General features: G+C 37.4%; 5 protein-coding genes and 1 pseudogene across 15 annotated transcripts; 4 read left to right on the top strand and 2 right to left on the bottom strand.

Moving 5' to 3' along the window:
- Positions 1-965: 965 nt before the first annotated feature.
- LOC128228415 (putative amine oxidase [copper-containing]) lies at positions 966-7,139 on the top strand. Its single transcript, XM_052939719.1, is given in 5 exon segments — positions 966-1,088; positions 1,545-1,997; positions 2,000-3,459; positions 4,003-4,182; positions 5,066-7,139. Coding segments are annotated over 4 exon segments (2,388 nt in total). The 5' UTR covers positions 966-1,088; positions 1,545-1,567; the 3' UTR covers positions 5,384-7,139.
- A 1,299-nt stretch (positions 7,140-8,438) lies between these two features.
- Positions 8,439-15,586, top strand: LOC128228404 (putative amine oxidase [copper-containing]; annotated as a pseudogene).
- Positions 15,587-19,197: 3,611 nt separating this feature from the next.
- LOC128228736 (peroxisomal membrane protein 11B-like) lies at positions 19,198-24,937 on the bottom strand. The gene is made up of 3 exons (XM_052940221.1): positions 24,792-24,937; positions 20,963-21,075; positions 19,198-20,444 (listed from the first exon to the last, which is right to left on the bottom strand). The coding sequence occupies exons 1-3, from the start codon at positions 24,857-24,859 to the stop codon at positions 19,891-19,893; spliced, it is 735 nt and encodes a 244-aa protein (XP_052796181.1). The 5' UTR covers positions 24,860-24,937; the 3' UTR covers positions 19,198-19,890.
- A 69-nt stretch (positions 24,938-25,006) lies between these two features.
- On the top strand, positions 25,007-55,867 carry LOC128228735 (WD repeat-containing protein 93-like). 7 transcript variants are annotated; one of them, XM_052940214.1, is made up of 21 exons: positions 25,007-25,489; positions 27,196-27,397; positions 27,697-27,764; positions 27,985-28,060; positions 28,850-28,983; positions 29,559-29,681; positions 30,142-30,186; positions 32,045-32,149; positions 33,362-33,437; positions 33,824-34,001; positions 36,633-36,703; positions 37,166-37,243; positions 38,548-38,679; positions 38,923-39,136; positions 39,407-39,467; positions 40,957-41,113; positions 43,573-43,771; positions 44,692-44,818; positions 47,171-47,203; positions 49,965-50,000; positions 55,595-55,867. In XM_052940214.1, exons 1-20 carry the CDS (start codon positions 25,196-25,198, stop codon positions 49,977-49,979), a joined length of 2,388 nt encoding a protein of 795 aa, XP_052796174.1. In that variant the 5' UTR covers positions 25,007-25,195; the 3' UTR covers positions 49,980-50,000; positions 55,595-55,867. The 7 variants fall into 7 exon arrangements, with proteins under 7 accessions (XP_052796174.1, XP_052796176.1, XP_052796178.1 ...); XM_052940216.1 differs by lacking the exon at positions 30,142-30,186; XM_052940218.1 differs by lacking the exons at positions 30,142-30,186; positions 32,045-32,149 and adding an exon at positions 31,469-31,543.
- Positions 55,868-58,666: 2,799 nt separating this feature from the next.
- Positions 58,667-115,803, top strand: LOC128227643 (uncharacterized). Of its 5 annotated transcripts, XM_052938365.1 has the most exons (33): positions 58,667-58,803; positions 70,586-70,724; positions 74,548-74,613; positions 79,439-79,626; positions 79,847-79,886; positions 80,217-80,331; positions 80,709-80,856; positions 81,178-81,298; positions 82,312-82,504; positions 82,663-82,801; positions 82,970-83,192; positions 83,733-83,897; positions 85,567-85,709; positions 86,275-86,292; positions 87,590-87,718; positions 88,701-88,782; positions 89,429-89,484; positions 94,380-94,529; positions 96,725-96,830; positions 97,500-97,553; positions 97,812-98,058; positions 101,207-101,435; positions 101,613-101,790; positions 102,026-102,163; positions 106,501-107,450; positions 107,579-107,821; positions 107,937-108,016; positions 108,191-108,296; positions 110,568-110,721; positions 111,194-111,388; positions 111,743-111,878; positions 112,973-113,173; positions 113,347-115,803. In XM_052938365.1, exons 2-33 carry the CDS (start codon positions 70,629-70,631, stop codon positions 115,239-115,241), a joined length of 6,984 nt encoding a protein of 2,327 aa, XP_052794325.1. In that variant the 5' UTR covers positions 58,667-58,803; positions 70,586-70,628; the 3' UTR covers positions 115,242-115,803. The 5 variants fall into 5 exon arrangements, with proteins under 5 accessions (XP_052794325.1, XP_052794326.1, XP_052794324.1 ...); XM_052938366.1 differs by lacking the exon at positions 58,667-58,803 and having other exon boundaries at positions 70,266-70,724; positions 87,590-87,709; XM_052938364.1 differs by lacking the exon at positions 58,667-58,803 and having other exon boundaries at positions 70,266-70,724.
- On the bottom strand, positions 98,067-100,149 carry LOC128227644 (uncharacterized). Its single transcript, XM_052938371.1, has 2 exons — positions 99,093-100,149; positions 98,067-98,753 (listed from the first exon to the last, which is right to left on the bottom strand). The coding sequence occupies exons 1-2, from the start codon at positions 99,203-99,205 to the stop codon at positions 98,354-98,356; spliced, it is 513 nt and encodes a 170-aa protein (XP_052794331.1). The 5' UTR covers positions 99,206-100,149; the 3' UTR covers positions 98,067-98,353.
- Positions 115,804-139,979: the final 24,176 nt, after the last annotated feature.

Below are 139,979 nucleotides of genomic sequence, written 5' to 3'. Positions count from 1 at the left end.
GTTACTTATTCCTTTGTTGCCTATTATTTGGACAAAGTTGTTTTGAAGGGATGTCTTAAATAAGATAAAGAAATTAGTTAGGATATAAGATCATATTTCTTACAGCTTAACATATCTCGAAATCAGCGGTATCAGGAGACCGACCTTGGCCCATCCGGATCTTGATTATTGTATCAAGGAACCGACTATGGTGGCCCATACAGAACTTGATTATTGTATCAGGAGACCGACTTTGTCCCATCCAGAACTTTATTATCGTACCGTGTGATCCAGACCATTATTGTTATATCATGTGACCGACTTCGCGCAACCCGGAACTTTATACATGTAATTGTATTGTGTGACCGACTTTGCCCATCCATAACTTTATTATTGTATCGCGTGACCGACTTTGTTCCATTCAGAACTTTATTATCGTATTGTGTGAACGAATTTGGCCTGTCCAGAACTTTATCATTGTATCGTGTGAACGAATTTGGCCCGTCCAGAACTTCATTATTGTATCGTGTGACCGACTTTGCCCGTCCAGAACTTTATATTTGTATCGTGTGACCGACTTTGGCCTCCAGAACTTTATTCTGTACCGTGTGACCGACTTTGGTCCGTCCAGAACTTTATTTTGTATCGTGTGACCGACTTTGGCTCATCCAGAACTTTAGTATTGTTTCATGTGACCGACTTTTCCAATCCAGAACTTTAGTATTGTATCGTGTAACCGACTTTGCCCATCCAGAACTTTAGTATTGTATCTTGTGATCGACTTTTCCCCATCCAGAACATTATTATTGTATCATGTAACCGACCTTGTCCCATCTAGAACTTTATTATTGTATCAGGGGATCGTAATGCTTAAACGATAGAAGTGAGCGTTGTCTACAAATTGAAGTAGGGTTTATATCTGTCTGAACATGATGACTGTACTATTCAAGATAAATCATTAAGTTGTAGTCGAGCAGTAGCAAATAAGTGCAATTGGTTTAAAGAGGTACAATTTATGTTGACATTTAAAGTGCGTTTTATATGTCAATATAATTGCAGTTGTTTTGTGAGTAAATCTGGATAAACCAGAGATTTATGCGCATCTATAGGTAAGCAAACGTTCATGTATTCAGTTTTTTAAATGCAAAGATGAAATATTTCCAATTGATGGACAGTGTTCAAAATAACTTTGCGGATTTAAATTTTAATACTTCTCCGTAGTAAAAAGACTGTGTTTTTCGTCCGATAAGAAACTAAAGCGTCTTCAAGCCATAGGTAAAACATGGCGACACATTTCTCTATATTTAGATACGTAAAACAAAAACATTTCAAGGTAAATACCTTAATGATAATCCATGTTAAAAGCTGTGTAACGTGCGACGTTAAACAACAAAAAAATGTTTCATTGACGTCGCACGTTACAGCTGCATGTTCCCTTTTTTATCAGAATGTACTGATAGAACGGCAACGACAGTATTTGTTAACGAATTCGTAATGCAATTATCACTAAATGTTGAACTCCCGTGGGATACATCTGGATTCAAATTCTGTGTTTATGTTTTAAGCTACACGTGACTAGGACAAGACCATGTCGGAGGTAGGCAAACAAAGACGGATAATCGGGGGTTTTCGAATTGTGGTTGCGTTGCTAGTGGTTGTGATTGTCGCCCTTGCTATAGCATTTGGCGTGGTGGTGTCGCGCCTACATAAACAGCTAAGTTCTGTCCCAGGGGCCTGTCCATCCTCTGGAAATATTGACCTAGAACCCCCGAGTGACCTTCCGCCCTTCCACGACCTCACTAGAGAAGAAATAAAGGCCGTGAGGAATTTTCTATACCGTCAAAAGGACCTTAATCTCGTGCGACCATCAGAAATTACTGTGAACTCGAGTTACGTTTTCTCGTTTGAGCTCCATATACCGAACAAGCAAGTGACCACTGATTACCTGGACAATGGGAGGGCACGGCCGGACCGGGAGGCTCGCGTGGTGGTGTTTCGTGGAGACCTCCCTGACCCTACTCAGAAGAATACACCGTCGGGCCCCTGCCCGATCCCGTGTATTTTAAAGACAAGGTCACATTGCCTTTCCGCTACCGGCCTCTCACTGGTCCGGAAATAGTTGCGGCCATCGTTATGTTAAACGCGGAAGTTGGCGGGAAAATGAACGACATATTAATGGAATGTTACGGCGGACGAATTGAGGACTGCAGTGACAACTGTCTGGAGTTCCAGATGGTGACGCCAATGGCTTCACGGTCAACGGGAGAAGAGTTTAGACGAAAGATGTGGTTTTGGCTTGGGCCGACTGTCGAATACTTTCCCCTGCATGCCTTGGACTTTCTTGTTCGAGTCGATCTGACCAGTAGCAAGACAAGTGATTACTACATTGACCAAATATACCATGCAAACCAGTCGTTTTATAGTGTAGATGAACTTGTCCGCTCGTATGACGCCGGTGATTTTGTCAAAACCAGCATTAAATACGCAAATACAGATCGAAATCTATTTTCATCAATGAACCGACGTGGCACGTTGTTCCCCACCGAGCCACTGAGTCCTCCTTTACAGTACGAGCCTGATGGTAAGCGGTATTCCATAGAGGGGCGGCATGTTAACTACATGGGTTGGGATTTCGATGTTAGGATGTCCACCTTATCTGGACCACAGCTGTGGAACATCAAATACAATGACAATCGTATCGTGTATGAACTCAGTCTGCAGGAAATCGCCGTGTTCTATTCAGCGTTTAGTCCTGGTATGCGGTTCGCAGATTATGTGGACAGTGTGGCGCAAATCGGAACGCGGGCGCGGTCCCTGGTGGCGGGCGCGGATTGTCCCGCCCACTCCACGTTCCTGAGTGCATATCACGTGATTGAGTCCCAGGAAGACCCGATGGTTGTTGACCGTGCGTTCTGTGTGTTTGAGCTTAACACTGGTATGCCGCTCCGCCGTCACTTGACCAGCTCAGGGAAGAACAAATTCTACGAAGGCATGATGGACATTGTGCTAACGGTCAGGACGATCGCCACGGTAGCTAACTACGACTATATATTTGACTTTGTTTTCCACCAAAACGGGGCTCTAGAAGTGAAGGCTACTTCTACAGGGTATATTCTTACATCATTTCGATTTCCTTCGGAGGACGAGTACGGCTTCCGCTTAAAGGATCACCTGACCGGAAACATTCACCACCACATGTTTCACTACAAGGTAGACATGGACATCAACGGGCGTGAGAACAGGTTTGAAACCATCGAGATAGTTCCAACTGAAGTGGACAACAGTCAGTGGTCAAAGGAGAAGGACGCCAAGTACTCTCAGACGAAGATTGTCCGCAAGACCATGGGCTACGAGAAAACGGCGGTCATCGACTACAAGTTCTCCACCCCAAAATACCTGACGTTTTACAACAAGGACACCGTGAACAGTCTCGGCGTACCCAAGGCGTACAGGCTACTTATGAGGGGCATGTCGAAACAGGTAACTTATAAGAACATTCACGTCAGGTAGCTTGAATCCGAAGTGTCAGTCAGTCTTAATATAAAGCATGGCAACGGATGACAGCAACGTAATTATTAATAAAACGAATGTTTGCTTATGCTGTATGTATACTTCTAAAACTTGACAATGGATCACCTGTAAAAATGACACCTGTAATAATTGTGATTTCAAGTAACGAATCTGCCTTTAAAGAATTGCTTAGTGATAAATTAAATAAAAAGCAAATCAAGCCCAATTTCATTTTTTTTGTTTCATTTTTAGAATTGGCATCCACCCCTAATTTTTATTTTTATGCAGTGAAATGGTAATATGTGAGGAAAATGTCATTTGAATCAATAGTCCTTAGTCTTAAAAGTATTATAAATTTTGAACTCGCTCCTGAAATTCCAGAACACCATAAGCAATATTCCCAAAACAGCTATCACCCATTTTTTTTAAAGAAAGAAAACGGCTTTACAGTCGTCGGTGTTTTCCCCTCCATTATGATGGTCATATACTTAATTGTTTCTCGATTTCATGCAGTTGATAAAGGAGGGGAGCGGGCAAGAGCCGTCGATCCCATGGGCGCGTCACCAGCTGGCTGTCACCAAGTACAAGGAAGACGAGCGGAAGTCAAGCTCCATCTACGCGTGCTGGGACGCCAACCACCCCGTCGTCAACTTCCAGAGCTTCATCGACGACAATGACGTCATTAAGGACGTGGTACAGTGTAAACATACTTCACTCTGACAGTCTTTAATCTATTTTATCAAATATTTCACAAACGGTTACTCAATTTCAAATGAAAATAAATTGTTCGCAATGCGACAAACATTTTACATAATCGCAATGTTAAAGGGACTTGCTCGTGTTTGTGAGCAAAAATTAGTATTCCCGGTGGGTAATGCATCTGAAAACCCTTATTTTATCATTATTTTACTCGTTGATTTCGAAAATGCAGAAAAAGAAAAGAAAATTAAAGTATAATAAGATATTTTGATTTTAGTGGGGTGCAAACCCACGCCGAAAAAGTGAAGATGGTTTGTAAAATGCTGTTTTTACGAAATAAAATATTACGAATTGTTCCAATTCATGAGTGTTGAAACTAAGATACTTAAGGCTGGAACTCTTCAACAAATGATGATATTTGATGAATATTGTCTTTAAAGACCAACGCTTTAAAAACGTTAGTAGGAAGATTCAGAAAGAGGTTGTAGCGTGATATTTGTGGACATTATCATTTTATGGTACCAATGTACTCGATAAAGGTAAAAATTCCCGGCCGCTATTATATAATTCATTATGGCCATACTTTTTCTTTTCCTTTTTTACTGTACCGGCGTAGGTTCGCTCTACAAAAACCAAACAATATATCTGTATTCTTTAATTGCATTTTTCCTGCAATATCGGTATCAGAGAGTAAAATATTATTATTATGAAATAAGTGCATTTTCGGGGAAAAAAATTGGGACAAAAATATGAGCGAGTACCTTTAATCCGTTATTCTAGAATATAACATCTTAATAAATCATACAACGTTTAATGTTAAAAGTACGAACATGAATAATAAAACAATAACAGTATGAAATATCGTCAATGTTTGCAGGACCAAGTAACATGGGTCACGATGGGCGTCCATCACATCCCCCACACGGAGGACCTGCCGGTAACGCCCACGGTCGGGCTCGACCTCCGCTTTCTGCTGCTGCCCTTCAACTACTTCCAGGAGGACCCAGCCATGGGCTCCGGGGACGCCGTCAGGATCGAGCCAAACAATCAGGAGCACGCATCACAAGGCCTGCACGTGGAGCGCTATGGGCGGCCGGAGAATCCCCAATGCCGCCCCGCAAAGTCGTCGTTCTATCAAAAGATTGAGAATAAGCCGGAAAGCCTTTTTGACCTCGAGGAGATGGGCGGAATATGAGAAGAAACCTATTTTAATAGGAAGTTAAAAAATGGCGTGAACAAATGCCATTTATAATCGATTTCACATTTGTCACAAATATTATTTAATTTGAAATCAATAAAAAAGTATTGTTATAAATCACATTTAAAGTGACACTCTTCAAAATCAATACATACAATGCATGTATAACAAACATACACTTTGAGTGGTTAACCTTAAACTTCTTACTAAATAATGCATTAAGGGAAACTAATTATTACTGATAATGAGATTGTAACCGTGTATCTAAAACACAAAACGCAAAACTTTTTAAATGATTGACGGAAGTGCACCTTTAAGGTTATCCCCACAAACGTTAACCCTTCATCTGTGTTCGATTTTATAACAATATAGCAACTATGCCAGAAATTGGAAATCAACACAATTAAAATTGAGGCAAGTGCAATATTTTTTCCTATATATAAACAACGTCTGCATGGTAGTTCAAAACCGCACTATTTAAATTATATATTTTGTTCATGCAAGTTAACATGTGCAACTCGTGTTATCTATGCATTGTTCTGATAAATAAGCACACTGCATGATTTAATTTCTTAGCCAATTTAGTAAACTATTTATTGCGCATAAAGCAGTAGGAAAGCATATTTTGTGGCCAAGATTAATAGATGTGCTTTTTGTACAAATTAATTTGTTTCTGTGTTCATCTATGAAGCATAATATATCGCCCTCATTTTCGTCGTGCATCGCCACATTCATGTTAGTCATTTTATTAACATGGCACAATCCTGTTCATCACCAATAGTCGACGTTCATGCAAAGCAAGACGTGTCCTTACATGCTTATTGCTATATTGTTATCATCTTTCACAGCACTGTCTGCTCATTGCTATATTGTTATCATCTTTCACAGCACTGTCTGCTCATTGCTATATTGTTATCATCTTTCACAGCACTGTCTGCTCATTGCTATATTGTTATCATCTTTCACAGCACTGTCTGCTCATTGCTATATTGTTATCATCTTTCACAGCACTGTCTGCTCACTGCTATATTGTTATCATCTTTCACAGCACTGTCTGCTCACTGCTATATTGTTATCATCTTTCACAGCACTGTCTGCTCACTGCTATATTGTTATCATCTTTCACAGCACTGTCTGCTCATTGCTATATTGTTATCATCTTTCACAGCACTGTCTGCTCACTGCTATATTGTTATCATCTTTCACAGCACTGTCTGCTCATTGCTATATTGTTATCATCTTTCACAGCACTGTCTTCTCACTGCTATATTGTTATCATCTTTCACAGCACTGTCTGCTCACTGCTATATTGTTATCATCTTTCACAGCACTGTCTGCTCACTGCTATATTGTTATCATCTTTCACAGCACTGTCTGCTCACTGCTATATTGTTATCATCTTTCACAGCACTGTCTGCTCACTGCTATATTGTTATCATCTTTCACAGCACTGTCTGCTCATTGCTATATTGTTATCATCTTTCACAGCACTGTCTGCTCACTGCTATATTGTTATCATCTTTCACAGCACTGTCAAACTATAGAACAGTTTCTGAACACACGCATCTTATGCCAACTACATTTGCATTCATTTGGAAGGTGCATGAAAGTGCACGTGAATGTAATGAAAAGGCCACATTGGTCAACACTTTCTAATGTTTTGTGAATTGTTTTGAATGTGTATCTGCTTTTCACTGCCATCGTACTATATGCATATATGTAATTTTTATACTTCAATTAAATTAAATCAAGAGCTGTTTGTTTTTCATCAATTTTCATATGGAATCAAGTGTAATCTATCACCACTGTTTCATGATCCAAAGTCATCATCTAGTTCTTATTGGACAAACTTCCCAAAACGTGATAACAATGGCCTTGAACTGTTATGTTTAATGATTATACATGGTCATACTCTATAGTTCTTTTTGCAAAAGGACAAACTTATCTAACAAAAATGGTAATTGCGACCTTTGACATATTGTCTTCCTAATGTGCACTACTTGTCAAAGTACCTCTTACAATAGTTCATAGTGAAGGTCCTGTGTCAAACCCTTCTTGAGGTATTGTGTAGACATGGTATTGGAAGAAGGTTGATATTGGCCCATCAACTTAAGACCTCAAAATACATATTGGCCATCGACTGGTCAAGAGTAATATACATGTACAACTAAAGTTGCATGCCCCTACCTGCACCTTGTCTGCTCATTGTGTGGATTTTTCAAATAGTGTTGGCACTGACATCGACCTTTGACATACTAACCTCGCTCCTCAAAACAATAACTTAGCAACAATATGCATTTACATATTTCAACCAAAGTTTATAACCTTTCATTTTTGTTTTACTCTTTGTCAAACATTGACCAAGTCGCATTGTCTGCTTCGACTTCTACATTTATTTTAAAACCCAAATCTTTAGATAATTTGATTAAACGTTTATGTGTATCATATCTCGACCAAGTTCCAAGTTAACCTGTATCCACGGACATACACTATATACAGTTTGTTTTGTAAGAACCCCGTACAAGGTAAAAGTATTTGTTTTTCATAACGTCGGAAATTCATCGTAAATTTTGCCTATTTTATACAATATGCAAAAATTATTGGAGATAAATGTTTTACATATTTCCTTTGTTGTCTATTATTTGCACAATGTTGTATTGCTGGGATGTCTTAAATTTGATAAAGAAATCGGTTTATAGGATAAGTTAATATTTCTAAGAACATTACATATTTCGAAATATTTCGAAAACGGGATCCCCATTCGAAACAAAGAAATAGGGAACACACTTCCGCCCATTCAGGAGACCCGCTATGACCCATCCAGAACTTGATTGAACCGTAATGCTTAAAATAGTGAAGTGAACTTTGTTTACCAATTTAAGTAGGGTTCAAATATGTCTGTACATGATGACTGTACTATTCGCGATTAATCATAAACTTGCAATCGAGAAGTAGCAAATATAGTGTAATTACATGAAAGAGCTATAATTAATGCTGACATTTCAAGTGCGTTATATCTCGATATAATTGCGGTTGTTTTGTGAGTAATCTGGATAACCAGGGATGTAGGCGCATTCAGTAGTAAGCAAACGTTTATGCATTCAGTATTTTAATGCAAGGTGAAATAATTCCAATTGATAAATAGTGTTGAAAATAACTTGGCGGTTTTGAATATTTTTAAATGATACTCCGTTGCAAAAAGGAAGTGTCACCTTTTGCTTTTGTTTACTGTGTTTTTCGTTTGAAAAGAAACTAAAGCCTCTTCATGCCATAGGTAAAACATGGCTGCACATCACTTAATCCTGAACTCCCGAGGGATACATCTTGATTCAGCTGTGTGAAGTTAGCTAAACATACGACATTGGACATTGGACATTCAAAATCGAATGTTGTGCTGGCACGACATTGGACATTAGACATTCAAAAGTGAAAGTCGTGCTAGCACGACATTGGACATTGGACATTCAAAATCGAATGTTGTGCTGGCACGACATTGGACATTGGACATTCAAAAGTGAAAGTCGTGCTAGCACGACATTGGACATTGGACATTCAAAATCGAATGTTGTGCTGGCACGACATTGGACATTGGACATTCAAAAGTGAAAGTCGTGCTAGCTGGACATTGGACATTCAAAATCGAATGTTGTGCTGGCACGACATTGGACATTGGACATTCAAAAGTGAAAGTCGTGCTGGCACGACATTGGACATTGGACATTCAAAAGTGAAAGTCGTGCTAGCACGACATTGGACATTCAAAATCGAATGTTGTGCTGGCACGACATTGGACATTGGACATTCAAAAGTGAAAGTCGTGCTAGCACGACATTGGACATTGGACATTCAAAATCGAATGTTGTGCTGGCACGACATTAGACATTGGACATTCAAAAGTGAAAGTCGTGCTAGCACGACATTGGACATTGGACATTCAAAATCGAATGTTGTGCTGGCACGACATTGGACATTCAAAAGTGAAAGTCGTGCTAGCACGACATTAGACATTGGACATTCAAAATCGAATGTTGTGCTGGCACGACATTGGACATTGGACATTCAAAAGTGAAAGTCGTGCTAGCACGACATTGGACATTGGACATTCAAAATCGAATGTTGTGCTGGCACGACATTGGACATTCAAAAGTGAAAGTCGTGCTAGCACGACATTGGACATTGGACATTCAAAATCGAATGTTGTGCTGGCACGACATTGGACATTGGACATTCAAAAGTGAAAGTCGTGCTAGCACGACATTGGACATTGGACATTCAAAATCGAATGTTGTGCTGGCACGACATTGGACATTGGACATTCAAAAGTGAAAGTCGTGCTAGCACGACATTGGACATTGGACCTTAATAACGGTTTGAAATCATCCGCTGGACACTCATTCATTCTCTGAGGTTTACTTAGATCTGTTCACAAAATGGCCGATTCCTTTTTAATATCAGGTTTTTAAAAATATCCAAATTGAAATAAGGCGTATGTTGTATATCAACAATTAAAGCAATAAACACAATTTATGAGTAAAAGAAAACACAATCGATTGCAAAATTGCGTCCCACCAAACAATAATTCATATTGAGGTTATACAATTACAATTGTAAAGGATCATTATTTAGTGATATATCTACCGCCTTTATGTATACAATGACTATATGTACAATTTGGATTTCAATTTATGCTAACATCTGCAACATTTTATAAATGTCGCACTCAATAAATGTTCAAATATAAAACAAGCAGTTCAATTCGACTACAATACTGGCCACATATTATTCAGCTAATGGACGCGTGAACTGCTCAAATCTATCTTAAAGGACCATTTGAAGTCTCTGTCTATCATGGGTCCAAAATTTAAATTTATTACCAAGACAACTAGCCAGCACGACAAATTATTTTGAATGCCCAATGTCGTGCAATTTCGATTTTGAATGTCCAATGTCCAATGTCGTGCCAGCACAACATTCGATTTTGAATGTCCAATGTCCAATGTCGTGCTAGCACGACTTTCACTTTTGAATGTCCAATGTCCAATGTCGTGCCAGCACAACATTCGATTTTGAATGTCCAATGTCCAATGTCGTGCTAGCACGACTTTCACTTTTGAATGTCCAATGTCCAATGTCGTGCCAGCACAACATTCGATTTTGAATGTCCAATGTCCAATGTCGTGCTAGCACGACTTTCACTTTTGAATGTCCAATGTCCAATGTCGTGCCAGCACAACATTCGATTTTGAATGTCCAATGTCCAATGTCGTGCCAGCACAACATTCGATTTTGAATGTCCAATGTCCAATGTCGTATGTTTAGCTAACTTCACACAGCTTCTGGATTCAAATTCTGTGTATATGTTTTAAGGCTACACGTGACTAGGACAAGACCATGTCGGTGGTAGGCAAACAAAGGCGGATAATCGGGGGTTTTCGAATTGTGGTTGCGTTGCTATTGATTGTGATTGTCGCCCTTGCTATAGCATTTGGCGTGGTGGTGTCGCGCCTACATAAACAGCTAAGTTCTGTCCCAGGGGCCTGTCCATCATATGGAAATATTGACCTAGAACCCCTGAGTGACCTTCCGCCCTTCCAGGACCTCACTAGAGATGAAATAAAAGCCGTGAGGAATTTTCTATACCGTCAAAAGGACCTTAATCTCGTGCGACCATCAGAAATTACTGTGAACTAAAGTTACGTTTTCTCGTTTGAGCTCCATATACCGAACAAGCAAGTGACCACGGATTACCTGGACAATGGGAGGCACGGCCAGACCGGGAGGCTCGCGTGGTGGTGTTTCCGTGGAGACCTCCCTGACCCTACCTCAGAAGAATACACCGTCGGGCCCCTGCCCGATCCCGTGTATTTTAAAGACAAGGTCACATTGCCTTTCCGCTACCGGCCTCTCACTGGTCCGGAAATAGTGGCGGCCATCGTTATGTTAAACGCGGAAGTTGGCGGGAAAATGAACGACATATTAATGGAACGTTACGGCGGACGAATCGAGGGCTGCAGTGACAACTGTCTGGAGTTCCAGATGGTGACGCCACGGCTTCAGGGTCAACGGGAGAAGAGTTTAGACGAAAGATGTGGTTTTGGCTTGGGCCGACTGTCGAATACTTTCCTTTGCATGCCTTGGACTTTCTTGTTCGAGTCGATCTGACCAGTAGCAAGACAAGTGATTACTCCATTGACCAAATATACCATGCAAACCAGTCGTTTTATAGTGTAGATGAACTTGTCCGCTCGTACAACGACGGTTAATGTGTAAAAACACGCCTAAAATACGCAAATGCAGATCGAAATCTATTTTCATCAATTAACCGACGTGGCACGTTGTTCCCCGCCGAGCCACTGAGTCCTCCTTTACAGTACGAGCCTGATGGTAAGCGGTATTCCATAGAGGGGCGGCATGTTAACTACATGGGTTGGGATTTCGATGTTAGGATGTCCACCTTATCTGGACCACAGCTGTGGAACATCAAATACAATGACAAACGTATCGTGTATGAACTCAGTCTGCAGGAAATCGCCGTGTTCTATTCAGCGTTTAGTCCTGGTATGCGGTTCGCAGATTATGTGGACAGTGTGGCGCAAATCGGAACGCGGGCGCGGTCCCTGGTGGCGGGCGCGGATTGTCCCGCCTACTCCACGTTCCTGAGTGCATATCACGTGATTGAGTCCCAGGAAGACCCGATGGTTGTTGACCGTGCGTTCTGTGTGTTTGAGCTTAACACTGGTATGCCGCTCCGCCGTCACTTGACCAGCTCAGGGAAGAACAAATTCTACGAAGGCATGATGGACATTGTGCTAACGGTCAGGACGATCGCCACAGTAGCTAACTACGACTATATTTGACTTTGTTTTCCACCAAAACGGGGCTCTAGAAGTGAAGGCTACTTCTACAGGGTATATTCTTACATCATTTCGATTTCCTTCGGAGGACGAGTACGGCTTCCGCTTAAAGGATCACCTGACCGGAAACATTCACCACCACATGTTTCACTACAAGGTAGACATGGACATCAACGGGCGTGAGAACAGGTTTGAAACCATCGAGATAGTTCCAACTGAAGTGGACAACAGTCAGTGGTCAAAGGAGAAGGACGCCAAGTACTCTCAGACGAAGATTGTCCGCAAGACCATGGGCTACGAGAAAACGGCGGTCATCGACTTCAAGTTCTCCACCCCAAAATTGCTGACGTTTTACAAGGACACCGCGAACAGTCTCGGCGTACCCAAAGCGTACAGGCTACTTGTGAGGGGCATGTCGAAACAGGTAACTTATAAGAACATTACCGTCAGATAACTTGAATAGGTTGTGTCAGTCAATCATAATATTAAGCATAGCAACGGATGTCAGCAACCTGATTACTAGCAAAACGAATGTGTGCTTATGTTGTACGTATGTTTTCTTAAACTTGGGTATAGATCACCTGTAATAATGGATCAGCTGTAATAATGGATCACTCGATATAATGGGTCAGCTGTAATAATTTTGATTTTAAGAAACGAGGGTATTTTATAGAAGTGTTAAATGATTAATAAAATAAAAACCAAATCAAGCCCAATTTAATTGTTTTGTTGATATGACATCCACCTCCAATTTGTATGGGCAGTGAAATTGTAATAAGTGAAGAATATGTAATTTAAATCCCCTTTCCCTACTAAGTCTGATAAGTTTAATAAACTATGCACTCGCTCCTGAAATTCCAGCACACCATAAGCAGTTACCACCAATACAGATATCACCCATCTTTATTACAGACGAAAAAAGGCCTTACAGTCTGCGTTTTCCCGTCCATTATGATGGCCATATTTAAGGTCATGTTAGAAGTAGCTTTAGGTGATCCACAGCATATCTTATTAAGTAGTATACATGTTTCTCGATTTATGCATGCAGATGATAAAGGAGGGGAGCGGGCAAGAGCCGTCGATCCCATGAGCGCGTCACCAGCTGGCTGTCACCAAGTACAAGGAAGACGAGCGGAAGCCAAGCTCCATCTACGCGTGCTGGGACGCCAACCGCCCCGTCGTCAACTTCCAGAGCTTTATCGACGATAATGACGTCATCAAGGACGTGGTACAGTGTATCACTCTGACAATCTTTAACTTGTTTTATCAAATACTTCACAAATGGTTCAAATGGAAAAAAAGTTCGCAATCCGACAAACAATTTACAACATCGCAATATGTTAAAGGGACTCGCTCATGTTTAGGTAAAAAATAGCTTTCACGGTTATGCATCTGAAAGCATTTATTTTATACTAATTTTACCCTATGATATCGAAATTTTAGAGGAAAACACACAATTTTTTTTTTTAAATATTGCATTTATTTGAGTAGGGTGCAAGCCCACGCCGGTAAAGTCAATCAAAAATATAAAACCGACGCTTTATCTACTAGCCCACTTGGACTTGAACAACATAAATATGGATATTTTGACGTTTTAACAATACATTGATAACATCACGTGATAATGTCAATCAACCGATCACGCAATAACAAAATCGCTGAAAGCCGGTAGTAACGCTAATGAAAATAGTGGTCTTCAAAGACAATATCTGAGCATATAAAATATATAAAATTGCTGACGGGTTCCTCATTTAAACATTCCTAATAATTTGCTACATTATTAAATGTAATATTGAAGTGCATTTTACTGCAAAATGCAGTTTTTACGAAAAAAAATATTACGAAATGTGGCAACTCATTTGAAGTGTTAAAAATAAGAACCCGTCAACAAATGGTGATATTTGCTCAAATATTGATATTGTCTATAAAGACCAAAGTTTTGATAAACGTCTTAGTAACGAGATTCAACAAAAGATTGTAGCATGATTGGTTGATGGGCGTTATCACGTGATATTAGCAATCTATTCGATAAAGGTTTAAAACAACCATCACCTATTATAAAGGACAGTGTGGCCTAATGGTTTAAGGCGTCAGTTTTCTTTTCTTTTTTACTGTACCGGCGGGGGTTTGCTCTTCGAAACATAAAAAACAACAATATTTTTGCTCTCTTTAATTGCATTTTTTCTGCAATATCGGGGTATCAGAGTTAAAAAATTATGAAATAAGTGCATTTTCGGCGGTGGGGGGGAATAATTTCTGGTCCAAAATTATGAGCGAGTTTCTTGAATCCGTTAGCATAGAATTTAACATCTTTATATATCAGATAGCGTTTAATGTTAAAAGTATGTACATGAATAATATTACAATAACTGTATGAAATATTGTCAATGTCTGCAGGACCAGGTTACGTGGGTCACGATGGGCGTCCACCACATCCCCCACACGGAGGACCTTCCGGTAACGCCCACGGTCGGGCTCGACCTCCGCTTTCTGCTGCTACCCTTTAATTACTTCCATGAGGACCCAGCCATGGGCTCCGGGGACGCCGTCAGGATCGAGCCAAACAATCAGGAGCACGCATCACAAGGCCTGCACGTGGAGCGCTATGGGCGGCCGGAGAATCCCGCAAAGTCGTCGTTCTATCAAAACATTGAAAATAAGCCTGAGAGCCTTTTTTGACCTCGAGGAGACGGGCAACCTATTTTTAGTAGGGGGTTCATAAACGGCGTGAACAAAATTAATAATCGAGTTCACATTTGTTTAATATATATTATTTAATTTTAAATTAAACAAGTCCTGCTATAAATCCGTTTTAAGGTTATCCTCACAAACGTTAACCCTTCCTCTGTGTTCGATTTTATAACAATATAACAACAATGCCTGAAAATGGCAATCATCACAATTAAAAATTGAGACAAGTCTAATGTGTTGTTTTTTCCTTTATATAAACAACGTATGCATGGTAGTTAAAAACCGCACTAGTAAAATAACATTTTGTTCTTGAAAGTAAGCAGGTCAAACTCTGATCAATAAGCACACTGCTTTAATTTCTTAGCCAATTTAGTAAACTATTTATTGCGCATAAAGCAGTAGGAAAGCATATTTTGGGACCAAGATTATTAGATGTGCTTTTTGTACAAATTAATTTGTTTCTGTGTCCATATATAAAGCATAATATATCGCTCTCATTTTCGTCGTGCATGGCCATATTCATGTTAGTCATCCTATTAACTATGCACGATCAAGTTCATCACCAATTCTCGACGTTCATGCAAAGCAAGACAACCGCACGGTCATATTATAGAACAGTTTCTGAACAGACGCATCTAATGTCTACTTTACATTTTGCATCCATTTGGAAGGTGTCATGAAGCTCTTAGTGCGCGTGAATTTAATGAAAAGGCCACATATAAATGGGTCGGCACTTTCTTATGTTTTGATCATTGTTTTGAATGTGTATCTGCCTTTTCACTGCCATTGTACTATAAGTATATGTGTATTCTATATTTCAATTAAATTCAATCAAGAGCTGTTTGTTTTTCATCCCCTTATCACATGGAATCAAGTGTTACCTACCACAGATGATCCATGATTCAACGTTATCATAGTTCTAGTTCTTGCTCGGACAAACTTTCCAAAACATGATCACAGTGACTTTCAATTATTGGTTTTCTAGTCTACCTAAAAAGTTTTATGATTCTACATGGTCATCCTCCCTAGTTTTCTTGCAAATGGACAAACTAATCAAACAAAATTTGGTGTTTGTGACCTTTGACATACTGTATTCCTAATATGTATTACTTGTCAATGCACCTGTTACAATAGTTCAAAGTGAAGGTCCTGTGTCAAACCCTTCTTCAGATATTGTGCAGACATGGTTTTCGAACAAGGTTGATATTTGCCTATCAACTAACGACCTCGCAATACATATTGGCCATCGACTGGTCAAGAGTAATATAGGTGTACTACTACAGTTGCATGCTCATACCTGCACCTTATCTGCTCATTGTGAGGATTTTACAAATAGTGTTGACACTGACTTTGACCAAGGTCATCCGAGGACAACATTTCTCGTTTGCAAAACTGTACACATGGTCCAAATTGCATTGCTGTAGCTTTAAAAGAAGCAAATTCGTTGAATTGATATCCCCCGCCTGATTGGGCTAAGTCAAGGAATGGAAATCAATTGTTGATGAAATATATATATATATATATATATATATATATATATATATATATATATATATATATATATATATATATATATATATATGTATGAGTTTGATTGCAACTGTTTGAAATAAAAAAAACAATTGTATATATTGTAACATTTAGAATTGACCACGAAACCTAGTTTATGACTCCATGTTGCCCAGTTCCAAACTAATCTAAGATTTCATCAAGGCAAACATTCTGATTAAGTTTCATGAAGATTGGTCCAGATATATTGCATAAATTATAGCCTCTAGAGTGTCCACAAGTTTTTTTTATAAGATTTGACCCAGTGACCTCATTTTTGACCCCACATGACCTACTAGTTTCCAACTATTCCAAGAGTCATTGAGGCATTCTGATTAAGTTTCATGGATATTAGAGCAAATGTATTGCATCTAGAGTGCTCCCAAGATTTCTGTAAGATAAGACCTAGTGACCTAGTTTTTGACCCATATGACACACTTTTAAAACGCTGTCGAAATTTAACCCAAAAGAACATTCTGACCATGTTTGAACTTAATCAGACCAATCACCACAATAAAATAGTTTCGGCCAAGATTTTTGAAAGATTTGACCTTCTAGCCTAATTTTCGATCATATGTGACCCAGTTTCATAAAAATCCAAGATTTCATCAAGGAAAACATTCTGATTAAGTTTTATGAATATTCTTACCATGTATAATGCCTATAGTATGTTCCAAGATTTTTCTAAGATTTGACCTACTGACCTAGTTTTGACCCCATGTGACCCACTTTTTAAGTGGTCTATATTTCAATAAGGGATACGTCATGACCAATTTTGAACATAACTTGACCAATCATTACCATGATATGGTTCTGGACAATATTTTTCTAAGATTTGACCTAGTGACCTAATTTTTGATCATATGTGACCCAGTTTTATTCAAGGAAAAAAATCTGATAAGGTTTCATGAATATTTGACCATGTATAATGCCTCTAGTATGTTCCAAAGATTTTTCTAAGATTTGACCAAGTGACCTAGTTTTTATCCTCATGTGACCCACTTTTTTAAGTGATCCATATTTCTACAAGGGATACATAATGGCCAATTTTGAACATAACTTGACCAATCATTACCATGATGTGGTTCTGGACAAGATTTTACCTAGTGGCCAAATTTTCGACCGTATGTGACCCAGTTTTAATTACGACAAAGAGTTCATCAAGGAAAACATTCTGATAAGTTTAATGAATATTTGACCATGTATAATGCCTCTAGTATGTTCCAATTTTTTTCTAAGATTTGACCTAGTGACCTAGTTTTTGACCCCAAGTGACCCACTTTTAAAAGTGGTCGAGATTTGATCAAGGGAAACATTCTGACCAAGTTTGAACATTTTCTGATCAATGCCTACCAAGATATGGTACCGGACGGACGGACAGAGGGACAATGCCAAAACAATATCCCCCTCCCGAAATCTTCAAGTAAGTCAAAATGATGGGGGGGGGGCAGCTTTGGCCCTAGGGGCATAATTTCACTTGTTTTGTTAGAGGGTCATCATATAATGCTCCAAAACAAATATCAAAGGTTTGAGCCTTGTGGTTTAAAACAAGATTTTGAAAGTCTCGAGGAAACTTGTGACCCCCAGGGAAGAACCAGTTTCGATCCAAGGGGCATAATTTAAACAATCATCGTAGCGGACCACTAAATGATGCCCTATTTAAAATAGCAAGGGTCTGCCAAGCGGTGTCAGACAAAAATATTTCCAAATTAAAGTATGCCAAACCTGTGAACCCCAGGGCGTGGTCAGTCAATGACCCCAGGGGCAAAATTTGAACAAACATTCACAAACGATTGGGTTCAGATGGATGCACGAATGACATACACATCTGGGCTTTTGCCAATAGAGCTAAAAATGGCCTTTGGCCAATAGAGCTAAAAATCAACCAACCCCTTTAAATTGCAATTTGGATCTTCAACAAGGGCAAGGGAGAGTACAACATAAAACAAGTTGTCTCTCTTTAATCCTAGACATGGCTAAAAATAGTATTTTTTATACTTTCAAGGGCACAAAATCTAGTCATGCATGGGTGGATCTAGATGGTTTCACAAGGAATCGAGCTCTGATGGATATCTACATACTGTACAAGTTTCATCGAGATACAATCAAAACTGAAGACTGTATTGTGTTCACAAGATATTGTTTACAGACGCATTGATGCACGGACGCACATACGACGTACACATTACTTTTGGCTAGTAGAGCTAAAAATGGTTAACTGTTTATGAGCCAATTGTATGAAACACGAGTGCTGCTGAGGGAATGCCAATGCTAGTGTACGGTTGTTTAGTCGTAAAAGGGGTAAAATTTAACATAAAGGAAGATTACTAAAACCAGAGTTATGGGCCTTGCTATGCATGTGCTTATTGACTCTGGGAAGTTGGCAAAATCTGTGCAAAGTGTGATTTAAATATCATGAACAGTGTTTGTTACATGTTTGGCCAAAATTCATTTTTTGCATGACAATGCCAACACCATTTTTGCCAAAAAACACCAAGACAAGTTAAAAGAATACTCCACCTTTCGTTAGTTGTGTTGTTATCTTTTCAAATGGCCAATTCAGTAGGTGAAATAATACAATGAACCAACATGTAGTCAATTATTTACATGACTTACAATTTGAGACAAAGGGATAGTAGTTCTAGTCGTATAGAAGCCAGTTATTGGTATTAATATTACTTTTTGTTGATATCAGAATTAAGCATTGCTAAAACAATATTAATAATATAATAGGTATTTTATTAATTTTAATATACATGTAAGCTACTGTACATTTAAATCTAAAGTATAACAATTAAGGTTTGATATCGAATATGCAGTCAGGAAAATCGTAGAAGATCACAAGTTTCACACATCATAGTATTAAATGTTTGCTGTATGTGTTAAAATGTAGAAGATAATGAAATGACATCAGTAGGATGATCTTATCAGATAACATATTATGCTTGAACAGACATTTAACATAAAAATATGATTACATAAAAACTTTAATCATGCTGCAGAATGGATGCTCAATTAAAATGAATAAAATCAGATTTATAGCGTATAGCATATAAATTACATGTACATAATTAAAATGAATAAACAACATTAGCTACATCAGCCTGTGTTCTCCTCCTACGATCGTGATAATTTTTGCCATGCTGAGTAGACAATCAGACTAAAAGCATTACAAATCACGGTAAAAAATATTTTACATTTTATCTAAAAATAAATAATTGTTCATTCTGTTTATATTCACGATTTCTTGTCAAATTAAAATCTGTACAGTTTACAAGTATTAGAACAATTCTTTTCTCACTGCTTTCATGTCATAAACAAAATTGCAGGTCCTGTGAATAAATAATTTCCTCAGTAGTATGAGCAATAACTGTATCACATTTTTTGCCTATTTAAAGAATAAACTGTCACTCAAGATGGAACAACTTTGAGGTTTGGGTTCCAGACTGTAACCACAGCTATCAAGGAAGAAACTATCCCAAACATGCCTTGCTTCTGCGGGGACAACTTGACCATCTGTAGGGCACTCATGGGAATAGCAAGGTCAAACACATTCTTTACAGTGTCCAACATCAGTGGAATATTCATCCTAAGGATCTCAAGAGCACTTATCTGTCGCCTTGTTACTGTTTTATGGTTGCTTTCACCATTTCTGTAAGTGCTGGAACTGGTTCGCTCTTTCGCAGAGTTGATTTCCTCCATAATGACGCAGTAGATGCCGTACACATCTCGAACAAGATTGAGGAGCAGGGTGGCCAGGTAGAAGCGAGACGACACTTCCGACCAGTACTGCTTGTCAAGCTTCACTGCCCCCACATTGTGGAACCATAGGAAGTGATCAAACAGGAGATAGAATGCCTGGTTTATCTTCGATAGCGTGATGCTTAATCGTAAAACACTATCCTTCAGATGTATACTTTTCAATGCTCCTTGTATAAAGTCCAAGCTTTTACCAAATCTAAGCACTGAAAATAATCATATACAAAATGTTTTACGTGAAAATAATTATAGGGAATATAAATTAATCATTATAAATAAAATCATATAAAAACTTTATTCTTACAATTCACTGACCCCACTCTCTAAACAACAACAACAACAATAAAAACATCAACATTATTTAAAACAAGAGCTGTAACAGGTAGTGATGAATGGCTCCAAAGTGCAATGGATTATGCAATAACTTGCGTGCCTAAATGTACATTCAGGAAGAGCTAATATAACTGAACACAGGTGCCAATAACTTGCGTGCCTACATTCAGGAAGAGCTATTATAACTGAACACAGGTGCCAATTTATTTTAAATCCCTCTGTGCATGACACAGTTACAACCCAGACACACCAACTAAACTGCATATTAATATACCAGCATTTAATAATGGTAAACCTCTATCTGTGACCTTGACCTTTAAGGCTTCATATAAAGGTGAATGCACAAAAGGCTGTTAATGTGTCTATGTCCATTAGATGGAATCAAACTCACATTTTCTGGTCATACTCAGCATCCCCTCCACAGTTTTCAATGTCTGCAGGAGGTCTTTCTTGTCTGTGTCCTGTATACGCCCCCATGCCAGTCGGCAACTGTACTGGACCAATCTGAAAAACAGTCAACATGATTTATGTTAAATAAAAGTGTAACTGATGATAAATATTGTACTTCATACTGATCCTTAGATTGTTCATATTGGAGATATTTAGTGATCATTTAGTGATCATCATTATCTTACCAAATGTTATTTAAAAACTTCATGTAAAAAGTACATTTCTATTCTCAATTAACAAAATTTACTATCAAAGAGTATTTTTAAATAAGCCAATAGTAAAATGCTGGCACACATCCCTGATTTTCTTAATAAAGATCATATTTGCTGACCTAGGGACAAAACTCAAACAATATGCTCGCCACAGGGACCTAATTGGTACATTAAATTGTCATTACAAGCATGTACATGTATACTATAATATGGCCAACATTTTAGTTCTTGTTTGCAGCTATGATTGACAATACCGGTAGATGGATTTTTTATGCAAATTTGCAGCCTTAAAGTGTATACGTCTGTGTTTTATCCAATGGATTTAACTCCTCAATACATGAATTAAGTCAAAAGTTTTAATGATCAAGTATTGTTGTATACGTTCACTTCATAGTAAATTGTTGAAATTTTCACGATTTGTTTATATTAGATATAACTGTCAGCTGATAAAATTGTAAATGCATCCTATTAGTGGTTTGTTTTTATGAATGCAATCTCAAAACTTTCCGGGCAACCCTCGTATATCGTGACAATGTCTTCTTCCAATGGCACAAATAAACAGGTACTGACTAACTTACTACATTCATTGCTTAAATAATAAATTCAGTTATGGTCTATGAAATTAGAATAACATTATCGCATTAACCTTTTCAATTAAATCAAAATCACTGTAAACTTGTGAATTTAAATGACAGGAAACAGTATAAAATTTCAAAGTCTGAACTGTTATTAAAATAATTAATCGTTTTTCTGTCTTTTCAGAACAACTTTCAATCAAGTTTCAGTATACAACATATGCAATGCAACATAATTACAGAGACGCCAATATTCAAACATCACACCCGCAGATCCATGACATGCAGCATGATCAAAGTTGTAAACTGAATATGGCAGAAATCAAAATGTAGGTTTTATTCGAAGATTAAGTAAAATCTTATTGGTTAAGATGAGGGCTCCTCGCTGTGCTCGACTCTTCTTAATCAATAAGATTTTACTTAATATTATCCAAGTTTTAATCATTAATTTTTAACTGAAACTTATAAAGTATTGCACTGAAATTAAACAACAGTCTATCACAAAATTATGATTTACACTAAAATGTATTCTGAATAACTAAGTAGTATTGAATGAGCCTTCTCTTTAAAATGTCTGCCTGTGACATTCATAAAAATATACATTATCTGCTGTCCTATGTTTGCAAATTACGCAAAAGCAAACACGACACAGGTAGTTTTTTTATCAGATCATTCATGAGCACTTTCCTAATGAAAATAAGTTGACAAAATCTAGAATATGAACTTTGAGTTTACAAAATAAGCCGTTCCAGTTTGTGAAATTGCAGCTTTCCAAAAATTAGAGTAGGGTATCTTCTTCAAGCATTCTGAGGGACTATGTAAGGGTTTCAGAAAGTTAGTTTTAGAAAGTTTTTAATAAAATTTTATTTTTTAAAACCTTAGTACATGTACCTTAGTATCGAAAAAGAAGCCTTTTAAAAATAAAATGAGAGATAGGGACAAATCCATTGATGGTTTAATTTTCGTAAATAATTACCAATATCAGCTTTCAATTTTAATAGGAGTACTTTCTTTGAAGACCACATCGTCAGCAACCACAGGGGGTATAAGACGATAATTATGTAGACCATTGCAAATTAAATTATACATACTTAATAAAAATACATTTCAATAATTATGTCGAATTATAAATTAATGATGAGTTAAATTATGCCTTTTTCTTTAGGAAATGTGTTGAAAACGGCACAATATCTAGTTTATCCCTTGTGCCATAATGGGAGCTCTTCTTTGAACTGATTCTATGCTTGTCTGGTATTTTTTGTTCATAAAAAATGTAATGTCCCTCCCCTACATTTTATGAATGACATTACTTTTCAGTTTTCCATATAAATCTTGATGGAAAATTGAGCTGTAGACTGTTGTATTCATTTACACCGGTATATTGGAATAGGTGTGCTTAATTTTGAGCAAAAAATCAGTGCATTTAAAAAAAATATCCATTGTGTGCATCAAATGTGCTTCAGTTAAACCTGGGACTACTACATTAACCCCTTCAAATTGTACCATTTTTGTTTCTGAGAAGGGTGACCTTCGGTCCTGAAAGTTGAAAATAGTGTCTTGACAAATGGAAAGAGTACATTTCACAACCCGACAGTCAATATTTTTTTCGACAGCAACAAAAGTGATTTAACGGTTTTAATAATGCACAGGTATTTGTTATGACAGTAAATAAAACATCTTTGGAAATACACTCTCATAGTGATTTTTTTTAGCTTGAGGCCTTAAAAATACCTCTGTTTGTTTGTTAATTTGAGTTTATCAAGGTCTGCCAGTGTCCATAGGCTGCACTATGACTTGACCCTTCTGTGATGCCATTACGACTTAAATTGTGTTTAAATGCCATAAGTGACATGAGATAGAAGTGACAGCAATTTGCAGTCAAATCTAGACATTGGAAGAAACAGAGTGAGATATGAGACATTCAGATTTAATACCCTAGATCCTTGTTTGAAGCACAAATACTAGGTTTACAACTTTCCTGGGTTAAACCAGGATCGAGTACACCATTTTCCCAGCACTAGTCTTTCAATGCCAAGCACTAGGCAAGGGAGCTATGGGTACCATATTTTAGCATCTTTCGGTTTGACACGTCCGGGGTTTAATCTTCCGCACCCACAGTGAACGCTCTACCACTGCCCTATGGGGGCGGCCCATATAAATATCACCAAAAAACAAACAGTGTTATGTACTGTTCCAAAAATCATTCAATTTTCTTCTTTGTTTACACAAACATAATACTATTTTCACAAAGAGCAATCAGCATAGACTTGATTGGAGCCTTGTGAGGAAGGGAGAGTCTAAAAAGTTATTTTACTCTAGTAAGGTAATGCACCAGACAATTGTAACCACAGCAACACCTCCACCAAGGTCCGGGGAATAGCGGTGACTTTGACTTTCGGTCCAGCAAAACGAACTGCTGCTGAAACCCCCACCAAATGCACCCCAGGGACTCTAGGTAAGGCCCATTCCCCGGTATATTTGGCGCGAAGACAAAACCACCGCATTCATCCGGGCACTGCGGGGCCATTTGGAAGGTAAAAACGGCCCATTTCCCCGGCTATCCCCGGACTTTGGGGCCATGGTTACAATTGACTGGTGCATTAGCTTTTCAGTATGTAAAATTTGATAAATCTCTGAAATTTTCAATTAAACTGATACTTTACCCCCCAGCTCCCAGGAATAGCGGGGAATTTGACTTTCTGTTAAGCCAAGCCCTGGCAAAATCCCTGTCCTGAGGGAACGAACTGCTGGTAAAAACCCCGCCAAATGCCCCTGCACCCCAGGGACCCTAGGTAAGGCCCATTCCCCGCTATACTGTGCGCATAGACAAAACCATCGCATTCACATGGCACTGTGGGGCCACCTGGAAAGTAAAAACACAGCCCATTTCCCCGGCTATCCCCGGACCTGAGGTGGCCGTGGTAACAATTGACTGGTGCATGCCATTAGCCAGTCAAATTTAAATATCTAAGATAGAACTTACCTGCAAACTTTGTCTCTTCCATTAGTTTGAGCATTAAATTTGATTATATTTGAAATTAAATCTGTCATTTTGATTGATATTTAAAACAATCTAGATTGAAACACTTGAGAAACAGAAGTCTGTGTTGCGTTAGAGTCAAAATTGAGAACGAGCACCTGCTCAAATTCGGAAACAAATTCTAACGGATTGTATCGTCGTTTCTACTTCTAGGATTTGTTTATACTTCCGGTGTCATGGCGGACTTGGAAACAATTTTGTAGACACAAAACGCATAAAAAAAGTTATGTCCTGATATCTTATAAGTTCTTTGAAACTTTACATTTTTAAAGAAGAAATATATATACAATTTATTTTGTAGAGCACAAATTTCTTCCTTATAGTGTGAGTTAGTGTGAACATTAAAAATGCCTGTTTACATCCGAAAAAATGTCAGTTACACACCGCCATCACTGGATAAGATTCAGCATGAGGCGGAAGATGACTACAATCTTGATCCTGAATTGCAAAAAGACAGTCTCCCACAACCTTATCGAATGATTGACAAAACTCTTATTGGTTTGTTTGATGACACTTGGGAGGTTATTGCAAAACGTGAAGAAGAAAGGGTAGCCGAGGCTAATAAAGTCAGACCACCAGCGTATAAACCATCAGTTCAGTTGAACACAGCTGTACCCAATTCTCAGCACCCAGAAAAACAAGTAAAAAATGAAGCATGAGTTTTCTTAAAGATTGTTTTTAATCGTTAACACGATTTTCATTTATTTTTATTACATATATATATCAAACTCAAAGATCGAGAATGTACCATTGACAGTACATGTATGCATTGAAGCTTTACGTTTATCACTGTTTAAAGGTATACTTAGTTTATGCAGTTTTAATATGAACACTGAAGTCCAAAAGATAGCTTTTAAGAATACATTCATAGCAGGGTTTCTGCCAGAAGGTGAGAGGGGATGGATCAAAACAGGTGTCCCCTCCTGCAATATATTTTTTTGATCTTAGAATCAAAACGGTTCGATTTCATGTATTTTAAACAAGTTCACATGTGTAAAACACAGTGTCTTCATGCTGGAACACAAAGGAGTCCAGAGCATGTGAGTTATGAGATCTAGGTTGTTACCAGTATGGGTTTTGGTAAAATCATCAATATTATGACAACAATACAATGCAATTTAAACTCTTCTTGTAAGGTGACTGCATATAATTATATATAAAGCTGCAACAGCTCATCGTTTGCAAATGTGTCTTATCAGATTTATTTATCCTTATTCAAAATTTTAAAGGTAGAAGAATGATAGGTGTTTATTTTCATCTCCTACATAATGCTTCTTAATTACAATTTGATAATTGGTAACCAAAAGGACATTTTCGAAACAGACTCTGGATTGATAAACAAAATTATACGGCACACAAACAAAATTATACGGCACACAATTTATGTTACCCAAATAAGGAAAACACTTATTATTTACTTCGCAATCATAAGCAATTATAAAGATGGACTGGTGTTTTTCACACCTTCCTGTTGTGATAAACTATAGGAGTAGTTAGGGGTAAACAGCACTGTTGATCTACAGACTGACACCTTGACAGGCAGTTGTCGATCCTGATTGGCTGATACAAATATTGAAATACTCCCGACATGCCTTCTGGCTGTCAGTTGACCATTGACTTTGCAGCAGAAACATTTTTCAAAATTGGTGATTGATTTGATGTGGCTTGTCGATGTGTGCGTTTAAACATGTTAGCACAATTAATGCATGTTCATAGTTAGCCTTGCCAGCAGAAGGCACCTTGGCCAGACAAGCCATAAAGCCATGGCGGAAACTCTGGTTCATTGGGATATAATGATTCTTTAAAATGTTGTTTGGTAGACACTTAATGTCTTAATGTCAAAATAAAGCCTTCATTGAACAACCTTGTGTATTTCTACATAGCAGTTATAGTTATTGTTTGTTTTTTCTTTACTAAACCATTAATTTGGCATAGGCGTGCACAGCCTGGATGCCAAATTGATTGTGTAGCAAAAATAAATAATTATATCTTTGTTAGTGTTAAAATGGTGCAATGTCTCTCTATCTACTAGGCAGCTGACATGAACAAACAGCTTAAAATAACCAATTTAATGAAACCAAATACTGGTAATAACTTAATGGAAATCTGGTGATTGTTTTCCACAGAGGATTTCTGAATGCAAAAATCAGAATCTGTTCGGCAATCCTGTTGGCAGAAAATAAAAAGCATAATGTTTAAATCTTGGAAATGCTGTTTTATCTTTATGTTTGTATACAAATATTGTCAGTCATATATTTGTAATGGTTATTATAAATAAAAGACAATATGATAAAGTTTTCTTAAAATTGATGAAATTTGGGGCTCATATTTTTTTTTGTCTTTACAGAAATTAAGTTATGCAACATGCATCTGTAATAGTGGAGATGGACAGTTTATCTTTGTTGGGCTGCCCTGTGGTCTAGTTGTGGTGGACTCTCAGACTCATGGCATTGTGTGCAACTGGGAAGAAGATGGGGCAGAAATGGCTTCCCTCAAATCTTACACGCTTGGCCCTGATACCCACATGATTACGTCCATTGATGATATGGGTTGGTCTTTCAATAACTGCATACTTGTTTAAACATTAACTGTTTAATCTTTTTCTGTATACATATGGCTCATATTGAGAAATTTAACTTTGAGACATGTTTAGAAAATCTAGCATAAAGGAAATATATTGTGTAGTATAAACATTTTAAATAATCTTAAAAACTGATTATGTAATTTGTAAACTCATGGTGAAAGGAACAAACATTCTATTCTATTTAGATTGTAATTATCAGTAAATATAGAAGTCTTAAGACGTTATTATGTGATAAAACAGGAAATTATAAAGAATGTGTTTCAGGGGTGGCAAGGCTATTTGCTTTTACCTACAACAAACTTTTCTTGATCAAGGTCCTAAATCCATCCCCGGTAAGATTTTGCAGATGACATGCGCATTACCCATATTGATAATCTGAATTAGTAAATAATAGTATTAAATATTTGTTATGGAGCTTCAGTATGAAGCATCAGTCATAGTAATAATATGGAGATGTGTTTTTTAAAATTCAATGGATAAATACTTGAGTAGAATGGTTTCTCAGTGGACCAGATATTTTACATATCTACCAATATTGCATTTATTGCTTAGGAATCTGAAAACAAGCTGTTGGTAAACAAACTAGAAGCATCTACCTGTGGAGATTACATGGGAGTTGTCATGGAGAGTAAGTATTACAGCCTTCGTAACTCTCAAATCAAGATTCACCTGCCCACTTATTAATAATTATAATTTTTGTATGCATGTCACCACTTTAGGATTTACTGGTGTAATGATTATAATAAAAGAGTATAAAATATTGATTAAATTTTTATCAAAGTACGATGAGTACATGTACTATGTGATGACAAACTTGTGATTTATTCACTTAGGATTGACAGAGCTGAAAATATTAGTTTTAAAGAAAGTGAGCACCATATAGTCAAGCCACACAGTTTGTTGTTTAAGAATTGAAGAGATTTTGTCATAGATTGGCAAGTAGGAACTTTAGGAGATTTTTATTCTGGACAGAATTTAAGTGTTACAATTTGTTTGAAGTAGAAAATCTGAGCTACTGAAAGCTTCCAGCATGCAGAAAATGTCTATTAATGATCAAATCTTGTTTTTGAAGTTGTCAATTTTTATTGCACTAGTAGTGCAATTGGGATAAATAAAGGCCTGTTACAGGCATGTTCAGCTGACCATACATTACTACTGTCTCAATAAATCATTTGACAATACTGCAGGTGCTAGCAATAAATTATAAACAGGTAATTCCTGATGTGATGATTATGTTTGCTGGAAAAAAGGTTTATTTTGGCCAAGAACAATTTTTATCTGAAAGAAAACATGTTAAATGTATTTATTTTAAGTATTGTGCTTGTAATAGATAATTTATTTTTATATTAACAATCTATGAGAGTCATCATTTGTTTGACATGTTTTGTTAAAATCTAAAGCTTTTGTATGATTGTAGATGCTGGGACACATGACATGTGGCTGGAGGTGCACAAGTTGCCACGGGATACCTGGGTCAGTGACCTTGACACTATTGTCACAGCGATCAAAAAGAAGGAGGAGAAGGAAAAGAGGGATGAGGCAATGTCAGAGGTCAGTGCTAGCTGAAGGCTTTGAATAACTTTTTAGCTCACCTGACCACAAAGTGGTTAAATGTGAGCTTTTGTGATTTTTTTTGTCGTCTACTGTCTGTTGTCCACAATGAGATCATTACCACTTTACCATCTGCATTTCTAAACTGCTTTTTTTCAAACTTGTAAAATTTGTATGGCCTCAAAATCTCAACTTTGTTCAGTTGTTGGCCAAATCTGACTAGTAGGTCAAAATTCACTGCCCTGGATTTATACAAACATACTTTATGTAACATTGAAACAACTCTTAGCTGCTCCCATTTGTATTAAGAATAAAAATGTGGGACCAGAAGATCCCTGCCATGTATGATTATAGCCCTGACTATTCTGACTTTTTGAATTCTTGTCCTTGATTTACCAGAACATGCTTTGGCTAGAGTTCCATATATAAGGTGAGCCATCTAGGGTCTTGGGTCTTCTTGTTGTATATGTTGCTTCAAGTAACACTATATGATATTCTATATTCTTATAATGTTTGTAAAAAAACTGGCTTGTATCATGCATCATCATGATCAGCAAGAATATTCATTCTGCCAGGAGACGGAGTCAGTAGCGCCATCAGACGTTGCACCAAGCAAGGCTGAGACAGAGGATGGTGGACCAAGCGCAGTGTCGGTGACCAACTCTGTGCCTCCCATTGACACTGGCGACCAGTCACAGGTATGCTAACTTATCTGTGCAAGTGGAATACAAATCTGCATGTCAATTAAAAAGTTTTTGCTTTGTAGTCTCCCTTGAATTGAACTGATCATCATAATTAGATCTTTTTCATTTCACGATGCAATCAGACATTATTTTCTTTATATTAGAAATGATTTTATAGGCGTCAATGTCATTCGGTATCATTTGATGTTCATTTTTAGAATTTTGTTATACAATTATGAAAGTCTTCAAGCCTTTTATATATTCTAAATCTCTATTGTCCATCCTTACATAGTATCCTATTTTAGCGTGCACCAGTGTCTAAGATCCCATCCTTAGATCAGAAACCTGCACATTCTGAGCGTACTCCTAGAGTGGCCTTTAACCTTCCAAGCAGGCAATCCAAGGCCAAGCTTCTCTTGGTACCCATGCGCTAGAATGTAGCAATTTCCATGTTGTTCATCGTTTGCTTTTATAGGCTCGAAAATCACCAGTACCAAAATCATCTATTCCAAAAGCACCTGTATGTATACAAAAGAGAACATTTACCATTTATTTCTGAATAATCATATAGATTTTGTCTCTGGTGATGTGGCATTTTTGCTTAGAATTCATTAAGTCTTAAGATAGCACATTTTATGGTTGATAAAGTGTAATAAGAATAAGGCCAATAATAAAATATTGTGTGGTTCCCCTCCCACAACAAACCTACAAAAACTGTCACAACACAAACAATTTTTGGCATTACTTCATCAATGTTTTTTTATAATATGTATTTATATTTACTACCGAAGCAAATCAATAAATTGTGATTGCCATCTGAATTATTTTTTATTTAATTGACATTATGCTCAACCTTCCTGATCAATATATTCTGAAATGTTAAACCAATGTTAAACCATGATAACCCAGGATAAATGAATGCCTAGTCCTTTCTTAATAAATCTGTACACTGTAAAGAACAATCAAATAGTGTCCTTTGATATATATGAAAATATTATAATAAAATAAATTTTAACCTACCAATCTACCGAACACATTTTTATAGGTAGCGGGATGGGAACCAAGCAGTATTACATTGTTGGCCTGATGAATTTTTTTTATTTACATTATTTTATATTACAACTGTTTTAGATTGGGCTAGCTCAAAGCCTAGGATCTAGCTCTAGTCGCTCAGTGCGCTTTAATCTTTTTACACGAAATAATCCACCCTCTCGGATGAAACAAGACTATGTGAGAAATCTGCACAGAATGAAAATGCATTTGGTGACAGTTGCATGCACTGGGTTCAAAATATTTAAAGTTTAAAAAAAGTACTTTTAACAGCAATTGTTTTTTTCTCTGAAATTGAATGGAATTTGATGGTAGTCATTTACCAGTACTAGATTGAAAGAACTTCAGCTGATACAAGTTGTGTAACTTGTCTGTTTTCACAGAAAAAGTTTTGTGAATGCCTTAGTGTTGTCAGTGTCGGGGTCTTTGTGCAAAACATTGAACTTTGGCAATTAGCCTTACAAACTGTTCAAGATATTCACATCAAATTTAGTACATATATGTCCAGTGACAATATGCATTTGTATATAGCAAGGTATATCTCTGGCTTTGATAATCGTTAAGTTATGTCCCTTGACTAGCTAAGAAAAAACGGCTAAGCACTGGCATGCACTTGTGCTGCTCATGTATATTTCCTGCTATGCAGACATTGTAACGAAGATGACCAGTGAGTTTGGACAGTATAATGAACTATAAACTGGTATCTTAGTTCCCTAACTGGTATAAAACAGACTTGTAAATTTCATATGCAGGACTCACTTAGCATCATACCGGTGTTTCAGCGAACTGACAGACCCAACCGCGGTAGAAAAGGGAAAGAGTCAAATGTATTTAACTGTATACATTGTGTAATATAGAAATGAAAACCTCTAGTTATATACTTGTTCTGGCTCTAAAAAATTTATTCTGCAGCTTCAAGTTGTGATATATATACATGTATATATATATGTATACCATATATTGTAACTGTGAATCTTGATTTGTATTGCAAATAATATATCATTGAAGCCTCTGCTTTGTTGTGATTGGAACTATTTTAATCTTAAAGAGAGTGGTTTCTTGTGACAAGAGAACTTCTGTAATTGGAATTGATTGGTTGCCAGACTTTCTCTTGCAAACATGTCTCTGACTGATCTCTACCTGTAATTGGCCCTTTCCATTTGAATAGTTGCAAAGTCATATGTACACAGTAGCCTTCATGGGTTTGTCCCTTTCACAATATAGTAATTATGCTTAGTTCATGATTGTGTATGTGAGGAATACACTAATCCTTAAAGGTCAGTTAACCATACATTATACTAAGTGTAAAGTTGTCAATCTGCCCCCAGCCTGGCCCCTTGTCAAGGCCAGAGAGCGGGGCCTCCATGCACAACTCTGAGAGGTCCGGAGCAAGTGGTGACCCCTCTGTACTCAATCTTGAGTCTCGGGAGAGTGTAAGTTAGCCCTCCAACAATTCCACATCATTGACCTAACTGCCCACTGAGTCTGTCTCATCCTTTTTTACCTCCACTGATTTGTTAAATGTTCTTTTTCCAGTGAAAAGAATGATATCATTAAAATCAAAAGCAGTAATTAAACATTTTAGAATTATATAAACTATCATCATTTAAAATACTTCATTATCAGCTGTGACGGAAAGAGATAAAACTGTTGCCTTTTTCCTTCTTGAGTAATATTTGAAATGACTGCGGGTTATTAAACTTCATAATTCTATTAGTAAGTTTATATATTTATTTATATATATAATAAGTATCATTAAAATTATAGAGGGACTCAGGATATTAGACATTCCGTTCACTGGTCAAGTGTAACAGCTTGGTTGTTTGAAGTCACCTTGGTGTTTGGAATGAAAATGTACACATGACACCTTTAATCACAGCACACATCATCTCTTGGTTGGGCTCTCCTTGAAATATTTTTTATTGTTCTTTTGTTGTGCCTTCCAAGCCTTTTCCTTTATTTCAATGTCATGTTTCCTGATCTTAATTCACCAGTTGAAATACCTTTAGATAGTGTGTTGTTAACATTTCAGATACTTCTAACACAAAATAATAAGTTCTAAGAAAAGAAAGTGCTTTATTTACATTGATAGTTTAGTAAAATATGTCTACTTTGTATTTCTAGGATGCTAGATTTGTGTACACATTTTCAAACTTTTCCTTGTTATGAATTTAATTTCATTTACTGACATATTTTCTTTATCTTTACTGGAGGACATTATAGAAATGTTTGGAACTTCACATTTAAAGGACCTTACAAAACTATTGCTACACTTGTTCTTCAAAGCAATTAACTGCATGGAATATACATACCTTTTATGTTCAAAAATGTATAATGGTTTGAACCAAAGTAAATGTGATCATAATGTAAGTGGAAAACTCCCAGGTTGTTGTGTTTGCACAGTTTCTTTCATAAAGATAACATTTATATGTCATTTACTTCCTTCAGACATTAGTGTTTTTCTTATTTTTTACAAAAAACCTTTTTATGACTAATGAATACATGTGCCTAAACTTGTATACTCATATTTTATGTACTTTTATGATCATTTAAATGTGCACATAAATGATTTATTATTGATGCATATTTTTCCTAAGAGTATTGGCTGTATATGTATGTATGTGTATATGTTTTTATGTGTGTAGGACCCCCTTTCTGGAGAGTACAAATTCGGAGCACCCCAGCTGATCATGAAGGTCAAACCACCTCAGCCAATCACAGGTAACCTCAACTGTACCGTTGTACAATTATGAAACTAGTTATTGCACAAATTTTCATACTTTTCAATTGACATCATGTAATGCTACAATATGGTCTGTAGCTGGTAATATTGTAACTGAGCTTGCCTGGGTTGAACAGTTTGTGTCCACCAACTAAACAGTAAATTTAACTGTCACATACGCTCAGAATGAAAATCAAACATGGCATGCCTTGCGGAGAAGCAAGTTTGTAGTCAGTTTGTGTTAAGCAATATCTCCAAATTATTTGAAAACAACTTTGAGTGAATTAGCTTATACAATGGGTTGTGTAGCTCATTGTCCTTAAATATTTTGACATATGCAGCTGCTATAAACAAAATCAACATCTTCCATTCTCTCTTAACACAGGAGTGGGTGTAAGTAGCCTACAGGCAGCTTGTGGGAAGGTGGAGGCTGGGGAGGTGGTTGCAACAGGCAACAACGTTCTTTTCACAGCAACCCACTTGGAGCAGCGGCGCTCCGTGTTTGAACATCTTCATGACAACCTAGCTAAGTACTCAACGGAGGAGGAGACACAGATACACCAGTAAGTGGTGCCAACCTCAATGTTCAATACTGCAGTTACAGTCCTTAGCTGGTATCAACCTCAATGTTCAATACTGCAGTTACAGTCCTTAGCTGGTATCAACCTCAATGTTCAATACTGCAGTTACAGTCTTTAGCTGGTATCAACCTCAATGTTCAATACTGCAGGTACAGTCCACAGCTGGTATCAACCTCGATGTTCAATACTGCAGTTACAGTCCTTAGCTGGTGTCAACCTCAATGTTCAATACTGCAGTTACAGTCCTTAGATGGTATCAACCTCAATGTTCAATACTGCAGTTACAGTCCAGGGGTGTTATCAACCTAATTGTTCAATACTGCAGTTACAGTCCAGGGGTGGTATCAACCTCGATGTTCAATACTGTAGTTACAGTCCTTAGCTGGTATCAACCTCAATGTTCAATACTGCAGTTACAGTCCTTAGCTGGTATCAACCTCAATGTTCAATACTGCAGTTACAGTCCAGGGGTGGTATCAACCTCAATGTTCAATACTGCAGTTACAGTCCAGGGGTGGTATCAACCTCAATGTTCAATACTGCAGTTACAGTCCAGGGGTGGTATCAACCTCAATGTTCAATACTGCAGTTACAGTCCAGGGGTGGTATCAACCTCATTGTTCAATACTGCAGTTACAGTCCAGGGGTGGTATCAACCTCAATGTTCAATACTGCAGTTACAGTCCAGGGGTGGTATCAACCTCAATGTTCAATACTGCAGTTACAGTCCAGGGGTGGTATCAACCTCATTGTTCAATACTGCAGTTACAGTCCAGGGGTGGTATCAACCTCAATGTTCAATACTGCAGTTACAGTCCAGGGGTGGTATCAACCTCATTGTTCAATACTGCAGTTACAGTCCAGGGGTGGTATCAACCTCAATGTTCAATACTGCAGTTACAGTCCAGGGGTGGTATCAACCTCATTGTTCAATACTGCAGTTACAGTCCAAGGGTGGTATCAACCTCATTGTTCAATACTGCAGTTACAGTCCAGGGGTGGTATCAACCTCATTGTTCAATACTGCAGTTACAGTCCAGGGGTGGTATCAACCTCAATGTTCAATACTGCAGTTACAGTCCAGGGGTGGTATCAACCTCAATGTTCAATACTGAGTTACAGTCCAGGGGTGGTATCAACCTCAATGTTCAATACTGCAGTTACAGTCCAGGGGTGGTATCAACCTCATTGTTCAATACTGCAGTTACAGTCCAGGGGTGGTATCAACCTCAATGTTCAATACTGCAGTTACAGTCCAGGGGTGGTATCAACCTCATTGTTCAATACTGAGTTACAGTCCAGGGGTGGTATCAACCTCAATGTTCAATACTGCAGTTACAGTCCAGGGGTGGTATCAACCTCAATGTTCAATACCGCAGTTACAGTCCAGGGGTGGTATCAACCTCAATGTTCAATACTGCAGTTACAGTCCAGGGGTGGTATCAACCTCAATGTTCAATACTGAGTTACAGTCCAGGGGTGGTATCAACCTCAATGTTCAATACTGCAGTTACAGTCCAGGGGTGGTATCAACCTCAATGTTCAATACTGAGTTACAGTCCTGTGCCGGTATTCATAAAGAATCTTTAGTCATTTCTTAACTTAATTCCAGTTCCTAACATTTTCATAGTCAAATTGTCACTGGTTTGAGTATTTATAACTTGAAGTATGTATATCACATTTATTTCACATATTGTTTAGTTATTATATTAAATGACCAGTGAGGAAAATGACTTAAATAAGGAAGTGACTTCAGATTATTTATGAATACAAGCCCTTGTTGTAATATCATCATTTGCTTTGGATGATAATCAGAAACTAGTAATCATTGAGTCACCAGGAAAGAAAGAAATGTTTGTTCAAAGAAAAAGCAGCATTTCATGTTTATGTTACTGTAGCTCAGTCTTGATTATAAATAAAGGTTTTGTGTACCTATATGTTTGCTAGATTATTTGTAAAATGCAAGTCATCATTTCTGTTTCAAACATTACCATGCATTTGGTAATGTCTTATTTGCTTTATGTTAAATGCGTTCTAATCAGTAACCTAAGGAGAAACTAAAAAACAAATTGTGGTGAAACTACTTCAACATTTCTGTAGGATCAAAGTCGGCTTGATATTTAAAATTTGTTTAAGTTTATTTAATCAATCATGAATCAAATGACATACATTTATCCTTTTAAGAACAAATGAATTGTAAGTGAATTAAGTCTCCCCTTTGACTGACAACGTGTGAAGTTGTGCACCAGTGGAATAGAGTGTAGCTGCAGCCTTTAAATGAGAGTTATTGCCCTTGGCTTATTCAAAATGGCATATAAAGCATGAAATTTTGTGCATGTGGGTTTTGTTTGTGGCTGTGCTCTGCAGAGTTATAACCATTGTTCTTAATGCTTTAATGTCTATATAGAACATTTCAATAAACACGCTCCAGTGTTAAGGTGATGCATTAGTCCTTATTGTCATTGCCATATCAGTATGATCTTTGAATGGTTAAATTGTTTCTGTTATATATGTACATGTTGTTATGTTATTTTGAAATCCATGATAGCTGCTAAAGACTATGATGACATAAGCCATGTAAGGGATAATTTGTACATGTAAGTCATCCCGCAGGTGCCCCCACTTCCACTTCCTGTGCGCAGGGAAGATGACACCACAGGGCCTGGAGCAGGCAAACCTCGAAGGTACACCCAATAAACCAAAACAGATAAATATCTACTGTTTAAAATGTAGAATGTAGCTTCATTAACCAGTTACTGCAAAATTGGTGACCAAATAAGAATTGAAACTTGTCGAAAACATACAGGTACATTTGAGTTAATGTTTTCTTTAATTATAATCAATATTGGTCATAGATTCAGTTCAAAATGAGACATACTTAACTGATTATCAGATTGGTAATTAAAGTGATGCGGAACCATTCAGATGTAAACATACATAACTGTTCAACAATGAGGAGATTAACTAGTAACATGATAACCCTGGAAAACAAATGCACGTGGATGTGGTTTCAATCAATTTTTGTTGAAAGCTGAAGGTAATAAATGAAGGCGGTCCTATATTTAAGTGTTATATCACTTGCAGGAAACAATATATTTTGGATGATTGAATCATGGGTTAGGATTGTTATTTGTTTCCGTTTGCAGGTCGTCCAACAGTGGTGGCTGTGTGGTGGCCAGGAACCTCCAACCTCCTACAGTATTCACTCATCAAGACCGCCAAAGGTACTCTCCAGCACTGTACCTTCCTTTAATATACTGATATTATTATAAGTAAAGGCTTCATTAAATAGGATGGATGCATTCATCTAGCCCAAAGGTTCTAAGACCTAGATTTGTATATTTTTTATAAAAAAAATTTTTTTGAAAGACTTGGTGAAAGTTAGTAAATAAATAGTAAGGTTAATGTTAATTCTCGACAATGTGTTTTCAAGACAGTTTTAATGAATTAATCTTCGGTTTTGGGTTGTTTGCAAGTATACACTCGGGTTAAAATATTGCAAACATTTGTACATGAAACATGCCTAGAAATTATATCAATCAAACTCACTATAAATATGTAAAAAATTAGTCCAGTATATCAAGTCTGTTAATAAATTGCAGCAAAACCATTGGATAATACATCTTTGTAAAAAAAATGAATGAATTTTACATTGTTATACTGTGTGATATATGTATAGATGGATATTTATTGTTTTACACTAGACAAAGTTTGTTTTGTCTGTGTTCATTTGTAATAGGTGTGCCATCTTCAATAAGACATTTTTTTCTTTTCTCTTATATATTATAGAAGGTTTTTATTTCAAAACAATTAAAGAACAGTTTCATTTAGCTTTATGTGGTTTCCAACAGTGACAAAATATTGACAACAGTCTGAATTAAAGGTAAAAACTGTCAACCTGTTGAGGTTTTGTGTACCTTTATTTCTTTTCAAATGCTATTTTTTTGGTTTGTCAGTCAACATATTGGTTCAGCATTGATAATGAAGGTTTTGTAACCTTCATATCTGTTTAAATAATATCATTTAAGGAATAAAATGCAGGATTGAATTCATTATCAGAGTATGAATACAATTGGACTGGTTAGTGTGTGAAGTCTGAAGGACTCAAGAGTTACGTTAACCAGCCCAACTGCGTTCATATGCCTAATAATGACACCTAATCATGCAATTCATTACTCATATTTACACCAATAGTTAATTATTTATTTCAAGAATTGTTTAAAAATATACTTGTAAATAGATAGACCTGACCATAACGGAAAACAGTTTGTCATATGACGTTACCATAACGTGGGAAAAAATAATCTCTTTAACTCACTTTTAAGTTTTTCATGGCCTACAATACTTACATGTATATTATGATGTCATGATTCTCATTCCAGACATATCCAAAGATGTAGCTTTCATCGGGGAAATATTTGCAATTGTCAAAAGGAATTTCATTGATATATCAGACATATAATTTGATAATAAAACAGTGTTAAAAGAAAATATAATGCTAGTCATAGTCTACCTTGATTGTTTTCAGATGTAGAGTTCAAGGCTGACCTAGTGTGGCCGGTCACGTCAAAGATCACTTGTTCTCAGGTCTCCATGGATACCAGCCTCATTGCCATTGGCATGGAGAATGGCAATGTGCTAATCTGGGACAGATATATGGGTAAGGCTTGGAAACATGTAAGTTGTTCAAATATATATTTCCTTATTACATGTTTAATTACTATGCATACTATTTTTAATACAGTCCTGACAGTAGCTGACCAGTATCCATTTTGGAAGTTATATACACAGTTATATATGATACATATTTCTTTGTAAGCTAATAAATTGAAATATTGTAAAATATTGACATGTCTTATTCTGCAAAAAACAACAACATGTATATAATTGCCTTTGTGTGCAGGTATAAGTAGGGGTGTGGTTAATGTGCGAGATGATTCCCCTGTGGTGCAGCTGTTATTCCTTGACCCCGCCCTGTATCCCCAGAACCCTGGGGACTGGCCGCCCTACCCACAGCCCCCCTCAACGTACGTGCTGGCACGTTGCGCCAACAGCGCCCTCTACACCATCACAACAAGCCCCCACCAAACTCTCCAGCTCAACACAGTCTCACTCTCGTAAGGACAAATGATTTCATCTATTTCTATGAACTGTATGTTACCAGCAATTTGCAAATAAGAAAACTATAATGCAAATTGTTTAAATTTAGTAATCCATAATAATATCAACTAAAATCAAATTAAATTGAAAAACATTTTTTAATTTAGGTCCTAAACAAAAAGAATCAAAGTTTTACAATATTCTGGACAAAGGTATTTTTTTTCTTTGATAAGTACAACAAAATAACCTTTAAAACAATAATGAAGTCGCTTTTTTCACATCTGCAGAGTGGAGAAGGATGATGATGGCATCACCTTGCTGCAGCCCTTTGACAAGCACCCAGACCTCGTGAGTACACACACTGTTTACCTCCCTTTATAGCCGTGAATTCCTGCTAGCTGCTAGGACATCTTATATTATAAACATTGCAGGGGCTGATCCAGAAAGTCTTGTTAGAGAGGGTGTAACTTAGGGCAAAACCTTTTGGCACGTGCCCCTCCCTCAGAACCGAAAGTTTATGGCATAAACTGTTTGCATGGGGATTTGGGGTAACTCCCTCAAGAACATTTTAACAATTTATAATCAGAAATGGTGCATTATAATATTACTTTTTTCTCCCATTAAATATTGATATAAAAATTAAACTGGGACAATTTGAGTGGGGTTGCTAGTGCATAAAAAATTATGCTCTTGGTCCTTAATATACTTGTTTTTGATATCTATGCATAACGATATACCTATATTATAAAGATATGTGCATGTATATTATATATATGATTTATTGTTCCACTAAATTGGCATGTTTTATTTTGGATTCCTTAGAGCATGCAAGAGGTATTTACACTATTATTGTAATGGATAATGCAGTGTCACTGGCATACCGGATGCACTCCACATTGCCATACATTCCATTGGATGAGCTCAAACTGTTTAACATTTACAGCAGGCATAAATCAATCTTACTTAACTGATCAATAACAATATATAAAAATTCAATATATAAAACTTAATTTAAAATTTGAGATGAAACATTAAGGATAAATGCAAAATGTATTGTAGTAAATCATTAATCATGTTAATAAAAGGTAAATTTCCAACATTACTGTCTACACACATTGATGACTGTAATTTGTTTAAATATGTTTTTATTAAATCCATTCATTGTAATTCTTAAAGTTTGCTAAACTAATTACTTCATATCAAACATTTAAGACACAATCAACTTCTGATTGAAGTAAAAAGTATTTTCACAAGAAAGCCAATGAAATTGCTTAAGTCTGTGTTCATGTCATTTGATAACTTTTAAAGTTTAACTAAAATTTCAAGTTATTCTGAAGGAAATAAATAAAACAAAAGATTGTCTTATTTTAAAAAAAAATAGTTTTAATTTCAAATTTACTGAAGAATCAATATTTTATTTAGGAATTTACTTTGACTATGTATAAATCACATGGTGAGAATGCTCTAGTTGAGTGAGGTGATCATGTTAGATGGTGATCATGTATAAAAGGCCGTACCAAAGCCTATCCCAAACTTAGCATCTGCATTCCTTCAGCAATATGTTGTAGCTTTCATGTGCAGTAATATCTTGTACAGTGTTGTCAAATATTTGCTTACAACATAAAACAATATTGCTTGGATAAATAAACTGCAGACTATGTCTAAAAACAAATGCTTTTTTTAATGATTTAATTTTTGAGGTTTGAATTAATCTGATTCCAAAATTGTGCTCTTAAAATTTATAGGATAAGAAAAAAAAGCAGCTAAAAAAAGTTTATGTTATAAGTAAAATTAAATTTGTTTTATTCCATGTCACATATGTTGAAATATCATGCAGATGTTGGTAGTGACACGTGACGGGTCTGTCCAGGTGCGGGACTGTCTTCAGGGTAATGTGGTCTGCCAGGTGAACCTCCCAGGCTCGCACGAGCTCACCGCACCATGGGAACCCATCATTACTCTTGGGGGACAGGGACAGTCTCTCTTTGTCAAAGGTGGGTGCACAATGAATAGAGTAACATCTACCGGTATATGCCTAATTTGCCTCTATTTCCTGGCCCTTTAGTGAACGTATAATTTAATGTAGTCTTTTTGGGTATAGAATGTCCTCACAATTCTGAAAAATGACTAGGCTCAATAGCCTGAAGCGCCAAAAAAACACCAAAATGAAAAGCACTACCGTATTTGTTAGGGTGTGGAATGCATAAACTTTCAGTTGCAAGCTTTCTAGCTCGCTCCACTCGCATTCCATTTATTGTGTCGCCTGAAATGACGACATATCGGGGTTACTTTTGTCGGCGGCGGTGTCCGCGTCCCATTTTCGCTTGTCCGGGGTATATCTCCTAAACTATTAGTGGTATCAACTTGAAACTTCATATGAACATAGATCTAATTGAGGGCAAGTGCAGTGCACAAGAACTGTTACTCTTGCTTCCATATTTTTAGAGTTATTGCCCTTTGTTATTTTTCATGCTTAAAGTTTTGTCCGGGGCATATCTTGTAGAATATAAGAGTTATCAACTTGAAACTTCATATGTAGATAGATCTCATGGAGGGCAAGTGCAGTGCACAAGAACAGTAACTCTTGCTTTCTTAGTTTTAAAATTATTGCCCTTTGTTAATTTTCATGCTTAAAGTTTTGTCCGGGGCATATCTTGAAGAATATAAGAGGTATCAACTTGAAACTTCATAGCTAGATGGATCTCATTGAGGGCAAGTGCAGTGCACAATAACAGTAACTCTTGCTTTCTTAGTTTTAAAGTTATTGCCATTTGTTAATTTTCATGCTTAAAGTTTTGTCCGGGGCATATCTTGAAGAATATAAGAGGTATCTACTTGAAACTTCATAGCTAGATATATCTCATTGAGGGCAAGTGCAGTGCACAATAACAGTAACTCTTGCTTTCTTAGTTGTAAAGTTATTGCCCTTTGTTAATTTTCATTCTTAAAGTTTTGTCCTGGGGCATATCTTGAAGAATATAAGAGGTATCAACTTGAAACTTCATAGCTAGATAGATCTCATTGATGGCAAGTGCAGTGCACAAGAACCGTTACTCTTGCTGCCATATTTTTAGAGTCATGCCCTTTGTTAATTTTCTTGCTTAGGTTTTGTCTGTGGCATATCTTGTAAACTATAGGAGGTTTCAACCTGAAACTTATTCTGTATATCTGATTGAGGGTTCAAATGCCACCTACACTTGAAAGTTAAATGGCAACATCATTGTCTATTAATGAATAAAATGCCAATCTAACAGCTATAATGTCGACAGTAAATAATTCGTCAGGCGACACGTCCGACTCGCGGAGTTCTAGTTTAATGTATTAATCAAATAAATTTTTGCTCACTAAAGGTATTTTTATGTTTTTATGTAATAAATATTACTTCTTACTTGCACTGGATTATAGCAACATAGGCATACACTAGCTGGGAATTAAAGTTGTCTTATTATTGCCCAAATATCTTAAACTCATCATTAAATTTATAATTACTTTAAGCCCTACCATAACCAGCCTACACATTTATATTTTCATCTTGATACACTTTATTTATATCTCGTTATTGTAAGGAATGGCCAGAAAAGTCAGATATTTATAAATATATGAAATCAAGCAATATTTATACTTATTAGTATTCCAGATGTCTGTTCTAAATCAAGCAGTGTTCTGGTTAGTGGTCCAAATATGAGAGATACTCAGGATTTCAGAGGGTGCAGAAACTGAACAATAACTGTGTTTAACATCAAATTTTATGAAATTTTAACCTATGCAAGAAAAAGTACCATATCACTCATTTGATGACATCAAGATTCCCAAGCCTAATTACCTATGTCCGCATTCCACATTCACCCTTGATGAGTCAGATTGCATATACATGAAATACATACCTGGTAGTTAATTATATAAATATATTTAATCATATATGATATCATTATATCATATCTCTAAAAAGAATTATCCTATACATGTAATTTAAAATGAGTTTCTCTTCAGATAATTTAATGCAGTTATTATTTACTAGGTGGTATATGAATTTTATTCTTTGTATTAAGCAGGTTTTCTTATACATGATAACCATTAAAATTAACTTGAAGTCATTAATTAATTAACATTCTTCTATCAGAATGTGTGTTTTGTCCACCTTCACAGCTCTAGGTCATAAACCACTTGGTAAAGAGTAGAATTAATTGTACCATAAAAATAAGTTTTATACTTTTACTTGAAATGATCCATATATTTGACAAGTTGGGACAGGCTGTGACAGCTGCATTTTTTAATGTTGTTATTTTTTGTAAAAAATGTTTCTTTTCTGTTTAATTTATGCTAGCATTTTCTATTCAAAAGTCAATTTTTTCTTTCGTAAAAACAGGAACAGTCAGAGTCTTAATGAATTGTGCATGACTAGACTTCAGTTACACAAATTATATAACCTGTTTTTTTATGATTGTTCCTGCAGGCTCAGAGAGGCTCAAGGCTGGAGAGGAAAGTGAGGATCCCCTGGGTGGGGCCACGGAGAGCGAGGAGGGACTGGTATTTGTGTACCAGCTGCGGTCCTTCCCATCCCTAGACAAATACTGGCAGACGTCCCGACCCCATCAGCCCCTTACTGTACATGTCACCATAGACCAGCGCGCTCAGGCCATTCTCTCTGACAGGTGCAATTTAGATTTGATAGAAATGTTTCATTGATAGTTAGTTAAAAATGTGTTCATTAAATTAAATTCATGTGCACAGTAAGTTGAACTGACTGAACAATCACTCCCTGTGATAGAATGATGAAATGTTATCAATCTTTTTAAGTCTTTACTACTAATTGACTTACAACGAGTTGTTTATTTGTTACGTACCTAATGTTTCTCCCTCTCATTTTTTGGATCTTGATTTCAATCCTTTTGTTATACCTGATTAAATTTAAAAGATTAGTTTTAATATAAGCTTAGCATACACATATATAATGGGTACCATGTGTATTTTTCAATGCCCAATATCGAGGGCACTGTTGAGACAGCAGTTAGATGATTTCTAGTGTTTGCAAATAAACTTAGCATTTCAAGTTTTGAAGGATTGTATGATTATTGCATTAAAATGTCCCTGATCAATCCAGTGAATTTCAAATCTGCAAAATCTATGGCCTGTCATTCCACTTCCAACATCAAAGGAGCCAATGCAGCACTCAAGGATTTGGCATGAACAAAGTGACATGGGTCATTTGACCTGATTCATTGAGTGTATGTTATGTGTTTGATTTTAAATAAATGGCTGTTTTGTTATATCATGTGCAACAAACAACTGTAGAGGTTGGCTTATTCCCTCCTCTTTTTTCGTTCAACCAAACAAAAGGTAGCTTTTTGAAGTGCAGAAACTCTATTCAAATAAGCTGTTAGGCCAGCACAATTTGTGCATCTCATATGTACAAAATGCTAGTACATGTATTATCATGATTTGTTTAAATGATTGACAAGTATGTTTTGGTCAGTGTATTTGCAAACATAAGTGTATGCAACACTGTCAGGTGATTGGTATAAGTATATTGTTCTCAATACAGGCCCTGACCTAACCTTTTTTTTTGCTGCAGGTTGTCCCAGCAGTTGATGCGGAAGGCACGCATGCAGGAGCGGTGGGCGCAAATGAAGGATGAGATTGCCAACATTCACCAGCTTAAGGAGGTGGCTAGGATGAACGCTGAAAAAACCCAGATCGTGGTATGTACTGACAGGCTGCTTGTCTGACTGCGTCAAATTGGGTTTACCTGGGTTTGTCTGGTCTGTCTTGGTCTGCCAGGGTCAACCTGTATATGTTTACCTGCAAGGGTTTACCTTGGTATGTCTGAGTCAACTTGTATAAGTCTACCTGCAAGGGTTTACCTTGATCTGCCTGGGTCTTCCTCTACAGTTGAAGGAGGTGGCCAGTCTGAATGTGATGGCTTTTTTGCCGCATTAAGACATGTACTGACAGACAGGTTTTCCTCGGTCTACCTGGGTCAAAGTCGGTCTGCCTGGGTCTGCCAGGTTTGTTGGCACCTACCTCGGTCTACCTTGGTCTTCTGGGGTCTGCCTGGTTCTTTCTGGGCCTGCCTTGGTTGGGATGGCCCCATCTTGGCCTACCTTGGTCTACCTTAGACTGGCTGAGGATCTACCTAGGAAGGCCTGGGTCTACCTTGGTCTTACTGTGTTTACCTTGGTCTACCTGGGCTTACCCAGGTCTACCTGTATCAGAAAGGGTTTACTGTCTCTGCCTGGGTCTACCTGGCTGGGTCTACCTACTTTGGTCTACCTGCGTCTGCAAGGGTTAACCTGGGTCTATCTGGAATTAAATGGGTCTGCCTGAGTCTTCCAGGGTCTTCTTTGGTCTACCGGAGTCTACGTAGTCTTCCTTGGAAAAGTTTGAACAAAAAGCTCGTTTTCATTAGTATGTTTAAAATGACTGAGCTACATCAAGAAAAAATTGATGCATAACATCATGTCGGCGCGTTGAAAATAGAATAAAAACATGAATGTAGATCACCAAAAAAATGTTATTTACTTCAATGATAACATGTTATAAAGAATACAATCATATGTTCGAAAGACATTGTTGTTGATAATACTGTAACAGCTGCATTTGTTTTTGTAACCACAGTTAACTGTTATGAGGAAATTGAACGGGGATAGAAAACACATACATTAGGATGGAATAATCTGGAATAATTTTTTGAATGACATTTGCAAAACAAATAATTAAGCTTAATGTTAGTGTTTCACTTGCCCCTGCTCGTCAAGGGAGACTACTGCGTAGGCGATTGAGAAACATAGAAAATTGTTATAGTGCCATATAACCTTTATTTTTCGGGGGGAAGTTGGTATTTAAAATCAATATTTTCAACAAAAACGATATTCAGGGTCGTTATGATTTAAACTACGTTTTCAATTAAAGTATACATTTTTAGCTCGACTATTCGAAGAATAGGTGGGCTATACTACTCGCCCCAGCGTTGGCGTCGGCGTCAGCATCCGGTTAAAGTTTTAGGGCAAGTTGAGATTTTCACTTATAAGTCCAATACCCTACATTTAATTGACTTAATACTTCATGCAGTTGTTCAGGGCCATCACATGATGAGGTTAGATAACTCCATATTATTCTTTACACAGATTATGACCGCTGATTGACTATGGAACTTAGGATAAAGTTTTAGGGCAAGTTGGAATATTTATTAATAACTTCTACATCCTTTGTTCAATTGAATTAATACTTCACACAGTTGTTCAGGACCATCACACAATGAGGTTACATAACTCCATATTATCCTAAATACAAGTTATGGCCCCTGATTGACTTAGGTTAAAGGTTTAGGTAAGTAAAAGTTGAGGGCAAGTTGGGATTTTAATCCTGTTCATTAAATGCACTTAATAAAATTCAAAATAATTTACGACCATCTTCCAACAAGAAACATAACTCCATTTTAAGCCTAAATACAAATTATGGCCCTTGAATTTTTTTTTTATTTCCTTTGAAAGGCATATTTGTACATTCTTAACCACATTTTCATAATGGGAAATCAAGTTATTTGAATGACTTGCGTCATTGTTTGGGCGGGCTGGTGGGAGGGCAGCATCAAAGTCACCTTATGTATCGAATAATTTTAGTTGGGTTTGACATAAAGAGACCAAACTTGGTATTATTACATCATTATTGTATTCTAAGTCAAAGCGGCGTAGTCGAGCGCGCTGTCTTAAGACGGCTCTTGTTAAAACACATCGCACACATTTTATCATGCAAAGTGAAAATTTTCAAAACCATTCTTCTGCAATGTATGAACTGGTCCCTTAGTTAAAGCTATATAGTCTGCGCGCCGACTTACACGACTAATGAGAGGTTGTTAAAGAACATTCGGAACATGGATGTCAAAGGACCGTTTTTCCTCAAAGTATTTCGAATAGTCAGAGCTTTAACATAGCCGAATCAAAATCCATGTAATTCACATCTCCTTCTTTTAAGAACCTTTATATAATTATGTTCCTATTTTTCCAATGATGTATTCATATATGCAATGTACATGTATGTAATGATTTCTTCAGAAGTTTGAAAGGATTCCTTATCCGCACTATCAGGTAAACTGTATGTGATTGTGTAGAGCTGTAATGTACTAATAATGGCATGACAGTGTATTACAAATGTATGTATTAGTCTTGTATAAATCAACGTGCTGAACCGTGTGTTCTGGTGTTGGAATGTCAGGTTTTTACCCTGTCCATGCAATTGTGTATAGTTAATATTATGTATTTGGATTTGCATGCGATTGTATTCAGAGTGCCAGAAATATAAAGCTTTTATTTGTTTTAAATCTCTCAGTAATTGATTGCATTACACTAAGTCTCAGTTAGATTGCAATTTTCACTGTAATATTTTTATTTTTATTCATTTTTTAGTTATTGAGAAAAAAAATGAATTATTTCCCCTAGCTTATGATATCATTTTATTGATAAATAAGTATACATGATAGTTTGCACATTTATTTGTTGACGCATAAGCTGCTTATTGCAGCCTTTCGCCCAAATAAGGAGTGTTACCACATACATGTGCAAGTATGATCCCACAACATTCTTCCATTGATTTATAACAGTAAATGATTACTATATGGAGGAGAGAGATATTATGTTGCAATTTGCCCAATACAAGTCCACATAATTATGATGTATGGAGTTTGCGAGATTCTTTGGCCTTTGTTTGATATTTCACTGAATTATATAATGAACTATTTAATCAGTAGAAATTAACAAATTAGAGTTTTAGACAGAACTAAAGAAATAAATGATTTATTGTATTTAAGATTATTAATTTTAAATACTACTTTTATTGTTTGTATGATGATTTCCTCACCCAAGTATCACAAACAATACTGAAGTCAAATCTCATCATATTGATAAAACCTTTAACACTTTTCAACACATTACATTAAATTATTGAAAATGGTTTTAATAGTTTTTACCCATGTTTTGAAGTCTGAGTCAGAGGATCCCGGGTTTCATCCCACCCGTAGCTTTGTCAATGATAGTACAGATCATCACCAAGGGATGGTGAATTATTTTTAATCACATGCCATAGCAGATTTTAAAACAGTAAATACGTTCGTCGCTGAAAAGCTCTACAGAGCTTATGTAACCCAGCTATCTTACCTACCTTTTTAAAAAGCGCATTCTCTGGTAAAATTAGTTGAGTACAAACTTTGTTTAAGGTTCCAAAGATACATATATTCTAGCGAAAATATGTAATTGAGAACAACTCATTGTTTTTGAGCAATTATTCAAGTACATTTTTGCTCTAAAACCTATTTTCTTTGAAATATTGAGACGAAGTTTTTAACAATACAGAACACACTCTAAGAAAGTAAAACCATACAATTGTGAATCATTGTTTGCTTTTATGTGGTAAAATGAATTAAAACAGAGATTGAGATCCGACTTGAGTATTTTTGTGATATATGCATTTTTTTGTGGTTATGCCCAAGTTTGGCATATAATAATTGTTGTTTTGTTTGATGGGCAAATATGTGAGGGCTATAGTCACATAGGCGGCTCCAGGATAAAAAAGTCATGTGAATTAAGCTGAAGACGCTGCCCTCTTATACATTATATTCAAAGTTTCACAAGAATCTCTAGCTTGAAACACTTTTTCTAGTTGGGAAAATGACCTTTCAAACTGAACTGTTAAAATGGTCATGCGTATAAAGGGTAATTTTGTTACGATTTTGATTGAATTTAATTCCTCCATTGTTGACCTGTTTTAAGCTCTACTGGCCAAAGGCCAGAAGAGCTTATGCGATGGTAATGTGTACGTAGTATGTGCGCCCGTGCGTCTGTAAACAATTGCTTGTGAACACAATACAGTCTTCAGTTTTGATTGTATCTTGATAAAACTTGTACAGTATTTAGATATCCATTAAAGCTAATTCTATTTTTAGCCAAGTCTACTTGAGCGAAGTCTTGTTTTAGCCAAGTTTACATGTGATGTCAGAATTGCTTGTGAATGTTTGTTCAAATTATGCCCCTGGGATCATTTAACTGGCTACGCCCCCGGGTTCACAGGTTTGGTATACTTAAATTGGGAAATGTTAAAAAACTTTCTGTCTGAAACAGCTATGCTATTTTGAACAAGGCTTAATTTAGTGGTCCACTACCATGGTTGTTCAAATTATGTCCCTTGGGTCAAAACTGGCACTGCCCCGAGGGTCACAAGTTTCCTAGGGACTTATTTAAGAAATATTTTCAAAATCTTCTTGTTTCAAACCACAAGGCCCATACCTTTGATATTTGTTGTGGAGCATCATATGATGACCATCTAGCAAAACATTTGAAATTATGCCAGGAGCCCTAGGCCAAAAGCTGGCCCCAACCATTTTGACTTACTTTTTAATTTTTTAAGCTACAGCAATAAAATTTTGACCATGTGTACAGTCTTCCAAACGAGCACCAATGTTGGCCTCGGATTTTATTTTTAAAGCTACAGAAATGAAATGAAATTTTGACCATGAGTACAGTTTTGAAAGCAAATATATTTTACCATCAGATTACCTTTACTTGGCACATAATAGTGCATGCAACTAATCTGCTTACAACACTTTCTGTCCTTAGATGTTGAACGTGCAGCGCTTTCAGCTAACCCAAACACAAAATGTGAACTATATATTTGTTGCCTATTACTCGTACGTACATGCTCTGGGTTGAAAATGACCACAAGAGCCATGCCAGTAGAGCATAGACTCTCTTGGGTCTCTTGTTTCTTTTTCTAGTTTATGCAGATTGTTGGTACTTGGGTATGTATACATGCCAGTCTCAACATGGGGATAATCATGCTTGCTATTATAAATTTCAGCTGCCCCTGCCCTAGACCCCCGGGAGAGACGCCCTGGTAAACATGTTCATAATTTTTTTTTTAGCTCTATCGAGTCGCATGTAGTCGTGTGTCCGCTTCCATGTCATGCATGCTTCACATATTCTTACATATAACTGATTCCTTCTAGCTGCAGTAGTTTTGTTGATGCCTCTACAAATTTCTACCTGTCTTTGCTTTTATAGTTTGTTGACTTAACTATTTGGTTGAGGGTTTCATTCCCTTTTTTTTTTACTGTTAACGTGTATGTGCTAGTGGAGTACTCTTGGTGTTGGGTGTTCAGGTTCAGGTGTGAACACTGTGTATCCAATTGCCATTATAGAACTCACTGATGAGCCTGGGTCGGAATATTTATGTGTTTTTAATAGTTTTTAGCTCGACTATTCGAAGAATAAGGAGAGCTATACTACTCACCCTGGCGTCGGCGTCGGCGTTGGCGTCACACCTTGGTTAAGGTTTTGCATGTAAGCACCTTTAAGTCATTATCTCAGTAAATACATCAGTTATTGCATTGAAACTTTGGATATGTATTCCCAACTATCTTACATACTAAATTAATGAAGTTAGATAACAATTATTGGAATATAATGCAAATAATAGGCCGTTATTATTCGACTTAGAAATTCTGGTTAAGGTTTTGCGTGTAAGCACACATAGGTTAATATCTCAGCAACTACTTTAGGTATTGCATTGATACTTGATACAATGGTAATCAACCATCCAACCTACTAAATTAACCAAGTTAGATAACTCTAGTTTGCATTTAATAATTGCCCTTTAATATTCAACTTAGAAATTCTGGTTAAGGTTCTGCGTGTAAGAACACATAGGTTAATATCTCAGCAACTACTTGAGGTATTGCATTGAGACTTTATACAATGGTAGTCAACCATCCAACCTACTTAATTAACCAAGTTAGATAACTCTAGTTTGCATTTAATGCAAAATAATGGCCCTTTATTATTCGACTTAGAAATTCTGGTTAAGGTTTTGCATGTAACCACATTTAAGTCAATATCCCAGAAAATATATCATGTATTGCATTGAAACATTAGATATGTATTCCCAGATAACACTTTTTTGAATATAATGCAAATTATGGGCCTTTATTATTTGACTTAGAAATTCTGGTTAAGGTTTTGCATGTTGAAGCACACATAGGTTAATATCTCAGCAATTACTTGATGGATTGCATTGAGACTCAACCATCCAATCTACTTAAATAACCAAGTAAGATAACTCAGGTTTGCATTAAATAAAAATAATGGCCCCTTTTTTATTTGACATAGAAATTCTGGTTAAGGTTTTGCATGTAACCACTTTTAAGTCAATACCTCAGCGAATACATCATGTATTGCATTGAAACTTTACACACAGGCTCCCATCTATTTAACCTTCTTATTTGATTAAGTAAGATAACTCTATCTTTTATATTATATAATTTTTGCCCCTTTATTATGCGACTAAGAAATTTTGGTTAAGGTCTTGCATGTTAGCAAGCATGCGTTGAGACTTTATATAATGGTATTCAACCACCCAACTTAATTGAATAACCAAGTTAGATAACTGTATTTTGCAAATAATGGCCCTTTATTAATAGACTTAGAAATCTCGTTAAAATTTTGCATGGAACCACATTTATGTTAATATCTCAGCACACCATGTATTGCATTGAAATCGAATCTAACTGTGATCCATGCATGTTTCGCCAAAACTTTTCAATCCTTACATTGAAAAGCGGCGGAATAGTCGAGCGCGCTGTCTCTGTGACAGCTCTTGTTAATTCTTTTAATTTAAACGATTTAATAAACTTTCACCTTCTTCGTTATAACAAATGTTCCAAATAGTTGTTCTATCTTCAATTGGCTTAAATATTGGGAGGGGCCGACCGGGATCTTAAATTGGACCCTCATGCTTTTTAACCATCATTCACTTTTTATCTTTCTTATAATCATGCACTTCATTTATACTCCCTGTTTCATTTGGCATCAAATTTGCTTCTCTGTTGATGTTCTCTTTCGTGTTATGAATCATTACTATTCATGAGTATACATGCATGACGTTTGTTGAAAAAGCAACACTTTGGTGTATTTGATAAAAAAATAATTATGACCTATAAGCCGGAACAGACTTATATTTAGGCCATACGGGTATTTAATGTCCCCAAATTCGCGCCAACCATTTTCCCTGTATAATAATAATAATAATAATGATAGTAATAATAATAATCATAATAATAATAATAATAATAATCATAATAATAATAATAATAATAATAATAATAATAATAATAATAATAATAATTATAACATTAATTATGATTTGAATAGAGGTAAATTAAGTAAAACATTTTTTCCAACTTTTTTTGTTTAGAATTTTTACGCGCTATACCTTATAAAACGCATTATTGAAATCTGTCAAATTGACCTATACCATAATTAGAATAATAATTGATGATAACGGAAGATATAGAATATGAAGTGTTGCTTTTTCTGTTATTTATAGTTGGCAGAATAGAATAGAGTCATTGTTATTGTTGCATTTTAAGGTAATGACAAGTTATATAGCACTCGGGTTGGTGTACAACCCCCATTAACCACTGTTGTGATGAGGGTAAAACCTGTATGCGAGTCAAAAGGAGGTTTAATATAACTCTTGTTCATGATGTGGTTTGCATGCAAACTATCATACACATTTCTCATTTACCACTCATGGAATGGTTTTAAATAGTTAATCGACGTTATCGAAGTTATCAACAACCTAATACTATATAATGGTATCAGTCTTTAAATGAGCAACTTTGCTATACTGTCTGTACAAAGGGATAAGCACATTGATGTCCTCATATAAGCCTCTTGACGGTCTCATATAAGCCTCTTGACGGCCTCATATAAGTCTCTTGACGATCTCATATAAACCTCTTGACGGCCTTATATAAGTCTCTTGACGATCTCATATAAGTCTCTTGACGATCTCATATAAGTCTCTTGACGATCTCATATAAGTCTCTTGACGATCTCATATAAGTCTCTTGACGATCTCATATAAGCGCCTCTTGACGGTCTCATATAAACCTCTTGACGGCCTCATATAAGTCTCTTGACGATCTCATATAAACCTCTTGACGGCCTCATATAAACCTCTTGACGATCTCATATAAGCCTCTTGACGGCCTCATATAAGTCTCTTGACGATCTCATATAAGCCTCTTGACGGTCTCATATAAGCCTCTTGACGATCTCATATAAACCTCTTGACGGCCTCATATAAGTCTCTTGACGACCTCATATAAACCTCTTGACGGTCTCATATAAGTCTCTTGACGACCTCATATAAATCTCTTGACGGCCTCATATAAGTCTCTTGACGGCCTCATATAAACCTCTTGACGGCCTCATATAAGTCTCTTGACGATCTCATATAAGCCTCTTGACGACCTCATATAAGCCTCTTGACGATCTCATATAAGCCTCTTGACGGCCTCATATAAGCCTCTTGACGACCTCATATAAACCTCTTGACGGCCTCATATAAGCCTCTTGACGGTCTCATATAAGTCTCTTGACGATCTCATATAAACCTCTTGACGGCCTCATATAAGTCTCTTGACGACCTCATATAAACCTCTTGACGGTCTCATATAAGTCTCTTGACGACCTCATATAAATCTCTTGACGGCCTCATATAAGTCTCTTGACGATCTCATATAAACCTCTTGACGACCTCATATAAGCCTCTTGGCGATCTCATATAAACCTCTTGACGGTCTCATATAAGTCTCTTGGCGATCTCATATAAACCTCTTGACGATCTCATATAAGTCTCTTGACGGTCTCATATAAGTCTCTTGACGATCTCATATAAGCCTCTTGACGGCCTCATATAAGTCTCTTGACGATCTCATATAAACCTCTTGACGGCCTCATATAAACCTCTTGACGATCTCATATAAGCCTCTTGACGGCCTCATATAAGTCTCTTGACGATCTCATATAAGCCTCTTGACGGTCTCATATAAGCCTCTTGACGATCTCATATAAACCTCTTGACGGCCTCATATAAGTCTCTTGACGACCTCATATAAACCTCTTGACGGTCTCATATAAGTCTCTTGACGACCTCATATAAATCTCTTGACGGCCTCATATAAGTCTCTTGACGGCCTCATATAAGCCTATAAACCTCTTGACGGCCTCATATAAACCTCTTGACGGCCTCATATAAACCTCTTGACGGCCTCATATAAACCTCTTGACGGCCTCATATAAGCCTATAAACCTCTTGACGGCCTCATATAAACCTCTTGACGGCCTCATATAAACCTCTTGACGGCCTCATATAAACCTCTTGACGGCCTCATATAAACCTCTTGACGGCCTCATATAAACCTCTTGACGGCCTCATATAAGTCTCTTGACGATCTCATATAAACCTCTTGACGATCTCATATAAGTCTCTTGACGATCTCATATAAACCTCTTGACGGCCTCATATAAACCTCTTGACGATCTCATATAAACCTCTTGACGGCCTCATATAAACCTCTTGACGGCCTCATATAAACCTCTTGACGGCCTCATATAAGTCTCTTGACGGCCTCATATAAACCTCTTGACGGCCTCATATAAGTCTCTTGACGATCTCATATAAACCTCTTGACGGCCTCATATAAGCCTCTTGACGATCTCATATAAACCTCTTGACGGCCTCATATAAGCCTCTTGACGGTCTCATATAAACTTCTTGACGGCCTCATATAAGTCTCTTGACGATCTCATATAAGCCTCTTGACGACCTCATATAAGCCTCTTGACGATCTCATATAAGCCTCTTGACGGCCTCATATAAGCCTCTTGACGACCTCATATAAACCTCTTGACGGCCTCATATAAGCCTCTTGACGACCTCATATAAACCTCTTGACGGACTCATATAAGCCTCTTGACGACCTCATATAAGTCTCTTGACGGCCTCATATAAGCCTCTTGACGACCTCATATAAGTCTCTTGACGGCCTCATATAAGTCTCTTGACGGCCTCATATAAGCCTCTTGACGGCCTCATATAAGTCTCTTGACGATCTCATATAAACCTCTTGACGGCCTCATATAAGCCTCTTGACGATCTCATATAAGCCTCTTGACGATCTCATATAAGTCTCTTGACGGCCTCATATAAGCCTCTTGACGTCCTCATATAAGCCTCTTGACGGCCTCATATAAGCGCCTCTTGACGATCTCATATAATCCTCTTGACGGCCTCATATAAATAAGCGCCACTTGACGACCTCATATAAGCCTCTTGACGACCTCATATAAGTTTTTTGACGACTTCGTATAAATATCTCATAGTTTATTCTCTACGGAAAACGCATTATCGATGCTAAATAGACCGTCACAATTCAGTATATTTCTTTTACTTGATGAATGGCAAGTTACAAGAACGTTACAAGAATATTCATAACGTTTCGATGATTTGTCAGTCTTCAGTCGTTAGATCAGTACACATTCCCATTTCGTGGGACAAGAACATCACCATTCTAATTACCCATTCATTTTATTTACAATTATTAATGGATATGGTGATATTTACACTCGCTGTGTGTGTTTCAGATTCCCGAGTCCTCCCAACTGCCGGTGCGTCCTCTAGCGAACCACTCCGTGGCCTGAACTGCCGTTCTTTCTGAGCTCGACTGAACTTATGTGAATAAATATCGTATGATATCAGAAAGACATGATTCCGTCCAGTGTGTATCTATATTTAAAATAAGAGTATTACAATTCCAGCCTTGTTATTGTGTTTTTGCATGCATTAAGCATTCATGTCTAAGGTGTGTTCTTGTAATTGTCTGTGATATATTGAATTTAAATAAAATGTAAATTCAACTGTATTGGCCTTCAATCCATTTGTGTTTTGCCTAGTCATTAAGTAGACCTTCAATTTGAAACCAAACTGAATGTGTGCATACCTCCAATTAGGCGCTTTCACTTGTATTGTTACCAGTGACAGTAAGTTAGTTTAGATGCGGGAAACATCAATCACGCGCTGTTGAAGTTGTGTTGATGGATCCTTATTGTTCAAAGGTTAGAAGGATAAATTACTATTCCATTCGGATGTATTGCTTTCAATTAATTAAAATTCAACATCTTTCATTGAAAGGTAGCCAAAATATTGGGTGAGTCATTGAAGAAAAGGTAAGACAAGTCAATCATGCAAGGTGGACATGTCAACCATCACAACTGTGCATTATGTGCATGTAATGATCACTTCTAATATTCAAAATGAAATTGAACCTTTAACTCAATTTGCAATTAACGAGGGGCGTTTTGATAGTTGTGGCAAAATTGCTGCAAAATCATGGTTTCCTCGCTGCAAACCACTGGATTTTCATTGGTCATTGTAATCTTAAAGTAGAAATCCTATTGGTCATTGTAATCTTAAAGTAGAAATCCTATTGGTCATTGTAATCTTAAAGTAGAAATCCTGTTGGTCATTGTAAAATTAGTCAAATGATTATAAGAAACGAGCTCCTTAGATTCTGATCAGTAATTATTTGAAGTTTATTTCCCCGCGAACGAATTATCCATGAAATAGAGATCATCTTTTAAGGGTAAACACAACGGGTAAAACACTAAAAATATTTGCACATTGATATCGGAATTGATTGTTTTTAGTGTGATAGGTACTGCTTCATTATAGAAATAGGGATATTGCTGGCCCTTTAAAGACTGATACAGTTGTTTCTAACATTGTGATTTTAGTCTGTTCGTGATATTATGGAATGGAATTAATTTATCTGTACACTGAAGCATAAAATAACTTCAATAGGTCTGTGATTAGTACTGTTTACACGGGGAAAATTGAAGTTTTGAATTTGCTGTACTCTTTCCGACTAAAGAAAAACACGAGAATTGGACATTGAATCATGCTTGTTTGTCTAAAGACAATATAGTTTTACCAACATATCGCACACCATTTTAAAGGTAATTGACTTCTTTCCATGTCACTTATTTAAAAATGGATTGCTTTATATGTTGGTTGAGAAATTTGCATAAAACTGGACTCTACCGTGAACTCGGGTAAGTTTGAGTTACATACCTTGTTTCTTTTTTGTATATCAAAGAGACTAAATATCTTCAGATGTGTTGTTTATCTCATTGTATCTACCCCAAATGGTTTTAAACAACATTTAAGTGACAAACAATGATCCAGATGCCTGTGGGTATACACACACTGAATATGCACTGGCACCCTCAGGGCAGTCAATATCTATATTTTATTACACCGAACATTATTAACACTGTCATGACGTCAGAGGGTGACAGTGCGGCAGATGGTGATAGTGCAGGGTGATAGTCGAAAATATTACCCTGGCGTTTCTATATTGCCCTGGCGTTTTTACTGTATGTTCTATAGAAGTGAGGTAAAATAATAACAAATAATCACTCATTAAAAGAGTGATTTTGTAAAACAAGTGTAGCTAGAAAATAAAAGATACTGTATTACAGTAAGTTTCATGCTCTACAATCCTTCACAAAATCCATAGCAGTTAATATTATGATGACCGTGTACAAGTAACATACACTTGTATGTATTAAATTGTAGCTATGTTTTGGCGGTATTTTTCGCATGCATTGAACTTGTGAGTATATCTGCTCACTCGTATGAATGCGCCTTTAATAATAAATTCCAAAAGGGCGCCCCTGAAGGATTATTAGTATCTTCCATGGAGTGATATATAGGTCTTTCCGAGAGTGCAAGATAGGTTCATCCTGACCCGAGCATAGGGTGTTTTGCAAAACACCCTGCGCCAGGGTTGGGATGAATATGTCTGACACGAGCGGCTTTGGTAGATGCTTTTTCTCCCACCTCAGTTAAACAAAATAAAGTAAAAATGTATTTTTTGCTGGAACTCTTTTGAGCGTAGTGAACACAAATGCGTATGGATATGTGGTAATACGTGGTTGTCATGGATCTGCGCGAAGTGGTTCAGATTATATCAATAGTCAAATCGGTCTTTAAATAGTTCTGAGGAGAGTGCAGCATTATTTCTTAAATGGTGCGTGAAAACCTTTTTATGGTGCCATTTGAGAAATAATTAATTAGCATTCTAAATATTGCCACAAGACAAGGTTCCCATGATGTAATAGATGACTGTCTTCAACAAGGGAGGTAAATGAGTGAGGACAATAAAAAAGGAGTTCCATACGGGTACTTGTTTTATCTTTGCCCGTGGGCATGATAAGAATTTCTAGCATGGTAAAATGTTTGGATCTACTTATCTGAGGTGGGTGAAAAGTTGTTATTGGAACAACCCTCAGTTCCTAATTAATTATCAGAGGCTGTTGGAAAGCTATGAGCAATATCTAGGTATGGAACAGATACAGTAGTAATTAAATTTTGCCCCGAATGAAAGAAACGCTTTAGAACCTCCGTATTTCATGAAATCAGTTCTAAAAAGCTTCACGGCCTTTATCAAACACTCGTTGAATAATGCTCAGCTATTGTTTGTGACATAAATTTGAAGTTACTTTAAGCATGAAATAAATGACGGTACTAAGGTAAGGAATGTTTTATGACCATTAAAGTTGCAATACCAAGTTTTTTAAAGTAAGCGTTTGTTCGGTTGACAGTGACGAATGACCCATTCATCACGTTAACGGCCGCGGCTCACTGAGTCGTGACGGAAGCCACCTTACGTTAAGCGGTAACGTTCTGCTGTAACTCTGCCGATGAGCGTTTCTTACGTTCAAATGGTCATCAGAATCGCTCGGAATAAGTGTTAACCCTCGCGGAACTATGTGCTTAGGATAACTTCTCAGTAAGTTGTATATTAGTTATGGATGTTTAACTTATTCTTTATTTAAGGACCATTTAAGTCAGATAAGATATAACAAGATGACACTCAAAACAGTTTAATACATGTACATGTGTTTCTAAACAAAACTTATGTTTGGAATATGTTTTGTTATTGTGTTAAATGAGTTTGTTTTCATAACAAAACCAGATCTGCTATTCAAATGGTTTATTAAATACTTGTACTGATACTGAGAAAAAAAATATCGTGTGAGTTTGATCACGTCAATTCAAGCTAGCCTGTCCACAATGTTCTTAAGAGGTCCTGAGGATAACAAGTGCAATATTGTACAACAACTTTAATAACATGTCCCTTCCTATGATTCACAGGGCCGAAATGTTCTTTGTAAAATATGCACACTGAACAGTACCTGAACTCTAAGGGTAATATTTTTATTTTATTAATTCTATTTAGATACTGTTCTAAGCCTAAACTAGTTCTAATTTGGAGTCACTTCCCGAAGTTATACGTTATTGGTGTACAAAAGAAGATATAAGTACTACGGGTATTCATAGGTTTCGTGTAACAACCACAACAACTACAACACCAACATCATCTTCGTAATCAACCATGCACCACCAACAACAACATCATCATCGTAATCAACCATGCACCACCAACAACAACATCATCATCGTAATCAACCATGCACCACCAACAACAACATCATCATCGTAATCAACCATGCACCACCAACAACAACATCATCATCGTAATCAACCATGCACCAACAATAACAACATCATCATCGTAATCAACCATGCAACACCAACAACAACATAAAAATGGCAGGCCGGTCAAGACATGTACATAAATTCAAGTTCAGCCTCATTATTTACCTATCGTAACAATGAGTTAGATGTTTTGTTAGTTGAAAACATGTACACGAATGTAAAATGAAGAACCTCAACGAAGATTTCTCGAGAATTTAAATAAGATGAAGCGTAACTATTTGGGATTGATGATTACCTTACCTTTAACACATGCTATGCAAAACAAACTACATTCGTCGTTTGATGTTTAGTGTTGTCATTTACTGTTTCATACGTTGACAGTATTGAACTGTACACATGGAGAGTTACAATACTGATAGCTGTCTAGATTGCTTTACAACCATATACTAATTGTTACGTTCATAAAAATGTTTTCCGTTTAAACAGTCCTGCATATTTCATTTAATACGTTACACTTTTACGCCGTTTATATGACGCGTTTTACCATCGGGGGACAATTTTACCCCAAGGGCAAGTATATGCATATAAACGCAAATAACCACTGAGGAAAGTTTACCTTCGGGGCGAATTTGCCCCATGTTTGGAGGTGCAGTAAATATTTCATTGAAGTATTTCATGTCATTTAAATCCAGCAACTAATTTGGCTCCGGAGGTATTTCGATTTTTGTGGTTCTCAGCATATATTTTAAAAATAAATCGAACTTATAAACACAAAATAATTTATTTTAATCAATATTTTTACGAACTTGCTTGGGAAAAAAGGTTTTTAAAAGCGATGTTTTTTCGCATCTACATATTGCGTAGTTATTTGGTCTCAATGAGGCATGTATAAACGTATCAAAATGTAGTGTTTAAGCCTTCCAATATTCAATATGCTCAAAACTACGGCCCTCTATTCCGTCAATACACTGAACTTTTGATGTTAAACAGTCTAAAACACCATTTTGATTCATATTTTTTTTCATTTGTCTAAAAAATACCCTAGAGGCAAATTTGTCAGATTTTCCTCGTGTGCAAATGTTTGTCATTTAAACACTTACTGTATATATTAGAACCTTTTTTCATTCAGATCACTGTAAAGCATTTTGGTATGTTATTACAAATAATAACGGAGAAAAGAAAGTTTTCCTCGGCAAATGAGCTATTAATTCTAAAGTAGCCAATACTAGTTATGGTTGAAATTTGAAACATGACTTATTTATTCATACGTTAATGAGTTTCAATTTATACTATAACACATTTAATGAGTATCAAAGCTAAAACCCTCGTAATCATCAGTTCACAAATTCGGTATTGGAATGCCGAACATGATCCGCAATGTACGCTTGGCCACGACATCTCGTAGATCTGAATTGATTTGCGAAGACGTTCTGTCCCATAACTGAATTAACGATTGACGCAATGCGTCGAACGTAGGGGGCTTTGTTGGTAGTTGACGTAAACGTCGTTCCATTTTGTCCTACACGTGTTCCGTTGGTAACTGATCTGGTATGACAGCAGGCCCTGGTAGAACATCAATGTAAAGTTCCTTACTGACCTGTCTTACTACAAGCGCAGAGTGTGGTCCTGCATTGTCGTATTGAAGCGCCTTGTGACGTCCATCACACGAATCAGTGATTAAGCCGAATAATATAATCCCTGTAGAGATCCCCCACCGAAGTCATTGGAATGCCTAAAAGAAGAGGTATGACTCAAAGAGGGGTAATGCCATGTGTTGAAGTTACTCCCTACACCGTAGAACTTCCGCCGTCCAAGCAGCTTACAGACTTGTACGAAAAAGGGTTCACTAAAACATTTACTAGAACGTCGATACACCCTGCGGCCGTCACTACTATCCAAATGAAATCGACATTTATCAGGGAACATGAATCTTGCCCCAGACAAGTCATTTCTAGCAAAGTACATGTAGATGCTGCTCAAACCAATCTAACCTCGCTTGTTGACGTCAGACATGGAGGTTTGCATGGCGTCGCGGTCTTATGTTATGAAGGCGTAGACGATTGAGTACAGTTCTGAGACAAACTGGAAATGAATAAAGCTCCCTGCAGTAAAGGTTGATTTCTGAAGCCGATTTCCGGGATGCGCGAGCCTGATGCGTGCGGCTGAACGACACACGCGGTGCTTGCAGCATCCCAAACCCCTGATTGTGCTCATTTCCACTGTGATATCTGACGTCACTCTTTTCCATTAAATCTCTGAGCGCTTTCATTGTTATGCGCTCATTCAGCCGAGCGGTCATTGCTTATAGTTTAAATAAAGAATAATTGATGCATGATTTTATATCCTTAGGTCATAGTTTCGTTAATGGAATACTTGCCAATAGAAAAAAGTGATGCGTTGACAGGCGGCAAACAAGTAAATTAATTAATCCGATCCACAAAACTAAGATCTCAAGAAACTGTTTTCATTTGCATTTTTTCACGTCAGACGTTCTTTTCTGCTCGTCGTAACAATAATAATAAAAAAAACAGTACAAAAATAAACATAAAAGGAACTTAACAAACCGCCCATTTAACAATATACATGTAAAATAGGTCATACACACAGTCATAACAATATATAATAGGCCGTACACACAGTCATAACAAGATATAATAGGCCATACACACAGTCATAACAAGATATAATAGGTCATACACACAGTTATAACAAGATATAATAGGCCGTACACACAGTCATAACTAGAAATAATAGGCCATACACACAGTCATAACAAGATATAATAGGCCGTACACACAGTCATAACAAGATATAATAGGCCGTACACACAGTCATAACAAGATATAATAGGCCGTACACAGTTATAACAAGATATAATAGGCCGTTCACACAGTCATAACAAGATATAATAGGCCATACACACAGTCATAACAAGATATAATAGGCCGTACACACAGTTATAACAAGATATAATAGGCCATACACAGTCATAACAATATATAATAGGCCGTACACACAGTCATAACAAGATATAATAGGCCGTACACACAGTTATAACAAGATATAAAAGGCCGTACACACAGTCATAACAAGATATAATAGGCCATACACACAGTCATAACAAGATATAATAGGCCGTACACACAGTCATAACAAGATATAATAGGCCATACACACAGTCATAACATGATATAATTGGCCGTACACACAGTCATAACAATATATAATAGGCCGTACACACAGTCATAACAAGATATAATAGGCCGTACACACAGTCATAAAAAGATATAATAGGCCATACACACAGTCATAACAATATATAATAGGCCATACACACAGTCATAACAAGATATAATAGGCCATACACACAGTCATAACAATATATAATAGGCCATACACACAGTCATAACAAGATATAATAGGCCATACACACAGTCATAACAAGATATAATTTGCCGTACACACAGTCATAACAATATATAATAGGCCTTACACACAGTCATAACAAGATATATTAGGCCGTACACACAGTCATAACAAGATATAATAGGCCATACACACAGTCATAACAATATATAATAGGCCATACACACAGTCATAACAAGATATATTAGGCCGTACACACAGTCATAACAAGATATAATAGGCCATACACACAGTCATAACAAGATATAATTGGCCGTACACACAGTCATAACAATATATAATAGGCCGTACACACAGTCATAACAAGATATAAAAGGCCATACACACAGTCATAACAAGATTTAATAGGCCGTACACAGAGTCATAACAATATATAATAGGCCGTACACACAGTCATAACAAGATATAATAGGTCGTACACAGTCTTAACAAGATATAATAGGTCATACACAGTCTTAACAAGATATAATAGGTCGTACAAAGTCATACCAATATATAATACGCCATACCCACAGTCATAACAAGATATAATAGGTCATAAAAGGCAAAACAAGATATAATAGGCCGTACACACATTCATAACAAGATTTAATAGGTCGTACACACAGTCATAATAAGATATAATAGGTCGTACACAGTCTTAACAAGATATAATAGGTCATACACGGTCATAACAAGATGTAATAGATCGTACACACAGTCATAACAAGATATAATAGGCCATACAAAGTCATACCAGTATATATTACGCCATACCCACAGTCATAACAAGATATAATAGGTCATACAGGCAAAACAAGATATAATAGGTCATACACAGTCATAACAAGATATAATAGGCCATACACACAGTCATAACAAGATATAATTGGTCATACACAGTCAAAACAAGATATAATAGGTCATACACAGTCATAACAAGATATAAAAGGCCACACACACACAGTCATAACAAGATATAAAAGTCCATACAAAGTCATAACAATATATAATAGGCCGTACACACAGTCATAACAAGATAGAATAGGCCATATACAGTCATAACAAGATAGAATAGGCCATATACAGTCATAACAAGATATAATTGGCCGTACACACTGTTATAACAAGATATCATAGGCCGTACACACAGTCATAACAAGATATAATAGGCCGTACACACAGTCATAACAAGATATATTAGGCCGTACACACAGTCATAACAAGATATAATAGGCCACACACACAGTCATAACAAGATATAATAGGCCATACACACAGTCATAACAAGATATAATTGGCCACACACACAGTAATAGCAAGATATAATAGGCCATACACACAATAATAACAAGATATAATAGGCCATACACACAGTCATAACAAGATATAATAGGCCATACACACAGTCATAACAGGATATAATAGGCCATACACACAGTCATAACAGGATATAATAGGCCATACACACAGTCATAACAAGATATAATTGGCCACACACACAGTCATAACAAGATATAATAGGCCATACACACAGTCATAACAGGATATAATAGCCCATTCACACAGTCATAACAATATAAAATAGGCCATACACACAGTCATAACAAGATATAATAGGCCATACACATAGTCATAACAGGATATAATAGGCCATACACACAGTCATAACAAGATATAATAGGCCATACACACAGTAATAACAAGATATAATAGGCCGTACACACAGTCATAACAATATATAATAGGCCATACACACAGTTATAACAAGATATAATAGGCCGTACACACAAGCATTACAAGATATAATAGGCCATACACACAGTCATAACAAGATATAATAGGCCGTACACACAGTCATAACAAAATATAACAGGCCACACACACGGTCATAACAAGATATAATAGGCCGTACACAGTCATAACAATATATAATAGGCCATACACACAGTTATAGCAAGATATAGTAGGCCACACACACAGTCATAACAATATATAATAGGCCATACACATAGTTATAACAAGATATAATAGGCCGTACACACAGGCATTACAAGATATAATAGGCCATACACACAGTCATAACAAGATATAATAGGCCGTACACACAGTCATAACAAAATATAATAGGCCACACACACAGTCATAACAAGATATAATAGGTCGTACACACAGCCATAACAAGATAAAATAAGCCACACACACAGTCATAACAAGATATAATAGGCCGTACACACAATCATAAAAAGGTATAATAGGCCGTACACACAGTCATAACAGTATATATTAGGCCATACACACAGTTATAACAAGGTATAATAGGCCGTACACACAGGCATAACAAGATATAATAGGCCATACACACAGTCATAACAAGATATAATAGGCCATACACACAGTCATAACAAAATATAATAGGTGACACACACAGTCATAACAAGATATAATAGGCAATACACACAGTCATAAAAAAATATAATAGGCCACACACACAGTCATAACAAGATATAATAGGCCATACACACAGTCATAACAATATATAATAGGCCACACACACAGTCATAACAAGATATAAAAGGCCACACACAGTCATAACAAGATATAATAGGCCATACACACAGTCATAACAAGATTTAATAGGCCATACACACAGTCATAACAATATATCATAGGCCACACACACAGTCATAACAAAATTTAAAAGGCCGTACAAATGGTCATAACAAAATATAAAAGGCCATACACATAGTCATTACAAGAGGCCGTACACACAGTCATAACAAAATTATATAGGCCAAGAACACAATTATAAAGAGATATATTAGGCCAGGCTTTACAAACAGTCATTACAAAATATAATGAGAAAAAAACAAAACAATGATAGAGCGAAATAATTTACAAAACATCAAGAACAACGTTTGTCATAATGAACATACAGCATATGCATAATGATATAAAGCTCTTCGAACAGAATCAAAACGCAATATATAATCTTTACCATTATATTCTTAATGTCGTCTTAATTGTTATAAGTTCGGCGTCACCGCGACCAGAAGCTGCAACATGTACGATTACCATTCATCATTGTCGTCTGTGTATCAACAACATAATCAACAGCTCAAAAGTTGTGCTTGTAAAAAGCTGTTATAACTTCTTGGACATGCCTGGGACCTTGGGGTGAGGGTTCCATCATTGTCCATTATGCTTTCTAACACAAGTATGACACATTTATATGTCTGTTTCTTTAACACGCGTATAAGATAATACTAGTACTTTAAAAGATACTAGTATATGTATAATTCCTAAACATGCTAACATTTGCATGGACATGCGTCTTGTCTGTCCAGATGCCCCATAACTAAAACATAAGTAAATTAATTCGAACTTGAACCGAGTAAAATTTCAAGAAAGTGAACGAAAATACATTTGAAATGGACATAGTTATTTTGACTACGAAATACAGCTATTTCAGGGATGTTACCCTGTGTGTATGTTGACGTTGTTGAAACCTGTTGTTCCAATGTAGTTTAATCGGAACATTTGTCTACAGAAAAGGTACTACTATTATAGCTTTGGTCATTTTACCTTTTCAATGCCCTTCTCAATGAAGGTTTGTATTGCTATTGGAGAATTGATGATAATCACCGACTCATTTTCAAACCCGTAAAATTGCAAATTATAATATGAGCCTCATGAAATATAAAATGCACACAAAAATCTTAAAATATTTAAATTTACAATTTGTAAAAACAATTTTGAAAGATGAAAATTAGTAATTTTGCCAATTTTTGCCGTTATTAATCAGTTTAATAGAGAAATTGATATATAACCATCAAAATTATTTAAACCACATACTTATCATTAGAAACGTTTAAAATTAAGCCGGTGATGGATAACGGGAATAAAAAACAACTTTTTTTTATAATCTGTACCTTATTTTCATTTCTTCTTCATTGTTTGCCGATAGAAAATATAACACTAGTCATATGTGCATCGTTTATCATATTTTTAAAAATATGTTTAGAACACCAAAATGATCTTTTTTGGAGAATTAGTGGAGCCTTCGTGAATTCACCCGTTTCAACGATTAACTTTATGTTTAGCGATATGTCTGCGATTATTAATAAAAGAGACTTAGACACCAGTTGTTTCAATTGCAAGAGAAAAAAAACGAAAATTGTCGAAAACCACGATAAAATTGATAGTGTTGAGTACAATTTAATTAAATCTTACTTACTGATGTATTACATGGCTTAAGACACATGCATCTTTTGCAGCGTTTTGCACATTTTTCCAATTCGAAATTTACTGGGGTTGTCTACCTCGTTAAATCCAGTCGGTTTAAAAATAACGTCGGTATATGTATCTGTACTAATCACGTGACTTTCACAAGCTAAATATACACATTTCATTGCTTCCCGGAGGAATGGACATTGCGGAAAACTGCTGCGATACAACGTAGACACAGAGTCTGACAGATCAACATCGGTGACGATTTTGATCAAAGGAAACTTTTAAAGGAGCTTTACTCTGCTGGAAATGACAACATAATGCTGAAACGCTTATTGACAGTTAAGTGTGTGAAACGATCACATGACTTGCAAGCTGTTGGAAGAACTATTCCGCGCTTTTATAACTGGAAAACCATTAAGCGCTATTTTAAACGAAAAAAACTCAGCTGTAACATTGCGTTTATTCTTTAAGCATGTACGATGATGTTATATCGGCCTCATTCTAGCTCACATTGACAGTCTCGTTAGGCTCGTTTTGAGGAAATACTTATCTGCCAATTTTTGGAACGTTTGGTGTTTAGTCCCTTTAAGAACTTTGTGTAATCTTCTCTAAACAGAGGATCTGAATACAAAAGCTGAATTCTTAGATTATTTACTGCCTACAGAAGGTTATATGGCAAAGGTCATTCCACTGTTTTCTGTCCGTTAAAGTGATATCATGTTTAATGTGTCATTTGACTTGCGCCAAGAAATCAATATGAATACTATACATATGCTCGTACTGGAAACTACACAATAAAAAAGGTACATTAAAATTACCTACATATGCGAATAAATGATATCCTAACTAAAAAAAATCTAAAATAGGTCTAAGACAAGGTGACAACCTTAGTCCCAATCTTTTTAAACTTTTCTTAAATGTTCTACCACAGAGTTTTAATGAGACAGATGACCAGGTATCTCTTCAATCTGCTGACTTGAACTGTCGACTTCGATGTTGATCATGTGTTATTATCAACTAGTCAAAAGGGACTACAAGGTTGTCTAAATAAACTTTCACAGTATAGCAACAGCAATGGTCTAAGTGTTATTTTAAATAAGGCTAACATTGCCAGATTCTCCATAAAAGGCCAGTTTTCAAATACTCAGAATTTCTATAAGGACAACGAAATAAAGCATGTAATAACCCACGCATGTATTGGCATTTTATTCTCAGCATCTGGAACATTCTCTTACTGTCAAAATGACCATAAGGCATTGCTGATTAGTCCAGGGCATTTTGACACAAAAACATAATTATATTGTCGACAGAATTTTCAGATAATGCTTTTTGGTCCAAAATCTGATAAAAATCTTCTTTCGTTAAGCTTGGCCAACTGCTAATTCCCCAAAAACATGATACAAAGGATGTATTTTTTTTCTCCTTAAAAATATTTAAAGGATGTTTTTTTTTTATCTCCTTAAAATATTTAAAGGATGTCTTTTTTTCTCCTTAAAAATATTTTTCCTCAAACCAAATTAAACAGTTTTGAAACGTTTTAATTTTGAGCCTTCACAACCCATGTTTGCAATAAACCAATAATGACTTCAAGGTTTAACATTGACCAACATGGACCGTGTTTTAAACAAAAGCATTAATCATTTTATAGCCACTTAAATTTCGGATTTGTAACTCTCATCTCATTTCTCATTTGAATGATTTCAAACACACCTTAATTTGTAAAGCCCGGCAACGCACCGTGACCAAGTCACGTTATGAACGTCAACGTCACTATTCCAGCCAAGCTGCAGTTTTTCTATCTCGAACCATAAATGAACTTTCATTTATCTATTAAAAGTAAAATATGCTTAACTGTCATTTTCTGTCATATTCTTTTATTCAATTTATGTGTATCAGAGTAAAACAAACAGAAAGAAAGAATGTGACCTCTGTTGCGTCTATAGGTTGTCATACTTATAAATGGAATACGACAGGTCCGATGCGGTTTTTGCTTCCATATTGTCACTAGATGCGGAAAGGCTCTCAAGGTTTTGATGGAAAAAGAATTTATTTTATTGCTTGACAAATGTTTTTGTTGATTCTAATATGGGCACATTCAAAGAAACACGATCTGTCTTAGTCAACCTGTATCTAGATCAGTCACAATGGCGTTTAGAATTTATAGTCAGCAGGTGTGTTTCAAAACAAATACACGAAAGCAACAGTAGATTATACTAACATCACTTCGGTTATGTTTTGACTTCGAATTGAAATTGAATTGACTTCTATTGAAACAGACACTTCCAAAGTATTTGGTAATCTATCCACATATATAGACAATTATCTGACATGGATGTTTCCGTGTGTATATGTGTGTTTTCTAACCAATAAGGTGGTTAGAACTCCAATAAGAAGACACGCCTATTTTATTTAGAATAACATTTAATATTTATAGATTTCCATGTCTACATAAAATAAAAGTGTCTATTTTTAGTATATTAAATGTCAAGTCATATAAAGAGACTTTAACAGTTTTTTATGGAATATAAATACAACAGTCGAGGACAATGTGTACACCGTTTGAACATCCATTGAATTGTTCTGACGTCTAATTATTATGTTAATGCTCTAATGTATATATATTTTAGAATAAAATAAGTCTAACTCCCTCATGTCACAAAGGAATCTCTGTATACACAAATGCCATTTGATGGACGGGTTGCTGTTTTTTCTGCATCATTGAATGAATAATTGCATTTAATTAAACTCGCTTTGTTTTATATCGGTCGGTTCGAACGTTGTTTTCTAAAAAGTCTTCATTCAGTAACGCTAGATGAAAAGTTAAATTGTAATCAAGCATGACCTTTGTTTAGGTCACTATATAGAACAGTTGTTTTCATTATTCATTTAAACAATATTTTTAAACATTACTAAGAATGGACTTGACAAATCAAAAATCTTAATAAATTACCACTGTTACTATTTTAATTCATTTAAGGATTGTTAAATTCCGGCAGCGTTCACAGGCACATGGTTAACATTAACCAATCACGGGTCGAGTTATTTTTGACATTTACGCCCGTCATATTGATATAGTGTTGACAGTATAATACTGTTTTGTTTTAACGTTACGTTAGATAATTATGAAATATGCAACATAAATACAGTGACATGAGTAAAACTTTAGAGATGAAATAAAACTTTATTTAATATATGAAATAAAAAGACAGGATAAATAGAAGGATATCAGAAGCTTAAGAAATACGATGTTACATACAAGAAGGATTGGATTTCTATAATAATTCACAGTTACGTTTTGTGATTGCGTGATTTCGATAAAAAATTGACGTGTGGCTTTTGTAATCAGGATTGTTTACCGCGTAGTTAGCTGTGTTTGAAGCAAAAAATTGTCCATATTGGTATCAAAACCAATCTAGAAGTTATTATATCCCCAGGAGCGAGACCTAGACCGTTCGCATTGCAAGGGTGAACGTTGCCATGCGACAGGATGACGACCTCAGTAATCTTGAGGTTCTGGACGAGGGAACCATCGTCCACGCGCTCCGGGCCAGGTTTCAGCACGACCACTTCTGTGTAAGTTTTATTACATAGTAATATATGATACGATTTGATATAAGACTGTTTCGATGGCATTTTCAGCGTGTATCACTCACTGTATGTTGGATCCTGTACCACTCATTGTATGTTGGGTACTGTACCACTCACTGTATGTTGGGTACTGTAAATCTTCTGTATGTTGGGTACTGTACCACTCAATGTATGTTGGGTACTGTACCAACCACTGTATGTTGGGTACTGTACCAACCACTGTATGTTGGATAATGTACATCCACTGTATGTTGGGTACTGTACCACCCACTGTATGTTGGTCACTGTACCACCCACTGCATGTTGGGTACTGTACCACTGTCTGCATGTTGGGTACTGTACCACTCTCTGCTCTACATTGTATGTTGGGTACTGTATCACCCACTGTATGTTGGGTACTGTACCACCCACTGTATGTTGGGTACTGTACCACTCACTGTATGTTGGGTACTGTACCACCCACTGTATGTTGGGTACTGTACCACCCACTGTATGTTGGGTACTGTACCACCCACTGTATGTTGGGAACTGTACCACCCACTGTATGTTGGGTACTGTACCACTCACTGTATGTTGGGTACTGTACCACCCACTGTATGTTGGGTACTGTACCACTCACTGTATGTTGGGTACTGTACCACTCACTGTATGTTGGGTACTGTACCACCCACTGTATGTTGGGTACTGTACCACCCACTGTATGTTGGGTACTGTACCACCCACTGTATGTTGGGTACTGTACCACTCACTGTATGTTGGGTACTGTACCACCCACTGTATGTTGGGTACTGTACCACCCACTGTATGTTGGGTACTGTACCACACACTGTATGTTGGGTACTGTACCACCCACTGTATGTTGGGTCACCCACTGTATGTTGGGTACTGTACCACCCACTGTATGTTGGGTACTGTACCACACATTGTATGTTGGGTACTGTACCACACACTGTATGTTGGATACTGTACCACCCACTGTATGTTGGGTACTGTACAACACACTGTATGTTGGGTACGGTATCACCCACTGTATGTTGGGTACTGTACCACCCACTGTATGTTGGGTACTGTATCACCCACTGTATGTTGGGTACTGTATCACCCACTGTATGTTGGGTACTGTACCACCCACTGTATGTTGGGTACTGTACCACTCTCTGCATGTTGGGTACTGTACCACACACTGTATGTTGGATACTGTACCACACACTGCATGTTGGATACTGTACCACACACTGTATGTTGGGCACTGTACCACACACTGTATGTTGGATACTGTACCACACACTGTATGTTGGGCACTGTACCACACACTGTATGTTGGGCACTGTACCACCAACTGTATGTTGGATACTGTACCACACACTGTATGTTGGGCACTGTACCACCCACTGTATGTTGGATACTGTACCACACACTGTATGTTGGGCACTGTACCACCCACTGTATGTTGGGTACTGTACCACACACTGTATGTTGGATACTGTACCACACACTGTATGTTGGGTACTGTACCAAACATTGTATGTTGGGTACTGTACCACCCATTGTATGTTGGGCACTGTACCAACCACTGTATGTTGGGTACTGTACCACTCTCTGCATGTTGGGTACTGTACCACCCACTGCATGTTGGGTACTGTTCCACTCTCTGCATGTTGGAGACTGTACCACCCACTGCATGTTGGATACTGTACCACTCACTGTATGTTGGAGACTGTACCACCCACTGTATGTTGGATACTGTACCACTCACTGTATGTTGGAGACTGTACCACCCACTGTATGTTGGATACTGTACCACTCACTGTATGTTGGAGACTGTACCACTCACTGTATGTTGGAGACTGTACCACCCACTGTATGTTGGATACTGTACCACTCACTGTATGTTGGAGACTGTACCACCCACTGTATGTTGGATACTGTACCACTCACTGTATGTTGGAGACTGTACCACCCACTGCATGTTGGATACTGTACCACTCACTGTATGTTGGAGACTGTACCACCCACTGTATGTTGGATACTGTACCACTCACTGTATGTTGGAGACTGTACCACCCACTGTATGTTGGGTACTGTACCACCCACTGCATGTTGGAGACTGTACCACCCACTGCATGTTGGAGACTGTACCACCCACTGCATGTTGGATACTGTACCACTCACTGTATGTTGGAGACTGTACCACCCACTGTATGTTGGGTACTGTACCACTCACTGTATGTTGGAGACTGTACCACCCACTGTATGTTGGGTACTGTACCACTCTCTGCATGTAGGGTACTGTACCACTCTCTGTGTGTTGGAGACTGTAACACTCCCTGCATGTAGGGTACTGTACCACTCTCTGCATGTTGGGTACTGTACCACTCTCTGCATGTTGGGTACTGTACCACTCTCTGTGTGTTGGGTACTGTACCACTCTCTGTGTGTTGGGTACTGTACCAACCACTATATATTTGGTACATTTCAGAGGTAGTGACCATCTCTCATAAACATGTATATACTACAAGGGGTTTGTGGATAAATTGCCAATGTCTTGGGAGATTTCTCTTGGCGATTTTTACAATTACCCGCCATTATGTTTCCTAAAATATTAAGTGAATAAAAAATAGCCATCTATGTTCATTTTTTTTATATATTAAACGTTAATGGTCGCTAAAATCTGACTGTCACACACTTCATATTTTGATGATGATTATGTCTAGTATTGTCTGTAACTCTATTTATGATACTTATTTCATTTCGTAATCTTTGCGTTATATTTACTTTATATGCATATTATTGATATTGCACTGATCTATTGGCAGGGTAAAAAGATGTATACTCATGGACATTATGTCTACATGTATTTTTAATGAACACTTCTGTAAGCCTTAAGCCCTAATCCTTCCACATAGTCTAACCCAACTCACACTTTCAATGAAGATTTTAAATTTAATGCAACGGTCTTCTAGCAATTTATATGGCGGACGTATTGCAATCTATAGCCGAAAGGTCAAATACCTGAGGGAAATTATTTAGTGACAACAGTGGCTGCGTCAAAGACGTGCAATCATTACCCATGTCGCCTGTGCCCACTGACCAGTGTCATGTCCAGTCTCATTAGTTGGGGCGATAGTTATGTCCTGAATACTCAATAATGAAACCATTATGACAGTAACGAGCTTGTGTGTCTCGCGGGCGGTGTAAGCAGACTTGTCGAACATACTCGGGACCGGTGTTAGACGTCTCGTTTACACCGACACACAGGACGCACCTAACCTAAACCTTTGTTCGTATTGGGCTAGGAGATTTCAGTTTGAAGAACCAACATAGTAGGGAATTGGTTCCAAATTACCAAAATAGCTTGAAGTTTTGCCAAATAGTAAGTGTATAGCAGGGTTTCCTGGTACATGTAATCAGTTGGAATTTATGTCACAGTCCAAGAGCACACTACCTGTAGTAGAGGCTCCATTACCATCATGAGTTAAACCTTCCAGTCAAACACGACATGCCTATGGCATCACTGATAAACTTAACATCCAAGTGTAAATTGAAACAGATAACCTACTTTTTATATGTTCATACATATATTCGCAATGGGAACCGCGCATGTACATAATTATCAAAGCACATTGAACTTAAATTATTTAAATGTTTCGCATAATTTAGTCGTTGGACTATGACGATAAGAACATTGCATTGTGTTCGTCCATTTGTTGTCTTTGTTATTTGATTTACCATAACAAGCGTTCAAACTCAGTGGACATTCTGACAAATGTTTATTTTCTACAATGTGCCTATGTTTTTTTGTTTTCAGACGTACATTGGGGACATTCTAGTGGCTGTAAACCCCTGCAAGTCCGTACCAATTTTTGATGAACAGGTATGTAAAAGCTTTCATTTCGCATTGCCCTATTACATTACCGGTATAATTTTAAAACTCCTTTGTATGTAACGTGTGAAAATGTGTATACACCAGTATATGAGAAGTAGGTGCATTCCGTGGTCCTCATCCTCGAGAATCCATTGTTGGCGGGGCCCAGTGACCTAAATTCGTTTTTGATGGCGCCCAGTGGCCTGAACCCGTTTTTAGCTGGCTTGCATCCGTTATTGGCGGGTCCGTGTAGCCTGAATGTGTTGTTTGCGGGGTCCAGTGTCCTGAATTCGTTGTTGACGGGGTCTCGTGGCCTGAATATACTGTTGGCTGGCCCAGCGGCCTGAATCTGCTGTTGGGCGGGGTCGAGTGGCCTATATCCGCTGTTGGCGGGGTCCAGTGAATTGAATCTGCTGTTGGCGGGGCCCAGTGGCCTGAATCCGCTGTTGATGGGACCCAATGGACCGATTTGAAGAGTGTATGGGCCCATTCTTCCTTCTTAACCCGTTGTTGGTGGAGCTAATTGGACCGGTTTAAAGGGTGTACTTGGTAAAAGTACACATCAGTTTTGTCTATTTATCATGATTATGTTGTTTCTGGGGATTTTCAATTTCGACATTTAGTGTATAGCGGTTTTAAGAAAGTAACATTGTCATACTGGTTTCAACAATGAGCATGCATAAATGCTTGCAATTTTAACAATTACCATGCATTGTTCTTTATTGCATTTTCACCAGTTAGTCATTATGTACAACATTGATTTAATTCCGTTTTTATGACATGGAGTTCGAAGGGCGTGTCATTTTATTTTTCATTGAACAAGGTAAACATGGATTCTACCACTACCAAATTAGACATTATTTATTAATCAAACGTAGTGTACGTGGGTTGTTGTTTCTGGTTAATGTCTTGTGCCACGGGTTGGTTAGAAAACCTACGTTCATGTCAGCAGTTTGATGTCGGTGTGGTGGCCCGGAACATTGTTGAAGCCTGGATATGATTCATTATTATGTTAAACAGGGATACATCATAATAATTTCATAAACAATCAATGAAATGGACGAAATTATGTCCTAGCGATAAGAAATGGTAGACATCTATGCATTTTAATGCATCATGTGCTCGCCTAGACCATTTAGGCAACACAGTCATGATTGCAATTCAGCAGTACCATAAGTGACTCTATTCTATGTTAGCCATAAAATTGATAAATGTCTAACATACGACTAACCATGCAAACAATCCATACTCTGATTTGAGCCTATTCACTAACATGTATGTTTATATATGTTAATTAAATGTTTCACTGGTCAGAATAACTACGTCAAGTTGCTCTTTATGTGAGATCGACATAATTATGAACGCAAACACAAGGCGATATTTTAGGACTTTTAAAGAGATCTATATTCCAAACTTTTCCTCAAACTAGTAATAAGAAACATGATAATGAGAGTTTCAATAATCCAGGTAATGTATCTGAAAACACATATACTATAATAAATTAACTCTTCAAAACCGAAGGTGCAGAACAAATTTAAATCAAAGTATAAACAAATGGTTGTATGTGGGAGCAAGCCAACGTCGGTTCAGTCACACAAATTAGAAAAAAACAATACTTGATCCACTCGCCCACTGGGACTAATAGTAAGCTGATGGATTATTAAACCTTTATTTAAAATATTGTTACAACCACGTGATAGTGTTGATCAACTTATAATGCTACAGACTTTTGTTGAAACTGACGTTAATAGACAATATTCTAATCAACATTCGTTGAAGGGTTCCAGCCGTCAGTATCTTAGTTTAAAGACTGTTAATGATTTGCCACACTATTTACTAATACAAAGGTACCTTTTACAAACCATGAACGAGTCCCTTTAAAGAGGGTATGCAATCAAACCGCAGTTTTACTGATTTCAGTTGATATATCTGTAAGAGAATTGTGCACTTGTTCTTCCTGAAACATGGCATGATCAGTTATGTCAATTATGAACTATTTTGGTTGTGTCAATTTGTGCAGGTTGACGTTTCTTTCATTACTTTCTATATTTAGGAGATAGCGCATTTAAATATTGCCCAAGATCGTTGTTCAATTTGGAAGTTGGATTTGAAATAAATAGGATAATATAACTCTTACAAAATATCAAGGAAACGACTAGAAATATGCTTTCATTTTTCTCGGTCATTATGTTAACTCAGGCATCGTGTACAGCATCTAAATCGGTGCCAACACGTTAGTGAAGACCCTGTTTTAGATTGTAGGTTTTACAAAGGTAGAGTAAATGAAAATTTCCATTTAGCTGTTTATCTTTGATTTCGACACTAACATTTATTTGAAATCTGGACACATGATTGTAAAAAAAATTGGGACAACATTTTATGTCATTTTTCGCTAGTAGAGAATAGAAGCTTAATAAAATAAAATTATGATTAAGTTCGGAAAACCGAGTCTAATTACTTAAATCGACGTTTTCACCATGTTTCGGTCCTGAGCTTGAATTAAGTGGATCGATATTGAGAAAACAGTTATGTTATTATCTAGTTGTCATGTTAATGTAGCATATATGACAGGGGCTGTCAAATGGCGGAATGTAACATCTCCCTGCTCGGCCGTCCATCATCGGCTCCCTCCGGCCGGCCTCGCTGCCCATTGACCAAAGAATACAACTGCAATCACTGTGTCGTAAAAATAATGAGTGTATTAGTTAGTCTAATTATTGTCTACATAAAACAGGGTAATAGCTCATAAAGTGTACGTTTATCATTATTTCACGACCGTATGTTACAAGTTGATGGGATACATCATGGTTGCTATATTTTTAAAGAATTATTAAAAAAACATACAAAACACAGACACAAGAATAACATGTGTGGTGCAGACCTACATTTTTTTTAAATACACGTATGGTTATATATGGTTATGTAACACCTTAAAACGCATTATTTGTTATCTCAGCTTATTTCTGATTTATATGTTGCATGTATCTCTTAGTTTGAAGTTGAGCAATATTTCCATCAATTGAAATCATTTTTTTTCTGGAATAAAGTTTACATAAGTGTTTATACAGAATGATCATTAGCAAAAATGTAGTCGTTATCTATGCATGAATTAACTGTCACGGATTTTTGCTTATTTAAAATTCTGTAAACTGAAAAGATGCTTTGATAGTGGCCCTTCATTTTGTCAACCTTTTATTGCGATTAAATAGCTCCGTAATTATAACGTGATTAATGGAGATTAATTGACATTCAAAACTATTTTCCCAGATGCGAAAACACCCAGTTATATATGCCTTGTTCCGGAAATATCACATGTGATATAAGTAATTGTAACATGTCACTAGATCAATAGATCTTGTTCAAGAAAAAAACACAACAGAAACCTGACCTGCACGTAGCCTCGTAGATAATTCCTTTTGCAGGGCATGTCCGTTTGACAGGTCTTGGTGTTCGTACATTTGTCTAATTGGCTGTTTGATATTAATTATAAAGTCTATAAACTAATTATACATTTAAACTTGACACGCGTGCATGCAATCAAGCTAGTTGTCCTTTCGAATGTAAGGATGCGAATATAAAGGTGCAGTTTGTGACCTTTTACATAATTTTATTGTTAATACAGGATTGTTTTTATTTATCATGTTGAGTTTACTATTATAAGGCCTGTAGTCCATGGTTTAGTTGACATCGCCGTTTAACGTATACACTCTGCATACCCGTATCCACAATGCGTACCAGTATTTACAGTGCGTACCGTTATTCACACTGCGTACCCGTGTAAGCATTGCGTATCCGTATCCACACTGCGTAACCGTGTAAGCATTGCGTACCCGTATCCACAATGCGTACCAGTATTTACAATGCGTACCGGTATTCACACTGCGAACCCATGTAAGCATTGCGTATCCGTGCGAACCCCAATTTTTTCACGGAGGCACAAATCAAAGCATCAAATCAAAATTTAGATGTTGTTGCATATTAATATCTTTATTAACAGAGCCGAGCATGAATTAGCAATAAGGTATGTTTCACAAGAATAGGAATACGCCTATTGTATGTCAAAACAGTATGGTTTTTAATTCTTCATCAATATAATATATTGCGGTTGAATAGTAGAAACAGCTATCCCACGTCATAGGAACGCCTAGTTATAAACGTTCGATTATACTCTAAGTGACGAAGATGTCGATGATATTTATACCCTGGTAAACATTAACGGCTAAAATGATTTTCAATTAATTTATTAAATATTGGATATTCTCTGACCAATTCAATAACTTTCATGGAAGTGCGCGGAGCTCACACGGATTCATGGAATAGTGACGATATGGTTTCGCTTGTTGGATTTTGGCGGATGCGATCCACGCATGAGGAGTGGGCCAACTGAGTCATTGAATTCCGGTCTTTACGGCTGGCGGCCTTCGTCTGCATCCGCATTTAAATCGGAATTCTTATTCCCTAAATAGCTAAAAGAATAAAGAAAAACGAATGTGTATGAAAAAATAAAACCTTAATAGTTCAATAGTCGCAATTGTTCATAACATTTACAGACTTAAATGTTTGATATGCAATAACGTTATTTTAAAGGCTTATTTAAATCTTTCATTTGCATATAGAAAAACGTACAAATGAAACTAAGTTAGACATAAAAGTATTATAAGTCGCCGTTTACCTTGCTTCTTGAATATTGTTTCTGCATTCAACCTAATTATTAATAAGAGTATCTTTTAATTAACTATTTCTATAATATAATGTATAACCAAGCTCTGTCCGCTAATGTGTCCGATCCGTTGAAATCGCAAACTGTTTCAGTACTGTACCATGGTCGTTTCAGCACCATGAGGACTACAAGGCACTGCATAAGCGGGCGTCACAGCCTCCTCACCTGTTCTGGGTGGCGGACGCGGCATACCGCGAGCTGCTGGCGACCGGTAGGAACCAGGTTATTCTCGTATCCGGGGAATCGGGGGCCGGAAAGACGGAGAGCACTAAATATATGATACGTCACCTCATGTACATAAGGTAAGGTCGGCACGGGAAGCATGTATTAGAGTCATGCAAGAAAAAATAAATATTTGATGTTAATATTTCTTTAAAAAGTAAATCCGAACAGTATTACATAAAATTATATTTTTAACATTCAAATGTAATTAAATGAAGAAACATATGAAACAAATGATGACTATTTCGTTTTAACAAACCAATTATATCAATAATATTGTCCACGTTGGTGTGGTTTCAGTCCGAGCGATGACACGAGCCTGTTGGACAAAATTGTGCAGGTAATTTGACTTCATTGTAAACTGAAATGTTCGCAGCATATAATTAGTTTCACGTTTTAGAAACAATTCTTTGATGTATGACACCATTCTTCCACAAGGCCGCATAAGTATGTCGTCAAAATACACTTTTCTGACACATTGTGAGCTTCTTGTCTTAACGAACTTGTCACAAAATAAATTCATTAAAACCGCCAACTGTTAATGCATGCTAGCTGACTTGCTGGTCGTTCAGCCTTTGTCGGCGTGCCCATATGTTTAAATGTGATCTCAGACTGTATATATATATCCGTTTATGGTAATATTTAACTATGCAATATCCTTTGCCCGTAGGTAAATCCCCTTCTGGAGGCGTTCGGGAACGCGGCTACGGTGATGAACGGAAACTCGAGCAGATTTGGCAAGTTTATAGAGCTCTCCTACACACCCACGGGGAACCTACTTGGAGGTAAGAAGGGCTCTCATTGCAAACTTATATATACTTAGATATAGCCAATACTTTTTATGGCATTATTAGATGTTCCTTTATCTATATTTTTGTCAAAAATAAAATGGTTATTTACCGTAGTAATCTTGAATGAAATTGGTTTGATCTTGACGTGTTTTGTGAACTTTCATCACTTTTTAATACTTGCTAAGCATTTGAGTGATATAGTAAAATTATATGTGTAGACTTATAAAGTTTATTATTTACTGAGAAAGGGTTGTCTTCTCACCGCCCATATAATTGTTAAAACTTCAAGTAAAATACATTTATGAGGGTCTGATACTGATGTTAGTAAAATGAAAATGTACGCCAGTACAAGAACCCTTTTTGTCCACCAGCCAAGATCGACGATTACATCTTGGAGAAATCGCGGGTTGTCCATCGGAGCAGGGGAGAGAAGAATTTCCACGTGTTCTACGCGCTGTTCGCCGGCATGTCGCGGGAGCGCCTTCTGTACTACTTCCTGGAGGATCCCGAGTGTCATAGGTGAGAGCGTGGCGGCTCTGGCCATCAAACCCTTCTTTGTGTGTTCTTGTAAACTAGTAGCCTAAAGGGATCATGCTCGTTTCTGACGTATAAAGTAGTATGTCACTTTCGGAGCCATTTTTTAAAAATATTTGTCCAATAATATTTAAAACGAGATTTAAATAAAACTACAGAGTATTTTATGTGTTTTTAACTCATTAAATTACCCGATGGAACTGATTTCAAAGAATGTTCAGTAACTTTTATATAAAGTGTTTTCAATACCAATTTTGGAGAATTCTGATATTCATCCAATGATGCTGAATTCTCTTGTCTCTGCAGGATAATGAGAGACGCGGAACCTGGACTGGGGGTGTTCCGGGATCCAGAGGAGTTCCAGTATTACCGGAGCATGTTCCACAACCTTACAGCCATCATGACGGACGTCGGATTCTCAGACGAGGTGAGGCCCCTATTCTTCAATGGCCGAGTAGTCTTACGTGAAGTCAAGCAAATGTTGACCGAATATAAAAAAAACAACAACACCATTTACATAACATTGTCTTCTAGCTTATTTATATGACGTTCTTTGCTTCCAATATCTAAAACATTTGTAGCACGCCATACTAATATTATGTGGTAATGAAGCAAAAATCTGTTATACGAGATATATATATATGTTCAAATATCAAACACAGTTTAAAAATGGGCAACATTGAAATGAAAAATGTACATTTTGAATGAATATTGTTATTGTTTTGAAATCTATTGTGGGTTATGGGAAAATGTTTTGTTTTTTTTGTGTTAAGTATTAACAAAACATACACGTACATGAAGTTTAAATTATGTAAGTTATTTTCCTGAAATTCGATTGTGACGTCATTGCGTACTGTTAATGGATGTATTGAACTAGTGATACATCGGCTGCATTTTCCGAGCGATTCATTAAATGAATGAAATAAACGCATAATGTACTTTTCCTCCATACCAATATTTCGTGTTGGAGGCTTATTATAAGACCCGACCAGGTGTCCGCGTCGTTTAGACGTTCTGCGTTAGTTATTAACAGGCATAGTTATATAAAATTTATCTGGCTCAAAATTGTGTTTTAACATTAAATATTTAAACCGTTTTTAAAACATGAAATTAACCATCATCATCAAACATTTTAAAACCTATAAGGCATGCACCTTTGTGTGCTTTAAAATGCAATTTCGTGGTGTTTATCAATCAAAATAGATGTACACCCACATACCAGCGCGCTCCATCTATCAATATTGTATTATCCCCTCTCGGTGAAAACGATAGAAAGATTTACCTCAAAGAGAACACCAATCTGTACGATTGTATTTTAAATATTTTAAGAATCTCATGAAAGTGTAAGCTAATAATCAGACAATTTCCCTAACGTTCTATTTATATGCTCCTATTATCGAACACATGTTTAACATTCCCTCTATATGTTTCCTCGTGCAGCACATCACGTTGATCTTCCTCGTGCTGGCGGCCATCCTCCACCTGGCTAACATCGTGTTCGTGCCGTGTGAGGAGACGGACGGCGTCTCTGTGGTGGACGAATATCCGCTTCACGCCGTCGCCAAGCTTCTTGGTGTTGAAGATGAAGTGCAGCTTACGGAGGCGCTTATATCAACTGTCAGCCGCATCAAAGGTATTAAAGCATATTTCAGAAACTTGCAAGAGGGCATTATTTTAGCGAACATTTTGGTGCCATTTTTTAAAATCATTTTTTAAAATAAATAAGCATTTTAAAACAGGATTACAAGGATAATTAATAGCAGTATGTCATAAATGTTTATATGTGTCCAGGTGAACGTATCCAGAGCTGGAAGAACGAGCGGGAGGCGAACGACGGCCGGGACGCCCTCGCCAAGGAGCTGTACTCCCGACTGTTCGGCTGGATCGTCGGCCAGGTGAACAGAAACCTCACCACCGACAACGTCCACAGGTATGACACTTTTCACCCATAATTTTACAGATAACGGCTCATTCCCAACGTAAGGTCCCAACATTATTGTAAACATATATTAATTTCCGAGCTAAGATTGCCATTAGAACCATTTATCATTTTATGTCAAGTGAGTGTATATCAATATGGTTGTTTTTACTCCTGCAGATCCCGTGGTCCGTCCATTGGTCTGTTGGATATGTCCGGTTTCGAGAACTTCCCATGTAACGGGTTCGACCAGTTCCTTATCAACGTCACTAACGAGCGCCTCCAGCAATACTTCATGGACTATATTTTCCCGCGCGAACAATTGGACTACGAACGCGAGGGCATCACGTGGACCAACATCGAGTATCATAGCAACGAAGACGTATTGAATCTAGTTTTTCAGGTGTGTTACAAATGCGATAAGAATGATTGATGCATACATATACTTTGGTCCTCTAGTACATCTTTCTTTGCATGGTGCTTTAATTGCATTATGGTGCAATGCCTTGATACATTACCATGTTGTTGTTATTTATTTGTCTGCAAGATCGACGGAGCTAGTACTCAACCAGACGATGATAATCACCTATATAGTTTTGTTATCCGATGTGTTGCTGAGAACATTAAAATAAAACACTTTAACAGTAATGTGTTGTAAATGAACAAAAAACGCTAAATTAAGATCGAATATGTCGTCAAAACACAATTAAAATCGTTTTAATTAGTCAAAACAGTGGAATAACAATTTTTGGGTCGAATGATATTGTATGTATGTAGATGTTTGGAATACATAATCAAATGCTTTTAAGAGAACTAAACTGACAATCCATAACATACATATTTCACCAACATCGCGGTAGAGCAGGTGAAACACAAATATCAGCTACCAAATATAACATCCTCCGAAACTAACAATGTCCACTTTATTTCCGACGGCGAGCAGAAGCCCCATGGGATCCTGCGCCTGTTGGACGAGGAGTCCCACTTCCCTCAGTCCACAGATGCCTCCCTCGTGCACAAGCTCAAGACGTACTCTGGTGCCTCCCCGCGCTTCCGGCCCATCGTCGGTGACAATTGCTCCTTCAGCATCCAGCACTTCGCGGAACAGGTAACGCGCTAGGCATCATTTAAGACGAAAACTCATGACGTAGCTCAGTCTCTAAAAAGAACGACACAATTCATATGAATGCTTAAAACTAGTTATGTTTCTAGTTCTAGATAAACATGACCGTGATGGATTTAATATAATTATGATTAAATCCGTATGTTCTAAGAGATGAAACCAATTAACATACATTTGAAAATACGTTTAATGAATCCAAATGACATGACAGTAATTGGGAGAGTGATAAGGACTATTATGATAATTGTTTAGTGGCTAATGTCTTAGCAGGTATTTTGTCTGACAAGGGCGTCTGTGAAACAACAACTGAAAATAAATATATCATTATATGGTATTTAAAGCTGATTTGGCACGACTCTGTTTCCTTTTTTTGCCGTGAATCTTGTTTTTCATTTCATTTTTTCTCCTCAACGACAACTGGATGTCTACATATTTACACTAACGTCATCTCATAGGTATTATTTCTGACGCGAAATAGTGATTTACGTGATGATTAAGAAAGAAAATGTTTTTGTTTCATTAAATACTAGGATAAAAACCTTTAATGAGAGAATATTGGATTCAGTTTACATTTATTTTTGCAACATCAGTTATAAAACCTTCAACGTTTTAACATACCTTAGTCGTCAAATGGGACAGTTAATATATACTTGGTGTTCGCACATATATGAAGGGCAATGGTAATCGAGGATTTACCCAATTTTTCTGTAGCTCCATATCACGTAGAGCAGATCTGAGAGTGAACATGCAAACATTTTGTAGAGAGTATGTCGGATTACGTCGTCAATCTCCATAGTTTGCTGTTCCCTCTGCACATGCGCGATAAAACTATGATTGTCACATTATGTTGCCGTTGTCTGGATGCAATTGAAGGTTTGATAAGCCATGAACTCGAATTTAAAATAAATTATTTAATTATTTTCTTTCTAAAAAACCAGCAAGCAAACACATAGTACATGTACCGAGTTAATTATAATAATCCAAATATCTACATTAATTTTGGTGAATTTTAACGAAAAGTAGCCTATTAGTTCATCTTTCGGTGCCGTTTTCCCTTTTTTACAACCAACCATTGACTTTATTTGCTATCATTATATTTACAATGGCGCGACAACTTATCATTGCACGACACTCATATACTATTTTTAATAAGCTATACAGCCCAGGCTCATAATACGATTTTTCTACATACAGGATGGAGCTACTGGGTCAAAAAAAGTGCGATCAATCACATCTTAGATTTCATTTGGCGTTCTACAGAAAATGGTGCATGTGGCTTGCTGCGCTCGATCCATTTTCTAAAGAGCGCATAAATGAACTTCAACATATACATGGGCATGCTTATTTGAGCAAATAGTGTTTGATTGTTTGTGCCAAAACATAATTTCCAACAATTTACGTTATAACGTGGACCAAACAATCAACGCAGTGATCTCCCCTACTGCTATGGTGATTTCTGTGCTTGACAAGAATAAAGTGGACCATGCTTTATACTCTTCGGTTGTATTCAATTGTTATGAATGTAGAACTACTATTATGTAAAGTTGCTATTACTACTATGATATTCAGGGAATGTTTTGTGGTCCCGGCTAGCGTCTAATATTTTCCCAGAAACTTTAGAAATCTAACATTGATGGTCGTACTTATTTACCAGGTGACGTATGACGCCCGCGGTTTCCTGGAGCGTAACCGTGACAACCTAAGCGTGGACCTGGTCACGTGTCTGTTGCATAGCAACAACAACTTCATCCGCGACCTCTTCACAGCCTACAGATCCGAGACAGGCACCATCTCAGAGTATGTGTCTGTACGACAATGATGGAATATTTCCGTTATGTTAGAGGCATCTGCAACCATTCCGTCAAATATTTCAATCTCGAATATGAATAAGCATATATAAGTGTTTGCCCTACATTTTCAGCCAATCATGTGCGCTAGATTTTTAAAATTTGTGAAGAATCGTTACTTATTGCTGAAGACGACTCTTCGTGATAACGTAAATTGCTATAACTGCGCGTGCGCATACGCAAAAGCGCAATTTCCGTGTCAACGCTGATTTTAATGGCGTCACAATAGATTGACAGGTCTTTTTGTCAGGCGCTCGACTTAATTTTAAAGCCGATGAAATTCGGTTAGAATTTATTAAGTAATTTCTTTCTAATTAAGAAACAACAGTCGTTTCGCTGCGCCTTGCTCCATTAGGTTACTTATTCACGAAGAAATTGCTTAATAAACTCTAACCGATACATAGTTTTTGGACAAGTCCCATGCATGGACCGAGTACTAGCCATAAAAGCATGCACGATGTGTAAAATACATCACGTAACAAATTTCAGAACGGAAATAAATTTGTCACTTTCAGAAACTGTTCAACACGACGGTAAATGACGGTTATTATCTATATATGCAAACCGTGTCAACATGACATGAATGCTATTGCATTTTAACACTGAAAAATGGGAATGGGGAAGGAAAATGCTCATTGCTAATGGAAGATAACTTATTTTTGTAGGTCATTCTTTATGTTGTACCTTAATTAAAATAAATATATCTCTTTTATCGTCATAAACACGTTGTTACTGCTGAGCTTGTGACATGCCGCACGGCAGCGCGTGACGTTCGTTGCACTATATTTACACGGCGGCAGGGACCGGCTATTTGTTACCTTCAAAAGAAGGAAAACATCTCACTGAAGTTGCCGGGTATATTAATCATTAAATGAAATAAATTAATAGCACACGGTCAGGAATACTTTTGATGAATACATTGTAGCTGACAATAGAGTTCTGCACGCTTAATGTATAATTACACTGTTTTTATGCTTATTGCTGGTTAATACTCTAATTGAGAATATCTGCACGTGCTTATGTGGCTAACGAACTACATGCAACAGTTTATATAGAAAGAAAAACATGCGCAATGATACAATGCACGTTTGTAGAGACGTGGATAACCTTTAATGTAATTGACCAATAACAAGTGAGTGTAAACAAAAACAAACTTGTTAACCTGTCACCGTGGTCAGCGCGCGTGAGGAGCCTGGACAGAGGCTGGTCAGTTCTTGGTCATGATGCGTTAACTGCTATGTCAGAGCATCAATTTCAATGTTAATATAAACTAGTGTATTATGTAGGGTATGCAAATCACAGTGTGAGTGGCCGTTCTACCTGGCCACTGGAACATTGTTGACTGTAAAGAATGTCACAACGTGGTCTACGTCATATGGATCAGTAGGCCATATATCTCTGACACTGACACAACATTCCTTGTTAATTGAGTCTTACCATTCAGTGCTCATAGTTTACATAAAGCCTTTTTTGGTCAAAATTGTTGACATATCTTTTGTACAGAAATTTGAATTTCTCTAAACATATTATTCATATGACACTCACAATGATGAATCGAACACATATCAGTAATAATTGTGGCAATCATTATGATGCATATCAATTATTTAATTTCCAGGCAAGGAATTTATCAAGTAATGCCATTTGCATAATTTGGCCGAATTTTACTAATGTTAAATAATCATTAATCGAGATATGCTTGCCCTACTGTTTTGAGCGAATTTTCCAACATGGTTCACAAGCAAGAATTTGTGTCAAGGTTGTTTAAGAAGGGCTTGACAGGCTTGCTCTACCACCACACTGTTACAATGGGCGTCATCTGGTTTGCAGGTACGCCCGCCACGTGAACAGCCGACCGCAGCTCCCGGACGAATGGCCGTCCACCATCGACCCGCGGACGTTGAGCGAGTCGGTCTCCCGCAAGGCCTCATTGAAGATCAAGAAACAAAGGTTAGAAATGTAATGAATCTAGACTGGTTTGTCTTGTTTTACTAATTTATTATAATTTACTCACTTTTTGTTGAAATTTAGATATGTGTTTTATTGACCACAATATATGTGTAATAGTTACCACAATATATGTGTGTAAGTTACCACAATATATGTGTGTTGGTTACCACAATATATGTGTGTAAGTTGACCTAAATAAATGTGTGTTGGTTACCACAATACATGTGTGTAAGTTGACCACAATATATGTGTGTTGGTTACCACAATATATGTGTGTAAGTTGACCACAATATATGTGTGTTGGTTACCACAATATATGTGTGTAAGTTGACCACAATATATGTGTGTAAGTTGACCACAATATATGTGTGTTGGTTACCACAATATATGTGTGTAAGTTGACCACAATATATGTGTGTTGGTTACCACAATATATGTGTGTAAGTTGACCACAATATATGTGTGTTGGTTACCACAATATATGTGTGTTGGTTACCACAATATATGTGTGTAAGTTGACCACAATATATGTGTGTTGGTTACCACAATATATGTGTGTAAGTTGACCACAATATATGTGTGTTTTTTACCACAATATATGTGTGTAAGTTGACCACAATATATGTGTGTTGGTTACCACAATATATGTGCGTTGGTTACCACAATATATGTGTAAATATGTGTGTAAGTTACCACCATATATGTGTGTAAGTCACCACAATATATTTGTGTTACTGACCGCAATGTATTAACAAATCTAACATCCATACAGCAGTTACTATTATTTTTTGTATATTATATTTCCTGATACTTATAATTAATAAATGGTTTGTGTGTGGTTAATAAATGAATAATAGAGTAGTTACTTTTTTCTTGTATCATCACACCGCCAAATATTGCAATTGAAATGCAAAACATTTTTAAAGAGCATGAGAAACGTTTTGATACATGTATTCGTAGTAACAACCGTATTGTTTGTCTGTCTGAACAGCATGCAGCGAACCCTGTCCGGGGACACACTCGACAGCCTGTCCGTGAACCGCGCCTCGCCCACCGTTACTAAACACTTCAAGGTAACAGCACCCCCTAGCTCATGTAGAATTACTGAGACCAAGCGTGTTTACGTTCTGCCACGGACACGTGGTTTGTATATCCGTGCTTCTGCACAAAATACACATGTGTAGCTGCAGTTGGCCCTATAAAAAATTGAGATGTAATTGTTATATAAAGTCGTAACTAAGAATCTGCTGGAGCTATTTGCCATAGTTGTGGCCTTTCTTGTGGGACCAACTGGTGCATATTTCTGAAGTGAATACGTGCCGCATCAGTGAGACGGCTCACTCGTTTGGTTTTGTGGTTTACATGTATGTGCAATCCAGACAAATTAGTAAAATGTTTTTATTTGAAAAAAAAGAAAAGAATATTACATAAGCGTGTTTTATCGACCGTATGCAGTTTGTTACACCGATTACGCCTTTAAATGTTTGCATGTGGTTGACATCAAAAACAATGCATTATCTATTTTTGTGTCTTAATGTGACAAAACATGCATATTTTTATGTACATTGTATTTAATCTGCACTTTGACGATCTAATTGTACGTCAATGGTTTTGTCATCTTCAATTCATCTTTTTAGAAAAAAACCCCTGTCTACTTGGCACTTAAAATACTTGTTTGCCTCATTTTACTGTATTAATGCTGGTAATGTTTTGTTCCAGCGGTCCTTAACTGATTTAATGGAGAAACTGGATGCCGCCCAGCCATTGTTCGTAAGGTAATAATTCCATTAAAAATCTCTCCACATCTGTGTTGAAACATAAACACAGTCGGTACATCAGATCAAAGTGAAACAAACACTGGGATGTGCCCCATCTGTTATGCTTTGTCTCAAATTTTCAGTCGACATATTGTCATAGTCATAGCACTGTGTAACTGTACAGTCGACATATTGGTCATAGTCATAGCACTGTGTAACGCCTGGCCTGTGTACAGTCGACATATTGTCAGAGTCGTATCACTGTGTAACACATGGCCTGTGTACAGTCGACATGTTGTCAGAGTCGTATCACTGTGTAACACCTGGCCTGTGTACAGTCGACATATTGTCATAGTCGTATCACTGTGTTACACCTGGCCTGTGTACATTCGACATGTTGTCAGAGTCGTATCACTGTGTAGCGTCTGGCCTGTGTACAGTCGAGTACAGTCGACATGTTGTCAGAGTCGTATCACTGTGTAACACCTGGCCTGTGTACAGTCGACATGTTGTCAGAGTCGTATCACTGTGCAACACCTGGCCTGTGTACAGTCGACATGTTGTCAGAGTCATATCACTGTGTTACACCTGGCCTGTGTACAGTTGACATGTTGTCAGAGTCATATCACTGTGTTACACCTGGCCTGTGTACAGTCGACATGTTGTCAGAGTCGTATCACTGTGTAACACCTGGCCTGTGTACAGTCGACATGTTGTCAGAGTCGTATCACTGTGTAACACCTGGCCTGTGTACAGCCGACATGTTATCAGAGTCATATCACTGTGTAACGCCTGGCCTGTGTACAGTCGACATATTGTCAGAGTCGTATCACTGTGTAACACATGGCCTGTGTACAGTCGACATATTGTCAGAGTCGTATCACAGTGTAGCGTCTGGCCTGTGTACATTCGACATGTTGTCAGAGTCGTATCACTGTGTAGCGTCTGGCCTGTGTACAGTCGACATGTTGTCAGAGTCGTATCACTGTGTAACACCTGGCCTGTGTACAGTCGACATGTTGTCGGAGTCGTATCACTGTGTAGCGTCTGGCCTGTGTACAGTCGACAAAATGTCAGAGTCGTATCACTGTGTAACACCTGGCCTGTGTACATTCGACATGTTGTCAGAGTCGTATCACTGTGTTACACCTGGCCTGTGTACATTCGACATGTTGTCAGAGTGGTATCACTGTGTAGCGTCTGGCCTGTGTACAGTCGACATATTGTCAGAGTCATATCACTGTGTAGCGTCTGGCCTGTGTACAGTCGACATGTTGTCATAGTCATATTACTGTGTAGCGTCTGGCCTGTGTACAGTCGACATGTTGTCAGAGTCATATTACTGTGTAACACCTAGTCGTATCACTGTGTAACACCTGGCCTGTGTACAGTCGACATGTTGTCAGAGTCGTATCACTGTGTAACACCTTGCCTGTGTACATTCGACATGTTGTCAGAGTCGTATCACTGTGTTACACCTGGCCTGTGTACATTCGACATGTTGTCAGAGTCGTATCACTGTGTAACACCTGGCCTGTGTACATTCGACATGTTGTCAGAGTCGTATCACTGTGTTACACCTGGCCTGTGTACATTCGACATGTTGTCAGAGTGGTATCACTGTGTAGCGTCTGGCCTGTGTACAGTCGACATATTGTCAGAGTCATATCACTGTGTAGCGTCTGGCCTGTGTACAGTCGACATATTGTCAGAGTCGTATCACTGTGTAGCGTCTGGCCTGTGTACAGTCGACATGTTGTCAGAGTCGTATCACTGTGTAGCGTCTGGCCTGTGTACAGTCGACAAAATGTCAGAGTCGTATCACTGTGTAACACCTGGCCTGTGTACAGTCGACATGTTGTCAGAGTCGTATCACTGTGTAACACCTGGCCTGTGTACAGTCGACATATTGTCATAGTCATATCACTGTGTAACACCTGGCCTGTGTACAGTCGACATATTGTCAGAGTCATATCACTGTGTTACACCTGGCCTGTGTACAGTCGACATATTGTCAGAGTCATATCACTGCGTAACACCTGGCCTGTGTACAGTCGACATATTGTCAGAGTCATATCACTGTGTAACACCTGGCCTGTGTACAGTCGACATATTGTCAGAGTCATATCACTGTGTAACACCTGGCCTGTGTACAGTCGACATATTGCAAGAGTCATATCACTGTGGTACACCTGGCCTGTGTACAGTCGACATGTTGTCAGAGTCATATGACTGTGTAACTAATGGCCTGTGTACAGTCGACATGTTGTCAGAGTTATATGACTGTGTAACGCCTGGCCTGTGTACAGTCGCATGTTGTCAGAGTCATATGACTGTGTAACGCCTGGCCTGTGTACAGTCGACATATTGTCAGAGTCATATGACTGTGTAACGCCTGGCCTGTGTACAGTCGACATGTTGTCAGAGTCATATGACTGTGTAACGCCTGGCCTGTGTACAGTCGACATGTTGTCAGAGTCATATCACTGTGTAACACCTGGCCTGTGTACAGTCGACATGTTGTCAGAGTCATATCACTGTGTAACACCTGGCTTGTGTACAGTCGACATGTTGTCAGAGTCTTATCACTTTGTTACACCTGGCCTGTGTACAGTCGACATGTTGTCAGAGTCATATCACTGTGTTACACCTGGCCTGTGTACATTCGACATGTTGTCAGAGTCATATCACTGTGTTACACCTGGCCTGTGTACAGTCGACATGTTGTCAGAGTCATATCACTGTGTTACACCTGGCCTGTACAAGTCGAAATGTTGTCAGAGTCATATCACTGTGTTACACCTGGACTGTGTACAGTCGACATGTTTTCAGAGTCATATTACTGGGTTTTGTGTGCACCGATAATTTTTAGTCTATATTTAAACGACCGAGGTTTTTATTCAACGGAAAATTTCAATAGAGTATTTATATAGCAAATCATATTCCAGACATTATAAGTGCGCTTTTCGTAGACGACATTGCAAATTGCGCAGAAATCGCTAATGACTTACAAATGCAACTTAACCGTATATCGAAATTTTATGATAAAGTGGAAATGACTGTTATTTAAAGAAAACAGAAACTATTGTATTTCGAAACGGCAGCCCGTTGAGAATTTATGAAACCTGGTTATACATTGTTCAAAACGTGATGGTTACTTCTATTTATCGATGGGTCAACCTTTGATTCTCTACCCATATTACTTGGTCAGATGCAAAACACCAGTTAACATTGAAGGCCAGAAAAGCAGTTTTCGCCATTTAATCTTTTAAAAGGCCGTTTGGCCGCTTCAAGGGCTTTTTAAACTGTTTGAAATTATGGTTATCCCCATTTTGACATCGGGAGCGGAGATATGGGGTTATAACAACGCCCCTGAAATCGAGCGAGCTCAATTTTCGTTCCGGTTATAACTTTCTTTGTCTAAATATTAGCGCTTATAATTGTTTGGCACTAGATGAATAAAGTCGTGTTCCACTTCGCGTGACCCATTATTCAAAATATATTTAATACTGGTGTAATATTCTTAAAATGCCAAATCATCGCAACCCCAAACATTGTTACGTTATGTTTAAACATCTAGACGATATAAATTGGGTAACCAAAGGTAGAGAAACAATATTTCAGTTTGTATTTGGTTACGTCTGGTTATGGCAAGACATAGGCGACATTAATATATCACCGCGCAATTTACTTTCGATAAATCGATTGTATTAAGCAAGGGTGATACGATACCGTTGATACTTCTTCGAGATGCGATCTCTATAAACACGTTAAATTCATAATCAATCCGGGAAAAAATCCATAAAATTGTTCGTGCACTCGCTCGATTTAGGTGTCCAAGTCACCGGTAAAATATCGAAGGTGGCCGACATCCGAACATTGAAAGAAATGTCAGAATATGTGCGCCTGCTTGATCAACGAGAGTAGGCTTTTGTGAGACAAAGAGTGTCATGCATTTTTCATATGACCGTGGTTTTTAACTCGTAAGAATTTCAGTTTTTATATAGTTAGTACACGGGGCGATCTGACCTACATGCATTATATAAACTCATACAGTACGATAATAGTTTCGTCATTAGAAAAGTGACATTTTTTTAACTTGTTCAAATGCCACATTCGGATAAAAATCCGATTAAAATTGTATATAAATTGTATTTAGGAATGACACCACTGTACTGTTATCAATGCTGTACATATGATAGTATGTATATTGATCTGGATGCCTATATATACTGAATAAAGTTGAGTTGAGTTGAGTTGAGTTGAGAGTGTAACACATGTGAAATCAATGTGCACCGCTTGTCCTGTGATCAGTCAAGACAATGACCCGCCCATAAATGAGACAAATCCATCAATGGCGTGAATTATTTTATTTTTCCCACAAAACCGCATTTTTTGTAACTATTATTGTCTTGACATGTTCTTGTAGGCGAATTAATGTTTTAATACGTTTTTAAAATATATGGGGAAGTTTGAAGCGTGAACTCGGTATACTTTTTTGTCTACCTTGAATATTTGTAAGACCGCGGTTCATTGTCTGTCACGTCCTATCGTTTATTAAAAGTAATTACCTCTTCCATTTAAAATATTACTCGACGAAATAAAACATAAATGCAAAAGAAGTGTTTGTGTTGTTTTCGTAAGTTACTCTTTAAGCGACATAAGGTAGAAAGCATTTTTTTCGGAAAGTTGATTGGAATTAAAACTTGCTTTTCAACATGCTCAAGTCCGCTATACACATTCGACATAAATGAAATGGAATACGTGCATTTTACAAAATTAAGTGAATATTTTCGCGTGGATATGTGTTAGTGTTAAAGTACATCTTGTTTTCACGATACTGTGTCATTGTTGTTACTTGAATGACTGGCGATCATACTAACACTATTCCTTCTCCTCCTCACCCTTTAAAGATGCGTGAAGCCAAACGCGTTCCTGAGTGCTGGCAAGTTGGACTCGGAGCTTGTGCGGCGGCAGTTGCTCTGTAATGGTCTTATGGAGCTCGCTCAGCTGCGCAGGAACGGCTTCCCCGTCAGGATCGTCTTCCAGGACTTCGTCCAGAGGTAGGGACTTAGCATATGGCAGTTTGTAAAGGGGTATACAGGTAAACTTGACAGTCATTCTTTTTTATTTTACTGTTTTTTTTAATGGTTAATTGGTATACGATGGGAATGCTGCGCGAATAACGGATATGTACTGCCCACTCTGATCCTCCCTCCCTCTCTCTCTCTCTTCGTGATAGTTCTGACCATTCAGGAATTTGCTTGTAAGTTATTGTCTTAAAAAAATGAAAAGTGAAGCCCAGCCTTGAGGTTATTTGGTAAAGTTCTATGGCACTTTTATATATTGCCACAGTGTCGCTTGTAGAACCACCACGTGTTATTGAAGACTCCGCAATACATAGATGAAAAATCTGAATTAATAATCAGATTGTTAGAGACATTAATACTTGTATAAACACACAAGCGCGAACGTTTATTTCCACATTTGGTTTTGGTTTTAACAACCGTTTTACAACATGCAAATAACCAAATTAAGGAAAAAAAGTTTTATAATAGAAAAAAACAACATTAATTAAGTATTATCAAACTGTATTATACTGAAGGTTGTCATAACAAAATTACATGGTTATGTATTCTATTCATTAACAAAATGTTATTATTCAATGTTCAATGTAGCTTCAATGTACAAACGTTTTCCGTGTACGGAATATATAAGCGGCAGGTGTTTATTTTGAAAAATGAAATAAATGTATACATAGATAAGACACTATCATCAGTTAAAACACACAGCACGGTGAAAGAGCCCCGGATTTAAATAATAGTCTATATAGTGAAACATTATTTGCTTTTTAGTAAGATCGTTGACTGCTCCGAGTAAGTCCGTGCCGTACCGTCCAGTTTCCGTTCAAACGGAAATAGCCGATATATGGTGAAATGTTTATGTGGTCTTAGTACTTCTTACCACTAATTACCATTAGTTTGACTATAAAATATCTATGGATATGACATACCCCCAGCATATGCATAAGTACGTCCGATCTCCGTGCAGCAGTAACTTCCTCTTTCGTCATCCAAAGAAGATGAAGAGTTATGATTTTAGAGATACTTTTCTTATGAAATAGTCACCCACTGCACCGAGTTATTGATACCCTTCCATTCACTACTGTAGACCCTCGGGAGATTGTATCATTACAGTAACAGGGGAAGTGTTTTGTACCGATTTTATTGTTGTTAAAAAAGTTAAAATTCAGGTCATGGTTGTGACTATCTTCTGAAATATTTATATGACTCAAATTCTCAATCAAATACATCAACAGGCTTACGTTAGTTGTACGTAGCGTTGAACGTTAACATTCCGTGTGAAGTGGCTTAGGGCTGCTGACCGTGACGATCTGTTATATACCATTGTAACACTTGACACTATAGTATTTATAATCATGATATGATTCAGCACTAATAAACAGAAAAATAGCTACGTTTTAGTAGGGATAGTACAGTGCATTGTTGAGTGGTCGGTCGGTCGTGATTACGTCGACGGTCAATGATGGATGACCACGAGCCGCCATAAAGGCCATATAACGTCCATAACGGTGTCAGTGCTCACAATTACGCTAACAGAATTGTATCAGGGCTAGTAGGACAACATTGAATACGCTCTGAGCTCATTACGTTCCTACTATTTTTTATCGAGAACCGTTATATATACTTGTTGAAATTAAATAATTTGTATTTAATGTACTGTCAATGACATTATTTTCGATCAGTAAGATTTGTTGATTGAAATTGAACCGCATGGATGAAACAGTTAAAGAACACGAGAAGAAGTATGAATGCGAACACACCATGTTTAATGAAAGGTATATAACATCAAGCCTATACATCTTAATTGTTCATTATAACAACGCGTATATCTGGACTTGTTAAACTAGGCCAGGCAATGGGATTTACATTTTAGTATTTAGTTAAGGTTCCATGTTGTCTTTAATCGGTTTCTTTAGAAGTATTTACCATGCATATGTTTCATCAGTTAAAGACAATTGAAAACACAGCACTCGTAATTTGACAAGGTACTCGTGTTTGCAAAACAGTAGGGTATTTTTTCTAATACATTTTAAATTTTACATGGTTGAGATTATGTAACGGGGATTGGTTTAGGTTGGGAGGAAGGTTCCAGCTTTATAACCCCCTCTTCTCTTTCACGCCTGCTGTTTGTGTGACTCACGTGGTCTCAAACGGAAGTGTATGTTTGTCTGCAGGTATGGCGTATTGGCGGAGGAGACGGACGGACTTAGCGACTATGAGCGGACCATGGCCATCTTGAAGGCTAACGACGTCCACGGATTCCAGATCGGTATATCAAAGGTAAGCAACTGTCGCCTGCTCAAGGGAAAATGCGTCTAAATAAATCTACAACGATATCCCTATGGTTGGTTATGCAGTATGTTCAATATGACAAATGAAAAATCTATACGACTACGGCGCTAAGACATGGTCGTATTCTACGTGTTAATGCCGTCATTTTACATAATTAACACAATTTATGCTTCAGCAAACATTAGCCGCAATTGCAAATATATTAATAACGAATGCATCAATCGTATGCATCTTCATGGAAAATACAGTTTTAAAATTAAATTCGGCCTAAAACCTAACTAGGTTACTTACTGTATGTAGATATAGTACTGAATGATCACATTTTGTTGTTGCTCAATTGCCCTTAAACAGTGGCTACTGTGTGTCATTACTTAATGAAGTGTTTCGATCATTGCGGTCAATTATCATACACAAGTACATGTATAGTTATTTTGTTTTATTTATGATGGCCACCTGTCAATAAATTGATCATCATAATCGTACTTGATCGATTTATTGTCTGTTTTATATGCAGAAATGGAAAGCTCAGGATATACTTTATCTCGGCGGTGAACCATCACTAGACAATACTCTTCACATCAGTTGCCATATAAAGCTTTTCCAGTGATAATATTAAGTTTTCGCTTTTTAAATAATAAAATGGGATTTATTTTCTAGATTTTCCTAAAAGCGTGGCAAAAAGAGGAATTAGAAAATAGACTTAGAGAAAAGGTACAGTATTTTTTTTTATTAATTCCTGTTTTTAATAGTAAATACGCTCATGATTAGAGTCAGACTAAAATATTTTTTTTCGTATATATATATGTACAACTGGATTCAATGCTATAATGAAGTATTAAGAATAAACAAGCTAAATAAATAAATATGTGTATTATATTGTATGTTTTCTGTGTGATAACAAAATATGGTGCGACCCGTACCACACCAGTCTGTGTCTAGCGTCTATACATCCTGTGTTGTCTGTGGCAGCTCGAGGAGTTAGCGCGCTTGGAGCGGGAGCGGGAAGAGGCCCGGCAGCGGGAGGCAGTCATACTGGAGCACGAGAGAGAAAAGAGGCGCCGCGAGGAGCACCATCGTAGGGAGCTCCAGAGGCAACAGGACGAGTTGGATGCTTTGGAGAGGCGGCGCGCGTCCCGGGAGAGTCTCGTGTTCGAGGACCGGATGACGGACAGCCCGCCCGCCAGCACGCCTCGCCGATCCTTGGACAGCGGCATCGGTAAGTGAAATGACACCAATTATCTGTTTTTTCTCTTACCTTACCATGGACAGAATTAAACAAGAAACTTTAAATCACAATAAAACAGTCGCTGTTTAGATTAATTTTAAAACGACAATACAAACATCTGAAACAACAAAGGGTTTGAAATAAGAGCAATCAATATATCACAGATAATTTGAGTAGGACAATGAGACAACATGTGAAAAGTTTTCGATATATAACAAGACAAAATTATTCAAAAGAATCTCGTCTTAATCACATTGTAATGTTTGAGCTAACATCTATAGTGATGTTAGAAGTCATAGGATTCGTCTTCGGAATCATCTCCGTAATCGCACTCAAAGTCGTCATCGCTCTCCCATGACCTGCGGCGACTTATCACACCCCCACTCCGACCCCGGAAATTCCTGCTGGAAGTCGCCCAGGTGCACAGAAAGGGTGGACGGGGATCCACACAGTCCGGCTTATCTTTCCACTCACCTCCAAGCAATCCACGGATCTCAACGTCAAGACCATTGTTTCGAGTTGTGTGACGCTCGTCAGGGATAGTTGTAACCTCTTTTACGGGAATGTCCCCACATTTCCCTAGCCGCTGAAGCTGCTTGAAGACCCAGAGTCGCCGCTTATCCATGCTGAACCACAAACCGTCCTTCTTAATAACCCGGATGTTTGGAAAATTGGACGCTTTCAATCTGAAAATGAATAAGGAATTCGAAATCTTTATATTAAATGGAATATCAGTGACAAACTAGGAAACGAGCTGTGTGTCATGACTGTCTTTATTAGTGAAGCCCAAAATAGTATTTTGACGACGGCAAATTAAGCAAGTACCGTTTGCAGTATATTGTGGATTGCAGCACTGGTTGAAACTCGGATGTATATATATAATTGTGAAAAATGAATTGCAGACGTGTGATACAAATTGTTGTTCATAATTTTACCTCAAAAGTCTCCAACTTCTAAAGTTAAAGAAGCTGCCGATAAATGACAAAACCAGGTAAGTAATGACGTCACATAAATGTTTCGCTTACTTTTCATCGCAAATGTCGTCCAGTACCATCCCCAGCTGACGTCTGTTGCTGAATCTGGACTTGATGGACGCTTGGAAGTTGCGAATCTCCGACGGCTGCCTCCACGTAGGCATATCGTGTTCGTTCACGGTGTTATTGTCGTATTATGAGGACACTTGTGTAACAATCTACTCATCACCTCCACCTCTAGTTGGGAAATGGCTACAGCGGTCTTATTCAATATTGATTAATGATTAATGATTTTCAGAAAACGTGAAGCCCATTTTCTTTTCCATTTACTCTGAAATTCCGTAATTTAATACCTGCATGTATTTCTAATTATTAATAGTCTGTACCTAACGGGTGTATTTGCAACTTGCAATACAACTATTATTATCCTAATGTGAAGTAACACGCTTTGTGTTATATACGAATTTATTATTCTGTATATGTATAACAGATTAGTAAACAATCAAAATGATATGGATGTATGCGGTGCATGTACCGGAATCTGATAACAATACGCACAGAATTTAAATGAGAAAAAAGAAAGAAAAAACACCCATAAAACATAATCACAGTTAAACATAAATAGAGCTCTTTTAACTGGTACCTGTACATATTTTAAATGGAAACTTTTCCTGATTGTGGCCTATTTATGGTGGTGTTTTTCAGAAAATGACTGGCACCTGGCCAGACAATAATCAAATTTCTACTTTTGGTTTTAACATAAAGATTAAATTCTTAAAAACTGTATTGATTGATAAAATAGAACATGCCATTGAGTTTATATTGCTTTAAATATAATAGTTGTCAAGTAGTATTTAAAACTAATGTAAATGGTGAACTTAAAAAAAATACTTAATTATAATAACGATTTATAAAAAAAGCACATACTACATACATCATGACACATTCTGAATGATATCCAATACTTAATAATAACAACAATACTTAATTATAATGGATGTGAAGATACATGTATTAAAATAATTATAAGTAGTTTAACGATAAATAATGAGGAAAAAATAAGAAAATATCACAGATCGAAACCAACATACTATAAATATGGTACAAAAATAATATTTAAGCTTTCCTATATGCTATCGAGGCTGTCCGAGGAATCAAACATATCCCTCCATGAGCGCAGATATGTTGAAAGGGAAGCCGTGGAGGCCAGTCTGTTGTGCCATATACCACCGGGCCCCGTTCCCCGCACCTTGACGGACACACCGCCGTTTATGGTTGTCAGTTTCTTATCATGAATGCTGTAGACCTGCACCACCGCAATCTCGTCGAGCTTCCCAAGGCGCTCCAGCTCCCGGAACACCCAGAGACGCCGGTTGTCTGATGTCGTCCACCGCCCATCACGCTTCATCACGCTGATTAGGGGAAAACTTGACACTGATATCCTAGACAATGTTAAAGACAAATACATTAAATTTTCAGAAAGAAAAACGTAAAAATGTTGAAAAACAATGATTGTTCGCTCATGAATACGTTGTTTCGTTATTCGTTGCACTGTATTATCCATCAGAAAACTATTATAAATGATAATGAAACATTAGTGTTGTGTAAGTTCCCTACCTGCCCTCACATATATCATCCAGCACCTGTCCTATCTGGCGACCATTTTTAAACTGATTGTTAATTGAACTTTGTGAGAGGAAATTTCCGAAGGCTTTAGCGTCAGAGACATCTTGTCATTTATTATGTTTATTAAACTTTTCAATATTGTATCCGTATATGTATTTTAATGTATCCGAATAGTCTGTTAGACTAATTCAAACTCATATTTATATGGATTTTTAATATAATGATTGCTATATCTGGGTATTTGAAAATATAAATAGTTTTTTTCTGAAAACTTTATCTTAAAAGAATAGTCCAGATCGCATAGTCTGGTATCCCTTGTCTGTCAAATTGCCAAACTCGTCATATGATAGGTAAGTGTGAATCATATAATAATGAAAACACGGAAGGTTAACAAGTTTGATGCAAACGTTGTAATATTAGAGTAAAATGCTACTTTTGATTTTTATGATCGGGACGATGAGGGCACTTGTTGTTTTTTCGTTTTGTTAAATATATTGTTAATAAAGCTTCATGCAGGATATATTTGTTTCTTATTTCAGTTGGTTACACAGACACTGACGCTCTTTTGAAGGAGAAGTTAGCGCGTCTTAAGAAGACAGATGACGGCATCCTGGAGAGTATCGCCACTTCCGGTAAGCGAGCCGCTCCACCGCCGCCCGTCCAAGACGTCGAAGACAATGGCAGCCTGCCACCTAAACGCCAGACTTCACAGACGTCAGAAGATGCAACAACGACGTCCTACGAGTCGGAGGGGACAAATGAGCAGTGGTAAACTATAACAACGATGCTAACAATTTAAACACTATACAAATAAACTGGTATACATTTACATGCCCTGAGGAAGATGCCCACGCTTACCAAAAGAAGAACATCTTGAGGTCTAATTAAATAATTAAGAGTTTTAATGTTTTTTTTCTCAATGCATATCACTGGTTGTCATTTCAGGCGTCCGTACGACATATTCCAAGTATCGGAGCGCGAGTTCGAGGAGAATGACGCCATCTTCAAGGAGATCCTGAAGCTCGTGCGGCTCTTCATGTACGTGCTCATGTTCGTCGCCATCCTCGCGGGGGCCGTCACCAACAAACTCTCCCTCCTCCTCCTTGTTTCCGGACTAAACAAAGTAAATCACTCAAACACTCGTCATACTAGACACATATAACCCACATGCATACACATAAGTACACTATTTTGTTATGACTGTTAAACATAAACACATGAGGCATTGTTTTTTTATATTTTTACTTGTTGTCTTAAGGATAAGAACATTTTAATAAGCACGTTTTTTGGCATAAATAATATGACTTAATTACAAAATACAGATACATTGTATTAAGCGTGTAAATCTGTACGTGCAGGAGGAGGAGACACGTGGGGAGCACGTGACCCTGCTGCTGTTGTGCATGTGCTGCCCCATCGCCTTCAGCTGGTTCATGTCCGCCATGAAGACGCTGTTTGGAGGCAAGGAATGGCCCTCTGTCAAGACTTTTCTCATTGTACGTTTTATTTTCACAATAAGTTAAGATATTTTTGATGTACGTGAAGTTAGCGGCCTAGCGGCCTAGCGGCCTAACGGCGTGAAGTTAGCGGCCAAGCGGCCTAGCGGCCTAGCGGCGTGAAGTTAGCGGCCTGGCGGCCTAGCGGCCTAGCGGCGTGAAGTTGGCGGCCTAGCGGCCTAGCGGCCTAGCGGCCTAATTATTTTTTCTATGTCCAAGCAATTGTTAATGCGTTTTTTTTTAAAAAACAATGATAAATCAAGGTTTTTTATTCATATAGTTACATAGCGGCCTTAAATTGTTATCTATTCAGAATATCTTTCTTTATCTTTTATTCTAAAACAATTTTAAATTAACTGTTTTATGCACATAATATCACTCTGAAGCGTTTTTCAACTTTTTTTCAAAAAAGTCGATCGAGCACTTCAGCGGCCTAGCGGCCTAGCGGCGTGAAGTTAGCGGCCTGGCGGCCTAGCGGCCTAGCGGCCTAAAATGGTGTCCTATTTCAAAGCATGAATACATGCATTTTCTTCTAAAACAATGACATCTTAGCTATTTTTATGCACAAATTAACACTTTGAAGCTATTAGCGATTATCAACATTTTTTTTAAAAGCGTCAATTAAGCAGTCAGCTATTTCAAATCATTAAACATGGCTGATCTTCTAAAACAATGATGTATTTGCTGTTTTTATGCACAAATTATCACTCTAAAGCGTTTTGTTTTTTGTTTTGTTTTTTTTTTCAAAAAAATTTGATCGAGCACTTCAGCGGCCTAGCGGCCTAGCGGCCTAGCGGCGTGAAGTTAGCGGCCTAGCGGCCTAGCGGCCTGGCGGCCTAAAATGCTCTCCTATTTCAAAGCATGTATACATGCATTTTCTTCTAAACAAATGATATGTTAACTGTTTTTATGCACAGACTATCACTCTGAGGCGATTATCAACATATTTTTGAAAAGGATAGGCATGTTCACATGCTTTGAAAAGCTGACTGCTTGTTCGACTTTTTGAAAAAAAGGTTGATAATCGCCTCAGAGTGATAGTGTTTGCTTAAAACAGATAATATATCATTGTTTTAGAAAACAATGCATGTATACATGCTTTGAAATAGGATACCATTTTAGGCCGCTAGGCCGCTAGGCCGCTAGGCCGCTAACTTCACGCCGCTAGGCCGCTGAAGTGCTCGATCGATTTTTTGAAAAAAATTTGAAAAACGCTTCAGAGTGATATTATGTGCCTAAAAACAGTAAATACATCATTGTTTTAGAAGAACAGGCATGTTTAATGCTTTGAAATAGCTGACTGCTTTATCGACACTTTTGAAAAAAAAACCTGTTGATAATTGCTAATAGCTTCAAAGTGTTAATTTGTACATAAAAACAGTTAATATATCATTGTTTTAAAAGAAAATGCATGTATACATGGTTTGAAATAGGAAACAATTTTAGGCCGCTAGGCCGCTAGGCCGCCAGGCCGCTAACTTCACGCCGCTAGGCCGCTAGGCCGCTGAAGTGCTCGATCAACTTTTTTGAAAATAAAAATAAAAAAACGCTTTAGAGTGATAATTTGTGAATAAAAACAGTAAATACATTATTGTTTTAGAAGATCAGCCATGTTTAATGCTTTGAAATAGCTGACTGCTCAATCGACTTTTTGAAAAAAAAAATATGTTGATTATCGCTAATAGCTTCAAAGTGTTAATTTGTGCATTCAAACAGTTAATATGTCATTGTTTTAGAAGAAAATGCATGTATTCATGCTTTGAAATAGGATACCATTTTAGGCCGCTAGGCCGCTAGGCCGCCAGGCCGCTAACTTCACGCCGCTAGGCCGCTAGGCCGCTGAAGTGCTCGATCGACTTTTTTGAAAAAAAGTTGAAAAACGCTTCAGAGTGATATTATGTGCATAAAAACAGTAAATACATCATTGTTTTAGAAGAACAGGCATGTTTAATGCTTTGAAATACCTGACTGCTTTATCGACACTTTTGAAAAAAAAACTGTTGATAATTGCTAATAGCTTCAAAGTGTTAATTTGTACATAAAAACAGTTAATATATCATTGTTTTAAAAGAAAATGCATGTATACATGGTTTGAAATAGGAAACAATTTTAGGCCGCTAGGCCGCTAGGCCGCCAGGCCGCTAACTTCACGCCGCTAGGCCGCTAGGCCGCTGAAGTGCTCGATCAACTTTTTTGAAAATAAAAATAAAAAAAAACGCTTTAGAGTGATAATTTGTGCATAAAAACAGTAAATACATTATTGTTTTAGAAGATCAGCCATGTTTAATGCTTTGAAATAGCTGACTGCTCAATCGACTTTTTGAAAAAAAAAATATGTTGATTATCGCTAATAGCTTCAAAGTGTTAATTTGTGCATTCAAACAGTTAATATGTCATTGTTTTAGAAGAAAATGCATGTATTCATGCTTTGAAATAGGATACCATTTTAGGCCGCTAGGCCGCTAGGCCGCCAGGCCGCTAACTTCACGCCGCTAGGCCGCTAGGCCGCTGAAGTGCTCGATCGACTTTTTTGAAAAAAAGTTGAAAAACGCTTCAGAGTGATATTATGTGCATAAAAACAGTAAATACATCATTGTTTTAGAAGAACAGGCATGTTTAATGCTTTGAAATACCTGACTGCTTTATCGACACTTTTGAAAAAAAAAACCTGTTGATAATCGCTAATAGCTTCAAAGTGTTAATTTGTGCATAAAAACAGTTAATATATCATTGTTTAAAAGAAAATGCATGTATTCATGCTTTGAAATAGGATACCATTTTAGGCCGCTAGGCCGCTAGGCCGCCAGGCCGCTAACTTCACGCCGCTAGGCCGCTAGGCCGCTAGGCCGCTGAAGTGCTCGATCAACTTTTTTGAAAAAAACAAAACGCTTTAGAGTGATAATTTGTGCATAAAAACAGCAAATACATCATTGTTTGAGAAGATCAGCCATGTTTAATGCTTTGAAATAGCTGACTGCTCAATCGACTTTTTGAAAAAAAAAATATGTTGATTATCGCTAATAGCTTCAAAGTGTTAATTTGTGCATCCAAACAGTTAATATGTCATTGTTTAAGAAGAAAATGCATGTATACATGGTTTGAAATAGGAAACCATTTTAGGCCGCTAGGCCGCTAGGCCGCTAGGCCGCCAGGCCGCTAACTTCACGCCGCTAGGCCGCTAGGCCGCTAGGCCGCTAGGCCGCTAGGCCGCTGAATTGCTCGATCGACTTTTTTGGAAAAGAATTGAAAAACGCTTCAGAGTGATAATTTGTGCATAAAAACAGTAAATATATCATTGTTTTAGAAGAACAGGCATGTTTAATGCTTTGAAATAGCTGACTACTCAATCGACACTTTTGAAAAAAAACTGTTGATAATCGCTAATAGCTTCAAAGTGTTAATTTGTGCATAAAACAGTTAATATGTCATTGTTTTAGAAGAAAATGCATGTATACATGGTTTGAAATAGGATACCATTTTAGGCCGCTAGGCCGCTAGGCCGCCAGGCCGCCAACTTCACGCCGCTAGGCCGCTAGGCCGCTAGGCCGCTGAAGTGCTATATCGACTTTTTTGAAAAAAAGTTGAAAAACGCTTCAGAGTGATAATTTGTGCATAAAACAGTTAATTTTAAATTGTTTTAGAATAAAAGGTAAAGAAAAATATTCTGAATAGATAACAATTTAAGGCCGCTATGTAACTATATGAATAAAAAACCTTGATTTATCATTGTTTTAAAAAAAACGCATTAACAATTGCTTGGACATAGAAAAAATAATTAGGCCGCCAGGCCGCTAGGCCGCTAGGCCGCCAACTTCACGCCGCTAGGCCGCTAGGCCGCCAGGCCGCTAACTTCACGCCGCTAGGCCGCTAGGCCGCTAACTTCACGCCGCTAGGCCGCTAGGCCGCTAGGCCGCTAACTTCACGTACATATATTTTTGCCGGTTATTATGTCACTTATTAAGTGGAATTCACAAACCATAAATAGTTAACCTGTTAATGTTGTACAGCTAAAATGGATAATAGGTGGCAGTTATGGGCACTTTTAAGCCTGTTTTTAGTCTTATGATATTTATCTTACCGAAAAAGTATCGCGAATATTAACTAGATAGGTAGATAATTATCGTGCAAATTTAGTGGTTAACACGAAACAATCCGCGAACGCTATCAGGTTATCTTACGGCAGTTTTATGCCACCATATGTCATCCCTTCACACACATGTTTTTTCCTCTATAAGCATCCATACAACACAAAGAATGTGTACATGTATAAAAATATTTGAAAATAATCGTTAGTGTCGAACTTATTTATACTACAGCTATGCACACTTTCACTTCAGCTGGTGGTGGTGGAGTGTTTGCAGGGCCTTGGCGCATGTCTGTTGATGTTCCGCGTACTTCCAACCACGGATGTGTTCCGGGGAACCATCGTCACGTTCGCCGTCTGCCAGGTGCCAAGCCTTCTCAATGTGATCGTCCGTGAGCGCCGACCCAACCCCAGCGTCAGCGAGATAGTGGCCATCATCATGAATGTTCTCGCGTTCTTCATTCAGGTGGGCGCCATCCCTTTCTTCATCAACAGCCAGTTTTTCATGACCGGAAATCACACCATGATGGAGGGCGTCAACTCCACCACTTACCAAAATGTGGATATTTCGTTGAACCATGAGCTGCAGTGGGAAATACCAGTTGGGTTGTTGTTATTTTCGGTGGGATACTGGGAAAACTATGTGTCCGGTGACTGGACTATTTTCGGTAAAATTCGAATCCCTTTCAAGCAGTGGCGAAGGATACTGCAGGATTCCCGCGACACGGCCGGTATTTTAGTATATCCCTGGAAAATAGGGCTGATGGTCCTTTTGGCACGACTTCTTACATTGGACACAGACTTCCGTTTGCCGGAGACGCCATCAGTTCCTGAAAACAGCACGGAGACGGTTGACTCGGTGGAGGAACACTTCACGTCATACAGTCTCATGTATCTTCAGCTTGGTTCAGGGATCGCGATAACCTACCTGTCGGGTCTCGCCTGTAAGCTCCACATGCAACGGGTCGCCTTCTCCCTCTCCATCATGCTGGCGCCGCCGGTCACGCTTGCCGTCGTCTACCTGCAGTGTAGTTTCCGGTTCATGCCCGCCCACTGGCACATGGGCGGCTGGTTCTGCCCGTTAGGGACGATCGAAGACCTCATGCTACCGATCATCTGCGCAGGCGCCTTGTGGATTTCGTATGCTATAGTGACGTCACATATCTGGTTACCGCAGAGCGAGAGAATGGCCAAACTGGAAAAGTAAGCTAACTCATACTCGTATTGTTTAAGTTTTATTCTCGGTGTTACTTCCCATTACCCGACATGGAATAGAGCTTCAAAGTTTTAAAGTAACGTTTAGGAAACGGACTATTTTTATATAATTTCAGGCTGTTTATTACACCACATTTCGAAGGTATCTTCTCTGACTTCACATTAACGTTAAGACGTCGCCGTAACGACAAGGAAATCAAGGTCACGGGCTTTGACACGTTCCGTTACGTCGGAGAAGACAGTTTTGAAGATGGTGTATATAATACAAAACCAAACGTGATTCCACAGATCTACGCATGCGCGACAATGTGGCACGAGACCAGACAGGAAATGACACAACTGCTCAAGTCCATGTTCAGGTAAAATTCAAATTTACCAAAATAAAGGAAAACATGTTTTGAATAAAAAAAAGTATCAATACCGCCAAAATGACTTTAAAAGTGTTTATTGCATATTGCTTTATTCACATTTCAGGTTAGACTATGTCCACTGTGCTAGTAGGCTTGCTCAGGAGAAATTCAGAATTAAGGATCCAGATTACTACGACTTCGAGAGTAAGTGCCGTACGCCTTAAAGGCATACTTTCTTTTTTATATTACAGAAAGTTGACTAAAATCGATAAATGAATCATTCATTTATGATAATGTTTGAACGATGTATATATTATTGTAGCTGTGAGCCGATGTTAAAGAAAAGGTGTGATTAAAAATGTCCTTTGTTCCCAACAGTCCACGTCATATTCGACGACGCGTTCGAGCTGAATGATGATGTTGATAAGTTTGTACCGAACCAGTTCGTCAAGAACTTCATGGAGTGCATGGAAGACGCCGCTAGGTGGGTACAGTCAGGGAGATGGCTATATGGGGCGGGGTGATATGCGTGGTTGGGTGGGTACAGCCAGGGGGTGGCTACAAGGGGTGGGGTGATATGCGTGGTTGGGTGGGTACAGCCAGAGAGGTGGCTAGATGGGGTTTGGTGCGGTGGTATGCGTGGTTGGGTGGGTACAGCCAGGGAGGTGGCTAGATGGGGTGGGATGGGGTGGTATGCGTGGTTGGGTGGGTACAGTCAGGGAGATGGTGGGATGGGGTGGTATGCGTTGTTGGGTGGGTACAGTCAGTGAGATGGCTAGATGGGGTGGGATCGGGTGGTATGCGTGGTTGGGTGGGTACAGTCAGGGAGATGGCTAGATGGGGTGGGATCGGGTGATATGCGTGGTTGGGTGGGTACAGCCAGGGAGGTGGCAAGATGGAGTAGGGTGGGGTGGTGTTCGTGGTTGGGTGGGTACAGCCAGGGAGGTGGCTAGATGGAGTAGATTAGGGTAGGGTGCGTGGTTGGGTGTGTACAGCCAGGGAGGTGGCTAGATGTGGTTGGGCGGGGTGGTGTGCGTGGTTGGGTGGGTACAGCCAGGGAGGTGGCTAGATGGGGTGGGATGGGGTGGTATGCGTGGTTGGGTGGGTACAGTCAGGGAGATGGTGGGGTGGGGTGGTATGCGTTGTTGGGTGAGTACAGTCAGTGAGATGGCTAGATGGGGTGGGGTGGTGTCCGTGGTTGGGTGGGTACAGCCAGGGAGGTGGCTAGATGGGGTGGGGTGGTATGCGTGGTTTGGTGGGTACAGTCAGGGAGATGGTGGGATGGGGTGGTATGCGTTGTTGGGTGGGTACAGTCAGGGAGATGGCTAGATGGAGTGGGGTGGTGTGCGTGGTTGGTCGGGTACAGTCAGGGTGATGGCTAGATGGGTTGGGGTGTTGTGCGTGGTTGGGTGGGCACAGTCAGGGAGATGGCTAGATGGGGTGGGTAGGGTGTTTATGCGTGGTTGGGTTGGTACAGTCAGAGAGATGGCTAGATGGAATGGGGTGGGGTGGTATGCGTGGTTGGGTGGGTACAGTCAGGGAGATGGCTAGAGCGGATGGGGTGGTATGCGTGGTTTGATGGGTACAGTCAGGGTGATGGCTATATGGGGAAGGGTGGAGTGGTATGCGTGGTTGGGTTGGTTCAGTCAGGGTGATAGCTAGAGGGGGTGGGGTGGGTAATATGCGTGGTTGGGTTGGTAGGGTTTTAGTGAAGTCGTTACCTGCTTGTACATAATTTGTATTGGGAATATTCGAAGCCTCCTATTTCTGGGAGAAAATCATAATACATTAGCTGTATTAGCTTGATCACGATATTGTTCTTGAATTAGGCCAAGCACATAATAGGAAGATAATGACGGAGTGATTTAACGCTAGAGTTGAATGAGATAGATGTTCAATCCTTTCACAAGTTGAATACCCTTGCGTTCGTTATCATGGGAATTAATTCCCAAGCGTGTAATAAGCATGGCGATTGGTTGTCATTGAATTGTCTTGTCGTTTATTTTGATACATTTTTCTTGAAATGTTAACAGCAAATTATTGTTTAAAAGCGCAACCGGCAAATGGAAATATATTCCCTTTTTCTAGAAATAAATACATCGGCTTTAACTTCCAAACACATCTAATGACACCGAAAATAACAAGATTCTCGTCGTATTCAGTCTGAAAAGAAAACCATTTTTAATGATATATTTTGACTATTGGAAGATAATTATTTTGTTCCAATGTCGTGTATTGGTATGAATTGTCTTCTTTCGAGACGAAACGACGTCGCCATTTCCGCCATTACACAATTTCGCCGGGGTCGTTGAACATCATTAGCTATTATGTTCTCATTAAAGCGATGATCAGATTGTTCAACTATAGATATAAGCATAACACAACCTGACAAAACGTTTTCCAGTCTTTATTTTTCTTATGAACATGTCGTCATTGATTCGATTATGGGCATACTTCTCGTAGTGCCAGTTGTAGTTTTGGTACCAAAGGTCACAACCAGATTGTTATGTACGTGTACAATAAATCAAGAAGACATTAAACTGTTTAAGAACACTTCTTTAGAGTAAGTAAAGTGGAACCCCAGTCATTCAGGCCATGAAGTATTTCATAGTTTAAATAGTATTTGTATACCTATTTGGACTCACCATATAGAAAGCAATTGAACATATATTAATTAATGACATTACGTAAAGCGGGCAAGTCTATAGTCTATACATATCCGAATGTTTGACCCTCAACGTTTTGTTGCCGGCAGGTCGGTTGTAAAAGGTCCGATCATCATCACGCCGCCCACAAAGTATGTGACGCCATACGGCGGCCGCCTAGTATGGACGATGCCCGGCCACACTAAGATGGTTGTCCACGTCAAAGACAAGAACAAGATACGTCACCGGAAGCGATGGTCACAGGTACGTGTGCATGTTGACAACGTGGCGTTATAAACTGATGTTTCAATACACTGCGTGCTTTACATATGACGGGTTTCACAGTCCGTGCTTGACAATAATTTTAAATTGTTTAGAAGTCTGTGTGAACAAAGTTTTACATTGAAATCAAAATGCATTTGTTTAATTCTTAGCAAGCTATACACAATATACATGCTCCCTCAACAACTGCAACCTGTCACCAGCAATTTACGCCAAACTTGATTATTTGAAACATCTATTTCAAGTTATTTAAACGCAACGAATGCAAACATGTGTACTTTAATATGAACAAAACCAAACATTTGAAAATATGCATAATCAATCTCATCGGTAATTGATGAATTAACTTCGAAATGGAGATTTTTTAGTCGTTTTCAAGCCTTCTTGGTTTTCACACATTCGATCATGACAATAACTTCGTCACCAAATCCATTCCATTTTCCCCTTTTTGCAGTGTATGTACATGTATTATCTGCTGGGGTTCCGCCTGTTCGGGGCCCGTGATAGCGACAAGGCGTTCGCGGACGAGTCTGAGCTGGAGAGCCACGTCTCCAAGGCCCGCAACCGGAAGAAGAAGACCAAGAAGGACAACCTCTCCCGACCAATCAAATCCCTCTTCAACAAAATGGACCCGGAAACGTACGAGATGGTAAGTGGCATTGGTTTAATATTTCATAGTTGTAGAATAGCGTTACTTTATAAGGTTTGTTGTGAATAAGTTTAAATGACAAAAGCTATTTGGTTTTGCGTAATAGATATCACACGTATACAAATGAAGTCTGGATTCTTGTTAAAATCAAAGTTAACACACAACTGTGAAAAAAAACGTTTATGAGAAAACGAGTTCAATTTACTGTTAAAACAGTACAAGTAAGTTCTTAGCACTTTTCTGAATATCAAACTATGTGAGTATCAATGGCGTCCATAACACTTCCTACAGTCTGTACAGGGTTTGATATGTAAAGAGCGTTAACATGTACACATCTGTCCTTGTTTTTTTCAGGCTGAGAACACGTTTATTTTGACGCTGGACGGCGACGTTGACTTCCGACCAGAGTCCGTTAAGCTCCTTATTGACCGGATGAAGAAGAACCGAAAAGTGGGCGCCGTCTGTGGTCGTATCCACCCCATCGGCTCAGGTACAACTGCTGGTCGAATAAGGATGTTTTTAAGAAAATATTAATGCTTATACTTACTGCGTTGTAATGTTATTTTATCTAAAGTTACTATTCGTTCTCTAATCCAACTGGGATACAAAATTGACCAAAAATTAACACTGATGATTTATTGAAGTGGAAGTTGTTTGGCGGGTATACCTGTAAGTAACTGTTAAATGATTTTCAACAGAAAATCTAAAAACAAGATCATGTAACTGGATAGGTGGAGCAATTTGAAGATACCATTGCCTTCAGCCTCAATAGCTTTATTAGCTTTCATAATTGAAACTGAGTATGTCAGGGTATGTTAGGCTATGTCAGGGTATGTCGGGGTATGTCAGGGTATGTCAGGGTATGTCGGGTATGTCAGGGTATGCCGTTCAAATGTGATGTGAAACTGAACCACATGAAGTCGTTTTATCACTCTGTTCATGAGACTAACACACTCACTTATATAGTTCAAAAAGTATAAAAACAATACTTATAGTACACATGCTTGTCACACGCGATGAAGGACCTTAAATATCAGGGAAAATCACACATAGGCGATATTGTCTGACAAGGCAATAATTACAAAAAGGAACGAGTGTTCAATGTTTCCCTGGAATCAAGTTTTATACGAGAGACCTTTGTAATCAAATTGCCTCTAATTTATTACCCTTATTTGCATACGATTTGACACTCAAGCACTTCCTATGTGTAAGCTTCATTGAAAAACGTGTCATATGTGTTCGTAAATGTTTTTCAGTAATTCCTTTGCATTATAGAAAACACTGAACTATTAAAGAGCATTTGTATTTTCGGAGGAAGATTAACTAAATCTCTTTATTCAAAACATGTTTATCGGATTTAGCAGAAATCCCTCGTATCCAAAGCTGTCGTTATATTTCCCAACATATTAATGAGGAGATATTTACGAGGCCATCAGCTTATTTCTTCATAATATCTGCACATGAACCCATGTCCATGTTTGTCGATCAGGAAAGTTTTCGCCCGTAGAAAGTCTTGTTCATTATTTAGAAAATTATGATGAAATATCGCAAATAATTGGTAATCTGTATATTCCATTTCATCAGGTCCGATGGTGTGGTACCAGCAGTTTGAATACGCGGTCGGCCATTGGCTGCAGAAAGCCGCCGAACACGTGTTCGGCTGCGTACTCTGCTGTCCCGGATGTTTCTCCCTCTTCCGCGGTTCCGCCCTCATGGACGACAACGTGATGAAGATGTACACCACTAAACCCACCGAGGCCAGGCACTATATACAGTTCGAACAAGGTACCTCGATAAATAAATAATATGTTTATTTTAATAAACAAAAGCAAATAATATCATGTTACATGAATAATCAATACACCATGCTCTTTTGACAAAAGCATAGTGTTTCGTCTGTTGAAGTATTTGCTTGGCTAAAATAGTACGTGAAAGTCACTCTCTGACCTTATCTGCAGGTGAAGATCGATGGTTGTGCACCCTTCTCCTACAACAAGGCCACCGTATCGACTACTGTGCCGGTGCAGATGCTCTCACCTTTGCACCGGAAACGTTCAACGAGTTTTTCAACCAGCGACGTCGCTGGGCTCCCTCGACCTTGGCCAACATGATGGACCTTCTCTCCTCCTGGCACGATACCGTCCGCATCAACGACAACATCTCCCGACCCTATGTGCTCTACCAGTTTATCCTGATGGCATCCACGATCCTGGCTCCCTCCACCATCATCCTGATGATAACTGGCTCGTACCACTCCGTACTCGGCTTTGGGATTTGGGAGTCCTACCTTCTGTCCATCTTGCCAGTTGGTGTATACATTACCATCTGTATGACTATGAAGAGCGACCACCAAATCACAGCCGCGGCAGCGATAAGCGCCATATTCACAGTGGTGATGATGATAGCAACAGTTGGCACTATCATCAGTATTGTGACAGAGAATTTCGGCAGCCCCAATGTTGTGTTTTTAACAGGTCTCGTGTGTGTTTTCACAATTGCCGGCATTTTACACCCGCAAGAGTTCTTCTGCTTGGTCTACGGTCTGTTGTATTTCCTCACAGTACCTTCAACGTTTATTCTGCTGACGGTGTATTACCTGTGTAACCTGAACAACGTGTCCTGGGGTACTCGTGAAACACCGAAGAAACTGACAAAAGAGGAGGAAGAAGAAAAGCTACTACAAGAAGAAGAGAAGAAGAAGAAAAAAGAGAGCAGATCAATCCTGAACAGACTGGGTCTTCACAAGCTCGTGAACGATTCGCGGGAACTCATACAGACAATGATGGGAATCAAAGTGGAGAAAAAGGAGACGTGCACGATGGGAGTGCAGACGGAGGAGACGAAGCCTCCCGCTCCCATACTGAAGGATCGCTCCCTCAAGTGTGAGCGGCAGCAGAGCAAGCCTGTCACGATCGTAGAAGACCTGGTCCCATCGGGCTGGGAGCCCAACCCGGATAGACCGTACTGGACGCACATGGAATATATAGGCAACGGACGGGTGGAGAAACTTGATGAAGATGAGATGGACTTCTGGAGGTTTATCATCAAAAAGTACTTACATCCTCTGGACGAAGACAAGAGTCATAAGGATAAAATTGCTCACGATTTGATTCAGCTGAAGAACAACGTTGTATTTATTTACTTTATGATCAACTTCTTGTGGACAATCATTACCTTACAGCTGCAGACGATGGAGGATAAACTCAAAGACTTCTACATCATCAACAAATATGAGCCGCTATCGCTCATGTTCCTGTCTGTGTTCGCCTTCTGTATCACGCTCCAGTTCATCAGCATGTTCGTTCACCGATGGGGAACCTTTCTCCACCTCATGTCCAGTACCAGGATTGACTGGTTCCAGAACGCTTCCACTGAAGAAGACTTTGTACGCTTTGTAGTGGCTGAGGCACAGCGGCTCCAGCGACTGGAGCCGGCCGCTGATTACGACGAGCTTCCCCCGGACTATGAAGATGATGACGAGGATCTTTCGGGCACCATGACGCCCGGCACTGAAAACCGGTACAATGAGATTCAGCGCATGGACGGATCTATGCAACGGAGGCGCTCAAGCAGGCGTCACGTGTCCAGCAGTGGAGGCGACAATGCCGTTCCTCTTCTCCAACAAATATTTGAGGACAGACTGGAGAATATTCATAGAAAGTGGAAACAAGGTTCGCTTGCTTTCCGAAATAACAGAATCCCTAGTAATATTGAACGTAATGACAGTTATAGATTTTCAAATAAATTTAATGACATGCGTCAACGTATGTATAAACGGAGCTTCAAAAAGACAAGCAATAGCAGTTTGAGCGATGACAGCCGCTTTAATGGAGTTGTAATTGAGACGTTATGAGTCTACACGCAACAGTCATTGTATAATTTCTAGTGCCAGTGCTATGTACATTCTAATATTTATGCATTCATGTGATTTTATATTTAAGTATGTATTAATTTGTGTAATATAGAAGTTTGGCTAAATGTGCATCTATTTTTAGTATGGCCTGGAGCAGTGTAAATGTATTTGCTTATTTCATCTATTGCTGGTTTATCTGGTGTAAGTTTTGTGTTTGTGTGGAAACATTAGGCATTATCTTGTCATGCTTGGGGAATTGTCTATTTTATGGTCGTTGCAATGATTATGGAAGTCGCTGATGAGAATTAGTTGTGTTAAGGTTTGCTGCTTGTAATCATTAGTATTAACGCCACAGACCCAGACACGGTGTTATGATCAAATAATTAATAAAAAATGTAGAGACACGTTTCGAAATAGTTCTTAAATAAGATTCCTGTTTGACATTGTTAACTGTTCTCTTGAGACGTGTATAGAATGGATTTAATATGAACTATTTTCCTTTAAATTTTATATAAATGAGTCTAGTCATCTGATAACTCAAATAAATTGTATCAATATATCACATACGTACATTAGCTATTTTTTCATACCAACAACTAGTCCTTGTGCGAAATATGACTATTTATACCGGTCGGAGCATCTTGTCACAGTAATACCAGGTCAAGCTTGTCGGGTTCCCTTGTGACTGGCTAGCACCGTATAGCACGGGCTCTGAAGTTTAGGATTCATCCTGTAATCATGATTGAGGGCTTTTAACTTCAGAATATTGAACAGTTTTAAAGATTTTTGTTTTTGCTCGAACATTTGCATCAATAACATTAGCAATTATCTTGAAATGATTATAAATGCCTTTGAAAGAATTTTAAAAGTGTTCTAAGCCCCCTTTACCCTGCTTTGGGCATGAATCCCTCATACTCAAGTAGGCCCAGGCTTTTCTTATAAGCTGTTTAACACCTGGCATAGCTTAAGTTTAGAAATGTAACTTGTATTCTTTCTAGCCACGCAGTTATAAATGACGCTAAGCACGTTTGATAATTCTCTTGTATTTCTTGTATTTTTGCGGTTCATGATGATTTTTCAAAAATAATACAATGAAATGACAACAGCTTGAGCGGTGTTGGCGACCAAAAATTCCCCGTCTCTCATTAAAATACTACATATAGCAAGCTAAACAGGTTATCGTAGTTTTGTCCCTAAAACATTCTGTACACTCATTGTGGATATAAACAGCACTCCTGGTTTAGCTACCACAGAGAATGTACATTAGGTTGATTTTATAGGTGGCCGAAGCAATAGGCGGTTGGCTATTTTTACCAGCCACACACTAGAAGTTCTCCCGCAATAACTTGTTAATATTTCAAACGACTTATTGTTCCTTGATACTAAGTACAGGTCACTGTTAATTTTGGGGTATTTATGGAAATTGACGTTCAGCCATAGCACAGCTGACCGAACTTTGATAATGTATATTTTTGCTGATTTACGGAAAATGGACGTCCTTTGCAAACGTTTTTTCTTTGCTTCTACAAATGAAATGTTTGCGCATAGGAAACCGAAGCAAAGCGAAACAAAAGAAAAAGAAGAATATATTACATATACACGTACATGGAAAAGTGAGTCTACCGATACCAGTTTGAACAGGAAAAATGTTTACCTCTACAAAAGACACAAAGAATGTCAATTAATGTTTTCAAATCTTAAAATTCCGCATGCGTTTTTCCTCCATGAAGCTGGTTTAGTTAAATGCATGTAATGAAGAATATGTGTTTTGTGCCTGGAATCAATGGTGTATGGGTAGATGTACCCTGTCGAATACTCGGTTGCCGGACCCAATTTCAAGCCTTCTTTGATTAAGAAAATTAAGTTCAATTCACCCCCAAACCACTGGCCATTTCGGAAAATTAGTAAATGGTTTACCAAACACACACATAAATTATAGACATTTTGGGAAATAATTTCAATTGGTTACCTAACAATGTTTCATAATAATATAAACGATTACACTTCTGATAATCAGCGACCATGTATTATCATTGCCTGACATATTGCTGACGTTTCAAGATGATATTGTTATATCATAAGAGCATAACTGAGCATTGGTAAACTTAAAAGGTAACCTAGAAAACTAAAACTTACATGATTTGAAGAAAAAAAAGGTCAATGAAAGCTTATATTTGCGAATGAAACATTACATGACGGATGAACATCTCCTCAAACCTATCATTCAGTCTAGCAAAAGTTTTAATTGGCAGTTATGATTGAAGGTTATTGAAATATTTGAGATTCTAACAGATCCACGTTTCTCGCTTATGTACACAACGAACTGTGCTATTTTTCAAGACGTTTAAACGAAAAAAATATTTAAGACCATTATGAATATTAATAAAAAAATTGTGTTCTGTGTTCTAAGGAGAGGAAATTTAACAATTAGCAAACTGATTGAAAGTTGGAGTCGGTTTAGATAAAACTGCGCAGGTGTATCGGCAAACTAGAGATTGATAATTCTTGTTATAAAATTAGAGAAATTCAAACAAAATTCTGCTTGGTACAAAAAGATGATCTCAATAAATTTGCTAAATAATCAAAATACTGCATGGCATTTTCGATACTACGATTGGGTAATGTTTTATATACATCTTCAAATATGTTGCACTTTGAAAACAGAACAATATATTTGTATATATACGTGAAGTTTCTTAGCAACAATACGTTGGTCATATTGTAGTACGGTCTATGTTCATCATCGTAGTTGACGTTTATAAATATAAAAAGAAAAAAAAAATGTTACTCAAAATCGAATGCATGAGCTATTAATTAATTTGTAACTTCATATGAAACCGCCAGATACTTTTAAGGTACTCGCTTATGTTTTTGTAAAACCCGTAAAATTTTGTATGTCAAAATAAAGAGTGGCAACTCATTAGGAGTGTAAATAGCTAAATGCTCAAATATCGTCTTTGAAGAACACAATTTTCATTAGCGTTAACATCAAGTATACCAGTGTTACACAGATTATATCACACACTGAGTGAGTCTTACCCGAGTGTTACGCAGATTATATCACACACTGAGTGAGTCTTACCCGAGTGTTACGCAGATTATATCACACACTGAGTGAGTCTTACCCGAGTGTTACGCAGATTATATCACACACTGAGTGAGTCTTACTCGAGTGTTACGCAGATTATATCACACACTGAGTGAGTCTTACCCGAGTGTTACGCAGATTATATCACACACTGAGTGAGTCTTACCCGAGTGTTACGCAGATTATATCACACACTGAGTGAGTCTTACCCGAGTGTTACGCAGATTATATCACACACTGAGTGAGTCTTACCCGAGTGTTACACAGATTATATCACACACTGAGTGAGTCTTACCCGAGTGTTACACAGATTATATCACACACTGAGTGAGTCTTACGCAGTTCCGTGTTATTCAAAATGATGCAACAATGATGAATAACAACGTATTGGAAATAACTGTTGAATGATATTCATTAATTAAACTTTCTACTTATTTATCATTTGCCTGTAGGCCAAGAGGGTGTATTTGACGTTTATAACTTTAAAGCACAGTGATTTGTGACTAAAAACGAATGGGCCTGTTTTACAGTACCTATACTTGTGTCTTTCAGGCGGAAAACAGCTGGTTACGTTCGATTGAGGCCGCAGTCTGCCAGTGTCCTTATCGCGTTCACCCCATCGACTAAGGTGCTACCAACTGCACAAGGACTGATGAGACTATTTCAAAATGTTTTAGGCTTACTCTTACAGTGTAGAAATGATTTTATGTCTGGTTGCCTGTGTATTATGTCTGGTTGCCTGTGTATCATGTCTGGTCGCTTGTGTATTATGTCTGGTTGCCTGTGTATCATGTCTGGTCGCCTGTGTATTGTCTGGTCGCCTGTGTATGTTTGGTCAACTGTGTATCATGTCAGGTCCCCTGTCTATGTTTCCTCGCGTGGTGATCATTCAGACATGTGTATCTCCATTTTAATCAATCATACAGAAATATTTCCTTCTCTTTATCGAGGGCCGTCTTATCCTTTGGTGAATTTCAAATATGGGCAGATGCATTTAACAACAAAAACATTGGTGTGAAAATTGTATGACCCTTTTTTTGTAGGCTTGAGATGGCGTGACCGTTCCCAAGTTTTCACTTTTGTCCTTCACATAAGTTATCTAAGTCAAACTCACTTGTGATTTTATATCGGGTTCTCGCTAATATTTTAGGACTTAAAATAAGTTTTCCCGATAATGCATCTGAAATCACTTAATATCACTATTATATACTTTGATATCGAATTTGAAAAAAAAAACATTTATAGTATAATACAAATTTTGGTTTAAGTTTAAGCGAACCCAAGCTGGTAGAGTCAAGATTTTTTTAGAAAAGCGACGCCTAAACCTTAGGCCACTAGGACTTTAACAATAGTTTGACCTCTTAACAATACATTGATAACATCACGTGATAATGGCATGCATACAATTACGCGACAACGATATATTTAAGTACCAACTGGCGTTGTTAACGCTAATGAAAAGTGTGTTCTTCAAAGACGATATTTGAGCATTTAGCTATTTACACTCCTAATGAGTTGCCACTCTATATTTTGACATACATACACAGGCGACCTGACATGACATACATTTGACCAAACAAACACAGGCGACCAGACATGACACACAGTTGACCAAACATACACAGGCGACCAGACATGACACACAGTTGACCAAACATACACAGGCGACCAGACATGACACACAGGCGACCAGACATAATACACAGGCGACCAGACATGATACACAGGCGACCAGTCATACACAGGCGACCAGACATACACAGGCGACCAGACATACACAGGCGACCAGACATAATACACAGGCGACCAGACATACACAGGCGACCAGAAATAATACACAGGCGACCAGACATAATACACAGGCGACCAGACATGATACACAGGCGACCAGACATAAACAGGGGACCAGACATAATACACAGGCGACCAGACATAATACACAGGCGACCAGACATAAACAGGCGACCAGACATAATACACAGGCGACCAGACATAATACACAGGCGACCAGACATGATACACAGGCGACCAGACATACACAGGCGACCAGAAATAATACACAGGCGACCAGACATAATGCACAGGCGACCAGACATAATACACAGGCGACCAGACATGATACACAGGCGACCAGACATACACAGGCGACCAGGCATACACAGGCGACTAGACATACACAGGCGACCTGACATGACACACAGTTGACCAAACAAACACAGGGGACCAGACATACACAGGCGACCAGACATAATACACAGGCGACCAGACATAATACAAAGGCGACCAGACTTACACAGGCGACCAGACATAAACAGGCGACCAGACATAATACACAGGCGACCAGACATAATGCACAGGTGACCAGACATGATACACAGTTGACCAGACATACACAGGCGACCAGACATACACAGGCGACCAGACATACACAGGCAACCTGACATGACACACAGTTGACCAAACATACACAGGGGACCAGACATACAAAGTTGACCAGACATACGCAGACGACCAGACATACACAGGCTACCAGACATGACACACAGTTGACCAAACATACATAGGCGATCACACATGGCACACAGTTGACCAAACATACACAGGCGACCAGACATGACACACATTTGACCACACATACACAGGCGACCAGACATACACAGGCGACCAGACATAATACACAGGCGACCAGGCATAATACAAAGGCGACCAGAACTACACAGGCGACCAGACATAAACAGGGACCAGAAATAATACACAGGCGACCAGACATAATACACAGGCGACCAGACATGATACACAGGCGACCAGACATACACAGGCGACCAGACATACACAGGCGACCAGACATACACAATCGACCTGACATGACACACAGTTGACCAAACATACACAGGCGACCAGACATACACAGGCGACCAAACATACACAGGCGACCAGACATTACACACATTTGACCAAACATACACAGGCGACCAGACATGACACACAGTTGACCAAACATACACAGGCGACCAAACATGATACACAGTTGACCGGACATTCAACCAGACATAAACAGGTAACCGGACATGCACAGGCGTCCAGACATGATACACAGTTGACAAAACATACACAGGATACCAGACATAAACCACAAGCGACCAGACATACTGGACATGTACAGGCGTTCAGACCTATTAAACAGTTGATAATACATACATAGGCTACCAGACATAAAACACAAATGACCAGACATGACTGAACAAACATAGACGACCAGACATGATACAAAGTTGATTAAACACGATACACAAACGTTAGAAACACAAAAAACGACCAGACATTATTCACAGCCACCAGACATAACACACAACCAACCAGATATAATACACAGCCGTTCAGACATAATAAAAGAAGGCCGACAAGATCGTATACACATCCGACCAGACGTAACACACAGCCGACCAGATATTATACACAGGCGACCAGATATAATACACAGACACCAGATATAATACACAGGCGACCAGACATAATATGTAGCCGACCAGACAAAATACACAGCCGACCAAATATAATACACAGGTGACTAGATATAATACAAAGCCGACAAAATATAATACAAGGCCGACAAGAACTTATACACAGCCGACCAGACGTAGCACACAGCCGACCAGATATTATACACAGACGACCAGACATAATACACAGCTGACCAGACATAATACGAAGCCGACCAGACATAAAACACAACCGACCAGGCATCATCCACAGGCAAGCAGTTGACCAGACATTCACAGGTGACCAGGCATACTTAGGCGATCAGACACACTGGCGACCATTTTAATTATAATTAAATTGATGTTAGATAAAATATACATTTTGAAATGGTTAACTGCATTAGATTAAAAACAAAGCAAAAAACAAACAATGCGTAAATGGAGATATATGGCGGTGTCTTTGACCAAAACCACGGTCCCCTTTTGTGTCATTACACATTTTCACCGGTGCATTGAACATCGTTAACTCCATTTGTTCTCCATAAAGCGATTATCAGGGTTTTTATTCTTTATTATTCAAATTTATGATACAAAAATATGTTGTGTAGAAAATCATTAATATGTACATTTCTTGAAGAAAATGATAATTGATTAGATGGAAACTAGTTTTAGCTTTACGTTAACTAAAGAAAGGCATATACTCATTGGATAACTAGAAATATGAAAAATGTAGAACATAGTTTATCATAGTTTGTTCTGTGTTTATATATATATATATATATATATATATATATATATAAAATCGTTAATTATGACAAAGGATTTGGGCAGGTGATGATTAAGATTGATTAAGATTAGAACGAACTATTTTCATGCTGCTTCATTTTATCATTTATCAAGGCAATTTCTATCTCTATATTATGTCGAATGATCATGTATTTCCTGTACTGAGGAAATTAAGGCGTTGTTTTTCATTACTTTTAACCAAAGACAGTCCCAGGGTTTCTATTAATACCTTTAGAGAAAAACACTACAATTGACCAAAGTAACGACGCATTCACTTTAAGTTCTTTCTATTCCCATTATTCATTTGATTCGATTAAAGGAACTTATGCACACAGAAAAAAAGTATAATACGTCATCCAGGCTAAAACGGTAAATAACTGAACCATGACCAAGCCCACGTCTAGTCTCAGGCTCAGGAAAGCACTTGTATGTTTGTTATGGTAAAGTAAAAATACAAGATGACACGATACAAATATATTTTTTCAAATCTTCCTAGCCTTCCAGAATAACGAAGCCAAACAGACAGAAAAAAATCAATATAAAAACATTTTAAATTCCCTGTTCTATTATAGTGAAAGTCTCATAGTATATAAGTTCCGGTCAATAATTTACATTTACAATTATTGATAAGTATTTAATTAACAGTATTCCCTTCGCGGAACAAACGTCAATATACAACTACTTTTCGATTTTACCGATTAGTATGGCTGATCGATGCTCGAAAATTACATGACACCATAAGCGGGTGCTTCCCGTGGACAATACCCGGTCACACAAAGCTGTTTGTACACATCAAAGACAAGAACATGACACGCCGCCGAAGTGAAGGTCAAAGGTTTGCATGTGCGTTAACAAAGTTGCGTGATGAAATCACTGTTATAGAAACATTCTAAACGTCATTCTCGGTCCCACGATATGGCCGACAGCATGCGTGTGAGCTGGACGATAATTAAATTAGTCTAGATGTCCGCGAGAACATCGTTCAACATGCAAAGTTAAATCCAACGCGAATCGCGTCTGCGAATACTATACACGAAACTGGTTAAACAATTGCAATTTGTCATCAGAAATTTGCGCCGGATTTAGATATGGAAAACATTTATTTTAAGTTTACTGAAATCTTCGTTATACGTAAATGATACTTTTTTCCTGAAGTAATTTACGCACACCATATGCAAGCAGTGATTGTTAGAGACGGAAAACAAACATTTCCAATGTAAATCATTGAACAATCTACATAATCAGTCTCACCAGAAATTGATACATGCCCCACATGATTCCCAGGATGCAACGCGATTAGAGATTAGTATAATTGAGACACGGAACCTTCAAATGCCGGCGGGCTGTCGCTCATTGGGGATTACTTGGGAAGCATATATATATATATATATATGATGTACATGTATTGTATTTTCATATCGTATGATATCTAATCAAAGCAACGAAAAACCTTTAGAAACGATTGAAATGGGGCATGCATTGTAACACTAAATACATGGGGATGGGGGATTACGACGATTGAAGTGACATTTACAAAAACAAAATGACACAAGACGCCATAAAGATATAAATATGTTTGTTTCTTCGCCCAGTGTGGGTACAAGCGCTGTCGGCACATTTTTCACTTTTATTATGTGCTCTTCACCCATTCCCATAGTTCAAATAAAATTTGCAACTCTCACATATTTGCCCGCAGATAGTCTTTCAGCGCCTCGCACTTTGATTAAGATTGCAATACATTAGGTATGTTATGGAACTCACATCAAGCCCTAGTGTTACACAGATTAAATCACACACTGAGTGAGTCTTACGCAGTTCCGTGTTATTCAAAATAATACAACAATGATGAATAACAACGTATTGGAAATAACTGTTGAATGTTGTTCGAAAATTAAACTTTCTAGTTATTTATCATTTGCCTTTAGGCAAAGAGGATGTATATGAAGTTAATAAATCTAAAGCAGTGTTTTGTGACTAATAATGAATGAGCATGTTGTACAGTACCTATACTTGTGTCTTTCAGGCGGAAACCAGCTGGTTGCGTTCACTTGAGACCGGATTCTGCCATTGTCCTTATCGCGTCCACCAATCGGCTAAGGTGCGGTCAACTGCACAAGGACTGATGACCCTATTTCAAAAAGTTTTAGGCTTACTCTTACAGTGTATAAATGGTTTTATTTGTCTCCCCTTCGGTATTGATCTATTTTTTTTAATTTGTCTCAACTGGTATACACATGTCAAATTGGAAAGCGATTTCTCTTGAATACATAGCGATAATAATTGTTGTTGGAAATTGTTTGCCGACCATAACTTAAAAAAATGTGTCAAACACATATCTTTTATCTCTTAGGAAAACAAAAATATAATATCGCTTCATCAACTTGTATGTCCGTGGAATAATGGTCATGAGACCCACAACCTAATATAATTCAAACAGGATATGTTTGTCAATGAGTTTATTTGCAGTCAACGCACACATGGGTATTCTTTTCTGACATGGCATTACATGCATAAAAAAGTCTGTTCAATGTTTCCGTGGAATGTTTGTTATCGAATAAGATATGATTTATTTCCCTGATTTGCATACGTTTATACGACTAGCGCTTCTGTTGTAGTTGAACGTGTAACAAATCTCTTTAACGAATGAAAATGACATAATTTAGATGCGAAAAGCCATATCAATACCACCTACATTCACAAATATTTTCTAGTCATAATGTTTTTTTCGCAGGAAGATCAAATCAATTTTTATATTATCGTTCGAGAATGATTAAGGTCTTAATCTTGTATTACAGTAAAATTGTGCATTGCTTGGAGTCGAATAAGGAAATAAAACTACTTGGATTTTGAGTTGTAATGGAATATATCTACTAGTATTTATCTTTAATATGAACATAAATGCACTTAATAAGCAATATTGAAATTGACCTAGTTTCCGGTGTCGGCCATCTTGGAAGGCAAGTGCACGCGAATATATTATCTTATAAGAAAAAGCCAAAAAAACAACAACTGTTACAGTAAATGGTGCGCCTCTTGATTGTAGTGGGATAGTTCTATTTTGGGATGGATTCGATGATGTAGAAAAATAGCGGTATCATGATGACTGTTTTTCACGGTCAAGACCCGTACAAGACTGTTCTGTGGTGTACTGATACAAAGCTTCTGCCAAGCGTCACGTTCATTGCCATTATCAATTAACTGGTATTAACCCCTTGTCCTTACACAACGTCCTCGGCACCCAAGCGTACATTATCATATAGGTTATGAATACGCTGGGGTGCCGAGAAAGTTAGAAAAGGGAATAGATGAGATGCCACAAGGGTATTGATTCTTACAACCAGTTCGTGTCAGACTTTGTTAGTGAGGTTGATTGCTGTGTAATCAACGACAAATGTGTTGTGGCTGTTATGGTTCTTTTTTCGATCTTAAGAGTTAGGTTTCATGACTTGTTCGAGTTTCAATACAATTTCGCATTATGTTCGCTTTAAGTGACATGGGATATCCCTAAGACGGTTAAGAGGAAGGAATGATACCATTTTGATATTTGATTTTGGTAGGACGTATTGAATCGAGACGTTTTACACATATAACTCAATTCAGACTTTTATCCTTAATAACAAAATTTGGCCATTAAAGTTATGACGGTTGAGCACATACTCATTAGACTGTCAGATAATCCATGCTTTTTAACGGTGATTGCAGTCTTCTCCATTCACAATCAAAGCGCTGAAAGCGCTGCAAGACTGTCGGTGATGTAACTAAAGCAAGCAAACACTACTGCAAAGTTTTTTTTTCAAATGAAACGTGATCTAATGATTTCATGCAATGACGAACACTCTTTAAGGTAGATGAAGAAAGATAAATGTGATTATAATAAGCACAAATATATTGGCCCTACTTAATCATGTATCCAATGGCCTACAATATTAGATTCTTAATTCAAGTTTCCTAAGTTTGAACTGCTTTAAATTAGTTAAATGCATATTCATTATGTTAAAATTGCTTCAATTTATGACGTCACTTATAACAGTTTCAGCAAGCATGTACATTCCTTCATTCCATTAGGGTCCGTTGAAGCCAATGTCTTTAAAATGCAAATACAATACAACTATACCCAAGATTCAAGGGACATACTAAAAACATAACTTTAAATGATGCTCTTTAAAGCCTAAAAATGCCTTCCAGAACTTCTATCAACAGAGTCCACATATCTACAAAATTTGTGTACGAGTTACTTTCTTTGATATAAAAGTGAAAACAAATCTGCATGGTGCTGTGGCATCATACCATGAAAAAAACTAATATCTTTAAATTTGTTTTCTAGTTGTTTTTTATTATAAAAGTGTTAATAAATCTGCATGGTGCTGTAGAAAAAAAAAAACAAACTAATGGCTTAAATTTCAAACCTGCAGCATTAATTAACACCATGTTGTCAAGAATATCTGGACAATTGAATGAAATCTGCATGGACCGAAATGACAGCTGGTTTTTCATTGACAAAAGATGCCTTTGAGGCAGTTTTAAGATTATGCTATTTAAAGTATGAGGGTAGTTGGTACAGTTTTCAATCGTATTCAGATGATGGCTGATATTTGCTGATAAACATGTATCCTCTTAGCAGCAGGGAATGAGTAAATGACATAGTTTTAATGACCATTACTGGAGTTGTGACCTTTACCTCCAAATCCAAAGGGGTTATCTGCTGGTCACCCCAAACTTAAATTTCAAGTTTGAAGGCCATGGGTGCAGACTTTGTAGAGTTGTCACACAGGTAATCTTTTTGCGTTCAATGTCTCTGTGACAAATCAATAGGGCTCACCTACTGGTCAGGCCCAACCCCAAAGTCAAGTTGTTAAAGGGCCATGGATGCAGGCTTTGTCCAGTCATTATTAGTACAACCTTAAAGCAATCAGGGTCACTGTGACCTTGACTTTTGACCCAATACACCTTCCTGTTCAAGGTCACTGTGACCTTTGACCATATTACCCATAAAATCAAAAGGGGTCATCTACTGGTTAAACCAAACTTGCATGTCAAGTTTGACAATAGGTCTAGGAATTGTAGAGTTATCACCCGGAAAAGCTTTGGTCTACTGTCAGACAGACGGACGTAGCGGCCAACATGTGCAAAGCAATATACTCCTCTTCTTTGAAGGGGGCATAATAAATTGAAATTGATTAAACATTTTTGTTTATTATGTTAATTAACTTACACTACATACATCAAGTACCATTTTTATATTTTCGAATGCTCAATTGGGCATGTACATGGGTTTTGATCTGACTATTAACATGAAACTACATAGTGATGTTCCCTCCTATCAATTCTAAATTTAAGTAACCATGAGAAAAAAGCATATTTTCACTGCATCATGAATAAATATGTCAAACAAAATAAATGTCAAGTTATTCAAGATCAATTTAACACTGTTCTTTTGATGATTTCTGTGCATTCCTGACTGCAGGTTTTTCCCATTTTCCCACACAGTTAATTCATATTGGCCTTACAAGGTCAGATCTTGAGTTGGGTCTTCATTGATGGACACTATCTCTTTATCTCCACAGAAAACACACTGAATTGCTCCCTATGACAAACTAAGTGCTGGTGTAAGGCCAGGGAATGGTGCTGCTCCAACCAATAGCGCAATTCTTCCTACAGGTGGATCAGCTCCTCAATATGGTTTCTGTCATGGCAGTAATAACAGTATGTTACATGCCCTTTTCTACTTTCCAGAGAATGAATCTTCCAATCTAAATTTCAAATTTAAGAACAAATTTATACATATGCACATGTAATGTTGTTAAAAACAAACCATTTAGACGTCACAAAACTATAGGATTTTAGGTGAGAATTAAGCCAAATCAAATCATTTAGTCATTTAAAGCTGCACTTTCACAAATTAACTATTTTTACAACTTTTGTATTTTTTGTCTTTGAATGACCTATTTTTTGCGTAAATATCTGCAAATCAGTTATATAAGACTACTGACAAAATATTAGATTGTAGACTTCCATATTTCAGGTCGAAAACTAAGGTTTTATGTCTTAAAGGGTTACTAACGGTTTAAGAAAAATGCATAAAACATTTTGAACTTAAATATACACATTTTCTGACTAATTTATTGTCAGCAATCTTATATGAATGGTTAACATGCATTTTCACATAAATTGGTCTTTTTTGACTGAATTAATAAGAAAGCAGCGATCCACTTTTTCCAGTTGTCTGTTATGACCAGTGTTCAGAAACTCGCATAAAAAATCATTACAAGACCAAGAAATAAAAAAAAGAGTTGGTAAAACAGACAATCTGTGAGAGTGCCGCTTAAACATTTAAAGTGATATGCATCCTCAGCCAACTGCAGACCTATTCACATCCTGGCTACACAACCAGTACATTCATCAGCTTTACTGATTCAAACCAGGCACATTCATATTGGTAGACTAGCATTTTACCATTCTGTGCTGGCCACTTAAGTTCTCATTTGAACTAGAATTCAAAATGTATATACCTTTGTTCATTTTTTTGCCAACTCTGTTTCAACTGAACTTCCTAAATGAATGAGAAGTTTCAAAAAATAATTACAATATCTCAGCAAATACCTGCATTTATGTGTTTCTTGTGCAATCTGTCAGTTTTAGAAGGCTCAGATTTCATTTTGTCCATCTCAATACTTAAAATCTTCTAGTCTGATGTATTGCAATCCGATTTTTAAGTCAGGTCAGGTAGCTATATCAGCTTTGTTCCAGTTACTTGTATCAGATGATGTTAGCAATACTAGCCCTGTATCCAGGCACTTCTCAATCTGAAAATTTACAAAAGAACATGGACTGTAATATTTTATAAAAAAAATCATAATTGTCAACCCCTGGATGATGGGTTCTAAAGTAAACCTGTGAGAAAAGATGCTACTGGTATGAAGCTTGAACCCACAACCATGTGAACACTTGCATGGAGATCTGTCAAACTGAGCTAACCGGGTAACTGATTTTTAGGCAGTTCCCAGCTTGGCTCTACAATTGACAGGTGCATTATACATTATAATGACAATAAATCTAACACTTGAAGCACTAGTTCAAATAATAGTAACTTGACTGATCTTTATACAAATTTTTAAATGGCATATCCTTCACATACAATTTTTTTTTACCAAAAGTGGGTAGCTATTCCGATTGGGATTCCGGGTCAGATAAATGTCTAAAATATGAGTGATGTACACAAAAAATAAAAACTGACGTATTATTATGAGTTTGATGAGTGTTTTTTTTTTTCATTTCATACTGTCAAAACATAATGATATAAACTGTTATACAACAACAACAACAACAACAACAACAACATCTATTTAGCATTAAATGTAAAACATTCATAGCCAAAATGCTTCACATATTATCAAACGTGAAAGGTCATAAGAGAGAATTACAAATTGGATGTTATATTAAGATTGTTTTATGAATTAATATTATCATATATATATATATATTATATGTTACTCTAAACGTGATCGTAAAAGAAAAGCATGGTATACAAATTTAGCAAGAGAATTTAACTTTTTCTTTGTATTTGCTGACATCAAATCTATAATTTTTTGTTTTGTGGGCCAATGACAAAAATATGTTTTAAAATATTCCTTTCGCAGGTTATTATAATGCGGGCATACTAACAAAAAATAATATTCATTTTCTATGACATTCATGTTGCAATATGTACAAATTCTATCTGTTCTAGGTATATTAAAATGCCTTCCCTTTTCAATAAGTAAGTCGTGGGATGAGACTCTAAATTTAGTTAATGATATCCCATATTTATAAGATCTAGATAATTTTCATGTAATAATTCTTTTTTATACCAACTATATGTAGCTAATCTGTTGGATCCATTCACATCTGCACTCCACGATTGAATAAATATATCAATTATCCTCTGTTTAATTAGTTGTAAAGGGATAACTTGTATATCTTGTTCGATCCAGACGTCAGACATTCCAATTTCATCTAATATTGTTTTCACTTGGAAAGCCCAGTTTAATCCATTAAATGTGTTATTAGAATTTGCTTCGGTTTTAAGTATTGTGTGTATATTTTTCACTAATGAGTTATCATTGCTTTTTAATATTTTAACCCAGTACCGTATCATATTTATATTTCTCTGAACTTCCATAGGATGTCTTCCTAATTCACCATATAACGCTGATAAATTTGTACTTTTTCTTACTTTAAGAACCTTTCTCATGAATTTACAATGAATAATTTCTATATCTTTTGCAGGATAATATCCGAAAATTTCGGATCCATAGTTTAATATTGATCCTACCAGACTATCAAACAACTTGCATTGCTCTTTTGTATTTAGTTTTAATTGATTGACTGCGATGAATAAATTATGCAAAGCATATAATGAGTGTTGAGCGGTGTGTTTCTGCGTTCTGTTCCAGTTTCCATTCTTAAATAAAGTTATGCCTAAATATTTGAATGATTCTACTATATCTAGATTAGTATTATTGAATGTAAATGTATATTTTGTTTTTCTTCCCCTCTCAAATATCATTATTTTAGTCTTTGGTATATTTACTTTTAAATCCCAAAGGCCGCAATATAATTGTATATCATTAAGCATTGATTGTAGCGCCATAGGTGTATTGGCAAAAATAACTGCATCATCTGCAAATAATAGTAAGTATAGTTTGATATCATTGATACTGCATAGCCCATCTATATTATGATTAATATTATTAAGTATGTCATTGACGAAAAATGAAAACATCAAACTTGAACTGGGATCCCCCTGTTTTACTCCAATATTTGAGGTAAAAAAGGGGGACGCCGTTTCCTTATATCGAACACAGGCTTTTACAGTATTATACATGGCCTGAATAGCTTTTACGAACAATGAGCTAACATTTGGGGTTATAAGTTTATGAAATAAATGAGATCTTGAGATTTTATCGAAACATTTCTCGTAATCGATAAAACAACAATATAATTTCATTTTTGATGCAAGAGTTTTAGCGATTATTGAATGAAGTATAAATACACAGTCAATTGTGGACTTTCCTTTCTGGAATCCGAATTGATTTTCAATTATTTTTTTATTAGTGTTACTCCATTTAGTGAGCCTATTTAATAATATCGTTGAATAAATTTTAGCTATAATATTAATGAGTGTGATTCCGCGATAATGTTTTGCTTCTTCTACATTCCCGCCTTTGAAAATAGGGACGATAATACCCTCCCCAAAACATGTTGGGTACTCCCCCTTTGCAAATATATAGTTATAAAGTTTAAGCAGAAACGGTGCAATATGAGGAAATATATGCTTATATATCTCTGCGGGGATATTATCTAGACCACTACTTTTATTATTGTTTTGGGAAAATATTGCATCTTTTAGCTCAGCAACGGTTATTTCTTTATCAAGGTATTCATCAACAATATCATCTCGTAGGACATTATCATCGTTACTAACGGGGGTGCTATATAAATCCCGAAAATTTTCGAAAAGATCAGAAATATTTAGATTTTCCGCATCTTGGGGGCGTTTCTTATACTTGTTCTTCACCCTTTTCCAGAATTCCCTTGGTTTAGTTTTGCTTAATTTTTCTAATGTTTCCTTTTCCTTGGCTAAGTATTTATTTTTATTCTTGCGTTTAACCTTACTATAATTAGATTTTGATGCAATATAATTATGGCGCAATTCATCACTCGATTTATTCCGTATGAATTTATTCCTTGCCTTTTTAAATGTAGATCGTGCATGATAGCATTCTGCATTGAACCATACTTTCTTGTTCGGATGTGGTATTTTATCTGTATTTAATGTATTTCTGGTAATAGACATATATGACGCAGACTCTTGAACTATTTGTATAAATGATTGCGTAGTTTCATTAATATTAGTGCTTGAGTTTAATTGCTCAGTCAATAATGTTAATTGTTCGTGATACGAAGCTATTTTATTATTTAAATCCTGTACCTTTGACAAATCCCATTTAATGTATTTTGATTTGTTTACGTCATTTTCAGTATCGTTTGTATTATTTCTTTCTATCATATGTCTCCCAAAAGAACAAAATATACCTGAATGATCTGAGAATTCATTTGGTTCTAATATTTCAAAATTTGATATGTACTTATTATCATGGGCCTTCAATAATAAATAATCTACTACACTGGACCCTTGATGGGAATGAAAAGTATAATCTCCCACGTTATTATCCGTGTGCAATCGACCATTGCCTATAATATAAGAAGTGGATTGGCAAAGTTCAACCAATCGTTTACCGTATGAATCAAGCACGTGATCTTTAGACGCACGTGGGGGAATGTTTACAAAATCTGACAGCTGATTATCGTGATCAATATACTTGTCAAATGTAATAAAATCTATGATATTTGAACTTCTACTATTAAGATCACCGAAGACAAAACATTTGCCGTATGGAGAATATTTCTCAATTCCTAGTTCTATTTCTTCAAAAAAATCAAATTGATCATTTGCAAATATTTTCGAATTAATAGGAGGAATATATGTAAAACAAATATACACATCTTCATCAAAGTTAAATAACTGTTTTGACAGTTTTAACCATAATATACCATGTTGGTTTTTATCCACAATTTCATAATATTTGCATAAAGTTTTATGTATGTATATTGATAATCCGCCGCTATAGCGACCTTTTTTAGTATTATGTGCCTTATTTCCAGTAATATGTTCACTTACATAATTGTTTATCTCTAAATTTAAACAAGTTTGTTTTGAAATCCAAGTTTCAGATAATAGAATAATGTCATACTGCTGTATAATATCTAAAAAGTCAATATCAAATAATTTTCTGGATAGTCCATTCACATTCCATGACAGTAATTTTATGTCCGATCTCTCTTGACTGTCCTAAGCACGTGGTGGATCACAGAGCTTCCCGTTAGCGAACGTTTTGTGCAGTGTCCTATTGATGAAAAGTTTATTTCCGGTAACGCGGGCGGTCTGTCCTCGCTCCTGGGCGTCCTTGATGAGCGGCGCGAACGCCTTCCTGGCGTCCCGATATTCCTGGGGCGTTTGGATGCCGATACCCTGGTTGCTATCCTTCAGGGCGGACCTCACTTCCGGTTGGAAGGCTTTGGTACGTACCTCTTCTCTGGTGTTGTAGCTGTGGAATTTAACCACGATAGGGCGGGTTCGACCTCTTGATGGGGCACCAAGACGGTGGGCTCGATCAAATGTCATGTTATCAGTGTCTAGATCTAGTTTTAGTTTGATCAAGTCTTTGACTAACCTTTCACAGTCTTCGACATTTCCGGAAGGGCTCTCTTGGATGCCGTAAAACATAAGGTTTTCTCTCATTGAGCGGGCTTTTAAGTCTAAAAGGTCCTCCTTAGATTTTTCTGCTTCCTGTTGGTGTGATTTAAGAGAACTTTCCGCATTCTTACACATTCTGTCTAGCATGAAGAGCACCTGCAAGGCTGGGGTGCATAGATTTACAACAATCGGAGCCTTTTGGCCATGGCCAAATTATTACGATTATATATACAAAAGGTGACTGGTCTCTCGAAGTTTACCTGAGATGGTCGAGTTGTTATGCTAGGTAAAATGGTTGTGTTTAAATGCATTAAATGCTTTTTTGTGAAAAAAACATTTGCACTTATATGGTAATAACTAAAATATGAATATAAACCTTTAATATCTATTTCAAACATATAATACTTATCTAACTACGATTTCAATATCTTTCAAACCCCACCCTGATTTGCACAAACCCGAAAACGTAAAAAGAGTCCGTCATCGTACAAATATTAAGACTAAGAGATGTAGATCAGCTAGGTGTACCTTCTAGTCCAAATAATTGTACGTTGAAAGATTTTTTTACGATTTTTGATGCAGCAAATTCTTCACGTACAAATTGTTTTGTACGAAAAGTGGGTAGTTATTCCGATCGGGATTCCGAGTTAAAGCATATTGCGTCTATAACATATCATAAAAACAAGAAATATTACCAGATAATGTTATTTGATATAAATTCCGTAACCAAAAAGTAATATCCAGCAAATAATTATGAGCTTGATGGTTTTTTCTTCATTTCATTCTGTCAAAACATAACAATATATACATGAAGGGCACCTGCAAGGCTGCAGTTCACAATTTTACAACAATCGGAACATATCGGCCATCAATTGTAACAACATGCCATCTTCGGTAAGCTTCGAGATAGTCAATTCCTGTTGGATACTGGCAGAGGTGTTCCGATTGTTATGCGATGTCGGGTCAACTCGGCCCAATTACCTTTTCGGCCTAGTCCTTTTCGCCTTCTTTTGAAAGGAAAGCGTGTCTATGGTATTAAGTTGTTCACACCTAAGTTGGCGCAATTATTTAGAGCCGTGTGAGAGTGTTTAAATGAACGCCGACAACACCTTTGATAATTGAAAATTTCAATGGATGTTAATGATGTTTTTAAACTAATTAAAGCTAATTAGTTTACCTGAGTTTGTAACACAGTTAGGCAACGTCAGCAGGCTGTGGATTTTGACTGGTAGTAAATTGTGTTACTTTAATTGGAGTGTCACTTACGGTAATGTATTGGCACGAGTTAGGATGTCATTTCAGTATTGATACCGCAACTTGTCAAAGAAAAAGGGACAAGGACGCCCAAAAATGCATGTTTCACATGTTTATACTGTGGTCAATTTTATATTTCAATTTAGTTTTAATAATAATAATGATACGATACATGCATGAAATGATATTTTTCAGGGATCTCCTAAGACGAGTACAGGCAGGCGTCCAAGATGTGTAAGGATGTGATGATGTCATTTGCGGATTTGTAGAGATAAACAATAATTGTTATGTTTTATTATTTAATGTGTTTTGGTTGCAGTAGAGTGTATTAGATTCGGAAATAAATAATTTAATGCATCATATTTCTCATTCTTTCTGATTCCATTTTGTCTCTTGAGGAAATAGAATGTCTGAAAAATTATATACAACATTACTGTCGTCTTATATACATATTCACAAATAAATATGAGTATTATAATAACAATACAAAAAGTAGGCCGAAATGGTAACTGGGCCGAAAAGGTAATTTGGCCGAGTTGACCCGGATTCTGTTAGGCCATGGCCGAGTTGTAACGATTGTATTATCTCGAAGCTTGTCGGAGGTGGCTAAATTATTAAAATTGCGTCAAGATGTTCCGCTAGGCATAATGGTTGTCTGTGTCAGTCAACTTTCCTTTTAATGGAGTAAGGTAAATCCTGTGTTTTAATGCATTAAATGCTTGTTTTTTTTTGCAAAATAGCTTTACACTTTCATGGTAAAATATGAATATAAACCTTTATTATCCATTTCAACCATAAAATACTTCACTTAATACAATTTCAGTATTTTTCAAACACCCCCGCTTTGTGCACAAACCCGTTTAGACGTTAGGGATGGAAGAATCCCGTATAACACGTGTATTATTTCAGAATAATGTACTTGTACCTTCGTGTCCGATATCGATCACTACGTGGCAACTCATTTCTGGATTGTCTCCATCTAAATTTAGCATTTTTAGACGCATACATGGATGCCATTTTTGCTTCGACTGATGTTGAAGCAATAACACTAAATACAGGTCGGTTATTTTGTAGAGGAACTTGTTCGAAGTAACATTCAATTTCATTTCCGCATAATCGCCGCCATATTGTGTATGACTTTAAAAACTAAACCCTATAGTGCAAAATAACAATAGGCATAACGTTGAAACACTGTGATAGTTATAATCCAAATAACTTACTCAATCAAATACATTAGTTCGATTGCTACTGAAAAAAATCATTCGAAACATAAAAGCTATTTAACAAAATAGAAAATGACATGAACTCTTTTACCGCGTATGATTTATTTCTTAATAGCTTTCATTCATAAAATATGTTATTTGCCGGGGTTTGCCGGGTCAGTCTTTATTACCGGGATATGTGTGACGTCACACGGGGTGCAAACATGTGGTGTAGCTTACTATTGGTTGTAGGGTAGAATGACTTCGTATGTAAATGCTATACTTTCATTATTTTTCAATATTTTGTTCAATAAAACTCACCAAATTGCAAGTACAGCTATACTAAGAGTAACACGCAATGTTTGTCATAAAAAGGCAATAACGCGTTAAATACACATAAGCAAGTACTTGACGCCCCACTTTAAACGTAAGTAGTTCTGTTGCTACGCAGGTGGTGTGTATTAATATATTCATGTTCAATATGTCGTATCAGGCGACTAGTCGCGTTTCTGAAATACCGCTCTCTAAAGACTGTCGGCTTGCAGCCGACAGTCTAAAAACTGCACGGAAAACCACTGCGTCCCTGCATAATTGCAGAGAACGATATTGCAGAGAATCATAACTTAAACAGAAATTCTGACTGCTACGAAAATTACAGAAACACTCAATTAACGGCAGTTAAGGAACGATGCATATCTATATGATGCAATACATATTAAGAAAGTCACCAAGATACATCAGCACAATAACACCTTGTGGTGATCGCGGCGACTACACAAACTGAAGACTTGATATAACTTGATCGCCCATATGCCTATGTCAAAAACAGTAAAAGTGTATCAACACAGCATTCTACTCCATCATTTAACTTATTCTGATTTGGATGCAAGATTTTACACTGGCTCGATCTGCTCCGTGTTTATGACTCATTTGACATGCTAACTGTGTTTGGGGAAGCGTTTTCTTACAAGTTGAGAGTATCTGACCAATGTTGTCTGTATTGATACGGTTCAGTCATTGCAAAAGGCCACGGACAAATCTGATAAAATATAACAAGATGCGGTAAACTTTCAGAGAATATCCGACCTCGTGTCCGAGAAAACTCCTGTCCGAGTAACCGCAAAGGTTACATATTCTTTTGATCATTCGTTGAATCGTTTCCCATCATGCGTTGCTCAATACGGTATGTATCTTGGTCATGCATATGACCGTAAATGGAAACTTCCGACAAAGGGCAAAAACCAAAATTTGCTAAGAGTTTTAGTGCTTAATAATATCGGATAATATGTATTGAAGGACGTTATACGCAAACTGCGCAATGCTTTAGATGCTTTGAAATTGATAATTGATTTTAATTATTTTATTGCCACACAGTTACTTCAAGACTTGAATCAAAACAATTTAAAGGTTTTTCATTACCTATATAATATATATAGTGCTACGCCATAAAGAAAATTCTATAAGTACCTGTGATTATTGCTACATTAAAGTGAATCACTATTGTTTTTCTTTAGCTATTTTTCATCATTTGTTTACAATATAATATAATTTTATTATACAAGCATTATACAAATTTATCTATAAAAGCCCTTGATCATAAATAATGCGAGTTGTTAAGTCGTGAAATTATTTAGTCCTGTTTCATTGTTTGAGCTCCTGCAACACGGACCTTGTACGCAAGTTCACTGAAGTTACGCCTTGCACTGAATTTTCTTTGGAAAGCTGTTCAGTATTTCAAGACAGTTGGCAGCTGCTATATTTCATATATGTATTAACATTATGGCAGATAAGTTGAGTGACTTCGTTGCATGCTTACTCATTTGACATCTAACATCTTTTTCAAGGTTTTGATCCATCTATGACGTGGCCTGTATGCTCAAGTGTCAACCTTTCAATGATGGGCCTTTCTTAAGCATTTAGGCATGTACCTTTGAAATTGCATATAGGTTGTGTACTAGAGTCACTTCCAAGCTGATTTGTTATTGTAAACCGTTCAAGCACGTAAAATGACTAAAAATGTGCTGAATAGTTGATTACAAGTGCGAACTTAAAACGTGTGCAAAGATGCATAGAACAGCTTATTTGATACGTAATGCTATTTGAGACCATGTTCTGTTCAACAACCTGGAATAATGACATTTTGGCCAAAAGGCCTTAAAACAATCGACTTTCCTGATGCGGATCAATGAATTGACGTTAAAGGCACTTCGGGAGTCTTTTGACATTCGTTCCTCACTTAGAAATAAATTAAAATGTTGGCATGGAGTTTGGGGTCGTCCCTTATTAATTTCTAATTCAAAATGGTGCAATTTGAGCGCGTTTTAATTTTATTACTTTTTTTGCGCCGATATATAAATTGGACTAATCTAACTATCGCGGTTTCAAGTCTCTACAACGCGGGATCTTCTTTTCACATAATAAACCGGAACTCATTTTAATATACTCGTTCATATTTAATATTCCATACAATCAAACAGTCAATCAGTCAGCATAACAGAACGTAATGGAACAACACATCGTAACGCTATTGTACGTATAGGAACGGAAAGGAACGTTTAGGAACGTGGGAACTTAAAGGAACGTAGGAACGTACGTACGGTTATCTTTAACATAACCCAAACACAATAATCAAGACGCACACATTCTATACACAATAACAATCAAAATAATGCAATTAACATAGCAAATAGAGGTTCACAGAGAATTTTCATGATATTCAAAAAATACTTTAAGTTACAAAAAATGCTCTGAAGTTGTCTAGCCATCAACAATTACCTTAACTGACATTTCCTTTAAATTGTAGATTAACTTAATTTATAAAAAATGTAACAAAATATAACTTACTAAACATTGGTACGTATTCCAATTTATTTAACAAAAACCAAACATTCATTCATGTCTTTGCACTCGCACCTCACTTACTGAGTAAATTTACTTTCTCCCGGAACCCTCGCAGCTGCCAGCCTATCAAAACCCAAAATAAGATCATGGTAAACATGCAAAATATATTTTGTATACGTATCTTGCTTATCCCGGGCAAATAAATTAAATAAACATATTCCTAGTTGCGGCACACTAAGTGTTTTCTTTTGGTTCAAAGCGGCTTAAAATAAATGATATCCAGGCAATAGGACATCAGGCAGTGAAAGTGGAAAGCCTGACACTTGATCTAGATTTTGGATGGTTTAATCAAAAGTGTTTTCCATTAAAATTGCAGGGACGGGATTGGGACCAACCTTCCTTTTTTATTGTGTCATTTTTGGCAAGAACTGGTCGGCATTTCACAATTTCTAGCAAATTATCACTGTTGAATGCACTTGCCTTGTCTGGTTGATCAAAATATGCCATTTCCTGGTTTTTACAATCTTGTTTTTTTCTTTAATAAATTAGTCGTCTGCATTCCTACGAGAATACAAAATGTCACAGCAAGAACTGCATCATTTGATGCTAGAAATGCCATTTGAGTCCAGGTTAAGTTGAAAATCTGGATGAATGGCTTTTTGGCCAAAACGCCGAAACTTTCAGACACACAGGTGCTTGGCTGGCGGACATTTAAACTGAACAAAACTGACACAGGCTATCAGTTTTAGATAGTTTCGGTTGTATTTATGTATGTAGGGCTAAACGAAAGTG

The sequence above is a fragment of the Mya arenaria genome, chromosome 3, assembly GCF_026914265.1.
Source record: "Mya arenaria isolate MELC-2E11 chromosome 3, ASM2691426v1".
Classification (NCBI taxonomy): Eukaryota; Metazoa; Mollusca; class Bivalvia; order Myida; family Myidae; genus Mya; species Mya arenaria.
Note: the sequence above shows the minus strand (reverse complement) of the source record. Positions and strands in the feature narration are given on the sequence as shown.

What these genes read in the sequence shown, in the direction of transcription:
- LOC128228736 (XM_052940221.1), bottom strand. Translation starts at nt 24,859, where the DNA reads ATGACAGATTTAATTTCAAATATAATCAAATTTAATGCTCAAACTAAT. An exon ending in GGAAGAGACAAAGTTTGCAG is followed by an intron (nt 21,076 to 24,791) that starts GTAAGTTCTATC and finishes ACTGTTTTTCAG; the next exon opens with ATTGGTCCAGTACAGTTGCC. An exon ending in GCTGAGTATGACCAGAAAAT is followed by an intron (nt 20,445 to 20,962) that starts GTGAGTTTGATT and finishes GATTATTTTCAG; the next exon opens with TGCTTAGATTTGGTAAAAGC.
- LOC128228735 (XM_052940214.1), top strand. Translation starts at nt 25,196, where the DNA reads ATGCCTGTTTACATCCGAAAAAATGTCAGTTACACACCGCCATCACTG. An exon ending in CTCAGCACCCAGAAAAACAA is followed by an intron (nt 25,490 to 27,195) that starts GTAAAAAATGAA and finishes TTGTCTTTACAG; the next exon opens with AAATTAAGTTATGCAACATG. An exon ending in ACACTGGCGACCAGTCACAG is followed by an intron (nt 29,682 to 30,141) that starts GTATGCTAACTT and finishes TTGCTTTTATAG; the next exon opens with GCTCGAAAATCACCAGTACC.
- LOC128227643 (XM_052938365.1), top strand. Translation starts at nt 70,629, where the DNA reads ATGCGACAGGATGACGACCTCAGTAATCTTGAGGTTCTGGACGAGGGA. An exon ending in CGTCACCTCATGTACATAAG is followed by an intron (nt 79,627 to 79,846) that starts GTAAGGTCGGCA and finishes GTGTGGTTTCAG; the next exon opens with TCCGAGCGATGACACGAGCC. An exon ending in TATCCACCCCATCGGCTCAG is followed by an intron (nt 111,879 to 112,972) that starts GTACAACTGCTG and finishes CCATTTCATCAG; the next exon opens with GTCCGATGGTGTGGTACCAG.
- LOC128227644 (XM_052938371.1), bottom strand. Translation starts at nt 99,205, where the DNA reads ATGCCTACGTGGAGGCAGCCGTCGGAGATTCGCAACTTCCAAGCGTCC. An exon ending in GACGACATTTGCGATGAAAA is followed by an intron (nt 98,754 to 99,092) that starts GTAAGCGAAACA and finishes ATTCATTTTCAG; the next exon opens with ATTGAAAGCGTCCAATTTTC.